This window comes from Falco biarmicus, chromosome 5 (assembly GCF_023638135.1).
Source record: "Falco biarmicus isolate bFalBia1 chromosome 5, bFalBia1.pri, whole genome shotgun sequence".
In the NCBI taxonomy this organism is placed as follows: domain Eukaryota; kingdom Metazoa; phylum Chordata; class Aves; order Falconiformes; family Falconidae; genus Falco; species Falco biarmicus.
In genome coordinates this window covers 83,454,300-83,567,897 of record NC_079292.1, presented here as the reverse complement: position 1 = coordinate 83,567,897, position 113,598 = coordinate 83,454,300, and the positions used below count along the sequence as shown (strand labels likewise).

The window sequence follows — 113,598 nt, the reverse complement described above, 5'->3', positions numbered from 1 at the left end:
TCGTGTCTAAGACGAAAGAAACACTGATCAAAACAGAAACAAGACTACCAGGGGGAGAAACTCCAGCTCAGTCCTGTCACTCAATCTCAGATGAATGGTCCCCCAGGGTGAGCCACAGAGTGTGACAAGATTGCACATTGCTGGCAGGGCAGTTGCAGGACTGACCCAGGCAGAGCACAGCTGACCACAAACAGCAGCTGCCCCAGCTTGTGCTGCCAGTCTTCAGGAGGGTGTTGCAATTCCCATGGAATTTGTGTTCCTGGAAGCTTGCAGGTGCCCCAAAGCACAGCTCATGCCAGGATGTACATATGTTACAGGAAGTAGTTAATATCCTCCTGAAAAAGCTGGGTCTTGCAGCACCTTTCTGTAAAGTAAGGGTCTCATTCTCCCTGATTTTGCACTCTGGACAATGTCATCTGGATGTTTTATTGTTCTTTGGGAATTAAAAGATTGTTAATAAATGCTATAAATAGTGATATGTGAAAGCAGCAGTAGAACATAAAGATCCTCATTTTTCAAGTGGGGACATTGCTAGAACTGTATTAAGGTTGAATGTACTGGATTATTAGCTGAAAGAAAAACTGATCTGATTCATCTCCTGTCCACTTCCCCCCCACCCCCCTCGGCCCCATAGGTTAGAGGAGTCTTTGTCAGAGCTTAGGACCCTATTTTGGCTTTTTGCCACAATCCTTTCTGATCATCTCAGCAGTCTCCTGCAGTGTCCACACACCACTTGGGAACCTAGAGAGCTTTCAGTAAGCAGCAGTCCCTGTAACCTTTAGCAGGACATTCTCCTAGCCTTTAGTTACCTTACCATCCTTGAGCCAATTCATACAACTTTTTCAGTCAGCATTCCTCCCTGTCTCTGCCAGCTTGCTACTTGACCCTTTTGAAATAGTCTTCCACGTGGCAGCATGCCTTTAGGTCAGTGAATGTAAATCCCTAGTATTTGCAGAGCATGTAACTTTTTGCTGTATACTGGGACAAAAGCATCCCCATTCAGTGTTCCCAGCACATGTAACATGCACATGACAAGTCTCACAACTGCCACCAAATCTGCGTCCTGTTCCCTTCCTACTGGAAGCCTGGCTTTGCTCTCCCAGCTATGATCTCTTCTGCTTGTGCTCAGCGCTGTGAATGCCGTTCCCAAAGGACTGATGGAGCTGTCTAGAAGCACAGGTAAGAGGGTGGCAACTGCATAGGGAACGTGTTCAGGTTGTACCCCGTGCAACAGTGAATTTGCATGCGTTTCCATGATACACTGTCAAAAACCATGTGCTTCCTATACCGAGCCTTATATCACAGCAAATATGCAAAACATACCAGTCTGACAGTGTTCACCTGACATACATTCAAGGAGAAAGGACATAACAGATAGTTCAACTCCTCACACAGATAGCAAGTTTGGAAAACAGTGCAGAAAGGAAACAACAAGGAATATGCATGCACACACCAAATGCGGCACTTTACAGGCCTGAAGTGCAGCCACTCTGGCAAGTACAGTATGTACAGGCAATCAAGAAAGAAATACAGCAAAATATATGCCTGTGCATACTAGCTTTCACCCAGGCTTTAGGATGATGGACAGACATATGTTGTGTGCTAACATGTACTCAGCACAACTGGAGCCAACAGCCATGTGCCAAAAATGGTCACTGAGAAGTGGACATCAATAGGGAAACACAGGATGGGAAAAATGCACAGGGTAAAATACACAGTCATGGGCTTCAGGTGGTTGCAGAAAAGTTTTCAAGGGTAAAAATAGATACGAAAAAGGAACCTGGAGTGCTCAAAAGAGGTACTGCAATTTACAGCCACTCTATGCAGCACATCTATGAAGTGCAAAGGATGCCAGGAAAGCATCAGGTCATAGGAAACCTTGGAGGAAAGGATGAAAGGAGCCCAATACCTACAGCCATATTTCAGAGGTGAAGAAACAGCACTCCCTCTTCCTCTATCCTTTGCAACTGAAGGTGAAAATTAAGAGTCTGGAAAAGCAGGACTGTTCTGACTAGGACTGGATTGAGTCGGGAGAACAGGAGGAAGGCAAAACTGGAGTATCGGCAGTTCGTGGAGTGCAGATGGAGATAGTAGCCTGCTGGAGCAAGGTGTGGGAGGAGAGTAAGAACAACCTAGTGAAAGGACTGTAGGGTATGAGTGAACCTGGCAGAACTGTGTGGGAAGCCCAGCACTGGAATAACACAGTGGCTCCAAGGCAGGAGTGAAAAGATACAGAAAGCTGAAACTAATGCGAAAGGTATTGCAGAAAAAGCCCCTCCTAGACGACGTGGGTGGTGGTTCTAACAGGTACCTGTGCATTCAGACTGCTGTCACTACGAGTAGAACTCCAGCTGCATATAGGACTAATTTGCAAAGCTGAGTATCTGGTGAAGCCATGGTTATTTACCTACCTGTCTCTCTATCTAGTCCTTTTGTGCATAGTCATTGCAGTAGCCATCGGACCTCCCTGTGACTGTTGTGCTACCTCAGCGCTAGCAATTATCCTCTTTGACCCTGGGTGAACAGTGGTATGGGACATCCTAAACGCCTTTGCCTGACATCACAGATGAAATTCGTGGCAGGGCAAGGGAGGGAACAGTTGTCACAGAGGTGGCCCTTCTTTTTCTTGAGGAGTATCCTGAGCCCAAAAGCAAAACAAGCGTAAAATTAAAGGAGTGGTATCATCATGCAGATATGAAGGGCAATAGAGTCCAATATTTAGGAGGGAACATTTAGAAGACAATGGGCAAAGCACGGCTTTCAGAGTGAGAGCCAAGAAAGGCAGGAGTCAAGTTGCAATGCACCGTGTAAGAATGTATATAAAACTGATGAAGAAGATGCTAATACACATTAGAATCCGAAATAAGTATTTTTCCATTTTACTGTGATTGCTCAGATGTGACATTGGAATGTTTCAGGTCTCACTCACAGTTCATTTGTTCCAAGGGGCATATAACAGAAGATGAGCAGTGACAGATCTGACCATACTTCATTAGTTTGCATTTTATTCCTTTACACTTATATAACAAGTTCTACGTGACAGTCTCAGTCCTTTCAAAAATACTGATCTATTCAGCCTCGCACTGGCCCAGCAGGGTAGCTCTTACTGTCTCCAGGCTGCTGCTGGGGAAATTGAGGCACAGAGATGTGAACTGGCTTGCCTCAAGGCCATACAACGAATTAAAAGCAGAGTTAGAAAAAAAGCCTTGCACCCCTGATCTCTAGCACCACTCATAACAAGATTATACTCACTACACAGAAAAATTTGAAATGTGGGTTCTGTATATTCTTATTGTCTTTCACTAATGAAAGAAACTCCTGTCATCTCTGGGAACACAGCATTGTAACATTTTGATGTTCTGCCATTTGCGGACTGGAAAGGCTCCGATTTCTTTGCCAGAACCAGCAACAAGAAGGTAGCTGCTACTCTTGACGTACTGCCAAGAAAACACTACTGAATCGTCTTTGAGCAACAGCTCTCTTCCAAAGCTCATTGATACATTTATCAGTGCCTTCTTTCTCTAGAACAAAAAACAAATCACAGTGCAAGCCTGGAAAAAAAATGTGCATTTTCTTCTTGTCATTTGCATTTTGTTGGATTTTCTGGCAATTTACAAGTATTTAGTATCTGCTTTTCTATTTTATTATGAACATGTTTCATAAAATTTGCAAAAGGATTCAAATTATTTAGAAACCTAAATATCATTTTGAAAGGATTTAGCTTTATATCTTCAGGGCTGAAGTCCCACTGACTCTTGAAAATACTGAAATACATGCACCACTGTAGCCGCAGACTTTCAGTAATGTTTTGTTTTGTAGTATTTTTGAAGACATAGTCACATGACAAAGCAGAAAGAAATCTTGATGGTTATATGTATCTGTGGTTGTCTAAATAAAAATCAGACAAGACACTTCGGAAATGTTGTCCTTTCAGGATAGCATTTCCTGGCTGAAAAAAAAAATATGCATTTTAAAATCTATACTTTTGCTGTGGATGTCATGGAGATGAGTGTTGGAGTGTTTCACTGTCAGAGAAAAATATCATCCTCTGTCTTGGCCTCAGAAGATGAGAAAGCTTATCCAGTGGTAGACACTGAAGGCCCTATGGCTACCTGAGAAAATGGAGAAGTGACATTAAATTATCATTGCAGTGACTGAGATATTTTTCCTTCTTACAAAAGATTTCAGCTTACTTTGCCTCGAGGATGTCCTGTAAGAAACCCACATTTCCCCAACTCAGCCACAGGGGAAAATGTTTTATTAAAACTTTGACTATTCCAGAAGACAGAATCAAATGCGTATTCGGACCAACTTCTGAGCTCCGGAAAAATCAGAAACCTGCTAAGACAGATTCATATTTTCGCATATTCTTATAGTCTGTTTTAGCATATTCTTATATTATAATATTCTCATATTTTTCCAGAAAGCAGAAAACGCATCCAAGTAGTACAGCCCAGGCAGCATGAGCTGCAGTTTGCTGTAGCGCACTGACATTTCTCTTGACTCGGGCATTGCAAGTCAGTTGCTCCCACAGCATGGCCATTTTCTCCTTGTTCTGCAGCTGGTGTTGGGTTGTCCAGACTACAAAAATCTTCTTGAAGATACCTCCCTGCAAAGGATTCCTGGTCAGAGCCTGCCTCCCAGAGGGGATCTGAACACGCCACCTGGTCTAGCAGCATATTCTTGAACAAAACAGTAAACAATTTTTAAAAAGAAAGCAAGCTGTGCTGGGCAATTTATGGTGAGGTAGCCACAAGAGAGGAACAGCACTCGGTGACTCCAGGTCTTAGAATTATTTGGTGTTAGCAGGTGGCTGGCAATTTCTAGCTATGAAACACACACAACAACGAACATAACTAGCAGGGTTTGGGTAACAGGGCTGCAGGGCTGCTGTGTCTGGGAGGAGTCAGTGAGGTGCCCCACGCCAGTCACCAGCTACTTTCAGCTAACTCTGAAGTGGATGTGAACAGCCCGTGGTGCTTCAGACACTTCAGCCTGTCAGAGTGTCCAAGACCTGCCTAGTGGCCCGGCTTGTAGGTGTAGCAGTTCCAGTTCAAGCTTCACCTTCTGTATGATGCTGTACCTCTGGGGATGTGGTTCCTTCCCTCAGTGACAATTGTTTTCGCAATGAATATAAATAAATAAATAATTGCTGCCTAACTGAGATGGCCAGTAAGTCACCAATTACCTCATTTTTAGGTCAGCCCAGGCTGCTTTAGCTTTCTCCATATGTTAAGCCAATTAATCGTCTTTTCTGGGGCCACTAATATGTTACAAGGATGTAAAATTGTTAGAGCTCCTCTGTGCTTCTTGTTTCTTTCTGTTGCATGCCTGGATCATTTAGAATGGGCAGGTGTAGTTCAGAGCTTTGGGTGAGCTTTCCCCATAACAGCTATTTGTGCTTTCCTTGTTTTTCCCAGTACATACCAGAACTATCTGAAGTGTTAAAGCTGGCAAAGCAGTTCAGGTCTCATTTTGTCTGAGTGATAGTTTTGGGCAAGTTTCACCGCATGACAAGCCTAGCCTCCATTTCCAAAGGATCTCAAAGCAATCTACAGATACTGATACTAAAATGGTCATCCTACTTATGCAAAGGCAGCTGTTCTTTGAGCTGCGGAAAGCAATCGTAGCTCAGCCAGTTACAGGGTAAAAAAGGCAAAATAACATCAGGTCTCTGAGGCTGGAGGTGGGGGGATTCTGTCTGCTAGAACCGGGTCGAGACTTTCATAGACTCATCCACTTTTGGAAATGCCAAAGATAATTTACTATTATTCATAAGATTAGTTTGAAAACTATTTTCTGTCTCCAAATAGCATGGGTTTTGATTGGAACTTTGAAAGATGCAAGCCATGCACAGTGTGGGAGTTTTAAAAGCAGAAAAAGGGAAGGCTAAATTATATAATGAAATAACAGAGAAAAATTATATATGCTGGCTACAATTTGGGGATAGTGTGTTTTCTGGGGGTCTTGTACTGCCTCCTAAAAATTACCAAAGCAAGAGGCAGAGTGAAGTAGTCTAACCCAGTGTGAGACAGAAACCTCCCAGCTATTCCTGTTTTCCACTTTTGGACAATTTTTATCATAAGCATTTTGTATTAAAACCTCATGTTTCAGTCAAAGAACTCAAATATCCACTGTTTATGTAAGACGTTTATTTGTCTGCCTGATGGAATGTAGGAATTGTGAATCTCTGAAGTGTCGAACAGGGGTTGTAAAGTCATCTGGTGGGACAGATTCAGTAATGTTAGTTCAGGACCCAAGACCACAACATTAAGTAGGATTCACTGCTGTGAAGTTTAGAGGCTGTAACCAAAACCTGACTCTCCTGGGATTACAGTGTGTAAAGGAGAACAGCCTTATCCTTCCAGCTAGGTAACGATGACAGTAACTAATAAACTCCTCTGCAGCAAGAAGTAGCAATGGGTCTCTAAAGGATTGGAAAGAGCATCAAAGGAGACTTAAAGGTTTTACACTGGAAGAATAATATTAGATGCTTGATCCTGCTTTCACTGGCACAACAGAAGAGCTTCGGTTTGGTTTCTGAGAGCAGACTCTGCATCCAAAAACAGAGAAAAGATTCTGCTCTAGGCTACGTTCGTGGCATTGAGAGTGGTTGAGTTGCAGAGGCAGCTGACGGTAACATCTTGCCTTAGCTGCGAGCACCAGCTGAAAATCTCTCTCCTCCTCCAGCATAAGAACAAGTAATTTGGTAAAAATCAGGTTTCTTTTATGTTAAAGGCTGTTCTAAGCAATCTTTTTCTTTTTTTTTTTTTTCCTGGAGATTGTAACTTTCTTAGCATAATCAAATACATTTGTGTCAAAACCTTTGGGAATATCTTCTGCCAAACCTGTGCATTACTAAATGGTATTCAGTTTACTTTTTGTTCAAGGAGATATTAATAGATTTCATAATGATCTCATTTTATTATAGTTTGCAACCTAAAGCAGAACAACAGAATTAATTAGCAGGTCTGACTCACTTGTGTACATTATTTGAAGACAACTGACAAGACTGTGGTCAAGGAGTAGTGAAAAAAAATTAAAAGGAAATTACTTTAGCCTTCTGCTGAACCTGGTGAAGAAAAATGAAAAGAAATTAATTAAAAATACCAAAATACAAGTCTGCAGAAATATTGTGTTTAATTGGAAGTTTATTTCAAATAAATTACTTATTGTTAATTACTGTTGCCAAGCATATTTTAAAGGTTCAAAGTGCTAAGAACTGCCAGGTCTGGCAGAATGGTGCTCATTCACATCTGCTACTGTAGGAGGTTGATAAGCCAGGGTTATTTTCCGCACATGATATTTTCTTCTTCTTTCCAAAATAGCTGGATAAATTAACACCTACTTTCAGAAGTTCTTATATGAAAATCAAGTTGAAAGTTCCACCTCAAACCAGAACCATGAATAGTGGAATAAATTGATATTTCACCCTTCTGATACCCAAAATGCTGGAAAAATGGATGTTCTTTGTTTCTAAGCAGAAAATCTGTTCCTCTTTAAAGTTCAATGAAAATAAATTCCTTTCTTTCTCTCTTGGTGGGAGTCGAAATGAACCCAGGAAAGCTTTGTGGTGGTTGTCTGCAGGTCTCTATCATGAATGCTTCAGCCTATGGATGGTGCCACCCTCCTTCACTTCCCCTTTCGGTCATCATTATATATGTCAGGCTGGGAAATGCTGTTGCGAGGTGATTAATGCTGGATCCTAGACTGAGTGGATCCTACCTGGGGACAGCTGGCTTGAAAAAACGTAAAGTAAGGTTGCTGCTTCTTTGCTTTTGTGCTGTCAGTGGACCCAGCTGAGAAAAGATGCAAGATGTAGAAAGGAGGCTGGTAAGTAGAAGGAAAAAACACATTCTGATTGAACTGGTATTTCATGCCAGGTCTTATTGGCCAGCAAAGCAGCAGATACGAGACACTTGTCTGGGTCTGACATATGTCATCATGTCAGGGTGTTCACAGCCCTCAAAACCTTATCCATTGAAAACTGCTGAAAAATATGTCAGATTATTAACAGATGGATGTTAATAGCTCCTGAGAGCATCATCCCCTACACTTCCAAGCAGCTACCCCTTCAGTGGCCACGTCTGCACAGCGTTAACTATCACAGGTTCCAAAGAAGTGGGATCACAGTGAAAAATTATTTTCTGCCTTTGTGATTAATATTATTAAACAAAATAGACTACAGATACAAATTCTTAAAAAAGAACTGGATTATCTAAATATTTTTTTCCTCCAGGGATTTCTTTTCCTGGCAATACGCATCCAGCAGGACTGCTTCAAATTGTATCAAATACCATAAGGAAAATTTAGCTCCTTTTAGGCATTTAGCACACTGCAGGCAGCATAGAACAGAAAGCTAATAAGGTTTCCACCAAGACAGTTATTAGGAGAGACTGTCACATGGCATAATGTTTGAATGGGTATTGTCAAAAAATATCAGGGTTTAGATGTCAATGTTGCAAAATCACAGATAACAAGCAAGTAGGTGATACACCAGTCTCCCGTCCCTAGATGTCTGTGGCAGTGGGATTCTTGGAACAACAGCACTTTAGAATATAACTGCTTTAGAAAACAAATGAACTAAACTTATGTAAATCCTCTTTTGTAGCCCACCCTTCCCCAGGTTAGAAGCACCTTTCCTCAGTGTAGCGCCATCCTTCCCACACCACTACCTTCTTAAAATACATTTTGATCTCTGTGCTCCCTGAAGTGCTGGGGACTGAGGCTCATATACTCTTTCTTAGCACAGCCATCCTTTTTCCCTGTTCCCATCCCTCTGACAACCAGTGGAGCAGCTCAGCAATGCACAGTGCTTTTTAGAGAAGGTTGTGCTAAAATATTTATTTTTGCCTTAGAATGTGTAAACACTCGTTTTCATTCCAGAGCCCAAATAATTTCCCACCCCCCTCAGTGCTCTCAGTATAGTTTATGGATCTAATAGTTGGTTATGGAAAAGTCACAAGTGATACAATCTACAGAAGTAAACCCCATTCCTTTCATTCCTCAGACTCTACAGGGAGAACAGGGCACAAATTTCGTGTGCTGAGAAAAGATTCATATATTCATGAAGTGCTGTTGTACATATTAAACAGGAGAGTGCTCCTCAGAGGCTGAAACAACACCCAGATGAGAAGAATTTACATGCCAAGAATCCTGCCTGGTTTGCTTTACATTCTGCTGGGAAGAAATACAGAAAACAACAGTATTTATCAAAAAGTATTTGAGGCACCTCTGCTGTTTTTCTCACAAGCTGTGTTAGTTTTTGTAACTCGAAGTGAATAGGTACTAATGAACACAAAGAAGTAACATTTGCAAAGTGTTTATTAATTGCTTCTGAACTGATTACACTTTTAAAATAAACTCCTTTTGCATCCATACAGTACGCGTGGTGATGGAAGAGTTCTCTGATTGGAGAGTGACTTGCAGTGTGCAGTGCAGGGAGGAGGCTGTTTATTCTTTACTGTAAGACACAAAAAATCCTGGGAGTTCGCTGTGATGGCTGCTGAAAATTCGTAAATCCTCACAAGACAGTCAAGATGAGTATTTTGCAAAGCAGAGGGGCTTAAACTGCTGTAGGATTTGTCCTAAGGTATGTCATATCCCTGAGTATTATTCTTGGTAGCACGATTTTCTCTACCTTGTTGATAGGGTTTTGCCTTAGAAAGCCCTTTGTTCACAAATACGAGCTAGTGCTTATGTACAGCCAAAGGAATAAAGGTCTTCTGTTCCCAAAGCAGCCTGATGTCCTACACCATACTGTTTTATTTGAAAACTGAAACTGGAAGACATCTTTCATTATTAACTTTTCTAATCTTATTATAAAAAGCACATAAAGAAACGGGCCCTCGTTTGCCTCTCTGGGTAACCTTAGTTTGTCTTGGCGTTTGTAGGGATTCAGCATGGAAGGAGCAGATGGATGAGCCATACTGGCTCTGCTCCATCACAGAAGTCTGTATACAGCAGACAAAAAGCAAGGCAGATACGCTTAATATTCTCCTAAGAGAGAGCCCAAGTGCTGTAGTTGCTGCTGTAATTTGCGCTCAGACACCAGTACATCCCAGTATTGCTTCACAGCCCTGGAGATGGGGGCTAATAGACAAAGAGGGTAAGGCTTAGCACAAGGAAGAACTCGTGGCTGCTGTACTGGGAGCTCAGGAAGTCTGAGGGGATACAAAGGACCGAGATAAGGACAAGGGCCATATGAGTAACACTGTCCTAACTACTCAAAATGCTGCAGTTACAAAAGCCTTTGTCTACCCAAGCCTTGAGATAGAACACGTCTCCTTCCTTCTGGAAGACAACATGCCCAAAGGTGTCCACCTCCCAAAGCAGGCTTTGTAAAAGCACAAAACAGCAAACAAGGATAAGATAACAATGAAAACAAAAGAAACTTAGATTTCACTTGGTGGAGGGGCTAAAATCACCTCTGAGTACGCTACCCTGTCAGGCTGGTCCTTCCCTGGCCGAGTTCTGCAGTTTTTTCAGTGATTTCCTGCATTAAACAAGCAATAAGCACCCTCAGCCCCCAGAAAGTACCAGGCTGTGCTTGAGATCTGCACCCAGAGCAGATCACATCTCTCTACTCTGGTTTCAGGGTTCTCCCTTGCTGTGTGACCGCTGCCTGCCCCATCCCACCTTCTGGAAGATAGGCTTGTCCACCCAGCTGCAGGGAAAATGCCACCTCCCCTCTCCTCAGTGGAGTCCCCTTGACTGAGTATGCTGCATCAGGGATGGGGCGACTGAGCAGACTTCCTCATGCCTTACCTTCCTCTCTTGGAATCTATGGCCCTTCAGGATACCGCCAGAGGAGACTACACATCCTACAACATTGGTATTTGTATGTCTGGGACAGAGAGACACTGGAAAGATTTTTAGACTCCTCCTGAAACACAAATTCCTTTTTCAAACGCATACAAAGAAATACGCCTTTGACATACAGAAATCTAGTTATGGTTCCTCTCCTGTGTTCACTCAACCCTCTAGCAATGCCTAAGCTCCCAGCCCTACACAATGCATTGCATCTTCCAACAGCCTGTGTTTCCTCACCTGCCGCACAGTCAGTGAACACGAGGATCTGTGGTGCTGCATGCCATTCTCACCTCCTCAGGTAGCTGCTTTGGGTGGTGGGATAGCTACTTGGTAACTGTCCCACATAGCATCATCTATGATGTGATCATCACCACGTTTCCCCTGTGGCACGCTACAGAGATTTCACCATTTCTCTCTGCTCACACCTCACAGACTGTACTCTGACCAAGAATGTCTTGCCATGCCTGAAGCTTTCCTAATTTTTGGAGACACTGACTTCTTTATAGGGTAAAGGAACTGTTAGCAGCTTTCTGCAGTCCTGTGGTGAAATACTGCATCTCAGAACTCATTTTTGGTGACTAAATCCCAGGGAAAGGACCATGACTAGTGAGTTCAGGCCAGAGACCAGATGCTCATTCTCAACTAAAAGCACCCCTCAATAACTGCCTTAGAACTTTTCAGAAAAATCTCATCTCAAGTGAACCAGTAACTCCTGTAAAGGTATCAGCCCTGCAACATTCTCATTTTGTAGCAGAGGAAGAACTCTGAAGAAAGGGAAGGGTCCATCCTCCTTACACGTCTACTGAACGCTGACCTGGACCCAGCTCCCTGGCAGAACCACACAGAACACCATACTTCGAACCCTGAAACCAGGTCTGCTGCTGCTTTTAGCAGCACCATCACCTGTAGCCTGTCAAGGCCTCCTAGATCGTCAAGTTTTCAGGAAAGAGATGCTGGGGATAGTATGGCCTCATGGCAATCATTGGAAAAACTCCCCTATAAAAAACACAGCATTATAAAACCAATTTTATAAAAGTATTACAAAGGTGCTATTACAGCCTGGAGGTGTGGAAAAAGAAATATTAACTACATTGATGAAATAATTTATATGGTAGTGATACTAATGATGCACTGTACCAGTGTAAGGGCCTTATGATCTTTGAAAGTGTCTAGAAGTGTCTGAATCCTGGAGAAAATTACTTGAATAGATACCTAAATGAATTTTGCCAGAATTTCTTGGAAAATTATTTGCTTTCTTATTATACCATGGATGGCCGCTGACTGCAGAAAAAAACCTGAGGATAGATGACGCGTCCTATCCTGACCCTGAATTAAGATTTTTCAAAGATGAAGTAGTGTTAGAATAAAGTCAAACGGAGTTTAGGAGAAAAAACCCGGGGGTTTTGTTACGGGGCTGGGGGGCAGCTCAGCTACCATGGTGGCTCAGTTCCAGCGGGGTCAGCTGAGTACGGGCTTTGGGCAGAAAACCATCCCGTCCCCCCTGGGTTGGGGACAGTCTTCCAGCGGAGCGCTGGGAGAGCATCACCGCCCCGGGGTGGCCAAGGAGAAGACAGTGGCAGCTCTGCAGTGCCAGCCCTTCCTCTGCACAGCCTTTGAGGAACTCACCTGTAAGGCTCCAAAGGACTCTGCCTGTTTCCTTGCAAACCTCACGCAGGATTTGTCAGACTGCCCGAAGCCTCCCGCAGTTTGGCTGCTGGTGGTGGTGTCTGCCTGCACCAGCCTCGCTGGAGCAAAAAACTCTCTTTCAAATCGGCATGGCAGCAAAATAAGCAACCTAAATCAAAACTGTGGTTTTTTGAAACAGTCCTTTTTAACTCAGTAATATCTGAATACAGTTAATAAAGTTATTATTTCATTACCACTGTAATGTAAATATGAACATTGTGCCCTTTTTATGGGGACATCTGATGTTGCTGTATTAATTTTGAATAGCAGAGGGCACCCTTCAGACTTTCAAATTAGTAGAGGAAAGACTCACAGGTATGGGTTATATGATGTAAATTTTCACAGGATTTTCCTTGGCCTGCTGCCATGCTGACGCTACACGTTTTTTGTGTTTATGGAATAAGCTTCCCCAGACTGGCACTCACCGTTCCACCACGCAGCCAGTGGACATAGCAGGACAAGGCTGATTACACAAATTCCTGCAGGCAAGGCACTGAATGCTTTGGTATCATTCATAAGTACTTTCAAAAGCATGAAGCTTTCTTTAAAAACTTCACAGAACAATGGTAGAGAGCCTGCTCTGATTTCTAATCCTGGGTTTGTTCCTAATATAAAGAAAGTACAGCAGAATGAATGGTGGCTATCTATTTGTCATTAAAAATTAATTGATCAAAAACATCTATTTTTGCTAATCCAGTAGATGATACTAAGGAAATTGTTGGTTTGGATGTGAGGTTTTTTTCCCTGATATATTCTATAACATGAACATAGATGAAAGAGTATAATATAAAATTTACTTACTCTAGAGTGACTGGTAATTCATCCAGACATCAATGTTCAGAAGACAGAACTCTGTCCTAGCAAGCTTTAGCAATATCTTATCTTTAATTGGGATAAACTGACATGTTTGTGTCTGATGAGCTTGAAAAAGAGGCATATTTATCCACCTTAGAAGAGGGTATTTGGGTATGTGCTGTCAAACAGCCGTACCAAGCTCCTATTTGATTTGTCTTGTCAAGCTAGGTTTCCTTCTGTGTATTAAATACCCACAATCTCCCTGGTGATAAGTATTTACTGAACTTGAATTTAATGTATACTCTACGTGTTATTTCTGCACTAAGCAATTACGTTACAGCAAATGCTAATTAGCCGTTACATATGAATAACATAATTTTTTCATCCTTGAAATAATTGGTTGAAATTTATTATGGGAGACACCTCATGAACATTCATTAGATCACTGGGTTTCTCACTCCCATGGGTTAGTACTGGGGCTGGTACCTTCTTATGGTTTGTTCAAAACATATCTAGCTGCCCTGGACTCCCAGTTGGGTTAAAGTGCTCATATTATAACCATTTCAACTGATGTCATTGCAAGGGCACTCTCGGTTATTTTTGAAAGGCAATGGCAACCAGGATATGTTCCTGAGGACTAGAAGAAAGCAAATGTCACTCCTGTCTTCAAGAAGGGCAAGAAGGAGGATGCAGGCAGCCACAGGCTGATCAGGCTCACACCAGCCCCTGGGAAGATGGTGGAGCAATTTTGAGACACATGGAAGGGCAAGAAGAGGATTAGGAGTAGCCAGATGGATTTATGAAGGGGCAATCATGCTTAACCAGCCTGATAGCCTTCTACAATGAGGTGACTGGTTTTATGGGTGAAGGGAGAGCTGGGGATTTTGTCTTGACTTCACTAAGATCTTTGATGCTATCTCCCATGAAATCTGCATAGAAAAGCTGATGAAGAAAGGGGTTAGATAAGCAGACAGTGAGATGGATTGAAAACTGCCTGAACAGACAGGCCCAGAGGGTGGTGGTCAGTGGCACAAAGTCCAGCTGGAGGCCAGTGATTAGTGGTGTACCCCAGGGGTCAACACTGAGTACCTAGCTGCATTAAGAAGTGTACCACCAGCGGGTTGAGGGAGGTGATCCTTGCACCCCTACTCAGCGCTGGTTGGGTCATGCGTCAAGTACTGTGTCCAGTTCTGGCCTCTTCTGTACAACAAAGATATGGACTTACTGGAGCAAGTCCAGCTAAGGACCACAAAGATGATGAAGGGACTGGAGCATCTCTCGTATGAAGAAAGGCTGAGAAAGCTGGGACTGCTCAGCCTGAAGAATAGAAGGCTAAGGGGGCATCTAATCAATGTATATAAATACCTGATGGGAGGGAATGAAGAAGAAGGGGCTGGACTCTTCCCATTAGTGACCACTGACAGAACAAGAAACAACAGGCACAAACTGAAAAATTTGAATTACAATCTGAACCAAAGAAAAAAAAATACTGTGAGGTTGGTCAAAAACTGGAATAGGTTGCCCAGTGAAGTCTCCATCTGTGGGGATATTCAAAACCAGACAAGACCCAGTCCCAGGCAACCTGCTGTAGCTGACCCTGCTTTAGCAGAGGGTGATGGGACTGGATGATCTCAAGGGTCCTACTCAATCTACATGATTCTGTGATTCTGTAAATTAAAATATAATTTCTTAGGAAGACATATCTTGTGATTTGCTGGGGTTCAAATATATAATTTCTTTTCTTGATGCACTGAGGAATCTGCAGAAATAAGTTTTTGGTTTTCAGTCATTTTCCAAATCATTGGCTTTTAATATGTGACCTGAAATTTCACATCAGCTTAAGTGGTAGGAGGATCAGGTAATAAGTGGTAGAGAAATATGGAAATAGCAGAAATTTTAAAATTGTGTTGAATTCCTATTGACTTATCAAGGATATCCCATTTTTCTAAGTAGTGTAAAATGTAATTTTGAACCGATGTTAGGAAGTATCAACCCAAATATGATGTTCTAGACATAGTATGTTGTTTTCAGAGGCTAGTTTTGTTTGAATAAGTCTCTATTAGCACTTGTTTTATTTACAGCTATGTTAAATGGCCCAATGTGCATTTCCAGATGTTTTGGTGTACATTTAGTGCCTTTAGTTTTTTTAATTATTTTTGCTGAAAGGCATAACAACACACTGTTATGATTCCCATCTCAATTAATTATTTTTGCAAGTTCTTGTTCTGTAGGATTCTTTGCATCTTTTCCTGGTCTTTAGCAAAATCTGGTTTTCCCATTTAATATTGATGTGTTATTTATTCCTCTCACATAAATCATTAGCATACATGTATATAACTCAAAAGTAAGCTGAAGAGACAGAATAATAACTAGAATCAACACCCTGTCCTTCCTCACATAAGTGTACCATACCAGTTACCATTCTTTTAACCTCACAGCTATAAACTTGTTTCAGAGCTACGGCAAAATAAAGCCAATTGTAGGTTAAGAACTGTTTGGGTTTTGGCTGGGATGGAGTTAATTTTCTTTAGTAGCTGGTACAGTGCTGTGTTTTGGATCTGCTATGAGAATAATGTTGATAACACTCTGACGTTTTAGTTGTTGCTGAGTAGTGTTTACTCCAAGTCAAGGACTTTTCAGTTTCCCGTGCTCTGCCAGTGAGCAGGTGGACATGAAGCTGGGAGGGAGCAGAGCCAGGACAGCTGACCTGAACTCGCCAAGGAGATATTCCATACCATAGAACGTCATGCTCAGTGTGTAGACTCGGGGGAGTTGCCGCGGAGCTGCTGCTCACTGCTCAGGGACTGGCTGGGCATCAGTCAACAGGTGGTGAGCAATGCTATTGTGCATCACTTGTGGGTTTTTCCCTTGAGTTTTATTCCTCTCTCTCTCCCCCTCCTCTTCATTAATATTATTGTTGCTGCTGTTGTTGTTATGATTTTTACCTTATTTCAGTTATTAAACTGTTCTTATCTTAACCAACAGGTTTTACCTTTTTCCAGTTCTCCTTCTCATTGCACTGGGGAGCAGGGAGGGGAGAGTGAGCGAGTTGCTGCATGGTACTTAGATGCTGTCTGGCATTAAACCATGACAATAATTTTCTGCAGAATTTGAGAATCTTCATGCTTTGCTCTTCTGTGCATGTGTTCACCATCTCCATTCCTTGTGTGATGCTGAACAAACAGATACCGTCCTGAACGGTAAAAATGACCAGTGATTTCTCCAAAAGGAAATGCTATTACAACATATGCTTTCAGAAGTATAAATCAGATAAACTGGATAGACCGACACCATATCAAAACTGTAAGTGCCCCATCACTGCCATTTGTACTGAGTAATAAAGAAGTCAACACTGTGCCTCTATAAATTCTTTTCATTGAATTCTTGAATTTAAAAACTGTCAGGGAAGTTCCCTCCAACAACGGTCTACCTGAATAACAAAAACAGCAGGAGGAATACTTTCAAGTCAGAGGGTTTAGCCACAGCCATATTCTGTATAGCTCCAGGAAGAGACTGGAGTATTGGAATAAATCTTTCTGCACCTTATGATTTTGTCATGTATATCCACCTCCAGGAAAAATGCCTTGAAAGATGATCTGTGCAGGCAAAGAGGAAGATTTATTTGCTTGATGATACTCTCAGTGGAAATCACCACTACTAATACTAGAAGATCTAGCGATGTCGTGACTGCTCACCACATCGAAGGTATACTCTCAGAATAAACCTGTGTGGATTAGGGTAAAGTCTCAGGTCAAACCCGTGCACATGCTAACTTCACATGTTGACTGTAAACGCTTGACTGCTGAAGGGAGCTGGCAACCCTGTCTGTGAAACAGCAGTCCAGGCAGACGGTGACCCTGTGTGAAAAATGAGACTGAATTACTTAGGCTACAACCATGTTAGTCAATCTTCTGGGACAGGCTGGATTTATATTCTTACTTTATGTCAGTGTTGTATGCTGCAGTGCTGGTGTGTCTATTCCCCGCACTAATCTGGCTTTCTGAAGAGGAAGCAAAAGAAGGCCTATTTCTGTGGCTGACAGGGTACCACCTAAGCCACAGCATCCACCAGGCCTGGTGGGAAAAACTGGAGCTTCCCTCCAATAAGCCAGAAACTTGTCCTGCGATTACTGGCAAGAGAGGAAAGGTGGCAGGGGCTTGGACATGGGCCATCACCTCTGCCAGCCATGTTACTGCTCTCAGCTCCCAGCAAGCCATCACTAAAGAGCAGCTGGACCTTGCTGCTCCCTCATACCTGGTTTCAAACTATCCAGCTTGTGGTTTAGGCAAAGCCCTGTTCTGAGGGACAGTGAGTTTATTAACATATGGTTATGGAGCCTCAGCCAGTTTCGATGGCAGAGAACGTGTCTTGGCACATTCAATCCTTCTAGATGAGATGTAGCCTTAGAATAGCATCCTTAAAGTCTCCTGATAGCACACTTCAGAGGACACCTGGACAAAACACAGAAGTGCTGCATAGCAACAATCCCCACTGCTAATGGCATTTGGGCTATGTAGGTCTACATAAAACCTGAGCCCGAAATCTGAAATCTGAATCTGAAATACCTCAAGGGCCAGAGACAGGGAATTTAAAACCGTGACAGCATACAGCACTGGGGAATGCACAGAGCACAGTATCTACAGCACCGTGCTGAACCCAAGGAAACAGACTCGAGCATGTGAGGATTTTTTTGGTTTTCATTCCAGTTTATAAGCTGCAGCACTACCACCAGCAGTACTGACCGCTCATGTCTCAACAGGACAACATCAGCAGTACCAATACTACCTCAATTTCAACAGCTAATCCTCCACAGGGCCCATCAATGTCTTCCCCTCTATTTGTTAATGCAGCACAAACCCATAATCAGGGAAAGGAGAGAACAAGTGAGTTTTCAGAGCAGATCAGCAGAAGACTTCAAGAACAGCAGGCTGGCGTGGGCAACTTGCAGCCCTTAACCTTGCAAGCTGGTGCACAAGTACGGCATTCAAAAATGAGAAAGAAAAAAGCATGCAGGGCAGAGAGTAGTAAATTAAAGCTTTGATGGTAAAGATGCAGAGAAAAGGAGCTTGCCTTTGATACGGATAGCATTTGGACATGCCACCTGGGAAAAAGGCCATAGGGTTTGTCAGTTATAGAGATGTTCGGAGTGGACTGCCTGTGTTAAGTATGCTAATCAGGACTGGAGTGGATTTTGCATAGATAGGAATAAGAGAAAAGCAGTATCAATACAAGTTAAGTACAATGAGAATTTAATGTTCTTTAAAATACTTGGGAAGAACACAGGAAAAGAATGATTTGCTAGTCTTGCATAATTTAAATGAGCCTTACATTTTTTGAACATCAAAGTGTCCTAAAGATGAGATTTTTGGAAATGTTTTTCAGGTAGACACAGAAACAGTGACTATTTTGCCATCTCAGGCATCCTTGGGTGATATGCTAGAACTTCAGTTTTAACAGTAAAAAACAGCTGTCTCACTGTAACAAACATACCTCTCAGATAATTCTAATAAATTATTTTGTGACTGCTTAGGGACATGAACCTAACAACACGATCATCAGTGTTTTAAGAAATACTGTCACGAACTGCCACCAGTGTGTCACTAAAAAGTCATCACAGTCATCCTTGTCAGGTAGTCAAGGTGGTGTTACACAGCATAGGACTTTGGGTGACTGCAGCCTGCTGGTCACAAAAATTGGAATTGTGCCTGTCTGTCCGCTGAATCTCACAGGGAGAAGTGCTGAGTGAAGGGTATGGAGGGACTTCTTTAGAGGGAGAGCTGCTCTGGAGGACACTCGGAGCTTTGGGCAAACAGACCAAGGGGTGGTGCAGTGCACTTGAGCCATGGCTGAGGGCACCTTCACGGGTGGGCCTTGGGACAAAGGGGCTAGAAGATGAGGGGCTGCACTTATTTAGCTACTGGCAAAAGTAAGTTTGTCCGTCTGTAATCCCTCAGGCAGAGCTGGGGTAGGAACCTGTTTACCAGCTGTAGCTGTATCTTGTCCTTTGCAACAGGAGCTGCTGTTCCGCAGTGTTACTGCAAAGTACTTCATCCCCTGCCCTCCTGACTGTTCCTGCCACCAGCTTCCTTTCCACCCATTTGTCAGTCATCCAGTGCACTCAACAATGATATTAGAGGGACACAGAAAAAGTCACTACAGAAGAAATTGTTAGAAGCAACCCATGTTTATTTTCATTGCAGCAGGGTAACAGGTTTACTCCTTCACAGCTAGTTACACAGCAGCGTAGCACTGGGAGCCATGCTCCAGTTTTCTCCAGGTACAAACATAAACCACGGAAGGATTTAGGTTAGAGGGGACTTCTGGATATCATCTGATCCAACCACTTGCAAAAGCAGGCCAACTTCAAACTTCAGGCTAGTTTTCAGCCTTGGTCTATGTCACCATTGTTCACAAGAGAGAGGAACTAACCCAGAGGTTGCATGAGTTCACGGTTTACAGTCTCAGCTCTCCCCAGGATTTCCAGTGCCAGGACAGCATTCCAGTGACAGTGCTTAAGTATCTCTGAAAATGACTGAGGGAGAATTAGAGAAATCTCTCCTTCCCCTTCTCTACCACTTTGAAGACCATCTGCCACCAGCCGATGGCTATGGGTGTGAACATCAGCAGCGTGATCCTGAATGCAGCCAGGAGGAGCACTCGGGCCTCCTGTTTGCCGCTGCCCGTGGCAGGGCTCTGGCTGCAGCTGCATTCTTTCCTTGCACGAGGGCAGGTGTCACAGCAGCAAGGAGCACACAGCCAGGCACTCTCAGAGAAGCTTCCCGAGTCACCTTCACGGGGAACAAGCCTTAGCACAGCTCTCCAAAGGGCACTCCCTAACACAAGGGCCGCAGGGGTCACTGAAGAGATTTCTCACAGATCCATGGGGCAGGGATTTCGCAGCTAGAAGCACGGATGACACCATACTCCAGAGTGGCACAGTTCTGCACAAAGCTGTTGAACAGGACCCTGTGGAAGACACAGGCGGAGCACACAAGCAGGGGGACGTTAGAGAGAGGTCTCCACTTTGGCAGGGGGAAAAATACCATAGATTTGGAGGTAGGAGACTCACTGCAGCTGGGCCTTATGTCAGGGAAGACCTGTCTCGGGACATGGGAAGTCTAGCAGCGGGGCTTGCTCTGCCCAGAGCTCATCGTGAGACTGTCAGTTAGTCTCATTCTGGGCTCTCCATTTCCCATCACTAAAGAGAGAAAAGCCCTGTCCTACGTGTTTTTTGCGATTCCACTTAAAGCGTTTGGAGACCTTGGGACAGAAAGTATCAAATACCCCAGTTTAAACCTGTTGTATGGGCATGTAAAAGGTAAAAGCTTCTGCTTCATTAAGGTTATCCAATCAAGGACCCTCTCAGTGCAAAAGGGGATAATAAGGAAGAAATGGCTAAACGGAAATCCACAGAGACACAAACCCGGTGCAAGTAAAATGACAGAGGCAACAGCAAAGACCAAAAGTCTTCAGCCACTAACTGATGCTCTGTCAAGGAAGCTCAGGCAGTGCTTTGGAGAGGGACACCCTGGGCTTTGTAACTGCTAAGGGGGCAACAAGAGGAACAGGGGGATTTGGGGTATTTGAAGTGGGCCTGTGGTACTGTGCAAAACCTGTTGAGGAAGATTTAGGGGAAGAGGAGTGAGAGAGAGGAGGGGATGGGTCATGCGTGAGCAGCTGCTGATGGTGTGTGAGCGTTGTCTGACCCAGCCCTGCCCTGATCGCCGCAGCCCGTCCTGGCTTCTCATTAAAGCCTCCCTGCATGCTCCCCCCGGCAATCTCACCCCCTGCCCCTGTGTGTCAGTGCTGTGAGGATGAGGTGCCAGCAGCGGGGGCACCCTGTGCGCGGGCACGGTGCCAGCTCTGGGGTCGGGGGGGTGCAGGACCCTGGGCGGTGGTGCCAGCCACTGGGGTGGGTGAGGGGCTCAGCCCGGTCCCTGGGTTGGGGTGGGTGTCTGTGTGTCCTGGGCGCAGCTGCTGGGGGGACCGGGCTGAGTGAGGGGCTCGGCGCCAGCAGCTGGAGCGGGGCCATGGGTCACAGCCCGTGTGCTGGGGGGAGAGGGCTTGTGTCCTCCCCCAGCCCGGGCTGCGCGGGCAATTCCCTAGCAAGCTCCAGGCTGCACTAGCCAGTGAGTAGGAGGCCCCGGGTCTGGGCAGGGGTATCAGGTGGGCAGAGTGTCCATGCTGGTACTTGTGGGGGTCCTGTAAGTGTGAGGTGCCTGTGAGATGAGTGAGTGAGTGTGCTCGCTTGCTAGCGAGCGCTGAGTGGGATGCAGTGGTGAGTAGGGGACCTGTGGGGTGGGTAAGAGGGGCTGGGATCTGGGCAGGGATGGTCGGATGGGGAGGTGCTCAGGGGATCCATAAATGTTTATGTGTGCTTGTGAACCTAGAGAGCCCTCTGTGTGTGCCTTCACTAGTGATCTTCAATCCTGAGCAGCCAGAGAGGAGGAAGGGGACTTGCCTGCCTACTGTTGTGCTTTATGTCAGCCCTGGCAGCATCACATGCAGGTGCTGCTGAAGGCAGGGCCTTGCCTGTGGCAGTCTGTGTCAGAGTCCTTCACGTGCATGTCTGTCTGTGTGTTTGAGTCTCTGGGATACATGCTCAGATTCACCTGGCTGAACCTGCAAATGAAAAGCAGCGGCTGTGTCCATCAGCCTGAGATAGACACTCCCAGGTCTCTGGGTGCACCCAGCTGGGGTCCAGCAGCCAGGCAGGAGGAACCCCTAACTTCTGGTGCTGCTAGAGCCTGCAGCCACTCTGAACATCCCTTACAAGCTGTGTTTATTGTTGGTTGACTTCCATTGATTACAGAGGGAACATTTTGTGGGAAAGGATTAAGGGTGTGGGAAGGACCTCAAGCCCTTTACTTTGTCTAAAAACACAGAGGAAACACCATACTCACTTTCTGTCAGTCAGTTTTGAGCCATCTTCCCAAATCCAGCCACCACCAGTGTTCTTCAAACCGATCCAGTAGGATTTACTGTAGATTATCTGGAAGAAGTCCTAAGAGGGACAGAGAGGCAGAGAGATCACCAGATTTGGAGAAACCCAGTCAGGTTCTGGGTTCTGAGGGGGAAATAAAGGGGCGTTGTATGAGAGAGGGAGTTCGTGGGCCATTTCTCAATGTTCTTTGAACACCCATGCCCATCCTTCCTACAGGGACATGCTTTGTAAGCCTCAGTGTTTCGGAGTGCCGGGCAGCTCCCCTGACCGGGGGGTCTGAGGGCTGAGCCCATGACAAACTCAGTGGAGGCTGGCAGAGAGACGCGAGTCCCTGGCGCAAAGAGGCCAAGCGAAAGCCCTGCCAGATGCAGGTGGATCCCAGTGCGCTGCAAATGCCCTTTACCCTCTCCCTTCCCCACGGAGGGGAAGAGCCGGGGCAGTACAGCGCCTTGCACCTCTCCCCCACAATCCTACCATCCAACATGGTAAAGGCCCTCTGCCCTTGCCACTGCAAAGGCACCCACCATTTCACTGGTACTGTTGATCACCAGGAGATGAGCTCCCTGTGCCTGGCAGGATTCCCGGCTGGAATGCCAGTCCTTCCTCTCCCTGGAGAAGAAGTAGCAGCATTCTCTGGAGGCCACCCACTGCTCAGGGCAGCGTGGACATGGACAGTCTGCAAAACAGTCATACATCTCTCTGCCCATTCATAGTCATAGCCTAGTTCATTACAAACGTGTTTCACAGATATCCCTCTCCAGAAGATGATTCTCCACAGTTACAGTAATGCCATCCCTGGAGCTCTGCTGAGACTGACAAAGACAATGTAATTACCTGCATCAGAGTCTGTGAAGGGCATCCGTTTTCCAAATGGCAATAGGTGAGACTCTAGGGGTCTCTTGGGACCTTCCTTTTCCTTCCCAGTGTTTTTGGGGTTTTTTTTAGCTTTTCCCTCCCCTTTTTGTTCTGTTGTCTCCAGATAAACATCGTCTTTGGCCCATGTTTCCATCTGTCCGATGGGACAGGCAAAGCCCTGGCACCTGACGGGTTTGTGGCAGGTCACCCATGTCCATATAGCCTCCACCACTAGCGCTGGCTGCTGCTGGGGCTCATCCAGCAGCACATTTCTGCAGCACTGCTGCTTTGTTAGACACCATTTCCTACTCCTATACTTGCCTGAACTTCAGCTTCATAGCATTTCATGGCAAGCTGGTCAAAAGGCTTAAACTTCCTCGAAACAGGAATCATTTTGTAACAGCTGCTAGTCATGGAGGTCTTACAGCTTGAAGCACCTTCCTTTTCCTTCTAACAGGAGAGCGGCTGGTGGTACTCACCCATGGACGGCCACTGAACACCCCAGGGTTCATTTTCTCTCTGTACAGCGCTGATCTCCAAACCCACAGACAAGAAATGGGCCTTCAGGTTATGTCCTTCATCCTAGAGCTGTAGTCATCAGGATGTAAATGGTCCTGAGTGGTTGAGCACAGTGTGCTTGCTATGCACTGCAGTCTACTCAGTCACCCCTTTCAAAGGCATCTTTGATGCTTTTTGCCCCTTACTCTCTTGTTCCTGCTGAGGGCAGGTCTAACTACACCAAGCTTAACATCTAAAAATTGCAGAAAAAAGAAGCAAGTCTTTTTTAAAAGGGAAAAAATACTTTTGTGCTCTTCTTGGACCCCTGAGCAGATTTCAAGAGTCCTTGTTCAAATCAAGTATTTTCAATGGAGGAGATTTATTTACCCTTGATAAGCCCCACTGCTGTTCCCAGCAATGCCAAGAAGAGGATCCCTAGAATCATTGCAATAATCCAGTGGGTAGCACATGAAACAGGGGAATCTAGCAAGAAAAAGAACATAAATGTGAGAAAGGTGAGGCTTTCTTAATGAGATCAGCTCTAAAAATACAATTTATATTGAACTGCTGTGACTGTTTACCTCAGTCTGCACTCACGGCAGAGTCCAATGCTGTAGACCAGATTCTTTTTGGTATTTCACACATGGATAATTTAATGTTTAATACCAGTTTACATGTATGATGATATGTGATGTCACATGAGATTCTGATTTAGCAGAATGATACAGCTATGTGTTGAAAGCACCACACAAGTGCAAATTACACTTAGCAGAATATAGCGATTTCAATACACAGCTGAATCACAATACAAATGTGATTGTCATGGCCAGGCTTTATGACATGCTCACCATTGCAATGCTGGGTGGCACCAGGAAGGTCTATGTGGGTTTAAGCAGCTCAAGTGTGTTGGTCTCCTCAAAGCTCTTTTTGTCAGTTGTTCAAGGGTTGTACTCTGTGTTAGGCTGTGCCATATACACACTCGCCCTGTGCCGGTCTGGCTAACTCAGGAAGACATTCACACTCTTTTGATTAACTCATGGACAAAAATTTACACAACCAGCTGATCCATTTAACTGATAAAGCCAGCTGATCCACCCAAGTGATAGAACTGCTGATCTCTGGTCCCCATACTGTTAAGTTTAACTTTCTTTCTGAAAGCCATGTTCAGTCACTGTGTACTGCATGAGTAGATTGCACTTGCCCATCTCCGTTGAGCCTTCTTCCATTGTAGGGGCTTACTGATAAGTCACAATTTAGGATTACGTCTAATGAGAAGTCCAGACACAATGACTATTTTGATCCAGCATCAACAGAAATTATTACATCACATTATTTACTCTGTTGGAGCTGCAAGTCTCCAACTGTACCCTGCCTTGAACTGCCCATCCTGCCTAACCTCAACAGCAGATTAGAAAAGAAAACTTTTTAGCATATAGATGCAAATCTCTACTTCAGACTTGAATCTGTTAGACTGTTTAAGTAATGCATACATCTTTCCCTTTATTAGCAGACTTTACCTTTGCTCTCAGTGTGCTCTTTTCTCTGTCTTCTCATCATCTTCTTCTTGGAAGAAGTGCAGTCTTTCACATTCAGATAGATGTGCTCCTTTTTATTCCTGTCACATGCTTTTAAGTGTTGCTTATTTTTACTTCGGTTTACTTGGTGTTTAGAAGTCCAGTTAGCTACAACATCCAGATCTGGAACTGAATTTCCCTGAAGGTCAACAGAACTTCCCTCCCAGCTGTTTGGAATCATTTCTAATGACAGAGCATATTATTAGCAGAAGAGTAATACACAGAAAGAATGATGTCCTAAATCAGTTTTCTGGAATAACAAAACACTTAAGCAATGACAATAATTCATTAAGAGCTCTGCCTTTGTAATTAAAATGCTGCTATGATGGATGCTACGTAGGTCAATGTCAGACGGGGGATCTTGCTTTCACAGGGAATTTATCTAGCCTTCTCTACATTGACTAATATAAGTAAGCAACTTCGGCTTGACTGAGATGACAAAGGTGAGGAATTAAATTTCCTTATGTAGCAAATGGATAGACATGGGTAGTTCTAGTGGGACAATCTGCAGAACAGCTGGTGCAGTGCTGTGGTTTGGATTTGGTGTGAGAACAGTGTTGACAGGACACTGATGTTTTTAGTTGTTGCTGGGTGATGTTTATATTAAGTCAAGGACTTTTCAGTTTCTCAGGCCCTGCCAGCCAGAGGACTGGAGGGGTGTGGGGAATTGGGAGGGGACACAGCCAGGACAGGTGACCCGAACTAGCCAAAGGGGTATTCCATACACATGACATCATGCTGAGTATATAAACTGGGGGAAGAAGAAGGAAGGGAGGGGGGACATCTGCCATTATGGCGTTTGTCTTCCCGAGTAACCGTTACGCGTGACGGAGCCCGGCTTTCCTGGGGATGGCTGAACCTGCCTGCCCACGGGAATTGGTGAGTGAATTCCCTGCTTTGCTTTGCTTGCGTGCACGGCTTTTGCTTTACCTATTAAATTGCTGTCATCTCAACCCTCGAGTTTTTACATTCCTTTCCGATTCTCCCCGCCATCCCTCTGGGTGAGGGGGAGTGAGTGAGCGGCTGCGTGGTGCTTGGTGCCAGCAAAGGTTAAACCACAACAGCAACAGAGCACGTCGAACAAGTTGAATCTGTAGAATCCATTACTAAAATCATAGGCTTGTACTGCCAGTCCTTTTCCTACAAGAACAATTTCTCTGATCTGTCCAACAATATCAGTCTTTCCACCCAACTCTTTGGTCTGTGTAGAAAAAAGTTGCTCACACTTGCTTTTTGGACAGGTTGGGACTTGGCTTCAGGTGGAAACAGAAAAGGAATTCACAACTGACTCATTTTGTTGATTCTGAGAATTAATCAAAATCTGGAAACATAATTCTATGAACATTTGCATAATTATTTTTACTTTATTGGCTACCCAGAACATACATGTTTGATTTTGAAATACAAAAATATTTTGCATCTCTTTTCTTTGTTTCTTTTCCCTTCTTTTTCTTCTTACTCCTTTTATTTTTAAGGACATGGACAAGCACTGGTCGGGTATGTAAAGGTTGGGGGCAGGCTTGGCTGCAGTAACCATGAGATGCTGGAGTTCAGGATCCTGAAAAGAAGGGAAAAAACTTGAAAAGCAGAATCACGACCCTGGGCTTTGAAGAGAGCAGACTTTGGTCTGCTCAGCGATCTGCTTTCAGGAATCCCATGGAAGACAATCCTAGAGAGAAGAGAGGTTCAGGATCCTGGTTGGTTTTCAAGGATCAGCTGCTCTGAACTCAAGAATGGTCCATCCCAATGAGCAGGATACAAAGCAAAGGTGGTGGTGGGCCTGCATGGATGAGCAAGGAGCTCCTGATTAAACTCAGACATAAAAAGGAGGTGTACAAGAGGTTGAAGCAGGGTCAGGTGACCCAGAAGGAATCCCCTAACTTGCAGGGATGAGGAAAAGCTAAAGGACAGATGAAGCCCACCTGGATTTGAATCTGCTGGAGGATGTGAAGGGCAACAAGAAAGGTTTATATAGGTACATCAGTAAGACAAAAACTAGGGAAAATGTGGGCCTGCCTCTGAATATGCAGTGGAGCTGGTCACAATGACATAGAAAAGGATGATGTGCTCCATGACTTAGCACCTTCTTCATCTTAAGTCTTTACTGGTGTGACTTGCCTTCAGCAGTTTCAGGTCCATGAAAACTATGAGAAAGTCTAGTTCAAGGTAGACTTACTGTTGGTGGAGGAAGATCACACTAGGGAGCATTTAAACGAAATGTACATACACAAGTCCATGGGTTCACAGTAGGACACACGACAGGAGCTGTCTGATGTCATTGTGAGGCCAATTTCCATAAACCTGGAAAGGTAATGGTGATCAGGAGAGGTCTCTGAAGACTGGAAGACAGCAAATGTGACTCCTGTCTTCAGGAAGGAGGATCCAGAGAACCACAGGTGAGTCAGCTTGACATGAACCCCTGGGAAGCTGATGGAACAACTAATCCTAGAAACCATTTCTACAGACACCAAGGACAAGAAGGCAATCACCTTCTCGTCAGCATGGATTTACAAAGGGGGAAACATGCCTGACTGACCTGACAGCCTTCTACAATGAGGTGACTTGCTCATGTCCCCGAGTTCTTTATTCTGCTGCTGCAGCTGGCTACATATTCTAGGGTAGGATGTTCTTAATTTAAACCATAGATGTATCAAACAAATTTAAATACAGAATGCAGGATTAGATGCAATAAAAGCCTTCCTTTTTATAATTCAGTATAAGAAACTAAGCAATTAAACTTACTAAAACATAACTAATCAAACTAAATGCTGTCCTCCATCTTAGAGCTGGAGTATACCTGTGCAGAAAGTACACATTCAAAAAGAAGTAGCAATTCAACCTATATCTGGCTCTTCTTTCTTGTCACGAACAATAAACCACGGTAAACCCACACTTTGAAAAGATCACACCAGCTCACAGGAAATGCTTTTTCTGAAGACAGTATCTCCAACCAGACAGGAAGCATTGGCTTCATAAAAAGCTTTGGTGCCTGATATATTGCTCATAGGAAGGAATGATTTATAAGAAAGCCAATGAGGAAGCTCTACGTGCTCCTCTTCCACAATGCCAAATACTCGTCATAATGCCATCTTTCTGTGTCTCAGCAGATAGGTCTATTTTGCAACATGTCCATAGCTTAAGAACTCAAGCAAAATGCTTCCATTTCTGCTTTCTTTGTTTCTTTGGAGGGGGTGGGGCAATTTGCTGCTCTGGTTTTTGGTTATCTCAGAGTCAAGTCTTCTCACAAAAATACAGAAATACAATTATCAACAAACAAACTCATTTAAACAGAACAGCATATGTTGCTTTATACTGTACATCTCCACAATGTACGGTGCTGCTCCTATCTCTTCACCTCATCTTGAAGATGGGTTGTGGTGAAGAGCTTGGAGCTGCAGCTCAGCTACACACATAAAAGATCACATACATGCAATTGATACAATAAAGAAAGGTACAGCTGATCATGACCTGACTTCAGGCACAAATATTTAATTGATTTCATTCTTATTACAATGATTCAGGTGAAAAGTAATGAAAGATTTCTCCAGCGGCAGCAGCTCTGCTATAGCCTTTCCAGAACAAAATACTCTCTTCTTACCTACCCAAGCCCCATGCGTCTCCTCCATGTACTGAATTGTGAAGTACAAATCGTGGGAAACTGATTAAACCACTACTGCTCACGCTGGCACTAAAACGTTTCTGTAAGGCTATGTGGAAGGTGAGAACATCCACTTTATTACAGTCATTTGATCAAGGACCCTTTAAATGCAGAAGAAGATAATAAGTCGTAGAGACACAAACCTGGGGCATATAAAAATAACAGAGGCAACAGCAAAGACCAAAAGTCTTCAGACACTAATTGATGGGCCATCAAGAAACTCCAGGCAGAGCTTTGGAGAGGGACACCCTGGGCTTTGTAACTGCTGAGAAGGGGGCAACAAGAGGAACAGGGGGATTGGGATATCCCCAAGGCAAAACTTGTCGAGGAAAACTTGTCTACTCTATGATTTTAATGGTTTCTACCAGCCTGTGTAATGCGACAGGCAAGCTTCTGGTGCGTAGCTTTAAGACCCTTAAAAAGTGGTGCTGTGTTTGTCTTTTGTTTCTTTTGTGTTGGGATACATTCAAGAAGTAAACTACTCTGGTGGGCTGACCCTGGCCAAAAGCCAAAAACCCATCCAGTCACTCACTCACTGCCCTCTCCAACAGCACACAAAAAAAAATAGACGTGAGGTGAGAGGACTTGTGGATTGAGGTAATGACAATTCAGTCAAGAAAGCAGAAGTTGCACACCCAAGCAAAGCAAAAAGTTTTTTCACTGCTTCCCACCAGCTAGCAGATGTGCAGCCAATACCAGGAAAGATGGGCTAAGCATGTATAATGGTTGCTTGGGAAGACAAATGCCATAGCCATGAAGGTCCCTCCTTCCTCTTCCTTGCCATGACCTGGGTGTTTCCTCTGTTGTTTCTTGCTCTTGTTATCCCCACCCTTTCTTGAACACATTTCCCGAGAGGTGCCACCAACCTGGCTGAGGGGCTCAGCTGTGTGCTGCGGTGGGTCCATTGCAGAGCTGGCCACCCCTGGTCTCTTCCCACAGAGACCACCCCTGCAGCCCCCCACTGCCTACATCTTACCACAGGCACCCAGCACAGTTACTTACTGTACTCATGCATCCAGGGGGAGCAGAGAAGGGGCAGGTGTTTAGGGAGCCAGAGCAGCAGCAGGCACCAGGCACCAGCTTCCATCACTGGGGCAGCTGGCACTGGGGTTGCACCACAGGCGCTGCCTGCCTTGCCCTGTGCACGCTCACATTGCAGCTTCCTAGCCTTAAGAGCTCGGTTTGGAAAGGTGGTGTTACTTCTTTCCTGTGTGCATTCTGCCAAAGGGTTGTGGGGGTTTTATTCTTCTGCTTTTTTTCCTGGTCCTGGTGCTATTTCACAGTGACTTCTACTTTCTAAGGCTCTTTTTTTACCTCCCATCTTTTTACCTTCCTTTACCTGCCAAAAGCTGCACTTTTGAAAGTGTGACACTTAAACTGATGTTCTTTCAACATGACTTTAAATAAGTTGCTGTATTTATGTGGTTCACTTCTATTAAAGACATACGACATTGGCTGGTTGGTTTCTTGTTGTGGTGCCCCCTCCCCATTCAGAACTGCAGCTGCATTACTTCCTGAGGCCGTGCACCCGTGTGCGAGTGTGTTGGGGCAAGACACAGAAGAAGACGTGGAGAAACAGCGAGAAATACCATTGTAAGGATTGTGATAAATAATAAATGAAAAATAAATTAAGACGCCTCTGTTGGGTAGTGAAGTTTTCATCTAAACTGCTATGGACAGAAATAGAGACTTTTGTGAATGTGAACTGCTGTGTTGGCTTTTTTCTGAAAATGTCGTACATGAAGAGGTAAGCAAGAAGAAATGAAAATATCACAATAGGCAACCAAAATGAGAGAAAATATCATTAAAATGTCCCATGCCCATGATCTGAGGTCTGGCAGCCAGGACCGGTCAGCTGCTGAGCCTCCGACCACGGGTTGTTCTTGGGCTTTGATGAAAGGTTCAGACATGTTGATGAATCTTGTTCCCATCATATTTGATTTGTTTAGATTTGCTAGCATAGAAGCAACAGGTAGTATTTATTAACACACAAATACCTCCTTGTGAGGCCCAAAGAATTTGGATAGCTAATTCTGAGAGCAAATCTCCATCTATAGATTCATTAATCTATGGCAGCATTTTTGGGTCATTCCAAGTGTAGTGGAAACATTGTCAATAGCTTGTTCAAGTTCAGCAACACCCAAGCGTGGAAATAGAGCATGTACAAATTCATGAAATGTAGTTGGTCGGGTTACTAAGGGCTTAGACACGCCATGCTTATTACATACAGGGTAACAGTTGCACTGAAAGTTAAAGGTTAAATTTTTAGATTGGACTACGAAAGGACCAAGATGTGCCTGCCTACTGTGGAGGTACCCTTTTGTAGGCATTAATGCTGCAAAGCCAGAACCATCCAGGTATTAAAACGGTGGGCCACCAACCCCGTCTAGAGTCATTGCGATGCTTGCAGAATGAACACCATGAGTTCGAAGGACAATTGAGTTTCATTAAGTGCATTTGACTTAATTGGATTGTCCAAAGGGATTGCAACCAGACACATTGTTTGTGCTGTATGCATAGCAACTATCATTAGTACTCAGACAACCATTCCTCTGCAGACCACATCATGTGGAATTAGGACTGGTGAAATTATAGTATCTTTGAGATTTTGTGTTATTAACATTCAGTGTAAGGTTCCCAAGTTCCAAACCATTAAAAACACCTTTCTTGGCAATTGCTGATTCATTATTACCGATCCATGAGGTTTCCAGATCAGAATCAATACAAGCTTGTGTTCTGTCGCATTTAAATTGAAAGCATCCTTGGATATGATTGTAATATAAAATGTAATTACAACTGCTCATCTTCCCCACCCAGACTGAATTTACACCCTGGGGCATTGTCATGTACCATGGGGCTGTATCATAACGACATGCCTTAAAAGGTTGTTGTCAATAATTTGGAGTATTGGGAAATAAATATGTCAAATTAGGTTGATACCAAGATGCTTATGTGACAGGTTCTGCTAACTACCACCATTTGCGTCCAGTGCTCAAGGCTGGTATAAACAACAGCAACAGTCTGATTCATTGCGCACTTGAGAGACTGTATTCATAAACTGAACAACACGATTGCTATCCCATTCCTGGGAAAAGGGAACAAACACTACTATAATCATGTATATTAAATAACAATTATAGGAAAGACAAAAAAATGAGGGAAGATTGCTCATGAAATGATTTCATTTCAGGTGAAATTGCCAGTCAGTAGGATGAGTAAGTTAGACCAAAATCCAAGGAATTAATCTGAGTTCCTGGTTGCTGATGTTGCAAGCAGGGCAACCTTAAAGAACAAAAAACAAGACACCTTCATTTATTTTGGGTATTAGGTAGTTTGGATATCCTGCACTCAGAAATGAGGTGCTTATTACTCTAGTGACTGAACATCTTCCACATAGTACTTTGAGGAGGTTTTTGTAATACGCAGGAAAACTTCCTTTTTGTGGAGATTCACCTGGACAATTTGTCCAATAGATTATAATAATTTATGCCTGAAGTTGAAGTTATCCACAGATGCATCACTTCTATAGCAAAAGTAAGATCTGTAATAGAAGGGACAGCAGCATGTAAGAGCTGCTTTTCATTCAATCCATTCAATATTTTTATTCAATGTATGATAATTTATCATCAAACGCCAGGTATCGTTAGGCTTACAGACAGGCCATGGAGGCAAGTTATATGGGGAATGAGTTTTCTGAAAAATACCCTGTCTTTCTAACTCCTGACTGAGAGCAGTTACGCCTTGTGAGGCTTCAGGGTGAATATGAAATTGTCATACACGGATTAAGTACTTTCAGGTAATTTAGGTGCAGCCTGTAACAGAAAAGTAGTAGACCCTCCAGCTGGTATTGCATCCTTAGAAATTACAGAAATCTGAGTTTGATTGTTTGGCATCCAATGCCTAAGGGAGTCTTAACAGTCTGAGATTTTAATAAATCCAAACCTAATATACTTAAGGGTCCTACCGCCACTAAAGGTCTCAGTGTTCTTCCATAGGGCAAAACCAACTTTATCTTGGCCTGTCTTTTTTTGGCAATCCCTGTTAAAGAAATTATTTCTTGAGTTTTCTGAATTAATCCAGGGGCATCCTCAGCTTTAATCATTGATATTGAGGCTCCCATACCCAAAGAGACAGAACATAAATCTATTGCTATTAATGGCATGCAAGGACTTTCACGAGCATTAATTAAAAAAAAAATCAGCCAATTGGGACAGATCTGCAGAACTCCCTGGGCTGTAAATTGGGGTTTTCTCTGTTTCTTTACCAATACTAGGATTGGGAAAGCCAGTGGAAGATTTTCTTATTCCTCCTCCCAGGAACATTCCTATCCAGTCCTCATTCAGTTTTTTGCCATACTCTTAGGACACCTGCCTTAGCTGTTCTTCATGAAAATTTGTGGTGGCCATCACAACCGAAGTGGGGGAGCACCTCTGCCTCTGGCAGGAGCCAGGAATTGTACCATGGAGGTTTTAATGACAGAGTACGAGGAGGCTCTCTTACCCATATGATGCTCAGGTAAGGACGTGGGTGTGGAAGGCCTGCTCTCAGAGTCGAGATCATGCTTTTCATTATCAGTTTTCAATACGTTGGTTCTTTCAGCAATCCCATTCCTTGAGACTGAGTGTGTATGCTCTTGCTCTGGCTGTTGTAAAGCCAGGGGTCTGAAATTAGTTTCTAATTGTCAGAGTAATTGGCTCTTATCACGACTATGAGATTCAAAGGCAGCTGCTCTAGCTCACTATAGAGTATTTTGAGCTTGCTGCCTCATGGCTTTAAATAAAGTGCCAGTGGCTGCTAATGCCTCTTAAGAAGCCCCATGAAGGACCCTTACCTGCCTTTGTTACATTTATGAGCCTCCTGGCACCTCTGAAATTTTGCTTACAGCATTTCCCAATTGAAACACTTTTTAGCTACTTAATTCTTCTCTCACATACATGTTTTCCATGCCTTATCTTCTTGTTATCTTCACTGTCTTCCTACCGCCTCTTCCTGTGGCCCTGAATTTTCCCAGGTTCAGAGCTGAGTTGGGACAATGGGATGGGGAGAGAGACCAATTTCCAGAGCTGTACTCGGGTAGCCTGGCTCCTATGCTAGGACATCCAACTAGGTTTTCATTACTGTTTCTGAAACATCAGTTTCGGATTAAAGACCTGAAGCCAGATGTGGGTGCCCTCACCCTAAAAAACATTATTAATATTTTTATAGAGATATAAATAAATAAGTGGAAAAAACCTGGTGAGTGTTTGGTTTGCATTTCCTTTCTTCCATGCAGTGTGGCTTCAGGCTTCAAAAAAACAACAGGGGCATTAAGCAAGTATCACGCAGGAGCATCCCTTGGCACTCAGCAACTTAAATAAACACTGACGTGTAATACAGTGAACAAACATTGTCCTGACCGTGATTGTTCTCAGAGTTATGATGCCCACTTTCTTCAAGCCTCAGCTTCTTGTGAGATACTGTTACCAATTCTAAATGTTGCAGAGAAGCTTCTGTACAGCTATACTCAAGGTTTTATCATCTGCGTATCGCATGTTGCAGAAATCTTCGTGATCTGCAAGTAATTTGCAGGAGTTTTCAAGGCTGCATGCACATGTGTAGGATGGAAAAATAGCTGGTAATAGTGAATTTTCAAAATGTGCTCACAACAGAGCTGCTAGTAGAAGCTGTGTAAGTATTGACCTTGATGGGAAGTCCTGCGTCTATCTCCCCATGATTTTCTGTTTCTCATTTTAAGTCTTTCCTTTCTCTCATTTTGGTTTTAGCAATGAACTGCAGTAACCACAGGCATCCTCTGCCTACTATTAACATAAGCATTTTTTGAGTACATACATCCACAGAAAGACACAAATATGAATATCATATATCCTTGCCTGGTGGCAAAATGTACCTTTGATAGCACGCCACAAAACTCCAAGTCTTAAGTGAAGCAAAGCAACCCTCTCACTATTTCATCCCTTACATTTTCCTAGACCTGTTCTCTGGAGAAGCAAAAAGATACAATTGGAGGTCAGAGATGGGCAGCTGGTGCTGCAAGAAGAGTACAGCCCTGGTAAGCATACCTGGGGGCACACACCACAATTACGCTGCAGGTAGGACATAATGGCAGGACTATCACCCACACGTCTTGCTGCTGTCAGGTACAAGACAAGCACCGAGCAATTCCACTTCAAGCAAAACCGAAACAATGGATGCCTCCTGGCCACAAACAGACCATCTGGAGTATCTCAGCATGTGCCAGCCTGAACAACAAGCCTGGACAGGAAGCAACCACCAGGCAGCAAAGCCCCCTTCTTTTCACAAATGATGCTTCACTTCAGGTACCAGCTTCTGCCAAACTGATGACAACCATGGTGGAAAAGACAAGTCTGGTACTAGTTACAGCATCCATAACCACAATCCAGACCTTCTTCCAGCGTCCGTGTCCTCCAGCAATCCTCCCTGGCACCACTCCCAGGCACAGAGCAGTGCAGGCAAGCGTTTTGGCCAGTGTGAGGTAACCTGGCAGCTTTACCTCTGGGGTGAAAACTGGCTCTGTCACAGGCAATAAGATAACCTACATTGGAATTACAGTGTGGTGCCTGGCAAAAAATAGCAGCTAGGAGATTATTTTTCTAACTAATTTCTTCTGACTCAATTCACAGACTTCCATAGAAGAGAGCTCTTTCAAACACTTTTGTCCTTATCTTTGCCATGTAAATCAGCTCACTGAGTAATCACATGGCTGTACTGTAGCCTCATAACTCTGGATGTGCCCTGAGTGAGAAGAAACATACAGCTCCTCTCACCGAAGAGGTAATTATCGTGTTTGCATTCAGCAGCTCCTGCAAAGAAAAAGGTGGTTTAATTAATATGAATCACACTAGCACCTCTTCCTACTCTGAATAGTCTTGGAGAATTTAGTCATATCATAGCAAATGTTGCCCTGAAGACAAAATATCCAAATGTGCTAGCACAAACAGGTGAGGCAGCCAGCTATTAACAACTGAGAAGCAAGAGAGAGCATTTTCCACATAACGCCCTGGTTTAAGATTAGCATGAAGAACAGTTCCAATGCAGGTACTGCTCTGTGATCTCAAACCAGGCAACTTGCTCAAAATCAGATGTTTGAACAAATTCAGCAGTCTTAGTCTGGCTATCTTGATGTTACTCTACTATCCTGGTGGGCTCATCCAGATCCTGTTCCGACATACCCAGTTCTCCCTGGACACCGCAATGAAGGGCTCTAGATGTCATTGCAGGGTGGAATGTATCCCACACAGCAAACAATCATTGTGTTATTAATGAAGCAATAGGGAAAGAACAAATCTGCCGTGGCTAGCGGGAATCAGGAAGAAAGGCGCAGCATGGGTGTCATGACAGGGCTTGGTCTTGTGCTTCCTGATAAGCAGATCCAGCCCCTTTGGAAGGTAGTGGATGGAGGCAAGGGTCATCCTATGGCAGCAAGAAGACACAGTAGCTTCTTCCTCTGCCATGAACAACTCCTTAGCTTCTTTAATCCTGCCTGGGCTCTTCTCTCGCTCTTTAATAGTTCTTTCACTCTAAAACCCTGGATGGTGACATCTCTACTTCTACCAAAAACTGCTGCAAGAAAAAAAACCTTCAAATTTAGAGTCTGGACAGAAATCATTCCTTGACTTATGTGCACTATTTTAAACTCTAAAATAAACAGGATTATGAATATTTCGTAGTAAGTCTTGTTGGCAGTGTTGTAGCTCAAGCATAGCACTGTTAAACGCTGCTTCCTCACAGAACAGGTCTGCTCTAAGTTTCTCAAAGTCAGAAGTAGTTACTGTAAGTGAAGCAGTTTGTGCAGAAGGGAAGGAGAGGATAGAGTGAGTTGGTTTCATTGTAAGATATTTTTGTATTCATCAAGTTAATCCATATATGACAAAATGACAAGTTTCTTATTTACATTTTTTATTTTGGTTGTTTGTTTGGGTTTTTTTTAATTTACACTTTGAGATGGAAAGTCACACTCAAGGTTGAACAGAGATATTTGGAAAGGAGCAACTTCTGTGAATACAGTGTACCGGGTGATGAAGCAGGACATGCTTAGAGGCAGTCTCCAGGAAGCTGGCCAGCTGCTGGGAGCCCGGGAGACAAGAGGCTGTATATCTGTCCACCGGCTGGGGACTCCCCATGCATGCTTCCATGTGTGACAAAAGACCAGCTGTAAATACCATGACAGACGCATTTTCAATACACAGAAAGAAATCTGTAACACAGGACACCTCAAAAAAGCACCCAGCACTTCTACCTAAAATAGCTGCAAGGGAGAAGAGCTTTCAGCTTAAATAACACCCAGCCACTCACTCGCCAGTGAAGGCTCAGCCTCCCCACTCACACTTCAAGCTCACACAGTCTTAAAAGCTCAGCAACAAGTCCAAGATGAACTTTAAATCTGTGCCTCCAGCACGAACAGGAAAAAAAAAAGCTGTGCCGGGTAAGAAACATTTATCGAACCTAAGAGTGAAGTAAGAAGCAAGATCCAGGAGCTGTGAAACTCTTGGGACAGCTGGAGTCCAGCAATTTTTGCTTCAGCTTTAAAGAAGTCTATATGTGATGCAGGTTCTATGGATACCTATCATCCTTACTAAGATCTGGAATTTCAAGACCCTTTTGCCTTATCTGATATGATATGGTATTTCACATGCCAGTTGCATCCATGTCAGGTTCACTCTAAACAAGCAGAAGAAAACACTGTGGCTGCACTTTCCACACCACATTTCTTCATCTGCTGCTTACTGACTGCTCACCTGCAGCTCAACCACATGGCAGGGTGCTTACAACTCACAAACCAACCACCAAACTCAATTTTAAAGCGGCTATAAAAGCAGCTACACAGCACAGCAAGATTTCAGTAACAATTTTCTGAACAAACTACTCATAACTGAGGTGTATCCTTTCACTTAGAGTAACAAAGGCTAGGTCGGATGCCATTCCAACATTGGATCATCAAGAATGGACAGTAATTTGCAAAAGGGGATCACAGCAGATTATCAACATTTTCAACACAAGCAGCAAAGCTATGGTGGGTAAGACATGACAGGTATTCAGGAAGCATTCTCTAATGCCAGTGTACAACTTGGCCTGAAAAAATAAGTATTTGTTGTCAGTCCCAAATGAATTAATGTCACCTTGTCAGTGTTTTCCAAGCATTCTTTTTTTACCTGATATCTATCTATCCATCCTGAGTCAGACTCCAAACTCTGCTGCCATTACAGATCTGAAAAGTCACTCATGGCCACCCACATTTTTCACGTTGTATGCAGATCTTAAGGAAAAGACTGATCTCCTTCGCTGGTTTCACTTGGCTAAAGGCACCCACGCTGGCTGAAGTCAGCTCTTTCTCTACAGCCATTAGCTGTATCTAGCAGCTTTTATAACCTTTGAACAGAAAAGCTACTGCCACATAGAATGAGGCTTGCAAGCACACATTTGGACCCCGAGAGTATTTTAAAAATATTAGTTGAAACTACCCTACAAACCACTTAAAGATTTTCTGCACAACTCTGCCTTTATATGTTTAGTCTATTTTAAACAGCTCTCCAGGGGATAAGACCTTCAAGCCTTCTGCCTTCACTTCTTTTCTGGAAAAAAAAAAAAAAACCCACAACAAAATGTAAATATTTTAACATGCATAAGTCCAGTCATGGACTATACTAAGCATGTTTCCTGGTCATCTTTGGTTTCCTGGTATGTTTTGTACATGAGCCATATTCAAAAGTCCTTGGATCACCGACAAGCTATATGAAATCCACTTATTGTGCTGGGTATTGAATAACTCCATTAAACTCCACAGGATTGCTCATGCCATGCAAAATAAGAGTTACTGTATTTTTGTGTGTGATATTAAATGAAGAATTGAAGAATGGTTTTGATATAGTACTCAAGCCACTGTTGCTAAAAGTCAGTGATGGCAGCTCAGGCTGGTTTGCTACACACTCATACGAGATTCTTGGAAACAAGTTACGCAGGGGAGGACTGTAAGAAAGAGAGGAAGGTAAAATAAGATTCCAAAGGCAGAACTGGGCAGAGGTGGGCACAGGTGGCAATGATACACCAAACCCACAAAGGGAAATACAGCAGCCTGAACAGAAATGATTTCCATAGGCAGTGGAATCTGAGATAAAATTTTTACAATTCAAAACAATTTATAATAAGAAAACCAAGACAGCATTTGTTAACATGTGGAAAAAAACTTACTGGGTAGCAAGAACTAAGCCACAAAAGACTCAAAGATTTCCATGAGCATCACCAAGCTAGCAATTTAAAGTTTTGTGTATGAATTATCAGTTTCACACACTGAGTAGAAATCTACAAATGGCCCAAAGGGTTGATTAGGAAAGTCTCCACCAAACCAGTAAGCATGTGGGATAACCCAGAAAACAGAACAGGAATATATCCGTTCTTACAGCAGTTCAAATGTGGCAGGCTTCATCTGAAAGCTCAAACTCTATTAGAAGACAGTACAGCTGCTACTGTTACCTGAAATGTAATAATCAACTACACATGGAGTTGTTTTAATTGTATTCAGATTCACAGTTGCATCTAAACAAAGCCAGGCGTACAGACAAGTCCTCCTCTTGCATCGCAGCATTAATTCTTACTTTTAAGGTAGACTACCAGATGTGGTAAGGCCAGCCAGTCCTGCCATACAACTGACAGCAGCGACTATATGGAAACAAGGGCAAACACTGCAGCCTGGGGGACAGGGCTGAGTTTTGTCACGTTGCTGCCTGTTTCTTATATAAGAAACCACGCTGGCATCCTGTATGAACCTGTGTGAAGTAAAGGCACCCACCACCCTGTTACAAGGATTTTTTTGACATCCATTTGGTCCGACAGCTGAGAAACTTGCCCCGCCTTAGCAAAAGCCACTGCTGCAGTGATGCATGACTGATCTTTGTTATTAGGATGCCGCCTCAGAACAGCCCTGACGGCAAGGGCTGCTCCAGCAAAGGCAAATAAAGAGCAAACAATGTGGGGTGACGGCAGCAGGGGAAAGTAAAACAGAACTAAAGTACCGGTCAGAAATTGGAAATAAGCTTGGGAGGTGAACGAGCTTGTAACTTCTGAGCTTCAGCTATAACATGCTTTGTGTGAAGCAATGCTGACATAGGAACAGAAGAGCAAAACCCCTAATGTAGAACACAAAGCTACAGAAGTATAATGCCTCTTGCAGAAGCGAATGACAATGGGGGCTGTTTAAAAAAAAGCACAAGAGGAAAACCCCAGGCCATCTCCTTTTGTCATAGGTAGAAAGACCTATTAGAGCCTTCTACAAATAAGCATTCTATAAATATGAGACTACAGTGAAAAAAATTAGCACTTTTAGGTGTCTTGGAGAGTTTGCAGGGGATACGTTTGTGAATTACTGCTGTTTCTTTGATGGTACCTGCTATAAATAAAAGCACAAGCTGTAGGCGGCAGCATAAACAAATGCACTCTCACATCCCCATCACCAAACCACAGCTCCCACCAAAAAGCAATTCTGTGACCACAGAAGAGCAAGTAGGAGCACTGCACTATCCCTTTCTGTGTTTACATGGGAATCCTTTGCAACATGCCCACTGTAGCAGGAAGAAGATTTAGGGAGGCCTAGAGAATTCAAAAAGACTCTTCAAGGGCTCATGGCTCCTCTGTAGTTTCAGGAAATTCCAAGCATGGTGAAGCCAAACCGCACCACCGATATTTAATATCTGTGCGCCCTGTCTGTTGTCACTTTTTGGACCATAACCTTTTTTTTCCTCTCTGCCTGCACTGGACAGAACTTCCTCATCTTCAGAAGAGCTGTTAGTGCTAATTCAGCCTCTCACTGAAAAGATGATCAAGTGGCTGAAGAAGACAGGTAGCTGATAAACCTTTATCTGTAATGAAAGATGTGCTACATTGACATTTGAGAAGGACAATGAAACAATCCACTGTTTTCCAGTCTCCAATCCTATAGAAGCAGATCCATTGTATGCTGGTCCCATGAAGACTCAGATGCATACAGTGTACATGCCGCGGTGCTAAACTGCTCCTTCCCTGTCCTGTCGAAAGCAAGGCTGGGCAAACTCACTCTCAAATGGGCAGTAGAGTGAGGTGAGACAGCCCTTGTTGACCCTAACACTCGCTACCTCTCAGCACACCTGATCTCCTCCGGTGCAAGGTCTCACCATCAGGGCTTCAAAAATGCAGGAGGCAGCAATGCAACAGCTGTGCTGGTTCTCTGCATTTGTTCCAGGCGGAGGAATTCTTCTCTTGTGTTCTAAAAAAGCTTCCAGGCTTACACCCCAAGCCTAGGGCGTGACCACGCAGAAAGTAAAAAGGTTGTTTCAAAGAAACAGTAAACTCACACTCTTGGTGATTGCAAATTGTCCGACAGAAGTATCACAACGCGGAGAGGTGAAGCCCAGGTGCAAGTCCATTCTGCCAGTTCTGCAGGAGTTGGGGCTCTGCTTCACACCAAGTCAGCGGGGACTGACTGAACTATGTGGATGGCCCTGCCATCTTGCAGAAAAATTCAACATCATAATCAAAAGTCAACATTTTTCATGGGAACAAGATATTTCAATGAAACAAATAAAACCAAGTCGTTGAAAAATCCATGCTTGTCCACAAAGCCACTGTGAAAAATCTTCACCAAGCCCTCAGTGGATTCACTAATGAGGAATTCATGCGTGAGTCCACACTGATCCTAAAAATTTAGACCCATGCATGGAGACTGCCATGTGGAAAAGATTTCTATGCAGAACTACTTTAATTAGCATGAAGTGTAGTTAAACTAGGGTAACTCCACGTGTGTAATTCCTTTTATGCCACTATAAAAATTAATTTTATTTAGATTGTCACTTATTATTAATTTATATATAAACCTATATAAATTAATCCGGCAAAAAGGCAGTCAAACCAGAATAAAAATGCTTGCATCAAGAATCAAAACACTTTATTGAAAGGAAATTAAATTTAGACCTTATTATACAGTAGGATAATGTCTTTCTGTGGGCAAATTCATAAGCAGGGTCTTGGCACAGATTTGCTCCCAGGAGAAACTAAAGCAGATTTTTTGTTAGAGGCTGTGAGGTGCTCAGCATCCTGGATTCCCACAGATTCCCTTGATCAAAGCTTTGATAACAGAAACAAAATATGAGGATTCGTGTAAACCAGAACATTGCTTTCTGTGATGTAACAAGATAGGGAGCTTTGAGAACAGCGATGCATTTGTCACATTTATCTCTCCGTTTAACAGAGCTCCCTGTGAAGCACTGTGCATTATTCATCAGGTCTGCAGCGGCACTATGGATGCTGTTCACAGCTCTGAGATTGTATGACATGTCTGAAACACACCCACCCTTTCACCGGCAAGACCTCTGAGAATATCCCATCCTTGGGCTTGAACCAAGCAAACAGTTTTTTTAAGGGATAGTTTATTCATCAAAAAAATAAGACCAGCTGACTGACTGTGAATTTGACCTAGATTTACCAGGTAGCTTTGAACCTGTTTTCAAGGGAGGGAGGGAGAAGAGGATGTTACTGTTTTAGCATTTTGGAAAGAAGGTGTTTCAATTCTTCAAGCCAGATTTACACCAACAGCGGTTATGAACATTAAGGTGGCGGTTAGCCAACACCGTAAGAAAAGTCAGAAAGCTAACTGAGCACTCTAACGGCATCTGCAACGCTGTTGTGCTCTATGAACTAACATTACTTTTATTTCTGCATGGAAACATAGTTTCTTACAAATCCTAAGTGATATAGGAAAAACAACCATTCAATTAATTGTATTTAAAAGAGGAAATTTCCTAATGTTTTCTTTGGAAGAAGACCAATAATTTTTGATAGAAACAGGATTCTAAGCTCCTTTTTACAGCAATGTATGTTTAATATCTACAGTGGTGGTTGAAGACGTCCTTCAGGGTAAATATCCCCCTTTAGAAGAGCCATCGTTCAGCTTATTTTCACAACACAGATTTTCAGCTTTGCATCCTAATGGCTAATGTACATAATTTTGGCCTTATCGGATGCTGCAGGTCTGCAGCATGCTCTGAAATTATCAGAAAGACTGAAACCTGGTGGACGTGACTGACGGCAATCAGGCTTTTGTGGGTGGCTAATGCCCTCCGACTTCAAACACATACAAGGGTCATGCCAATTGGAGGGATAACGGAGTGAACACTGAAACCACTCTTCACACAAAACAGTAAAACTATTCCTTTAATGTGCATTGATTCTTTTTTTTACAAGAACCTTTATAGCTTAAAGTGCCAAAAAAATCAGAGAAAAAAAAATACAAGGCACTGTCAACTTAGAAACCACAAACAGTAGAAGACAGATGAGAAAATCTGTTTCAGAGACTGATTCTGCTTCTTTTGAAATGATGGGAAAATGTTAATGACTTAAGTGCCTCTGAATTTTTACAAAGTTTGCATGTTCATTACAATCAATGACCAAATATTTTCAGATCAGCTTTTTGCAGCTTACATTATAAAATACAAGTGCTGAACAAGCAAAAAACCCACTTTTTTTTATTAAAGAGACATACTCCTCTTCCAGGCAGACACTGAAAACATACAGGTGCATTTCCACTGGGACTTAACCCCTCAGCTGTCCTAGGGCAAGTCTTAGCAGATGCACTACTAATTTTTCTGCACAGCCAGAGCCTGCTCATAACCTGAATAGTCAAATCACGTGCACTCACCTAAATCACCAAGTGCAACAACCCTAGTCACCGAAATCTGTAGTGGAAACAAGACTGGAACTCAAATGAACACGTATCCACTGATCCAGGCATGGCGTATGAATGGCTTACAAGAAAAGTACATACATTAACTTTCTCACATTATTATTTTAAGCTGAATCTTGAGTTCATATTGAGCAGCTCACTGGGCAAAAGTTCACCTCTTCCATATGATTACCAAAGTTATCTGTGTCGTTTATATGCAAGGCCTTGAAGTATCTCTGTTGTCATCACAGTATTCACAAAATGCCACATACTGGCACACTTGTCATCGGGTAACTCAGAAGTGCATGTCCAATACCCAGATCCTCGCTGTGGAAGTCATACAGCAAAGGTGTCACCACAGTGGCAGGCTATAGTATATTCTCGCCGTAATCACACAACAATGTCACTATGCAGGTTTATTTTCATCATATGTTGTTTTTACTGTAGATCAGCCTTTCTTATTTGGTGTACACTTAATATTTCCATACTGTTTTCACAGTAGCTGTTGTAACGATGGACAGATGTCCCCAAAAAAACCAAAAATAATTAACTCAGCAATTAGCAACTCAAAAGAGAAGCACATGAACAAATGACCTGCTCTGCTCAAAGGAATGATTGGTTAAGGCCCATCCCTCAGAAATTCAGGTCTGTAAGAACTTTTTCCTAAGACAAGCATGGCATGGTATGACTTTTGTCTTGGAGTACTGACTTGATCCCATAGCTACTACAGGGAAGGAACACTCTACATGAAGATGTATTACATTAATGTAACAACTTCTGCATCCACAGATACGCACGGATCGTTTAGTTTTTCTTTTAAATACAGTACCCGTTCACCCGTGGGAAGCTGAGTATAAAGCACTGGAGAAATCCCAGGTATTTATTGAACACTTAAAAGACAAGAACACAACTGTCTTGAACAGGACCTTAGTGAACGGACAGAAAACTATCCATTTGTATTACCTACTCCGTACACTTTTTCCTATAGGGCTGTGCCCCACAGCATATTCCCAAGGTCATCTCCTCCTTTGAATACCCAACTGATACAATTTCTTGGAACAGAAAGGATGGGGAGAGACTTCCAGAAACCTCCTTGTGTTGGGCTGACCCTAGCAGGATGTCAGGTGCCCACCCAGTCACTCTATGACTCCTCCTCCCCAACTGGACAGGGGAGAGAAAATATGACAAAAGGCTCGTGGGGCGGGATAGGGAGAGGGGGAGCACTCAGCAATTACCGTCACAGCAAAACAGACTCAACTTGGGGAAAGTAACTGATCACCAACCAAAATCAGAGTGGGATAATGAGACATAAACACAAACCTTACACCACCTTCCCCCCACCGCTACCTTCTTTCCAGGCACAGCTTCACTCTCTACTTTCTCTACCTCCTCCACTCCAGCAGCACAGAGGGATGGGGAACGGGGGTTACAGTCAGTTCATCACATTAGTTCTGCTGCTCCTTCCTCCTCACACTCTTCCCCTGCTCCAGTGTGGCCTCCACAAACTTGTCCAAAGTGGCTTCTTCCCACAGGCTGCAGTTCTTCACAAACTGCTTTAGCATGGGTCCTTTCCACAGTGTGCAGTCCTTCAGCAGCAGACTGCTCCAGCACGAGTCCCCATGGGGTCACAAGTCCTGTCAGCAAACCTGCTCCAGCCTGGGCTTCTCTTTCTCCATGGGGCCACAGGTCCTGCCAGGAGCCCTCTTGGCCCAGGGCTTCCCACAGGGTCACAGCTTCCTTTGGCCATATCCACCTGCTCCATCATGAAGTCCCCCAGGGGCTGCAGGTGGATACCTGCTCCATCATTAACTTCCATGGGTTGCAGGGGCACAGCCTGCCTCACCGTGGGCTTCACCGTGGGCTTCACCATGGGCTGCTGTGGAATCACTGCTCCAGCACCTGCAGCACCTCCAACCCCTCCTTCTTCACTGACCTGGGTGTCTGCAGGGCTGTTTCTCTCACATACTCTCATGTCTCTCTTCTGGCTGCTGTTGTGCAGTATTTCTTACCATTTCTTAAATTTGTTACCACAGAGGTGCTACCACTGTTGCTGACGGGCTCAGCTTTGGCCAGTGGCAGGTCCATCTTGGAGCTGGCTGGCACTGGTTCTATTGGACATGAGGGAAGCTTTCCACATCTTCTCACAGAAGCCACCCCTGTAGCCCCCCAGCTACAAAAACTTTGCCACGCAAACCCAACACATTCCTTTAACTCAAGCTTCTCATGACATTTTCTACAGCTTCCTAAATCCACTTTGCTTCCAAATGACCACTGGCAGAATTACATCAACAGGTTGATTTAATAATAATAATGATGATAACAGTTTGTTGTTTCTGGCATGGAGGAGAGATCTGATATAACGTGTTTGAAAAACAAAGGGATCCCTCCCAACATATACACCTCATTCTGAACTTGCAAAGCATCTAGGAAGGGCAAACTTGGAGACTTCTCATTTACCAATATGTGAAAGGGTCCTTCAGAGTATAGTGTATTCCCTCACTAGACTGTACACATCAACACCAGCAACATCAGCATACAGTTCAGGCACCACTAGCTCAGGCACCTGCAGTACTGCACAGCCATTGCTGGTCTTTATAGCTGTTTGTAGGGACCAGATCAGGTCTGCTGGAGAAGGCCGTTTAGTTGCATTCCACCGCCAGCAGGACTTCATGATGTTGTACCTGTAAGATGGAGAAGTAGTAAAGCACTGAGAACGAGAAGCCCCAAACAAGCAAAGTTTTACTACAGTCAAGTCATCTCATATTTAAGACATCTAGAGACCTCCTCTTTTTCTGCTTCATATAAAGTTCTTTCAATGGCCCTTTGAAATTTGCAACCACATAATAATGTGTGGGGACAAAGGCATGCACTTGTTTGCCAGGATGTCAACTGTGAGCAAGTACGGGAAACGGGAAACAGATTATTTGGTATTCCCTTCTGAAACAGCATGTGGAAGAAGCCTCTGAATATTAAAAGAAATTACGTCTTCACAAAAGGGCATATAACGCCTTAGATCTTCCCCGTGAATGCTTTGTGTATTTCGGGGAGAATCCTGCAACTTAGAAGATAAAGGTTACTCCAGAATAGTCCTGCCTCTTGCAGGGAAGCAGCGGAGCAACAAAATGCAAGGGCAGAAAAGGAAACAGAGAAAAAGCTGTTTTCAAAAGCAGGAAAGAAAGGTTCTGGCAATCAAGGTTTCATGCAGCAGAATCCAGTGAGGAGATGCGGCAGATATGTGAGAACAAGTCTCCACAGCTAACAGGTTACTGTTTTGTATAATCTAGGCTTAAGAGACTTTCTGTAAGATCCAGTTTTCTATGTCCCACTTCCATTTGGCTCTGCAAGATCTCAAGTTCCAATTGTCCATAAAGCAAAAGTCTTACATGGCTTTCTGGCAGCTTGATGGCTGCCTCATAATGTTCTGCCTCTGCAGGTATGATAAAATGTCAGAAGGTGGCACTTCAGGATATGGTGGAGCACCTGGAAGGGCAAAAGGAGTAACAGTAGAAAAAATATAAGGTAATGGCTGCAGATAGCAGTTTCTGTGTAAGAATGTCTTCATTCCCTACCAAAATCCATTGTTTTCTGTCCTGGTTTCAGCTGGGATAGAGTTGTTTCTTCTTAGCAGCTGATGATGCATTGCTGTGTCTTGGATTCAGTGTGAGAACAACGTTGATAGCACACTGATGTTTTTAGTTGTTGCTAACTAATGTTTATAGTAAGTCTAGGACTTTTCAGTTTCTCAGGCCTTGACAGCGAGCAGGCTGGAGGGGCACGGGAAACTGTGAGGGGACACAGCCAGCACAGCTGACCTGAACTCACCAAAGGGGCATTCCATAGCACAGGATATCGTACTCAGTGCATAAACCACGGGGAGCTGGCCAGGGCCTGTCGATCACTTCTTGGGGGCTGGCTGGGCATCAGTCATCAGGTGGTAAGCAACTGCATTGTGCATCAATTGGTTTTTTTTCTCCCTTCCCTTTGGATTTTATTCCTCTTCCCTTCTCCCTCCTTTCCATTATAATTACTGTTGTTATTATTATTGTCATTGCTATTGTTATCATTATTATTGTTGTTTTGGGTATTTTTTCTCCTATCTTATTTCAATTATTAAATTGTTCTTATCTCAGCCCCCGAGTTTTCCATTCAATTCTCCTCCCCATCCCTCGGGGGAGGCAGGGAGTTACCAAGCAGCCACATGGTACTCAGTTTCTGGCTGGGGTTAAACCATGACTACTGCAATTCACACTGACAGAAAGTCTAAAAGGAATTGTCACAACTTTGCAAGTTAGGAAAGACAGGATGCTTATTTAAATGGCCCAATTTTACATTCTAAAATTTGAGATTTTAGGTCTTGTTAATTTGCTGCTTCCTCACATATTTTTTTTATTATATTTAAATCTTCTTACCTAACGTAATCATTTCATATAGTAGAATTCCAAAAGACCATCTGCAAGAAAAGAAAAAAAATCAATGTTGTTTCTATTCTAGCCATCTATCTATCTGAAATACATAGAAAAAACTAGGCATGACCTGCAGAAATGAGAAGTATGAGCTATAAAGTGGGGCATTCTGCTGAGACTAGATATGCCTTACTGTGAACTTCAGGACATGAAATGATACATAAAGGAGTGAAAGAGATAGGCCTGGAAGACAGATGGAACTTCTAGTCCAAAACTTAAATCATACATGTCTGCCTTGATACTGAAGGGTTTCTTCAGGAGCCGCTCTGGTGCCTGCCACTTGACTGGCACAATCTGTGTGACTGAGTTGGCACCATATGTTTGAGCTTCATAGGCTAGACCCAAACTACAGAGCTTAGCAGTGAAGTTGCGATGAAGGAGGACATTCCTGGCAGCAATGTCACCATGGAACAACTTCTTCTGTTCAAGGTAAGCCTGGAAAGTTGGAAAAGAAAGAGACCATGATCATTTTAAAAGGAATTTTAATTGATACAAATATTCAGTTAGTTTATGCCTCTCTTCCACACTGTGGAATACAGGTGTATGCTCACCAAAATAATGCAAACATATTTGGCTCAGTTTTAACAAAGCAAATCCTCAGCGCTTAGGCCACCAAGCAGACTTGTGTTGCAATCAAGCAAGAAGAAAAAAATGCAGCAAATGTGAGCAGATTTACCAGAGCTGCCGCAACCTGCTGTCCAACTTCGTACACTTGCCTCTCAGTAAGGTCACAGGGGATACCGTCCATTGTCACTACATCCTAGAGACAAAAGAGCAGATCTTGGTTGAAACAAATGCCATAGCTGTAAGGTACTGGGGAATGTTTTTTTTCTCATCTAATAAAATGAGTACTATCTAATCTCATGCTCCCCCAGCATAAGATTACAATTGGTCATAAAATGACTGAAATATAAGGGTACCCAGATGGGTGATGTTGACGGATGTATGGTGGGCCAGGTAAGACAAATACACTAGAGACAACTGGTGGGTAAATTGAAGGGTAGAGAAGAGATTAACAGGTTAGAAATGGGCAGAATGACAGCTCAGAATGACAATCCATACAGGTGAATGAAAGATACATTATAAATCAGAATGATGAGTAGAAAAGCACGTTCACAACATACAAATTGTTATCTGGTATGAGACTAACAGTTCATTTCTCTTACTTCCCTGCCTGTAACAGCAACTCTAGCTAGATGCCCAGATGACAGAAAGAGTAAGGTAAGCACAGAATGCTTTTCCTGTGTTGTTTTCCAGACCCCAATTATTTTCAATTTAAGGACTTCCTGAGATGGTTATGGTTTCCAAATGTTCAGTAACCTTTGAACGGTTATGTCCCATGAATGTATTCACTCTTGTTTTGTACTCACGTAAAGTTTCAGTACCTGAAGCAGTCAGTGGCAAGGAATTCCATTAGTCATCTCCCCACTTTATGAAGAACCACTTCCATTTGTTTGTTTTGAACACTACACTTACTAGAGCTCTTTTTGCTATCACCTCAACCTTCTGCTGGACAAGACAGCAAGCAATCTCTCTGTATTTAGTGTTCCAGGTGTAGGAGAATCATGGATTTATATAGTGACACGGCAGAGTTCTGTTTCTATGTCATTCTTACTAACGCCTAATATTTGAAGTTAACATTTTTCATCGGACTGTATATTTTCAGTCAGACCCATGACTCCTCATCAACAATGGCCAGATATGAGGCCATCATTACATATGTGAAGCTAACATAGCTTTTCTACATGTGTATCATTTCATTTTTAACTGTGCTGAATTTCATCTATTCTTTTTATTGGCCAGTCTCTCAATCTTAGAAGATCCTTCTGCAATTCCTCAGGGTCAGCCCTTGCCTTTACTGGCTGGAATCACTGGCAGCCATCATCACCACAGTCATCCCATTTTCTAGGTTATTTATACATGCAAAGAGCAGCACAAGGTCCTAGATGGGTGACCTCTCTCCAGTACAAGTATCAACCTTTCACTCTTACGCTCTGTTTCCTGTCTTTTAATCAATTAGTTATCATTCAATGACCTTCTCCCTGGTATTGTTACTGCTTTCCTTTCTTAAAAGCATCTGGAGTGAGACATTATTTTAAAAATTTTAGAAATTCAGATTAATTGTATCAACTGTCACTTTTATTCCAGCTACACCCTTCAAGAACTCCAGTTGTTTGCAAAGTAGTACTTAGCTTTACAAAAGTATGTCAGCTTCTCCAAATTGTATCATATCAATTGAGATATCCACTAATTCTATTCCAGTTTAAACATGCAGAACTTCTTTGGGGGATGGAAATAGATTAGAATGATAAACAGGGATGCATGGAGAGATGAAAAGAATAATCTATGACTTATGGATAGGTATGTACCTAAGGAATTTAAGAAGATATTTTATTATCACTTCTTTTGACTCACCTTCCGACATGTCCATAGAAATGTCAACAGGTCACCAAGAGACACATCCTCCATGATCATATAAAGTGGGAGCTGGTTGACACAGCATCCAATCAATTCAACGAGGTTCTCATGACGGCCAAGATTTTGATGGAATTTAATCCTTCCCAGGAAATCCTTTACTTTCTGGGGACTAGCCACCTCTGAAAGAACAAAAAAAAAACCAAAAAACCAAACAAACACAAAAACCTGCACTCCATCCACCCTGCCCCCTGAAAAAACCCTCAAAACAACAAAACACACACACAAAATGGATGCTGCAAAGAACAGGGTGAGCAGCTTAAAATCAACATGAACAATCTTCTTTAGTCCTACCAAGACACTCCCACCAAACACCACTCTGACTAGCTAATATAATACTGAACACAGCTTGTTCTTGTCCAGTAATGACTGCAAAGTTCTGCCCAGCATCATGTCTTTGATGCAGAGATCTGTACCGAAGTGGATCCTGACCATGGGCCTTACCTTCTAAGGCTTTCAAGACTACAGTCCTAGTCTTCCCAGGGCTCCCAGTTGCCAGTTGTGCTCTGTAGATACTCCCATAGCAGCCAGGCTTTATCAGCTGCAAGGTGCCTAGTAAGAGTTTCTCTCGTGGTATCTCCAGTTCTTTCAGAGTCAAGGATGCAGAATTTAGCAGGCCCTCCACAGATGTCTCAGTCAGCTGGATGTAATGGTTCTCTGTTGAGCTGGATTCCTCATGATTCTTGTCATTCACTGACATAAGCAAATACACATGATACGTAAAAACAGACAGATGAACTCTTGCAGTAGATGGCAATGCCCATCATCCTATCCTCTTTCATTTTTGTTCCATACTGGTTTGGAAATCAGAATAAAGTAAGGAACTGCTATTGTATCTTACTTAACCTGCTCCCTGAAGAGGAGAAGGAGCTTATCTCCCCCTCAATTGGATGAAAAGGCAGAATGAGTCTAGAGATCTCTACTGTATTAAACTATGTAAACTTTCTAGTTAAGACACATTTGTACTTGATTCCCATGTGCTGAAACAATGACCATTTTATTACCAGCTACTGGTTGTTATGAAAGCAACAGGGTGTTCCCACAAAGGCCTTATCTTTGTTCTCAATTATTTCCCTTAATATACGCTGAAGAGACCTTTTCCTCTGCAAAACTAAAATCAGCTCAGAACTGGATTTTCATTTCCACACAGCAACATGTATTTGCGGCACCAACAAACCTTTCCCTACCCCCTCACCAGTCCCTGCTCTATTTCCTGTTGTCTCCATAGGAAGTGGGAGACAGCAGCTTAAAATTAAATTTCTTAAAAGACAGTATAGAAAATGGATTAACAGGTGTGATCTACATCAAAACGACTGTCATTCATAATTACTCCGGTGAAACTCTCCTTACAGAAGCCTCTAAAAGGCTGTTACATAAACACACTCTGCAGCTCTCAAGCGACGTTACCACACTATGTTAAACAGCATATATGGTATGTTGCTTTAGGCTTTCTGAGATCCATCTATACTACAGTTTTCAGTACTACTACTGCAAGTGGTTCCCAGTTTTTCTAACATTGACCGGATTGCTGAATACCACTCTGGCTCTTCATAAATGCTACTGTCTAACAATAGCATTGCTCAAGCAACAGGGAAATGGGATTGTTCTGGCTACTGAAACTAACACTCTTTTCTCTGGTTGAAAAATATTTTTTTACCTTGGTGTCCAGACGATGATGATTGCTCCTGCTTTGCTCGCAAGCCTCGACAGTGGAGCCAAAGGATCACAGTTAGCACAATGACAAAAAAACCCACAAGGAGAACTGGAACAACAATCACTTCAGTCTGATATTCACGCAGAACTGTCAGCAGAAAAACAAAATATGAAACCAAGGAAGACACAGCACTGCCTCATGCACATTGTTTCTGTATAACAAAGTAGTAATAACCCATTTCAGTAACTTTCAACCCCAAAAACATGTGTATCTATCCTCCTCTCCTTGGAATAGCAACTGAACACTGTCAGTGCTGCCACTCTATTTTTCAAAGGTGCTGAGTATCTAAACTACTTGAAATCACTGGGACTCTGAAACCTAAAGTCACTTATTCAGATGCCTTAACTCAGACACTAGGAATTGTAGCCATGTGCAAGTACCATCCACCAGTGAAACAGAACTGGCCCTGGCAGAGGGACAGCAGGGAGCTGGGAAGGGGTGGATATTGCTATGCCATCACAAATACACATGCAATTACAGCTTCAGCTCCTTCTATTAAAATTACATGGAGCATTTTAAAGAGAACAGGGCGTGGTCACCTGGTTTGGAACTTGACCAGAAGACATTGCAATTAACAAGGATGTTGCAGGTAACTAACTTTCTTATGTCCCCAGATTTGGAAGTAGTGCTATGTTTGGGTAGGCCAAGACCACGTTTCAGTTCCCGAAGATAACAGAAAGTCATGAAATCAAAGTCTCACAAGACTGGTCCTTAGGGAAGCTGCAGGGAATCTTTAATGACTATATGATGTCTCATTCAAAGCAGAAATACTCTAAAATGACTAAAATTATGTGAGATGAATCCCACCACAAAGGCTGCATCCCCTTAAAAATTTCTCCCCCGAGACACAACGCAGGGAAAGCTCAGTCAAATCCTTCTGTGTGGGCTGGGATGCAGGTGGAGGAGGGGAAAGGGCTTGGCCCACTTTTTAGTAAAGCTGGACTTCCTGCTCAGCATGTGAAAGCTTATTACTTAAAGGAATCTGTGAATCTTACCACACAGCTTGTCATTGCTGTTGCATTCCAGTAGCATGCGTGTGAATCTTTTTACATCCCCTGCCATGTTCAATTACAAGCAAGTGGGTCTCCAACCTCTGTCTTCTGCACAGACACAAAGAATATTAATGGAATTTATTAGGAGAAAGGATGATTTATGGAACAACAAGTGAGCTTTCTACCCCTTACGATCAGTGGCTGTGTGATGAAGCAGCACTGGGACTTTGATGTTTAGAGAATGATGGAGGACATCCACTATCAAATCCTATGAATGGTAGACTGCATGACCAGAGAGAATTTAAGATTAAGATTGTTCTGCAGTGCTTCACAAGCAAACAGGTACCCTTAGGCCTACAAGCTGGTATACGCACAAAAATTCATAGTCATGAACTTAATTGTATTTAAAGAATAGCAATACTTCTCGCTAACACACTTAGATGCCAGAATGGCTCAGCCTTTTACCTTCTATAACATATGTCCATAAGAAATTAACAGATCAGCAGCACACGTATAAAACTTGTCTGTCATTCTTGCCCACAGCCCCAGCCACAACTCATACTACTGCTTCACAAAGACAAGGAGAAATAAAGTCTTGTCATCAGGGCTCTCTGGTACCTTAACACTTACAGGTCTGTAACTAATCTGAAATACAATGTCTGGAATTCTTCTGCATTTGTAGTTGAAAACCCAGAGTCTGTGCAAGCATGTACCTTTCCAGCTGTAATTTCAGCTATCACTAATCCCTTGGCATGTGCAATCATACACCTACAAAACCTTCTGGTTGTGTAAGTGCATTTGTCATGTGTTCAACCCTGCTCAGACAGGGCTAGATTCACCAGTGTGTGCAGGACTGCAGATCAGCGGCAGGCCTCCCAAAACACATCCCTGATGTAGAATTCCAGCTGTTATACATTACAGGGGGAGAACACATCAGCATTTTAGAAAATGCCCCACTGCTACACTAAGTATACTATCCTTACTGAGGACTGAAGTTATAAAATAGGAATAGGCTCTGTGGTGCTGCATTGCTTTACACCAGCAGAGGACCAGGATTACTATTTCTAAATTACTAAAATCAATGTGGCGAATAGTGATGGCTGACAGAAAGGCAAGGCATGTACATTTAGCCACTGTTTCTTTTACACATTGCCAAAAATTTAAGACTCAACAGCTTCACAAACAGTGTTATCTAGAACATTTTATAGGCATTGGGACTCTTATCCTCTAAGTACTTACTTTATTTTCAGCTATGAATTTCAAGGCAATTAACCACAATGGCAAATGTTAATAATATGGCATTCTTACTGATATTAATATGGTTTTACAGAAGCTGGTGATGCATAAAACATTAAACAGAGTTTGTACTCATGCTTAAAATTAAGAGGTGAAATTATGCTTTACCAGTTGCACAACAGAGAAAGCAGAAAGAGGAAAATGGAATATATCTGCACTTTCAGGTATCACAAAAGGTCTGTTTCATTTTTTATTTCCTTTGATTCTTAATATGCTAGTAAATTCACCTGGTTTCAGGGTGTGGCTACAACATGAATCCAGTCAAAGGAACAATAACAGTAATAACACCAGGCTTTTCAGGTGCACTCTGAAAGCAAGCACACTAAGTCAACCCACCTTGGCTGTAACATACACGGACTTACACACAAATACACAGGTATCACCGTAAAAGGATCAGTCCTAACTTCTTTCATTCTCAGATACACACAGGTATGAAAGACACATACGAACAAACATGACAGAATCACAGGAAAACAGACTTTAGGATCATTAGCCAGCAATCACGTTGTATAATCCTAATTATAAACAGTCCAAGCTCCACCTTAATACTAGCTAATGGCTTTGCTTTGTACAGCTGCTCACTAGAAATACACACATACATTTAAACCATGTGCATGCACAGGCACATGTAAGCACATGCATACCAACTTGTACTTACACAGAAACATACTTTACTGTCACAAAGATCCATGGAAAAAGCTTTGACACAGCAACCGTGTCTACACTGGTCCCCCGTCCGTAAAAAAAGATTCCTACCTACTCCCTCACGCACCTCCCATCAGTGATGCTGGTGGGTGGCACCCATGTTTTCTAACCATACTCAGGGCAAAATTATGGGATCCAGAAAGAAAAACACTGGCAATCTCATTTGTTGCTGTTGTTTATGGAGTTGCACAGGTGCTACCACTGGAAAAGTTGGATCAGACAAGTCAATTTACACTCTGTGTTTATCCTCTTGCAAAACTTAGGAAGCAGGAAAAGAAGTTGCACTTAATAAGGTAATTCTGAAGTGCTACTTTCCAGGCCAGGACCAAATGACTTAGCTCGTTCTGGAGCTTACTTGTCTAACAGTAACATTGTTGCAGTTCCTACATTTCCATCCTCACAAGAAGAGTGGTAACTCAGAAATCCACAGATCTCATGTTATTACCTTTAATATATATTTTTGGCAGTGTAACAGTAGGGGAACATATGGAGGTTATGTAGAACTAACACCTTCAATGTACAGATGCATACTCACCACACAGCAGAAAGCATACTGGCAGTGCTCAGCCACTTGTTTTATTATATGAAGACAGTTTACCAGTACCAAGATAGGATAAGGGGAACAAAAATAACCTTAAGAGGTTCAAAACCTGTACCTCACCAGCATTCTGATTTTCCTTGTCTGTGTGTTTTGTTGTACCAAGACCAGATCATGAGCACAGAACATATCCTGTATTACTTCCATTTAGAATTTGCATTAGATAATTTGTGCAATCGCAAGTAAATGTTAGCTTAGTTATTCCACTGGTTTTTCATTACACTTTTACATACACTGAAGTCCACTCACTGAAATTAATTTCTCTTTATTGTTTACTTTCAAAAACATATTTGCTTCAACAGTCTGCTCTCCTTGCCTGTGCCTGTCTAATTATTCAGATTATTCTGATCTTTTCCTCATTCAGTTGAAACTCATTGTTTTCATTGTTTACACAAAACCTGGAACTTTCCTTTTTCTCTTAGACATGCATCTTTTTTTCATCTACTGTGCAGCACATCAATGTGACTTAACACCTTATTTAAGTAAACTACTTGGCAGTGCAATACAAAAATCAAAGACAACAGGTAATGACCACAGTACTAGGCCACTCTTCCTTCAGAATGCCAAGGCTGATATGTTCCTGCTCAGTTTCAGACTTCAAAGCCTTCATGAAAGACACCTTCCCTTTGATGACAGTGACCAGAAAGCAAATGAACTTTTCTAAAACAAAGCTTCTCAACACAATGGACTAAATGGGAGCAACAAGAGGCTGTAAAGGTCTTTGTAAATGAGTTTTCACTGAAAAGGTATTTGTTCCACTGATCAGAGCTCTGGAGGGAACAAGGTTTCCACTAGACAGAATTGGAGACATGGGAGGTTTTTCTGGGGCAGGGGGAAATGAATGTGAATCAACGCAGATACACTGGCCTAGAGGACAATGCTCAATGAATTATTACCAACAACGTTCAGATAGTACACAGTTCCAAGCAGTTTGCAACAATGACACAGTCAGGCCTTTCTTTGGCAAATACCTGAATCCAAAGCCCCACGTCCAAGCTAAATATACAACGAAGACCATGGTATCTGGAAATAGCAGAAGTGGCTGCTCTTACACAATGAGGTGCAAGGCAAAACCTTAGCAGAAGCTAACCTACACTCAACAGCATTTACAGCCTGCTACTAGCAGACTATTTGGTGAACTGTGCATGGCGCAGCAGTTTCACAGCCTGACGACAGTGCCAGGTTAATTAGCCCCATATCTGCCCTATGCTGATAACGCTTCTCTGTGCATGCTTGCCAACAGCACGAACACTGGGGGAGAAGGTGGTGTTTTGTTTTCAGCCATGTTTGTTTGCCAAGCTGTTCTGCTGCCCTGGCAATTTATACAAAGCACAGAGGGCAACACAGTGACAGGAATAAGCAGCTAAAATATGGCAGTTGTGGGGGCTGCTTAAACCAGTTCAGGATGCCTCAATGATGAATGTGAATATGGTTTTGCAAATGCAGCTGATTTGGCACCAATGCCAAAAAAGGGACTATCTGTTTTCTCTCTGCTCTCTTCCCAATCCTTGTTTTGCTCCCTGCTGTGCAGTTGATCACACAGTAAACTGATTCAAACCACTAACCTAGCAGGAAAAAATCACTGTTCTTTTCCTATAGTGATTTCCTGCCGTTTTAGTGAGTGGCATTAGTTCACCAAGCAATTCAACAAGTGCCAGTGCAGGCTCGAGGAAGTGCCAGGAGGACACATCCAGAACCAGGAACAGGGAAAACGGACTTCCTGCCACCCAGGGTGGTGAACAGCTAACTCGTCTAAACTGTATTGTGAAACCATTCCCTGTGTCAGCACAAATCCACAGGCACTACGTGACAGCATAAGCCCCACTATGATTTTTCCAGTTCCCTGTGATCCATTCCCACATGTAGACTGATCCCTTAGCACTAGCACAAGCATTCACATGGCAATGTGGTAAACTGGATTGGGAAAGTGAGCTGCCCTAAAATAACCAATCCTCTCCTGCTTTTTATGGACTTAAAACTTCTCATCAGGCTCAATTTATGCTATTTAAAGTGCCAGGACATAAAAGTCAGGAAGCCTGAGTGACAAACATTGTGGTGAAGAATGGAAAGAAAAAGAAATATAAAGTCTTACATGTCCATGCAATGAATATATGGGAACAGACAGCTTAAGAAAGAACTGCACACACAGAAACTGCCTGCTGCTTGCTCCTGCCATGTTCAGGAAAATAAGATGCTGTACATATTCACGGTAAATACACAGTTTTGCCAATGAATACGTTTGACTTGGGAACTAACATCAGTTCCCATCATCAGAGCAAATGAGTAAATCCTTGAGTACTGATTAGCTATTCTGTGTAAAGAAACAGCTTATTAAGTCCATTAAATATGATAAAAATAAAGGCTAAGATTCATCTGGATCTTCATTGGACCTTTTAAACTGTGCTGTAAGCTGATACGGAAATAATGTAGTTATTTCTCCAGATTTCCTGGCCTGCATTAACTGCACACAACTTTATTATAAAAATATTCCTACAGGTGTTTTTCATGCACTAATTATAAGGACCAACTGCATTATGACTACAGGCATGTAAAGAACAGCTTAGTAATTACTTCAGTCCAGCATACTGCCTGACTGATAAAAGACAAAATAAATCCTTTAACCATGATGCCTTCTATTTAACTTCTTACAGTGGCGGAACCATACTCTCCAGATTTTCCAGTCACTATTTCTGTACTGCTTTTATTATTCTCCTCCTCTTTTATATGACCTTTGAACATGGCCACCGTTCAAGGCTCAGGCAACCATTATGCACAAGCGCACTGCCTTGGCTGTGCAGTTGAAAGGGAGGGGAGCTACCAAGGAATTGCAGGAACCATAATGGCAGTGAAATCACAACGTGTGGGCTCAGGATAGCCAAGCAGTTGTGGACATTGAATGTGAGAGAAGAGGGAGAAGAAAAGCATCATGGAAAAGCGAACAGTGAAACTGATTTCTTCCCCTGTAACGTCCACCATTTAGTAAATGCAGCATCCAAACCAAATAATAAACATCCCACAGGCTTCAAGCCTAACAACTTGGTGACGTAAGAACATACTTCTGCAAAAAACCTATGTATTTGTTAGACTACATATCCTGTCTCTTCTGCCTTCAGAAGACCTTAGTGACTATTTCCAATGGCCTGGCAGATCATGATATCTTTGCAAAGTTTCCCTGGCCCACTGAGTCATCTCATCCCTCACTACAAGGTGCCTGTGGGTTACCAAACAGCATCTCCAGCTGTGTAGAATGGGAAATTCTGACAGGTCAACCCAGGTTACAACATACCAAAGCCACCTCACTTCTGTCCTGAACAAGGATTACTGATAATACACTGTGGCTTGCTGTACTGGCTGTAATAATATCTCAGCTAGAAAGATTTGGTACTCTCAACTCGCTTTTGCAACAGCTGGTAGCTGCAACACCCTGCTAGAAAACGAAGTGTTTCAAAAAATCATGTACAGTGACCCAAGATTTTCTCTTGGTCCAAAATTAGAAGCAGTACCTGAACATCAAACCTAGGCTAGCTGCTACTGAAGCATATTAAAGGAGTGAAAGAAAATGGGGCTGACTGCTTCTGAAGAGCTAGCCCATAGAGAAAACAGCAAATAATAAGGAGCCGTGCTGCTATCCGAGCAGGTGAATTACTTCTGACAAACCTGGCTCCTTTTCAAGAGAGCAGAAAAACAGGCAGTCAGCAGATGCCAGTGCATTGAGAAATATGAATCAGGAGGACTCTGCACTGCTGTGCTTTTATGCTAACAATGTTTGTCCAAACTGGCACCATATCAGTGGAGATATGCAAGTTCTTATGGTGCTAAATTTTGCTTAAATTCAGATACTCTCACAAAAATTAATTTATTTGTGCAGCATGAGGAAGTCTGAGTACTGAAGTGTGAAATGGTACAGAAACTGAATTGTGATTAAGACAAAAGTATTTTTTTCTAATGCAGGCATGGTCTACTATAGTTTCTGAAAAAATAACATCTATCTTGATCACACTTGCCCTGAACTAAGGTCACATAAAGTAATCCCTCACAGGTAATCTGCCAAATAAAAGTTGAAATAATAAAAGGGAAAAAAAAAAGGTGAGGAATACATTAACCTGAAGCCCTTTGTGAGCAGGCTGTTTGGAATATGAAAAATCTAGAGGCCAAACACAACAGCACATTCTTACCTATGACTTCTTTTTATGTAATCAAAATCACACAATACTTTTTACAATGCCAGCCATTCCGCCTCTTTCTTAAGAGATTACTTCTGATTTTGGTGGTGACTGCTATCACTAAGCCTTTATCAAACCTAGCACAAACTCAATACAGATATTCTGAAAAGCTATGAAAAAACAAGCAGTGACAAGACATAAGAATGAAGGATTCTTTCAAAGCACCCTGTATACATGTAGCTCTTGTAAAAAACACTGTGTGATAAAAAAACTGCATGATATCACATTGCTGCATTAATGGTTTAAGACACGGAACATGAATCTGCTTTAATAAATGCACAGCCACAAGGGAACTGAGCTGAAGCTATGTATGTAAGTTTAGCTTCACAATTTCCCAACTTTTCCATGGGGTTTTGGTGCATTTAATACAGATCTTGTTTATAATCTAATCAGTAGCTCATGCACACACACATACACACAGATACATGCAAGCAGGTAAACACATAGAAAAATCTAGATATCTGCACCACTTTGGATTAGTTAGCTTCCTTACAATCAAGCAACAGGGGTGGAGGTCAAATGCTAATTAGTTCTGAATCCAGCCCTAGGCATGTATTACTTACCCAAACACCGCACATATTTATACACACATGCATAGCACTGCCCTGCATTGTTTCAGTGAACTGAGACTAATTTTATACGAAACATTTCCTTTGTTATTTTCTTCCTGATTACAATGTGTCTATAAGTTATTTAAAGCAACCTGTGCGTACAGGAGTTTGGGTTTTTTCCTCAAACCCCAATGCCATTATAATCACAGAAATTTATAAGTAATTTCAATACAAGCAGTAAGTACATGCACATATGTATATACATAAATACACAGACATATAGACTTTACAGTATTTTTCTTTTTAAAAAAACAAATACTAATTAGCTAATCTTAGCTAATCTTCCAGCAGTGTTTTCACTCGCTTACCTGAATTACACCACTTCTCTTTGCCCTGCGGTAGTCTTTTCCTGAAGCTTGCCTGCTGCCAGTTCCCAGTCTGTCTGAGGCCACTCCTGGCAACGCTGATGGTTACACTGTGTGGTTATAATTCTTATGACTAAGTTCCTCCTCACTGATTTTCCTACCCCAGACCTGCCCAGCTTCAATTCCTTACTCCACAGTGTCTTCTCACCTGTCTCCCCAGGGAGATCGCTTGAGTGTACGTCCAACAGAGAGCTGACAGGTAGGCACACACTTGTAAAACGGGTCTGCCTGGGTTCCACGCAGCAGCTGCTCACCCGGTGGATGACAAAGACAGCAAGAGTCCTCGGGCAGGGACATGAAGTGTAATTTGAAAGGCAGGCAAACACAGATCAAGAGGGCTAGGGTAATGTAATAAACAGAAATCATATACTTCAGATTACAGGTTCATTTTTAGAAAAAATGGGTTCTTGGAACAGAAAAACTGTACAAAATCCCCATGACTCCAGACGCTGAAAAAGCTTTCTATCTGGAAGACAATCTGCAAATGAAGAGAGAAAAGATTAGTAATACCAAGACATGCGACTACAGACAGCAGCATTGCAGGCTTTTTTAACATTCTGGCTCACTCATTTGTATCTCTCCTGCTTGGGTTATCTGTGCCAGCACTTTCCAGCCCTGCCACCAGCTTTCCCCTGACCTTTCGCGCCACAAGTCCAGTCTGGAGCTCCCACACCGCGCTGGCAATGACCCTCACTTACAAAACCCCTTCAAAAATCCATCCTGAGCTTCCCAACCAGACCAGATAATATTCCTGAACTTGCCCTGTGACCTCTTCCTGCTTTGATGCCCTTGGGGTGACAGCTGTGCTCTGCTGGTGCCCTCAGTCCTCCATAGCTGTGTGGTGTAATCTTCACTGCACCTCAGCTCCTCAGCATTTTAGTTCTGGGGACCTTCTTCCCACCCAACCGGTTGGCCTGCCCCCCCCCCCCCCCCCCCCGCAGTCACTGAAAAATCATGTGTTACAGAGTTTCACATTCCCGACTCCTGGTTATATGAGTCTGTACAAGATTATTCTTACCTACTTCATACAGGTGAGAGGCAGTTGCATTACAAGAGGAAACAACATGAGACCTATTGTTGAGAGACAAAGTTCGTTTCACAGTCGACACCACCACGCACGTGACTTTGGGAAGATGTAGAAGATGATATGATCTCTGCCAACCGTTTGAGCAAAACTCACCTACTCCTGGTTAACACCTCAGTGCTGCATATACTATGTTGTGGGAAAATTTTAAGTGCAGTAGAGGCAATAGTTTTAGATACTGAAACACAGTAGTTAATTTAGCCATAAGAGAGAATGCATATCTATATATTTGTACACTAGTACATCCAAAACTTCTCTCTGGGATTATTCTTTCAGCTGCCATTTACTGTCCGTGTGTGCAAAACAGTGAGAGACAGAAGTGGTTTTCCTCATTCCTTGATCTCCCTACAGAGACTAGCAGAAGTGGGCAAAATAGTATGAATGAAATAGCTCTGTGATGTGGACTTTCATCCCCTGAGACACCAGAAGAGACAACTTTTAGACTGAAAATTTTCTTGAGTTAGAAAGATCACAACAGCTGCAGGGTGTAGGCTCAGACTCTGGTTTCAGCTTTCCTCTTACTCTGGTACTAACTTGCATTGACCCTCAGCGGTATTTTCTCCATGAAGGAGCAGAGGCTCCGTCCTATACCCCACTCTCCATTAAAAAGTGGCTAAAATGTGAAGGATGGTTCCTCATTTAAACGGGTTTTTTACTGAAATGTGCTACTTTCCACAGGCACCACCCTCAAGAGCACCTGGGGAACCTATTCAGATTCCTGTTTAAAGATATGATAATTGGCAATATTCCTCCTTTTGCTCTTTCTTTCAAGTTTCTACAGCCCCAAACTGCAGAAGAAAGAGCAGGCACGGCAAAGGGTTAATATTCAAAGTATGCATATGCAAAAGCAGCAACTGCTGCAGCTTTTAGTTTCCCTAGTGAATGGCTCTGCTGTGCTCCCAGTCTGACTGGTTGGAGAAGATATTTTAATGGTTCAGAGTTCAGGCCTCAGACCATATAATCTTCCTCACTGACCCACATGCCCCTCCCTCTGTTTAAATTAAGGGACAGCAGTCATTTATTGTCATGTTTTGTCCTGTGAAAAACAATTTTTTCCTGCTGTGTTTTGTATTGTGTGCACATGCACAAAGAAAACACTGCCTGTTAACTGCCTCTGTCCTGTTTTTTCCTTAAACAAGTATTATTAGGCACACTGAAAGACATAGACTAGCAGCCTTATTAACAAAAACATCCTCTTTATCTCCAAGATAGCTACAGCACACCCAGGAATCATCCAAACCACACACAGTTGCTCAGTAGCCTCAGGAAGCATCTCTGGGACTAAGCTGCAATTCAACCACCAACCTTTCAGTCTTTGTCCTGTGTGCTAGGACTGTTAACAAGGGTGCAAATTTTGCAGTTCAGTTTCCAGAAGGTAAGCATACTCCGTCAGAGTAACTGCTGCTGGACCAGAAAAAGCAAGCTGAACCTGAAAGGATCCCCTTTTTAAATGTCACTGTGGTATTCACTTTGCCTGCAGTAATTTGGAGGCTGTAAGGTCTCCGACTTACTTTCACATCCTAACGTAAGATTTAAAACTGTGCCTTATAGCTGCAGACTGTGACTGATCTTTTGGTCAACCTAAGCTCACAGAGGCTGAAAGGCTCAGTACCGGTTCTTTAGTTTCTTCAAGCCACCTATTCATCACTGACTAGAGTAAGAATCAGAACAGATGATCTAGAAGTGAAAGAAAAATTCCCATCCTTATTCCAAGTCTGTTCTGCTTCATGAGCTTTGCTTCTCAAGATGGCAGTTCTTGTGACTTGAGAACAATTTATTTGCCTATTTAATACTTAGATTTTTCTTGAAAATGGTAGTTCTAATGTGATTTTCAGTTCTTCCCTGCAGTTTTTGTTATTTAAAATTTCCAAATTAACAAAGGCTAGGAGGGGGAGTATTACATAAAAAGAAATAAAGTAAAAAATCCCAACCAAACAAAAAAGCTTCTCCTTACAAAAATGAAATGAAATGAAGGATTATGCATCAACCTTCTTCAGTCAGTTAAAGGTCCAGAAATTTGCTAGCACTTCCTCTATGCAGGGTTAGGCACATCTAATGATAGGGTTTTTTCCCCACTTTCCTGCCACATTAGACCTTATCATTCCCAACTTATTTTCTTAAGTCTAAATCGAAATTTCATTTGCACGGTTTCATGCAATCACTGGCCTGGTCAGCACTCCTTTCTCAAACCAGATGCTCAGGAAAGATCCTGAAGGTTGGTTAGATGCTGTAGGCAGGCTACAGTACAGTTTCCCCCTTTGATTTCTTTGGGAGATTTTGCAGGCCCAGAAGCTGGGATTCATTCAGCACAGCTGAAAAACAAAGTGAAGGTCATAGTGCCCTAGGTTCTCTGTATAGTTAATACAAGGTCGTAAGAACTTCTGTAAAGCAATTTAAGTACTAAAATCCTCTCTCTCTACACTGATGTCATAGGTACAAAGGGTGACCTAGCTCCTGATTTACATGTCTTGCTCAAACATCAAAAGTTATATGCCATACATTTGGGCTAAATTCTGTTGTCTTCCTCTTCTTGAAAGAAATAACTTCCCTGATTAGAAGCAATCTGGGTTGCCAAAATCAGTACCCAGGTCTCTCCCAGAACTACAGGGCTGAGACGAACTCTTACACTGTAAATCAGGTGCAGCACGTATCACTTCAGTTCCACTCTGTCTAGCTCCTAAGTGCTTTTGTTCTGAGCAGCCAACATCCTGAGCACAATATGTATGCATATTTTTCCATTACATTTACCTTTTCTCTTTCCGTTAATATATAAATTTCCTGCTTAAATTCCTGCTCTTTGCCACCGCATTTTTACACTGTTACATTTTCCAGTGAAAACCCAACAGCTCGTCTTGACAAAACCTAGAAGCTGGTGAACAGACCTCTAGTGACTTAAACAGCCAGTCTCAGAATGGAATAAATTGCAGGGATTCACACACAGGAGCAGCAAAGGAGCCAGCTATCCCCTGGAAAAGATGCCCATAGAGAACTCAGAAGAACTAGAAAGTACGTATCATCAAGAGCTGTAACACTGTTAAATGAAAATGCATTTAAGAACTATTCCATTTAATAATATAATTTTTACACCTGTAATTCACCCTCTAACACATTGCTATGTCCTAATTATAGTAGAGATCACAAATAAACTAGGGCATGTTCAAACAGAAACAAAACATGCTCCTGTCTACCAGTCTCCCTGCCAAGGGATTATAGTACATTTATTACAATGCAGTAGCAAGGTGGCTACTAAGCTGTTGAAATCACTTGCATAAACACATTATATTTGCTGCCCAGGTTTTCACAGAGTAATGAAGCACTATTAAAAAGCAACAGCACTAGACCAAAAATCAGCCTTTTAACCACATGACATAACACACACACGACAGCAGGGAAGCAGCATATGAGAGACAGCTTAAAGGCAAAGAATTTAGGAGCTGGGATTACCTAAGAAATGACTGTGCCACCTCAAACCAAGGATCCATCAGCCTAGTACTATACCTCAGACAGCTGGCAGCGAGAGTGCCTAAGGAAATGGAAGACTGTTAACAACATAAAATGATACTTCCCTTAATACTTACCCCAGCCTCTAGCATCCTGTGGTTCAAGGATGTGTCACCAAATACAAACTTCACTTACATACACCTCAAAGGATGTTTGCTTGACTACTTTTGAACTGCTGCAAAACTTCAGCAGTGTAGTGCTCTGTGATAAATTCTGCAGCATTCATTTAACTTTGGTGAATAAAAACTTCACTATGTTTTGAAGATGGATTGCCATCTTTAAACCAGCTACTTATTTGGCAGTGAAATGAGGGGTGATAGCATGAGATGAGTAAGCTTCACACATGATGAGAATACGAATATACTTGATCATTTAAAAATAGGACTAAGTTTGTGTTTGTACAGATGTAAAAGGAGAACAAGAGACAACCCAAACTGTTTAAGGTTTGGCTATTGATCTGGAATGGGACTCAATTTAAGTCACAAGCAATTCAGAGAAGAAACACTTGACAAACTTTGAGTCTTGCTGCTCAGTCTTCAGCAAACTCTTTGCCTACTGCTGGGAACGCTTTCTCCCAATTTTTTTTTATTTTTTTTTTTAAGGACAATCTTAGTATCACAGAACAGTTTGGGTTGGAAGGGACTTTCAAAGATGACCTAGTCCAACCCCCTGGCCACGGGCAGGGACACCTTCCACTAGACCAGGTTGCTCAGAGCTCCATCCAACCTGGCCTTGAACACTTCCAGGGATGGGGCATCCACAGCTTCTCGGGGCAACCTGCTCCAGTGCCTCACCACCCTCATCATAATGTATTCCTTGTATCTAACCTACACCTAGTCTCTTCTAGTTTGAAACTGCTGCCCCATGCCCAGTCAGTACAGGCCCTGGCCTGAAGTCTCCCTCCATCCCACAGGCGGGGAGATGGACCCCCAGAGAACAGCAGCAGAGGTACCACCCAACTTTCGAACTTCGGGCTCAAGCCTGCAACTTTTGAGTTACTTTCAGGACAGTTCCAGAAATGACAGGCCAGCTGGTGTGACCAGTCCTGCCACAGCGTCAACTGCCAGCAGCCGGCCTGACTTGGGCGGCAGCGCAGGAGGGTGAGGGGAGGCCCCCAGCGGGCTACTGTAAGGGGGCTATGCAGCCCGGGGGGCCGCGGGGACAGCCTGCGGGGCCGTAAGCGGGGAAGGGGGTTACCTCCTGCTGTCCAGCCTCCGGGGAAGGGCAACTACGGCACCGCGGCAGGCAGGGGACAAGGCGCTGCCCAGCAGGCCCGGCCTACCCCAGAGGCCTCGGGTGGGGCTGGCCAGGCCGGCTGAGGGGCCTGCCGGGCCGCGGGCCGGGTCTGGCTGCGGGTGCGCCGGAAGGAGGCGGGTGGCGGGACACGGCGCCGTGCCACAGTCCGGGCCCAGAGCCGGGGCGCGCCTCCCTGCCGCGGCGCCGGGGGCGAACCCGTGCCTTTCCCCTTGTCCGTCGGCCGCCTAGCTGCTCACCCAAGTGCTTGTTTTCGTGAAACACAGAATTAATCGAGTCCGTGAGGTCGGGAGCCGAGCGGCCAGCAGAGGACGGAGAGGGCAGAACGGCGGGTTTTTTGGTGTCCCGTTCCCGCCCGCTCCTGTCTCCCCACGCGCTGGCGGCGCCCCTCGAGCGCGGGGCGGGGCGGAGCGCCGGCGGGAAAGGGGAGGGTGAGGCGCGGGAGGGGCCGCCTCACACCGGCCTCGGCGGCGGGGCGGGCGGAGGGTCCCCTCAGGGGGAGCGGGCTGCTCACAGGTGGGCGACGGCCGGCGGCGCTCCTCAGTCCTGTGGTAGAACAAGGACTTTGGGCTTTTCAGGGTCTCTGGGGTAAAGGGTTTGCCGGGACACGGTTGAGAAACCTGTGTGGCGAGACCCATGAACACCCAGCGGCTTGATAAGGCTCGTCATCGCTTTAAAAACGCTGTAAAGCCGTTATAAACCGTTGCGTTCCTCCCACATCTATTGACAATAAAAACCGGAAAGCAGATACCCACCGAGTCTGAGAAATCATATCTAAAAAAAGCGACTGACAAAAGCTATGCCAGCGGTGTGATGGGTATAGTCACTCCAGGGAAGCTCTTCCATCTCCTTCATAGTTCCATCCCAACCCTCTGGTTTTCAGAAAAGGAAATAAAAGGCAAACCTGTGCATTGCATTTTCAGTTAATACCAAGGTGCTGAAACTTAGAATGGCCTAAGCTGGGCCTTCCCTATGTTTTTGCCCCGAGTATTTTTATTTCCTGAAATTTTACTCCCTATGACTTCGGCAGAGGTTAGTAAATCACAAGCGCTTGGCTGCTTATCTGGTGGCAGACCTCAGTGTATGTAGGCACCTGGCTGTAGCAGGCAACTGAGAAATGCTGGATACAAATGGTGATTTTACAACTAACTTTTAAAACCAGGAATTGCCTTACATCAGAGTGCTTGGGAAGACAACTGTAACAAGAGTAATAGATAAAATTTTCTAATGATGTTTGACACAGTGATCTTTGTTGTTTACCGTTACCAAAATCTTTATTTGGCACAAATGCAGCATATCTGAACTTAATTCTACTTGAATTCTAAATGAAGCTCAAAATGAATTGAAAATAGTATCCAGCATACAGGTGATGACCGGTAACTTCAAGGTCAGATTCTTAATGAATTCCCATGTAAATTGAATGTTTATATACATTCTGTGGTTGTTTTTTTTAAATTTATTGCAATGTTACTTTCTGTCAACTGTGAAAATCAATTAACTTAAATATAAAGTATAAAATTCCCATTTTCCTTGTAGATGGCCGAATCAGAACCTCAGGAAGGAAACTATGAAAACCTGGTAAAGGCAGTGGAGGACCTGAAGAGGGACTTAGAAAAACTTATGGAGGAAATGGAAAAACTAACAGGTACAAGTCATTACTACAAAAGAATGATATGCATTTGTCTACTAGCCTGAAGATATTGAAGATTTATTATTTCTATTTATTGCTGTAAATTTCTGTGTGATAGAAATGTAAGTGGAAACAATCACCATCAACTAATGCCCTAACGTCCTTAATTGGGAGAAAGCATGCAAACAATCTAGAAGTTTTGGATGGCTCAGAGTTGAAAATTAATAGGTGATGGATGCTCAGTTCAGAGTGGTGGTTGAAAACTGAAATAATACTAAGGTATTTAATGTGTAATTATTGAAATATGGTATGTAAAATGAAACTTAATTCTGAAAAATGGTGGGATACATAGCACCTCTCAGGTCAGTGCATGACGTGTTTTAATTCCTCAGCTAGAATAAAGACTCCTGTGCAAATCTAATCTTAGTCCTGTATGTATGGAGAGGACTGTGTATTCCTCTCCATGTTCTGCAACAATTCTATCAGAAACTGTATGCAACTAACAAGAATAGATGGAAACTGTTAATTAAACTATTTGTAATTAAACACAATTTATGAGTGCCATTGAGAAAACTACAGTCAATTTATGGTAAAACAAAAGGGAAAGTATGAAATAAGTGCTAAAACTATTTGCTCTGCTTTATCAGATACTCATTATTTCAATACCAGTTTCATTATTTAGGTAGTTGTTAAAACCTTTCATCTCTATGCTGCAGCCTTTTTGGTCTTACTCTTCCTTACCCAACACAAGCCTTCTAACCGTAACTGATCTAGAGGGAGGATTCTTTGGTTCATTTATTTTAAGTCTGTTGAACCCTTCTTTTTAATTATGTGTTTTGTTGTAATTTTTAGGTAAAGCGTCTATCTACCTTTTGTAATTTACATAATTGTACTTCCATTCTGAAGTATTTTGAGACATTATTATAAAGAAGTAATACTGAACAGTCTTTTATGCAATCTTCAGTATTACTGTGGGCAGTTTCCACTTCATTTTACAACAGGCCTTCTCTGACATAAGATCTGAACTGTAATAATTCAGGTCCTTTATTCATTTATTGAATCAGCTATTGCTTTTATTTAGCCAGATTTCCTGGCTTAGTACTGTCTGTCGGGTTTGTAGTGCAGGCAACCTGGATGGCATATGACATGGTAGTCATACGTACCAACCCAGATCTAGCCAACTCCATGAAGCGTTTGGAAGATGCCTTCCTGAGTTGCAAAGAAGAGATAGAGAAGAAATGGCAAGAGGTGCTAACAGAATCTAAAGGTGAAGAGCAAAAAGAGGAATAAATTTAATTCAGTCATGCTGGCAGAAGAACTACATCCCTTGGAAAATCACTCCAGTCTTTTTGTTTTCCAGCTGTGGAGGTTTCACAAACGTTGTGGAAAATGGATTTGCTTTCATCTTGCTAAAACTACTTAAAACTATACATCTATGGAAGTAATTTAGTGAGATTACACATATATATATATGTATTGTTGAATAAAAGGTAAAAATGTCTATTTTTATTACACTTATCAGTAATCCTTGTAGCGTGTGTGCATACACAACCTGCATGCCTTTTTTCTTCCTGAAAGACCACACTCACTTTGTTTCCAATATACATAGAATTATTTTGACACCTGAACAAATTGGGGAAGAAGCAGAGGGGGTGCTTTGAACATCACAGTAGTATTGTACCAGCAAATGCCTTTCAAGGAAAACCAAAGAATTACTCCCCCCCAATGAAAAACAGGTGAAATTCTAGATTTGCAGATAGATTGAGTTAGTTTGATGTGGGATTGCCAACCAGGTGTTCAGTTACACAATTTTATTATTCAGATAGCTCAGCTGTAGTTGTTTCATTTTATTTCCTGGGATTTTTAACCATTTCTTTGGTCTTGTTTTCCCAGAAAGATTGTTCTTCTCAAACCCTTTGAAGGTAGCACATCTCATCTAAGAAAAAATTGTTTACCGTTACAGACTGCACTGTGTGTAGTGTAGTCTGTGGGACTGCTGCAGAAACCAAATTAACCGTGTTCTAAAACATGCTTTTATCCATATGGTCCTACTGTGCAATATTAAAAAAGGAAGAAAAGATTAAAAAATTAGTCTTTTGTAGTCAAGACTGTGGATTAAGAGCACCACCTTGTGGCTTGCAGTTAATGTATAAACAAGTATTTTATCTGAGATGGAAGTCAATGCAAGTTTTGAGAAGGAGCTTTCCTTTTATTAAAAATCAGTCTCTTTCAACTAGAAAGTAAGCACTATGTAGCAAGTGAGTGCATCTCCATCTTCTTTGAAGAGGTATTTAATGATTCAAATCACGTGTAAATAATCTGTCAAAAGTTTGCCAGCAGTAACCCAGATTGCTGGGTTAACATCTCTTAATCCTCCCCCACCAAAGATTTCTGTAATGAAAACCATCAGCAGCAGTTTAGCTTTATTTTCACTCTCACTGAACTCCACTTTTGTGATGTTAGGCCATACAGCAGTTACTCACAGGTGCTTCCCGGACTGGAGGCAGAGCATGTTTCTGCAAAACCGCTAGAGAAGCAAGAGAACTTGGCATCAGTGTACTGCCAACCTGTATGCCGAATAGAGCAGTAAGGAATTCTGTTTCCTTAGTTATTCATTCCTTAGCCTCTATTAAGTAACACTTAGTAAACGTGTCACAAGTGAGTTGAAATATTTTTTTTCTTGTTGTGCAGACACATGGACAGGTATGAAATCTGTATTCACCCCAGTTCATTTTACGTGGGTAGACAGGCTGAGTCTTCCTGCCACCACTAGCTATCAGCTTTAATCAAGAAGTATGTGAAGCTTAGCAAAAAGGTTACAGACTTGACCCTTAAAAAATAATCAAGGATAGTAGACGTGCCAGTGTTTTAACACTGCAATGCGTTTACTGTCCTTTTCACAAAAAAATTACTCATTTTAGTTATGTACTTAACCTCTCAGCAAGGCAAGGGTTGGATGCTTAAGAGGAAGCTATCCCACAGCCATCAAACCTGAGCCATATGTTGTCTGGTCCAGATAGTCTGTAATGGTGTACCTCAAAGTACATTTCTCTTCTGAATGTAAAAAGCTATCTTGCCTGTAGAATGGAGGTGTGCAAAGTGTCCTGCAGCCCCTTTTTGTCTAGCAGCTCAGGTGCTACTGCATTCACCAGACCTAGCTGGATTCTCAGCACTGTTTAGTTTTCATTAACAGTTTCTTACCAAGAAACAGACAAGACTTAGCTAAAAGGCCAATATGCAGCCTCCCAGGAAATTTTGATGGTGGAAACTGTGCCCTCTCCCAGTGTAAAACAACTGAGAAGGGACAGTGGACATTTCACATGTCCACTTAGGATCTCAGTCCTTGTCAGAACATGCCTAGAGATCCTTTTAGAAAATTTAATTTATTGCTAGTGCTTTCCAGTCCTTGATTATTATAGACCCATTCTCATTAGCTCAGAAAGGCTAAAGAAGAGAATCCATACTAGCTGTTTTACTTGTTGGCATAAATGGTTTCAGAATTTCGGTCCAGATCCTTGCAGCAATTTTTCCTGAAATGTGTATGGAGAAATTATCGAACCTCTAACAGCCCTACTTACACACACCATTATTACAATGATGTTCTTTTTGCTGGCATTCTTAGCAGAGAAGCAAAGACCTTATTGAGAACAAAGGGGGTGAACAACATTCCTTCTGAGTCAGTCATTTCCTCCAGGGCAAGGACTATACCACCTAGGCACTAACAGCATGAAAATGGCAGTGCCTTTTCTGTGTGCATTCCATTAATACCGATTTCTTTTTTTATAGCGCTGCCTCCTCCCTGCTTCTGCATTACTGTAAAATGCATTTACATTTTTCCAACAAAAAGCATGGTATTATATTTTCTTATTATTCTGTTTCTGATAAGCTACTAGTTTTCTGTAGATGCTCTGGGTTTGGATCATCAGAATATGCACGTAGGCAGTAAGATTACAAAGTTTTGAGGTGATGTAATTTTACACATGGATTGAGGTCAGCTAGCAACTAGGAAATTCTCTTTGGCTCCTCAGAAAGTCAAACGGTGAAAAAAGGACACATGGCATCTTCCCATTTATAGAAAGCCAGACTGAATAAAGGCATGTGGAGATACTAGTTAGTTTAGAGATAGGTTAGTTTAGTGACTGTTTAAGCTCTCACATCACATTTGGGATACCATCCCAAGGTTGTGAAATTACTGGGATTTTACTTGTAGTTTGTTATATATACACCACCACTGCATTACACAGAGCATTTTAAAGGAAGAGCAGCAAGATTTAGAGGCCATTGAAAACTTAACAGCACTGTCCAAGTCACGGACAAAAATGTGAGTATCATGTAATCTAAGTGAAAATAATTGGCTGGACCAACACACTGAGCAGTAACTACAGAACACAGACCTGATAAGCTTTTGGAAACAAAACTTATTACAGGTACACTGTACAAAGCATATTTTGACTCTTACCACTGAACTGCTGTTAGCTAGTACGTTAAGTGTGGCTGCACCTCAAGGCAGTCTTAAAGTAGAGTTCCAGGCTGATACCAACCACTTAACTGAGCTAGGACTGCATGGATCTTCACACATTTAACCCACACTCCAAATTGAGAGCAGATCTCTTTCTGTACTACAGGCACAAACTTTATGGCCAGTCATCCTTAGGATTCCTGACTTAATTCTAAGGGCCTACATGGTCCTACAAAAGTCACATTTTAGAATTCAAAACTCCAGACTGATAGCCTAGCATTGAAGAATGCATTTTGACAATAGTCAGGAAACATGAAGCAGCTCTGAACTCAGTGACAACCTTCTATAGGTCTTTCCTATCGCATTTTAAAACCTCACTGTATTATAAGTTAATTATTCATCTCATCAGCTGGTGGTATTAAGTCATCAGGATCAATTGTCTGCTCCATGCATCACCGTCTAGCTCTAAGACTCAAAAATCAAATCACAGCTGCATTGCTCCACTGTCAGCAGCACAAAATGAAGAGTTCAAGCTGCCACTCCAAAACTTTCATCTCCTTTACACTTGAGCAAGGATCCCACTGCCACTTGGCTTGTGCAGCTGCTGTCAACAACTTTGCTACCCAAATCACATCCAAGTTCATGCTAGTATTCTATGGGGGAAGCTTCAAGCATGTGCCCCTGGCATGAAGTAAGTATGCACACAGCTTGCCATAAGGGTTGTGAAATCAAGTTGGGGTGGTTTTTTGGGGTTTTGTTTTTTTTTGGTGTCATTTTTATGTAGCACAAACTTATTTCCAAGGTTTTTCCAACTGCAGCACAAAGTCTGTTCACTTCCAAGTTATTTGTTGCACCTGCATACAGTCCTCCCACAGAAGTGGATGGTAAGGGCTTGCACATAGATATGTTACTGCTCAGTGCAGAAGTTTACAGGACACTTCTCTGAATCAGTGAATATCTTGTCATTGCAAGACCATCGTGTTTAAATGAAAACAGTGCACAGACAGAGGCCTACAGAACTTTCTTCTTCCCTTTTTTGTCCTTCTCAAGCCACAGAGTATGTTTTTGTGGCTAAGCAGCAGTAGACAGCAGCCTTCCCAAGCAAACAGCCTGGTTACAGTCAAGGCAGGCAGAGTATTATGAAAACACTATAAAATGATTACACTATAAAAGTGTAATCCTCTCCAAGTGTAAGCCCTTATAAGTGCCCATGAAAGGGAAGAATGCTGGAATGAGAATGAACATAGCAGAAAAAACCCCAGTGGCTCCAAGTAGGTATAAAAGCATGTTAATTACTCTGCAAATTCAAAATCCTTGTAGCGGAAAGTCTTAAACAAAAGAACACAAACTAAGCACTCATCTGAAGTTCTACTTGAGGCAAGTAACCCATAGCCTTAGTTACAGGTACACAAGCACCACAGTTGCCAAGAGAACTGACCCTCAATCCTGAGCACCAGTTCTGTATTTCTTCAGCCAAAGTTCAGCCAACAAGAGAACAAGCAGCCTAGTAAGGGCACAATTTATGCCCAGCCCGCAGATTCTAAAAAGTACTTTCAGTAAGTGCTTTAGACTTGCTAGACTTGAGCCTGTATTTTCATAAACCAGGAACTCCGGGATGAAGACTATTGTCAGTCACAAGCTTCTGCTTTATGCCAAGATTCCTTTTATCGCAAAATTAGGACTTGAAGAAGAGAGAACGAGATACTAGGACACTACTTGCATCTCTCCTTCAATTAATCCTTTCATAAAATAAAGATAGCTAGTTAGGTACCTGTGTTAAACTGATTCAATCTGACCTACCTTTTTGCAGAGATTAAGAAAATTCTATTTGACCTTATTTTTGGCCTTTAAAGTCTCACTTTAAAGAAAAGCACTTTTGAACAACTGAAGGCAGTTCAAGAAGTTTGTATGACAAATTCTGCAGTTATGTTTTACTATTTATGAATCTTACATCTGTTTATTATGATAAAACAGCTAACCTCTCCCCAATCTGCCTGAAATAAATTAGGTTCTGAACAACACACTGAAGCCTACAAACAATTATCCTGCTCAAGAATTTTTAAAAGGTGCATTGCTTACATTTCCCTCACCTTATTAGGTTTCATTTTGTGTCTCAACAGCCATATTCATCTTCCAAGGAAAGACATTAGAATACCACCATGTCCATCACAACACATGTCCCAGTCTACAGCTTACCAGGTTTGGTTCAGAAACTCAAGTCTCACAGCAATCCTTGATTCGATGTATGTTTTGGAACTGCTGTGTAAGTGATCCAGTGCTGCAATGGCAGGCTACACTACACGAGCTTGCAGTGAATGCAGCAAGTGTATGTACTCAAGGGAGTCGGAAGAATTCTCCTTCCTGAACCAAGCCTGTAGCTTTCACTTCACACCTCATTAGAGGTGCCCAATTCATTGCAAAAGCAAGCAGGAAATCCCCAGTGCAGTCAGATGTAACTCATGCATCACTAAACCTTGTGCCACCCCTCAAGGCAAAGGCAAATTCCTCACCTTCTCAGAAGTGGGAAGCCAAGTGCTTTGGAGCAGTTATCCACTGCACTCCCTCTAACTTCTCATTTCCCAAGAAGTAACATGAGAAACAGTTTCCAGAGAACCTCATACAATTTTTAATTATTATTAGTGTGCAAGAACAGGGAAACTAGAGGAGACACGGTCAGAAAATACCTGCCAAGAACTCTACTGTCATTCAGTCCTACATGTGTACAGTTACAGTATTGCTCCAGACCAAGGGATTTTACATGAATTGTTATTCATTAAAGGCTGGGTAAAGGTTGCATAGCTAAGAACAGAAAAAGGTGGTTTAAGTAAACAAATACTCAAAGGTTTGGGTAACGGCAACTGCAAGGCAGGAACGTGAGAAATGTTGTGTCCTTCATTCTCTAGTCCAACAAGATAGCTGAAAAAATACACCCATATTAAACAGCTGGAAGTAGATGATAACACTTGCAAGACATCCAAGTTTTAGGGAGAAACATTAGAAAGACACACCCATTAGTAAGACAGCTAAGTACTTAGAGAAGATGGCCCAGGTGCAAAGATTTTACTGGTTTCAAATAGAGAAAAGTGGAGAGGCTGATAAAGCATACTGCCATTATTTTGCACAGAAGCTTGAATGAAGTGGCAGTTACTAAGGTCTTTCATCTTTTTCAGCAGGAGTCTCCAAGCTTGGATTCTGCTCTTTACAGAACACAAAAGCCTAGTGAAACAGATGAGGCAAGTAATATCCCAGTAACTCCTACCACGAGATGGTTACAGCCAAACCCAACCATTAATACCAGTTGCACCAGAAAAGCAGAGAGGACACTCACTGTAGGTTATAGCTCCATTATGCAATTTCTTTGCAGAAGTTGTTTTGGGTTGAAGTAGACCCACCTAACCTGGCTATTTCCTTGCACATTATCATCCAGCATAGTTTTTAGAAAAGATGCATCAGCAAATACTAAAGGGGCAGATCTCATTTTCACATATAAATGCTAAAGCAGCAAGGTTAAAATTATGAGTTATTTTAAAAGTAAATATGAACAAACATACTAAGACAGAGGATTTTTTTGTATTTGAAATAACTTTTATTTGTGAGGAACGTCACCCATGCTGCAGTTTCAAATAGATCTTACCAAGGAAAGCGGAAGTTTCTCCTCCCCGTGTCCTGCAGTAAACAGGACTGGCACAGAAAAAAAAAAAATCACCACACCTGGGAGGTTTAGCACCAGCATCCAATAAAAAAAGCATCTGATTTCAATTTCAGTTCTTTGGTTGGTTTTTTTTTCCCTTTTCAGTTTACCAAAAGAAAAATCGAAAAATTCAATACTAGTGAAACAGTGACATTCTGGAAAAAAAAAACCCCACAGTTACTGTTGAAACTGGGGAGGCTGCTCTTTCTGAATCTCGCTCTCTTTTCTTCTCTTCATGCATCTATCTTGCAGGCGTTCCCTGGATCTCAGCTGCTGGTATTTTTTTGTTTTAAGTTCCGATGTTTCAGATCTTTGCTTTCATCATCACTGTTGACAATTTATTGCTTGTGTGTTTCTTTGGTGTTACTTTTGAGTTGTATTTTAGGACACCTGTTAAAGAGCCATATTTAAGAAAATGCAGTTTAAGTTTCATTTTGTTGTAAAGGTAGTATGTCAGGTGGAAAGGGAGTTTTATAATAGACAGGATAAATGTAACTGGCTTATATCCTGTCTGTAAGCTGAGAGTACACTATCTTCCTAAAGCAAAACATTACTAACTCATGAGCAGATGCTATTGCTACATAGACCAGATATTCTCCCTGAAAAATCAGAATTATAAAGCAAAAGTTTACTTTGCAACAAATACAGACACCAAGGCAGAGGACAGAAAGAAAAAGCAGCAGACTGTTCTTGGTTTGCCTATCTAGCACTCAGAAGTTATTGGAAGTATCTAGCCACACATAAGGGGATGTGGCCAGAGTCCAAGTCCTAGCAGTGTACACAGTGCTGCTTCAGTTGGAGAACAGCAACTAAATTTATATTCCTTACCTGAGGGATGATAAAGGTGCCTGGGGAGCCGGACATTACTCAGCACCACTCTGCTCGGTCACTGGAGCAGGATTTTCAGTAGGTGTTTCAGTCACCTTTGTCTGAGACAAAACAAACATTTGTTACAGGCAAAGGCTGACCTCCAGACCCTTCCTCTGTTCAGTGGTGGGGCCAGCATAACCCAGGCTTTAAAATAATCATGGAAAACAAATACTCAGAAAATATAAACTATAGGAAAAACCTTAAAGCCTAAGTATTACACAGCAGATTCTGTCAGTGGACCACATCAAGTAGATATATAGAACGAGAAAGTCTTTCCTCATTAAGGTAAAATCTGGGTTTGCAAACAGTTCCCTGAAATAGTCTGGTTCAAGCAGTTCAGGAAATTGATCTGGAGCTTTGAAATCTCTTACACTACATTCAGACTGAAGGTTTGAGGAAGCTGGAACACACAGCTGTTTCTCTCTGCTTCGAAAATATTTGTTGTAGTCTCACTGCAGTTACAAACTATCCAGAAGCCATCCCTATCCCACTGCTGGTTCCACTTAAGAGAAGCTGTTCCTTCTCAAAGAAGGCGACAAGGAACAGGCAATGAAACCAGCTACCTTTAACCAACAGCACTTTGGACTCTGGCCATCAGACTCCTCCAGCACACCAAAAATACACTTAAATCAACACTCCCACAGGACAGAAGGTCTTGGGCATTCACCCTATCCAAACCTTGGTCTCTGCCACATTTTGCCAGGAGCACGCTCACCTCTTTCCCATCCTGAGCTGGAGCATTGGGTGGACGAGGTCGACGCCGGTAGTTGTATGGGCGCCTATACCCACGGCGAAGCGGCTGCTGACTCATAGCATTGGCCTCATGATGGTTCTCTTTATTTTCAGTCTCTCCAGCCACTGGGGCAGGGCGTGGACGCGAGGGCCCTCTGAAAAGCGAGAAAAATAAAGATTAAACTACCATAATTTTAGCCCAGCAAAAGTCTCTCTAACCAAGCACCATCTTGAACAACTTTGAATGCTAGCAAACCACCCCTCTGGAGTTTGGCTGGCACATAGCTGGAAGGGAAAGAGAAGCAACCTGGATGTCTCTTCACTGCTGAAGCTACATCAGCATATTCTACTGTCTGTCACACAATAAAGGTGTAGTTAGCCCATCTGAATTGCTGGCTAGGAAAAGAAACAAGCCAGTAATGGCCACACAGGCTGATTCTGCCAAGTTAGCCTTGGCATAGCTATATGCCAGCCCAGTCCTATTCAAAGTTAATGATGCAATCCCTGGCAATCTCAGTCCACCTTGTAAGCCATTCTTGAATCTTCACTCTTTGCTTTATGTTGCCCCTCCTGACCATGTGAAAAAGCATAGCATGTATCTGTCAGGCAAGCTGGACCTCATTAACACTAAGCTATCAAGTCTATGTTCCTGAAGTATGCAAGAGCATTTCATCCCATTTCCAGTATAAACAAAGTGTGTTTATAAACTGTCAAAACACAGCTGAAAGCAATGACAAAGTAACTGCCTAGTATCCAGTTCCCATTAGCTGGCTTACCTGATCTACTGCTATCTAGTCCCAAAAGCTAATTTACTTTTTTCCAAAAGAATCCAACATAAAAGTGACTGGATTTAATGCATGTAAATGCAAGCAATTATCTACCTGTTAACTCAAACAGAAGCATTCTGCACTCATACAGGATATACCATACCTCTTACAGAAGAAAAAAAGTATCAGAAGTGCATAAATTCTCATTAGCCATAAGCAAGTTACCCAGCTTGTGATTCACCCACATGGCATGCAAAAGCTCAGATGCTTCGCTGTACTTGGTGTGGTGCTATTCCTGACTGCCTATGCTAATGATGACTTTCAAGAATAAAATTTATTCAGCTCGGATCCCTACAAGCAGCAGTACTACCCCTTTGCCCACAATCCAATATAGGAGAGACAACTTAAATATTCACAGATAGAAAAGCTCTGAGTAGAGGTAGAACCTCACAAGGTTCACATGCCCCCACTTCCTGAGCTTGTCAGGTCCCTCTGGATGGCATCCTGACCCTCAGGTGTGTCAGTTGCACCACTCGGCTTGCTGTCACCTGCAAACTCACTGAGGGTGCGACACTCAATCCCACTGCCTATGTCACTGATGAAATTAAATAGTACTGCTCCCAATACAGACCCCTGAGGGACATCAGGCACCACTGATCTCCATGTGGACATCAGGCCCTTGACCACTATCCCTTGGATGTGGCCATCCAGCCAATTCCTCATCCACCAAACAGTTCACCCACCAAATCCATCCCTCTCCAATTTAGAGAGAAGGATATTGTGAAGGACCATGTCACAATGTTTTACAAAGAACACCAGTGAAAGTAATCCAGTGTTTTATTTAACTTGTCACTCATCTTCCAAGATAAAACAATTCACAAGAAACCAAGAATCTGAGTGATCTTTTCTACTGAAAGGAATTTGGGGGCGGGGGGAGGTAAGTGAAGCAACATCTCAGAAGGTATGATAGTCAGAGGCTAACTATTTCACACTGGTATTTTTAACCACACCAAATTCCTTGGCTATGGAATTGTTCCCTTAGTGCAGAGGCTGGGAAACAAAGAGAGCAACCCTACGCTGGCCAGTTTAAAGTATGACTAATACTGATGACTCAGCAACTTTCTCCACATATCCCACCAGGAAGCGTTAGTGTTCATCTGAACTCAAAGTGATCTTTACTAAGAATGTAAGCATGGTCTACTAGGTCTTCCAAGTGTTCATTTACCCCAGTTCTGTGAATCCCTAGGGGCAAAATAAGGATAAGGAAGCCTACTTTCCAGCCTCCCAGCTGCCAATTAATTGGTTTCCACACTGGGGATTTCCTGAGCCAGACAGAGTTTGCCTATTCAGGGATATCACAATGGTGTCCTCTTCCAGTTATTTGACTAGTCTCCAAGTTTTTAACATAACCAACACCCCATGGCAAAAAGCTCCAGAAATCTGCTGTACGCTTAACAACCCAAGTCAACAACCTGAGCATGAGCCAGCAGTGCACCACTGCAGCAAAGGCAAATGGATTCTGGGCTGCATCCACAGAGACATTAGTAGCAAAGAGAGATGTCAACATCCCACCTTACTCGGCACTTATCAGGCCACACCTGGCATACTCTGCCCAGTTCTGGCCCCACAATTCAAAAAGGAGGCAGACAGACTGGATACAGCCCAAAGGAGGGCCCAGATAATCAGAGGGCTGGAGGAACTGACCTATGAAGGAAGACTGAGGGAGTGAGGTCTTTTCTCCCTGGAGAAGAGAATGCTTAGAAGGGAACTCACAGTATTCCAGTACTTGAAGGGCAGCTACAAAGAGGACAGACACTTCACAAGGCGCCACACTAAGAAAACAAGGGGCAACAAGTACAAGTTGCACCAGGACAGGTGTCATCTTTATACAATAAAGATTTACAGTGAGAAAAATCGTTTACTTGAACAACCCTCCCCAGGAATGTGGTAGAGTCCCCACCACTGAAGGCTTTCAAAATGTGATTGGACAGGGTGCTATAGTCTCATCTAGGCTCCCTTTCCCACAAAAGGTTCAGCCAGATTATTTTTTTTTTTTAAGGTCCCTTCCAGCCTCAGCTGTCCTGTGGTTTTATGAACCTCCCTTGGTTTTTCAGCATGTCTCCCATTTCCTTCATCTGAATGCTCCTCAAGGTCTTGTTAGGTTTTGGGGTTTTATCAGAGATATAGTGAAAAAAACCTAAAACTCTGCTGCAGACAGAAACTGCATAGATAACAGGAACATTAACACCCGGGAGCTTAGCACTTCAAGAAGGGACAGTTAGTACCGATGTAGATGAGCTCAACAAGAATGTAAATAAGGAGCCTTCTGACAAGGACATGCTAACTGCTAAAAGAAAAACTAGAGTAAAATAATTGTGGTAGTAATAGTTTAGTAATAATAAGAGATCAGCGACTTCCTACTCAAATGGCCCCCACCCCGAGGAAGGTGGATCCCCTGCCCGAGATCATGCTGATATAGATTAAAACCAGCCCAGTGGGCATGTATTAGCTTTACATGTTTAGAGTGGACAATAAGGAAGGACTAATCGTTAGCCAGCAGATGTTTTAAGATAACAGAAACTCAATAACAAAGACTGCTAATGTATGCAAAGATAAACAAGAACTTCAGGTAACTGCCCAAGAAGATGAAAAGTACATCTTGAAGAGGCACCAGAGGGGGGAGATTCTGAATGTTCAGAAACCTTATGTATATGCATGACTTTGTATAATAAATATCAGACTGCTAGTTGAAACTGCATGCAAATTAAGAGGAGTGATCTCCCTTGCACCTGGTGCTGCAATAAACATACCTGTTTTGTAACTTGAGGAGAGTTGTAGAGTTTGATTCTGCACGTCATCAGAAGAAATAACAAAACTAAGTCTCATCCATCCTTTCCATGCTACTCATTATTTGGAGGGCCTCTATATCAGTCTTCATTTGTCTCTTCTCCCAGCCTCAGACTCCTCAGCCACTTCTACACTTAACACATTCCCCCCTGGCCCTTCAATCATTTTGATAAGCTTTATCTTATTATTCCAGAAGCTCTCCTGTATCTATAGTACTCCTTTTCTCCAAAAGTCCTAGCAAGAGCCACTTTAATAATCCTATTTTGTTACCCTCTCCTTTAGGAGCCCTCAATGAACTTAAAATTTATCTCTTAACTGACAGCAATACCCTCCACTAGCACAGGATGCTACAAGGTAACTATAGTGCCATCATAGAGTTGAACAGCCTGTACGAGACAGGATACAACTTAAGCCTTCCCTGAACAGTAGGCTTTCCTCTGTACCTACAAGTAGCACCAGTGCATAAAACCAAGCCTGCATGACACTTAGGAGCGAGCTGGATGTGCACAAGCTACTAGTTCAGTGCTTAATAGGAAACTACTGTCTGCAGTTCACAAGAAAAGTTATAAAGCACACCCTTGCCCCGGCAGATGGTGGGCCTAGCTGTCCCAGATCAAGTGGGGTCTGGATTCACTACTTGTCTAGGAAAGCCTAAGAGTTCAGCTGAGAAGACATGGACCCTGCAACTTATTTCAGTACATTGCTCAACTGTGAGAGGTAAGAGAAGCCCAAGAATGATTTGCCTTTTCTAGACCTATTCCTGGCTCCGAGCAACATATAAGCACATTAAAAAATATATTTATGGTTGTTTCCTTACTCCTGTGGCTCACCTTTCTCCTAGTAATTAAAATGTTTCTCCCCGTCTCTACCACCTGAGTAGAATACACATTAGCACTAGGGAATACAGCTTCCTGCTCTTACTGAAGCCTGCATAGATCACAAAAGCATCCAAATGTAATGATGAGCAAGGAAACAGTACAAACCTGCGATAGCGGGGACGATAGGTAGGGTTCCTATGGACTTGCTGATGAAGTTGTCCTCCTTCTGTGACCCCATCCTTCATCTCTCCCTCACCACCCTACAACCAAAAGAAAACAGAAGACAAAGATGAAGTGTTACCTTATTTCATGGGCAACATATTAAGCCCAGCGATCTGAACACAAGCTCAAGAACAGTGTATCAGTACAGAAACACCAGCATATCAAGTAAAAAGCAGCAGATACTCAAAAGGCTTTAATACAGACAAAAGTTAAGAGTAGAGCAGAACAGAACAAGAGTCAATCACACTGTCCTTGCTCCTCATAGTAATAGATGAGGAGGCTACCTCACAATACTTCCTCCCTGTCTGCCAAGAGCAGCAGAGAACCTCACAGTTCTGATGTGCATGGAAGTGCATTTCAAGTCACAACACTGCATTGTAAGAGGTAAATGTGTTATGGAGAGGCAGCTATTGATCAGGACACTTCTGAATTCACAAAGCTAACAGACATCATGCACAGACTTGCCAGAGACCACTTCTGGCTTCATTCTACACAAAGCCCCACCCCACAGGAAAAATAAATCAAGAAATTTAAAAGGTAGAAAACCTGTACTACATAGTGTCAAATACTCTTCTACACAATCATTTTCATTGCAGTGGTTATCGTTCCCCTTTACTTGTTAACTAATAAAGTTTATTTCAATTTGTTTCAGGGTTTTTTTCTCATCTAGTTTGGGTTTTTTTTTTTTAAATGCCAGCCATCAGTACTGTCCATTTTATAAGTCATTAGATGATTTTCAGTTCTCATTGTACTATCCTCCTTTAAAAGGAGGAATTTAACAAGAACTCTGGAAACATAAGTGCATCTTTTGTATCTGATAGAGTAGGAAACAAGCTTTCTGACAGCCTTCAGTAGTCTACACTAGGTTTGACAGGTCTCTTTCCAATTCTGCACAGCTATTTTAACGACCACCATATTTTGCTTTATTTTATCTGAATCTCTCAGGTAATTGCATGGGCAGTGAACTTCTCTTTAGCTAAGATATTGTGATAATAAACATTTAGAAAGGCTGGAGTGCTGTCGGTTGTAACACCTTAGGGAGTTAAGTGAACCTCAGTGACTAACCTGGACAATCTTCTCCTCTCTCTACAGGAAAATACCCTCCAAATGCATTAATTTCAAGCACTCTGTAGCTTTCCAAGTTTCCAAAAAGCACAAAGACATGGCCTAAATGCAGCTGGAATATTTCACATGCTGTACCTAGAGCTAGCTATACCAGCTATTCTTAACAATATGACAGGGTCAGCTGCTGAGTTGAGTAGAGATAAATCAGAATTCAATTTAAAAAACACAAATAACATTATCCATTATGGTCTCTCACGTATAAAACTGATCAGGATAACTAAATATCCACAGGAACTCCCAGTGACTAAGTAGATAGTAGTAACAGGTAGCATCTGATAGGAGTTGAGAAGTACTCGAGAGACTCAGAAACCAAATGGAAAACTATGCTTCTGAGTTTACAACAGTATTATACTACTTACATCTGCTTTCCAATACCAATCTGTCCTGTTTGTATCAGGATGTTTACAGTTTAATAGACCTGTGATGGGTAGTCAGAATTTTTTCCAACAGTAAAGTAAGAAATAGCACTGCCAGTATTGCGTGTGGCAAGTGATTCATGTCTTGAGGTTTGCCATTTGTGAAGCAATAATCTAATGCTCTCACTCTCTCCTCTCTCTTCCTGCTCTCACTCTCTTCCTCACGTGAGGACTGGCAAAGCACAGAAACGGGAGAACAGCAAGATGTGAAGGGAAGAGGGGATGCCAAACTAAAGCAATCCTGAACATGTTCCAGCATAATCATGACTTCTCCAGAATTTCTGAGCAAGCACACGTGAAATCAGCACTCAGTTCTAGTGCTACAATGCCAGAAGTACAGAACCATGAAGGCCTAGTAGGTCTTGTCAGAGGGGCAATGTTGCCAAGATCAACAAAGCCTCAACCAACCCAATTGTAGGGAGGGACACACAACAATATTTTTGATCAGCCAAAGCTCTCCTATAGCACTTGACAGTCAGGATCACATTCACAGCTCTTTAAAAAGCAGTACTGAATTTCTACATGTTTTTAATGGCACAGCCCAAGTCCACTCCTCCCTACAGAGGGCTGCATCAGAATCTCACATAAAAGACTCCATCTCCTGTAGTGATGGAAAGAATGACTAGACCTGATGAAGCATTACTCAAGAAAATTTCAACATTTTCCTATTCATCTTGAGCTGAATGTTATGTCAGTATTTTAAATGGGTTTGGCTTAATCAGTTTAAAACAGAATAGCAAAGCATCCGAATTGCTTAGCCCAGAAGTCCTGATAATTTCCTGCATCTTCTACAGTACCACAAAAACTCAATTAACACATTACATTATATCACTGTCAATTGATCTAGGTCTATTGGCTGGAAGTGAAGTACAATTCCAAAATAAAACAATTATGCTATTAGAAGTCACTCAAACAGATGCAATTTGACCAGAAAACAGTACCTAAGCTTTGAGGTCTTGTTTCACTACACTGACAGTAAGTACATTAGATTCATTTATTAGTCAAGCTTCATTTTTACTGTTAAAAGCATCACACTATGTCTAGCACATACATGATCCTGTTTCACGATCTCCACCACAGGAACCTTCCAGCTCAATGTAATACCTTCTAACAAGAGATTAGGTTATCCTAAAGGACAAATGAATGAAGCTGGCCTGCTGCACTCTACATTTTCCTCTGAAGAACAAAATAGGCAAGTAGGCTGTGATTCTCTATGAAGATCTTGCACAGATTTCTCTAACCCTAAAAATGTACAAAATATTACTGCCATCTCCCAAAGAAGAGTTTTGTAAGCATTAACAGTAACTGCAATGAGCTTTTTACCCATCTGCTTCTCCTAACTTCTTCCTTTGTTCTTACATTGCTTCAGATCAGTTTCTAGCTTTTGTGTAATACTATTCATTTTTTCAGGTCTCTTCTCTACAAGAAATAGCATCAGCCTATAAAACAGCTCTCAAACTCTTTTGCTTATTTTTTGACTCACTAGTATAGAGGCTTCCTCTATTAGTGACACACACAGAATCTACATGAGGCCATCATCAGTTCTCAAGGCTATTCCATGATTCACCGTACTAACATTCTGACTACAGCTCCATGCCATGACTGTGTTGGCAGTTTACTGAAGAGCACAGCCTCTTTTCTGTAGTGGATACAATTAAGAACTTTCTGATATGAACAAGTACTTCCACTTCCCACAGAACTTTCCATGCAATCCAGACACAGTTCCACTGGAGCTGATTAAATACCTCAGATTCCTCAAGGTTCTCTTCACTGCTGAGAAATTCACACAGTGTGACGTGTTCAAAAAACAGACTCAGTAACTTAAGACACAGTACAGGCACATTTGAGCTATCGTGGCAAACAAAGGATAGCACCTTTAGTTTGCTTTAAACCATGCCAGTGAGGGAGAAGAAATAGACTCTTGTTGCACTACAAAGCCGGAGTGGAGCTGCTAACTGACATCAGTTAGAAGTTCTTGAAACCTAGGAGGCCACCATGTCAAAAGTCACCTTAACAAATAAGACTTCCCCCCTGCTCCATAAATACAGGATTGGCACGGACACCTTTCCTCTCTGCAGCCTAGTAGGTTTTTATGCATGGCAGGCCTGGGTACACCAAAACCTCTTCCTTCAGGTGTGCAGCAAGAGTCAACTGCAGCTGAGTAAATCTCCTTTCAGCAAAGACAGCCCAAGAGTGCCATACCTTCAGCAACTCACACCTGTCTCAGAAATAACCTGCACGGCTCTTAGCTGGAAACTTTTCTTCAAGTAGAGGCGCACAACCTTTAATGCACCCATTAATGGGACCATACAGAATAGTGTACAAATACTGCTATGGCTCACAAACACCGCTACCTTTCATCCCCCTTTCCACACATGGGAATGAAAGTGTTAAAGAAAAAAGGTATCAGAAGCATCTTTCTAAATGCAGCAGACATGCAGTTTCAATGTGAAGAAACTGCTGAGAGTTAAAAATCTCCAACAGAATATACTGCTAGTTTCACATGAGGATTCACTCTACTCTCAAACGATCTATGAAAGCAAGCACATGGGGGATGACAAGAATACCTGGACAAGTTTAAGTGGTTTCACCAACCTAGACTACGACAACTTCAAGGACAGTCCCTGCAAAGACTTCCTTAAAGCAGAGCTTTGACTTGTTCAGGCAACTAGCAAGTGGGTAAGAAGGCCCAGCAGAACTGACTGCACTTCAAACTGGCTCAGAACGCAAGAAGGGTCCACTGCAATATGCAGCAAGTTGAGCAGGCATAGCAGAACATCAGCTTTGGCTGCACAAGGAACTCCTGACTGAGCTCAAACATGGAAAGGAAATATCACTTTATCAGTTTTTTTTCCTCCCTCGCGTAGACCTTCAGGTACCAGGATCCAAGCGTGTTAGTGTCACATGCAAGCCAGGTTTTTAGCTGCATCAGCTTGCATTAGACATCCAAGAGAACATGTCCCAGCATGACTACCCCAAGACTGAATGTTCCCTGTGCTCAAGCTGGGTCTCATTGCTCTTCAGGCAGAAAGAAATAGCTGCTTTCCATACTCAGCAGCACACAGCGCTGTCTAAGCTGTGATATGCCTGCTCATTTAAGATCTAAAGCAGTTCCAAGACAACACTGATAACCACCAACTAAAGCATTCACTCCCAATAAAAGGTTGAGATTTTAAGCTTGGCAAGGCAAAAGGAAACAGAATCAGTACTGGAATGTAGGTGGCTGGCAAGTGAACAGATAAGACCAGGAACATCAAAAAGCTGAACAAAACCAAGTATCCTAGTTCTTTGCCACTTAGCATGAAAGTTGAAGCTGCAAACTGTATTGCCACAAAAACAAAGACATACTCAGTAATAAGTAATCAGTTACCAGCACAAGCTTCCAGTCATTTCCAAGGGACTCAGAAAGAACACTTTTCATGTATTTAAGGCTCAGTGGTGTCCAACAGGATTAAAGAAAAGACCTCATGATAGCTAGTATAAACAGCTAGGCTTTAAGGAAGGGTTTCACAACACTTGCTCTGTTTGCCCCTATGCTGTCAACTCTGTAGAAAAGAAGTTATGCTGCTTGGGCAGAGACTTCCACCAGGGCTCATACTGCATTATTCACATATTTCTGCAAGTGATGATCACAGACTCTTAAAGAAAAGCTAATCAAGCTTGGAGTATGTTCTAGTTTGTTGGATTGTTCCAGGCACCAGTTTAGCACAATGTGGACAGGAGTGGTAACTGCTAGAATTACAGCCATCTCTCTCATACTTTTCCCTCTGCAAAAACTTGCAGGGAAGTAGCTTAGGAAACCTTGCTGATATTCTGAACAGTGGTGTGTAGCTAGTTTAAAGAAAAAAAAAAGCATTATCTTTACAGTGAACTGCTGTAGGCAGAGGCCTATGAAGGTTTCAGCTATTTGGTCAAACTACTACCATGCCATGCAAAAGCAATGAACTTCTAACCAGATGCTGTTTTCCAAGTAACCCTTCCAAGTTCTGGTTTATTGCTTAGGGTCATATACATACTTCAGCTTGCTTCAGGTAAAGAGCATGGTAAACCACTCAGGTGTCTCGCTTCGTTGTGTTTACTCTTCACACAGATACCTTAACACCCAAAAAGATGCTTTTAACACATTATAGAAAGACATGCCAAGGATGGGCCTAAAGGGTACTCAATAATAGAAAATGTCAGTATCAACATCAGTGATGTGCTAGGGGAAACCAGAATATTATTGAACACTACTTACAACTTTTTAAGCTGTCAATGCTTAACTATATGCCAGTGCTGAACCAGTAGTCCCCTCTCATAAGGGGAATCAGAAGACTGCTGAGGTGGGACTACCACCACTTTAAGAAATAAAACTTACACTTCGAGGTGGTCCACGGCGTCGGCCAAAATAGCCACGTCGATAGCGGCGCCGGTCTGCAGCATAGCGGCTGCCTTCTACAGGGACTCCATCTGGACCAGTGACATTAGCTGCTTCTGCACCCTAAGAAAAGAAAAGAACCATCAGCTACAGGGAAAAGATAACACAGGAAAGAGGCTTTTCTGTATCAGTTCCACGCTATAGAGATTCCTTTCCCCCCCATGCAGTGCAAGAGCAGGTTTGTTATTCTCAACCCCATAACCAAAAATTACAATCATGAGTTAAGACCCTATTAGCTAGGCTAAGTTCAGAGGGAAAAAAAAAAACCTAAACACACACACAACTCACAAAACCTCAAAAAATGTTTGAGAATGTAGAAGAGCAAAAAACTTGAAGGTTCTTACAGTCATTAAGCTACCAGACCCCAAGACAAATTCTTCAGGGCAATATATGCCTCTTAACGATTACTGGGCAGGCTACAAGCTTCAAATGCTTTATCAAGTAAGAATTACAGATTCTAGAAGCACTAGAACATAGTTAGTGTTTTGAAGTACTTTTTAATGAAGCCTTTTAAAAACAGATCTTCTACAGAAAACCTGTATGAATGCCACCCACCCTAGGGATTAATGTAACAGACAAAAATACCAGATACACAGCTAAGGTTCTGTGTTACATTTCACTACAATGTTGTTAACTCTGTTGGAGCACATCCCTAAGTATCCATAATCTCTCACCTTCTCTCCCTCGACCACATCAAATTCTACAGTCTCTCCATCACCAACACTGCGCAGGTATTTCCGTGGGTTATTTTTCTTTATCGCCGTCTTTAAAGAGAAAAAGAGATACAGAAAAATGTATTATTTTGTCTCTTAGTTATCTTACATTCCTAGCCCTGTAGAGGTAGTAAGGACAGTACTCTTCAGCTACAATCTCAACTCTACACACCAGAGCATTCACCCTGCACACTGGTATATCTTTCATTCCACAGACCCTTCAATACTCAGTCAAGGTTTACCCCTTTCTCAATATTTATGAGTTTAAGAATCAGCCATTGCCCCAGGATCCCCTCTGCCAATCCTACTAAATATCCAGATCATTACACGTTTCTGTATAAACAGAGTTCACACCAAGTATTTGATCTCCTGCAAGCTGTACCAAGGCAGCTCCAGCAGCAAGTGTGACTCATGTCTGCACAGTCATTGGACCTGTAGACCATCTACAGAGAACTTAAGACCAGGAGCATTTTCATAGAAAATAGCATTAAATATGAAGTAGCTATATATAGGTATAAAGTACCATTGCAACTCATAGCAACTAAAGACGACTTACTGCAACTGTGGTGTAACATAAATGACTATTTTACCTAAGCGCATACACAAACCCTCTCCCCAAATCAGGCCAAGTCCCTAACACACAAAGGAATAGTACCAGAACAGACAATCACAGTTTGTGGAAATCCCAAATTATAACAACATGGCTTTGAATCAAAACATCAGATGCACAGGAACACTCAAACCTCCTGGAGTGATTTTTAGCTTGTCAACTACAGAGGCCTTTCCCTCTGTAGAGTATTTCTAGGATTCCACCAAGGGCTGTTAGCAAGACAAGCCTACTATCTGTTCAATAGGTAAGAGTACACAAACTGGAAGAGGCTGGGGGAGAAAAAAAAAAACCACCACCAAAACGCACACATTGTACAAGCCACTCAAGTAGCAGACTTTTTACTGAAGTTCTTCTGGATTATTAAAGGCCAATTAACTTTGTTTCCCCAATACAGGCATCTTGTTAGTGTGAAGGAGGCAGGTGCAGATCCAGTAGATAGAAGCACACATGGAAATACAGGGCACAAGTCTGGCTTAAGAAATGGGAAAGGCAGAAACAGAAGAGACTGTTATCATATCTGTCTGCAGTTCAAGAAAAACGGGCAGAATGACAATCAGTTGAATTGCTGCCTGTGCACGGCAACTAAATTCAGTCAACAAAAATATTTCCCACTGAAAGAAAAGTTCTAATCAGTTTAAAGTTGAGCTTGACCAGTTTAGGAAAAGTAGTCTCATTGTTGCTGAATACAGTCCCCTTTGTCTCAGGCAACAGGCCAGCATATCCTTTTAGCTGTACATCTAGCCACACCTTTCCCTGTACCCTGCAGTGTCCCTGAAAGGCTTAAGGAAGAATGCAAGAGTGTAGATATTATTGCTAGGAAAGCAAAGGCAACCCAAGAGGGGTTTGTTTTGTTGTTTTTGTGGTTGTGGAGGTTTTTTTTATACAGGAAGAAAACAAGCTGCTCAAGTGAATTCTTTTGGGAATTTAGCAAACAAAGACTCCCACCATCAGCTACGACAGTTTCATTTGTTTCTGCTGACCTATTAGTATAACTGCCCCATTTCCAAGATCAGCTGAAGTGCTAGTTTTTCCTTCATTGCTGTATATTCATACTAAAATAATAATCTTTGCTGCGGATCAGGGGTTTAATTCTTTCACCACCACTTGCATTGAGACAACTGACTCAAAATCAAGATTTTTCCTCTGCATATGACAGATGTCAAAGCTGTATTTCAAGCTCCTTCCCCTTCCTTTTAAGTGCAGGGTAAGAAAGGACTACCAGATTTCTTTTCGGGAGCAGGTTTACTTAAGATTAGTGAAGCTCCTCAAACATCCTCGAAGGGTAATGGAAGATAAATTCAACAGGATTCCACATGCTCTTTTCCAGCTTTGTGAAAAGAAACATCAGAAGTTCAGATTTGCAATTGAATATGCTGCCAACAGGAGACAGAGGCTGCCACACAGTAGGCTGGGGTTTGTTTCATAAAGGCAACCAGTAATCATTTTTAAGTCCTAGAATTCAGAGCAGAAACTACATGGTTCTACTGCTTACTACTTCAGCTGCAGGTAAACGTTGCTGAAATAAGCCTCTAACAAGCCTAAACTACAAGACTGATGAAAAGACTTTTACTCTATATATCCAGAGGGGAGAGAGCTCTCTTCTCCCTGTTACTGTTCCCCAGTATCCTGCAGGCTCCAGCTTGATTCAAAAGAGATGTTTTGTGTTAACACAGACAGCACTCAACAATTAAGACAAAGCCCTTCCTTTCCCAAGGGGACACTAGTGAACAGACAGCTCTAAGTCTTCAGAGCTAGTTCAGTATTTTGTTTGGAAGAGTTCTTTCCATACCCTCATATCACCACACCATGTGCACATCCAGCATCATCGCAGCTATAGCCAAAAATCTGTTACACCAGTTATCAGTGCATGTACACCAGGCTGTGCACAACAAATGCAATCCAGCAAAGTAAAGAAAAAGACCTCTGCAGCAGAAGAGATTAACTCCTCCTCACGGGCTTGTTGATTCAAGCTATGCCTAATTAAATTGGACATCTCTGGCTACTGACACTTACAATCGTGTTAAATTGCAAGACCCTCCTCCCCCCTCCCCAGACACACTCCACGTGGTGGATCACATCGGTCCTTAATGCTCACACCACCTCTAACTGACACAGTGCCCTAGACAGCACCTTGCATGAACCAACTGGACAAGGATACAAGCAAGACAAAGCAGGTGAAGAACCGCCCTTCCCCAGAGCACTGCTTGGGTCCCCCGCAAGACAAAGGGTTAATTCAAAGCAAGCCATGCATGCCCTAAAGAGAAAAGCATTTTAATCTGTACTAGGTTTATAAATAGCATCCAATAGTCAGACACCCGAGCGTTAACCCCCATTCCAATCATGAGATCGGCTTGTTCCCTCCCCACTGCGGATGCGTGCGGGGGAGGCAGGGAGGAGGCTGTATCTATTCAACTAGGTCAGCCTTATTCTGAAGGGATTAGGCATGTAATCCAGCCCCTCCCGGGACAGGCGCGGGGAGGAGGGGCAGAACCGGCATGGAGAGGGAGCTCACAGCAGGATGTTTGCTTAAACCATGGATTTGCTTCCCTTGCTGGGCGGCCCCATCAGGAGCTCTGGCCAGAACGCCCCAGGCTCTGGTAGCGAGCACGTTCACGTACAGGAACGGCTCGAGATGGAAGAGCTGAGGAACACCCAACTGCGGCCAACCAAGGCCAGAGGCAGAAGCATCTCCTTTGCCATGCACAGCCCACCACGAGGGTTAATTTGTTGCAGGCTTGCACATGATGATGTTTCAGAAATACCACAAGCCAGTTTTCCTCGGTGCTTACTCTGAGAGGATTTCATTCACAGGAGATAGGAAATAAACTACACCCCGCCACCCCAGTTTACATTTGGGTGAATAACCTTCTCCACAGGTGAAGGAGACAAAACACCACAGCTAATACTAGCTTGCTGTTGGCCTTCACTCTTTGGGTCTCTGCAAGTGGCCTTCCCAAGCAGAATAACACTGATCCATGTTATATGTCATCAGCACAACAACCACTTTCCAGGATATCTTCTCACAGGATACTTCACTTGCCTTTCAGGTAGTTTTACAGTGCTGCCTATCCAGAACACTTTTCTGCTACTGTAACTCTTTCCACCTTCCTCTGGACACTCTCATCAGGCCACAGATGCAGCATCTGTATCAGCATGCACAGAGCACACAGTCATTAAGGAGAGTGACCATTACAACTCAGTACATGCATTAGAGCTCTTGCTCTGAAGTCCACCAACTGAACCAGGAATGTGTACTGCACACACTTCCAATGTCACCTTTGCTCATTACAAGCACTAGACTCATTCCTTCCCAGCTTCCTCCATTTTGGGATAATTGGTCTATATCCCTTGACCCAGAGAAACAATTATCACAGGCAATTTATTCATGAAGCCATAGGAACTAAACTACCTCTCAGCGTTGACTAGCATGTTTAACACAACTACATAGACTGGTCCTCTGTGATGAGCTCTTGAGCGTAAGTTTCGTGGTTACATTTGATAGAAACACTGCTACTTGTGCTGCAAAGTTCATGCTTTTAAGGATGGCATGGGCCTGCAGGCATTTCATATGGGACAAGCTCCAGGGGCAGTATTTCATTTTCTGGTAAAGTCTCAGATGATGCAAAACCAGATCTAAGCCAACTATTCAGTTTACATTAGCATAGAAACAGCATCCTCCATCTCCCCCATTAGTTGCCTGCGATCTGAGAGTCACAGTATAAACTTAGAACAGCCTACTGACAGCTCAAGGGAAGTTAACCAATGACAAGCTGCTGAGCAACCTCTCTCTGCTTGGGCACACTTGGCACATAGCCTCCCTCCTCTTCTCCCTGACAGCAGCTGTCTCATGCAGCAACAGCTGATGGCAACCCAGGCTGGTCAAAAGCCAGCCCAGATCACTTTCCCTCCAATACCAGGGAGGGCAGACAGAACAGACCTGAAAACAAAGAGGGTAGGAAGAAACAGAACACACAAGGAGCATGAGGAAATGGGGTGGGGAAGGACAGACAACCAGTAGCAAAGCATTTACAGAAAAGAGTCATCTCCCCAGGTGAGGGAAAACCAAACAAAAAACACCCCAAAAACCCCCAAACAACCTTTAGTGTTTAAATCAGAGCAGATAAGAGAAAGCATGAAGGGTTATAATATCTATTCCCTCAGTTATAACTCCAGACAGAAGGAAAAAAATTCACACATGTCCATTCAAGGCATTTGCAGTAAATATTCTGGAACAGACACCCAAACTTATGCTGGCTTCGCCTTAGAACGTTACGTTAGAAGCCTACCACAGTGCACATCTTTAAGTACAATTACTGCTGTCTTACCTGATGAACAAACACATCTTCTTTGGTATCATTTCTGTGAAAAGAGAGCGAGAAGTCATAAGAGTATAGACTAAGAGACTTAAATAGAAGTCCCTGACTTCACAAGCGAAACCCTCCATCCCCCAGCCTTTAGTACATCTCCTGAATTCCATACATTCTGTTTAAATCTATGCTACCAAGACCCTGCTCTGAATTTCCAGGGTCATCTGCCTGACAGCAGAAAGGACTCCTCATCCTCCAGAAGGGTGAGGGGACTGGGGGAGGCTCTCCATAATCTCCTGGCAAGTGTCCAATATTTTGTTTTGACACAGGGCACAGTTAATGACTGGGTTGGTTGCCTTCCACTGTTCCATCCCCCAAAAAAAGCTCCCACAGGGGCTGCAACCTGAGCTGTTATCACAGAGGTCAAGCAAGACTATCAACAGGACTTGCCACAGCTGTTAACAGAGCTCTCCTTTCAGCAAGGCTCAAAGCAGCCATGCACAAGAGGTGTTAGGAGAGTCCACTAGCAGGGGATCCAGACACGAACATGAGGTTGTCTGGATTAGGCCGGCCAGCCTAGACACTGCTGTATGTTCACTCGGTTCCTCCTCCGTGGAGGGAACAGGTGGGTCAAGGAGTTTGCAAAGATAATGCATAACCCAAAGCTTGTTGTGCTGGACCGAAGTAATAGTAAACTTTGGTTTAGGAAGAAAGTTAACAAGTTAATACAACATATCCAGCTGAAGGCTCTCACAGCAACTGCTACGGAAGCCTTTAAATTACAGTACTTACTAATTCAAGCTTTTCTAAGCTTACCTAACACTGGATAGTAGTCTCCAGAGACTATAACAGAACTGACTTCAGATCCATAAAACGGGGGCTCTTCTGCCCCTTTCTATGCTGTCCAACTTGCCCAAATCTACCTGCTGTGTAACAGTTCAAGGACTTGCAGAACAAAGTAACTTGCCAGGTGTTATCTTCTACAAGACAAGCATTCACCATGCAGGACCTTTGTTTTTCACAAAGCAAAAGGCTGGAGTATCTGTTAGGCCCTTAAACCTAAAAGCCAGTTTCCTCCAACTTGGAAGAAGGGGTCTCATACCTAAGGTTGGAGTGTGATCAATATCACTTACAGATATTTGTATTACTAATGCCATTCAGAGGTTTGCCCATGTTCAGAGAATAATATAGAGAGAACTTCTATGAACCCAGGTCTAGAATATCTTCAGTTAGGTGGTATCAGAGCATGTCAAAGTATATGTAGAGTAGGTATTTTGCCCAATTAGTTAACACCAGAGTTTTAATCCAAGAGTATTTCCCCTCATACTCCAACCTTACTTGCACTTTTCAAAAAACAGGCAGGCAGTCATAGAAGAATATACAGTTCATTAAAGATGCAGACTGAGTAACCAAATAACAGACCAAATTTTTCCGTTTTCTCTCCATTCACACAACCTTCAATGGAGACAGAAGGAGGGGATGATACCAGAGTTTGTTGAATGCCTGGCAAAACGCAGCTACCAACTGCAGGAAGTTGTAGCCAGGTCCTTGGGTCTCCACTGCAATTACTAATGAATGGCATTACTATCTGTACCATGAGTCTTAGTACAGTACATTCAACTATCATAATTTAAACATACCTGTTGATAAAGCCATATCCATTTCTGACATTGAACCACTTGACTGTGCCAAGAACTTTGGTGGCTGAAACAAAAAGTTAGTGTTACTCTAAAACATAAGGAAGTACAAGAATACTTTCATACCTGCACATGAAGTCACAATCAGACCTATTCTGCTGCCTTAACACTTAAAGTGTACTTTCATCTCCCGCTACAGTTGCTTCCTGCTACTGCATTGGTATAAGAGTTTTAACATGCTGTTCTTCAGCCAAGAGTTCACACAACATCTAGAATGAAGTCCAGCTCTATTTTCAGAACTGGCCATCCATCCCTTCTTTATTTCTTGTCCCAGAAAAGGGCAGTGAAGCTGAAAATCATACTGCCATTCATCAGTTCTCTTTAGCTTAGTAGCCAGACACGAAACATAGCCAAAGAAAGCTGTTTAAAAGTCCTCTTTCACACAGTTACCCTTTCTTTCTTCCTTGGAAACCAGAACTGGTCAAAGCAGCAGTTATCAAACACCATGCAACTTTCTCAAGTGGAGAGGCAGCACATCCATCTTTTGGACAAGGGCTTTCTTGCATTTTCAAGATCAACCTAATCCAATGAAACCTTGCAAGACAGTGGGTTTGGTTTTTTTGGGTTGTGGGTTTGTGGTTTTTTGGGGTTTTTTTTTTGTGTGTCCCCCTCTATCCCTACTTCTAGGTTCCAAGGCTTCTAGGATCAAGACAAGCTTCTGTCTCAACACCAAAACAGCATCTGACTTAGAAGCCATACTGCAGAGTCTTATAGGACCTGGTGAAACCTGTTCCTCCAACGTATAGAAACGTGTGGGAGGAACTCAACAGCAACGGACATAGTTCAACCTCTCCTTCCCTCTCAGCAACTGGGTGGAGACCACAAATTTGTACTTTTCAAACCTATAGGAAAGGGAGAATTTGGGGCTTTAGACTTCCATAGATGTTACTTATCACAATAACATGACCATAACTATCTAAGCAATCTACATAGTACTTATTTGAAAAGGGGCTAATCACCTACAGATGACTGCTTATTAAAAACCTCATGTTTGGGGGGTGGGAGGAACCCAAGAGGAACTAAAAGGAAAATAGTCCAGAGACAGTCTTCAAAAGTCCAAGCCACTCTGCTAGAGGCATAAAAATTTACAGCATGTCCTTTATCTGCTCTACACCTACATTCTCCCACTAGAAGACAATAGAGCTAGACAGACCTTTGGTCCCACGCAGTCTTGCCATTCTTATATATCCCCATGACAGAAGTAAAGAGCAGTCTCTTCCTCCTCCCCAAACACAAAGCTAAAAGAGGAACGTTTACTGATAGCAGTTCATTGTGTTACTGTTGCTATTACTGAAATAACAGGCCATTTATCATTGCGCTTTTGGAAGTGGAGGTTTGTCTTTAATATACTTTTCTAGCAGAAAAAGTTAACATTTAGGAGCAGCAAAGCCATGTTAAAACTGAGGTAGTTACTAGAGAAAAGGGCTGCAACTAGTACAGCATCCATTCCCGAGATAAAACCCTCAAGTTTCACTGCCTAGCACTGATTCAGTAACAAGTCTTTAGCATCAACATTTATAGTTGTGCTTTTAGGTTTCATTTCAGGAGGACAGCACCAGGTATAGACACTTGTTGCTACCACAAAGGCACTGGCTACATACAAGACCTCACTGTGCTAAGACAAGTCAACAGGGGAAGAAACAGGGGGAAGCACAGAAACAGGTGCCAGTGGCACACACAGGTTTTAGCCTGCTTTAAGAAGGAAGGCTAATTACCACTGATTCCCCCACAAAATAGCTATTGAGTCTGTTGGCCTATTTCAAATCGGATGTGAAAGAGGGCGAGAAGCCTAGGAAGCCTGACAAAAACACTCAAGCGAGTCAGAAAGCTGGTGGAAGGGAGAGGTAGTCAAAACTCACCCTACATGGCCAGCTGGCTACTACTAAGTGGATGCCCACACACACAGCTTCAGAGCTAATCTGCTCCTTTCACACAAGTTGCTAGAGAAGAGAGATGAATCTCCAAGATATTCCTCAAGACACTATACTGGGGAAACAGTATTCCCTACTCACACTTGCCTTAGAGTCTCCTCTAAGCACTACTAGGGCGGGGAGGGGCACCTCAAACACAACAGCACAACACTGCACATCCACGTGGCCATGGTAGTACAGCCACTGTTAAGCCTGAGCTGTCGTAGAGATGAGATCAGGCAAGGAGGAGGACAAGCCCAGAGGACACTCTAACCAGTTTTACCGAGTCAGAGAAGGTAGCTGATGCGATGACGATGCCTGTCCTATCAGCAAGCAAAAACCCACATAATTTCCACAAGATGCTGCACTCTGATGCTATTAGAGGAAACAATCATCAGCCATTCCTACGTGACAAAATAGCCTTTGTATTAGTTTTGAGAAGGAAAGCCAAAGCTCCCTGTGACCAAGAGAGAAGATAAACCTGACTACCCTTTATCCCTGTTCCTAGAAGTCAGACATTTGGATGCCCTGGGCAAGCATCAGACCTTGCTTCTAATAGGATCTTTGTAAGAAGAGACTTAAGCGAACATAATTACAAGACCATTAACGAGGACATCTGAGGTAGACTTGAACATAAGCCCATTTTCAATCAGCATTACCAATGATCATTTTCTTTACAACTCCTGCTAAAAAGCTTGCCTAGCAAGAAGGCCAGTGTGCAAAACCAAATACCGTGGCAGTTTTATTTCTCCTGCTAAACCAGGAAAGGCACTTGTGCCTTCACTTCCCCCTGCCCCCCCCCCCCCCCCCAAGCAATAGCAACAGGCAGGCAAGATAAAAACATTATCAAGAATGAAACATGCCACATTAAGGCAAGAAGCAGCAGCCAGACATACGAAAAGACATGGATGTGCCTTGATTGATTACTGATAAATCAAACAGAACAGGGGAAAGTCATCCAAACCGTACTTACCGCTTCAGTTTTGCCAGAACCCTTCCTACCTCTCTGCACCAGAGAAATCCTTCACCCAGCTTCTCCAAGTGCTGCACTAAGCCCTCAGTCTCTCTCTTCAGGAGAGGTGTCTTTCCTTAGGGAATTTCGGGACTCGACACTAGCAGTCAGCCTCCACTCGGCCTCTACTAACCTCTTAAAAGTTACGCAGTTACAAACGGCGCATCCCCGTTTGCACCGCGGCCCTGCCCTTTTCAACAGGTTGTTCCTGTTCGGTCACGATACAAACACACTCGCGACTCACCAGCCCCGAGCACAGGCGACGGCAAACCCAGCCTTTTTGCTCGCCTCTTTATCCATCAACTAAAAGCTAAAAAAAAAACACCAAAAAAACAAACCCAAACCAAAACACCTCGACCATTAAACCTAGACGCGTTATTAAAGGGGCAATCTTGACAGACAGAAAAACGGCGCAAAGACCTTAGGATTAAAGGGGGCACATAGGGTTTAACCAGCACCCCCTTCCCAAGGGGAGCTGCTCCCACAGAGCACGGGACCGGCGGCAGGTGCCAGGAAGACCCTCAACATGGCTGCACTTCGCTCGCTATCACCGCCCGGCCCCGGAGAAGCGGCCGGGGCCGCCGTTCGGCGGCCCCGGCCGCTTCTCCGGAGCCGGGCGGTGCTGGGGCGGCCGCTGAACACAGGTGCTCCCGCCCAACCCCGAGCTGCCGTCCCGGACAGGCACCGCTCGGCGCCCCCCTATCGCGGCCACCTCACAGCCGCGGGGAAAGGGCGGGGAAGGGGGGGGGGGGGGCGGTTCCCGCCACAACCCCCTCCCGCCGCAGGTGCCCCGGGAAGTTGGACGCGGGGCCCGGTGCTCACCCAGCACTTTCTTCTCTGTCTCGGTTGTGGTGGCGGCGGCGGCAGCAGCGCCCGGGGCCGCCTCACCAACAGCCGCGCCCGGCGCGGCGGCGCTGACGGCGCTCTTGGGCTTGGCGTCCGGGGCAGCGGCCGGCGGCGGCGGCGCAGGAGCTCCGGCCGGGGCAGCAGCAGCGGCGGTTGTTGCGGTGGTGGTGGTGGCGGCGGCGGCGGTGGTGGTGGTGGCCGCGGTGGGCGCCGGGCTGGCAGTGCTGGTCTCCGCCGCCTCGCTCATGGTGGCCGGCGGGTGGTGAGTAGGTGCGCGGGGCTCGGCGGCGGATGTCCCTCGGGCCCGCGCTGGGTCTTACTGCCCCCAAAATGGCCCCGCCGAAGTTTTAACACAGTCAGCGGGGGCCGGCGCCGGCACTCGCGCCGCCTCATTAGCATTTAAAGGGGCCGCGCCGGCGTTGAGCGGGCGGCGCGCAGCGGCCAGCGGCTCCCCCGGGGCGGCGCGCGTGGGGCAGGCGCGGCGCGCGGGCGGGTCGTGCGCGCGCCGCTCTGCGGATATTTACGCGGCCGCCTGCGTAACACAGGAGGGCGCGTGCCCGCGGGGGCGGCGTGGGGCTGAGCGCCGCGCGTGCACGCACATCCCTGTCCGTGGGTGCGCGCAGCCGCACCCCACCCCCCCCGTCGCCACGCGGGGTGCGCGTGTAGGTGGCCGTACGCGCGCACTGACGCAGCGGCGCGTGGGAGCGCGGCGCCGCCCGGTGCTTCGCGCGCCCGCACCTGCGCGAGTGGCTGCGCGGGGGGGGCGGGGGGCGCGTGAGCCCCTGCGCTTTCAGGGAGACACGGGCGTGCTGGGGGGAGGGGGCGGTGCGCGCGCCGGCGGTGCCACTCCCGCGCCGTTCCTTGTCAGCTCTTCCACGCCGGGGCTTCCTCTCCCGCGGCGTCCCGCAGTTTGCACCGCTGGTGACACCTCGCGTCACCCCCGCGGTCCCGCTGCCGCCTCCTGTCCTTGCCCCGGCCGGGTCCCCGCTGCCGTGGCAGCCCGGCCGCCCGCCGCCCCGCTTCTCCCAGCCGCCTCGGCCTCGTGTCCCCCTGCCCGGCGAGAGCGACGCCTGAGGCGCGGCTTCACGCACCGGCCTTCGCTTTCTGCAAGTTCCGCCTGGCTCCTCTGCGAACCCGCGCACTCAAGGAGCGCGTCGTGCAGGGTGGTCGCCTTGCACCCCCTCCCGGTCTCCGCTTCTGGCCAATTCCTTCATGGTTCTCAGGACAGAAGTGAGGGTCGGTGGTGGGCACCCCTTGCTGAACGCCCCTGGGGCAGCACTGCCAGCAGCAGCCCCGAAGCAGCCCCGGCTGAAGCCTTCGCTGCGAGGCACGCCTCAGCGCGTGGGCTCAGCTGCAGGAGGCCTCCCGGACTGACACTCCCCAGGAACCTTGAACCTGGCTTTGACAGATGTCAGAGCCAAAAGAAAACCACGAACACGCTATGACGCGGACCCTCCCACAGCGGCAAACAGGCTGGGGCTTAGCTGCTCCGCAGGCTGGTAACGCGCTCGAGAGCTGTTTTGAAATTCAAAATGCTTTCGGAGCATTCGGAGGTATTTCCACCCACACGGGCATTGCTGCTCCCAATTCCATTACTTACACCATCTTCTAAATCCTGGGTGGAAATTGTTATTACAGTTCTCGTCACTGCATCCCACTGTACACATAAGAGAAAAAAATCTTTTTGGTCCCACAGTTTTTAATCCCCCGCTCTATGTTAATTCCGTTATTTTAAGATTACATCACTTTGTGTTCTTTTACATTTTCACGGTACGTGAAAGTTTCTAAGAGGTTGCTCATTTGAATCAATTTTGAGAGGAAGGCTTATTACGCTAAGTCAAATGTGTTACCAAAATTCAGACACACGCATGCACTTGAGACATCAGATTTGTTTTCAATGAAGTTATTAATTTTTCTTCCTCAAGTTAATTCTAGAGTTTTATTGAAAAGCCCATTCAACAAAAATTTACAGTATACAGCTCTGGAAGCGTACTGTGCTTTGTTCCATTCCTTCGTAGAGAACTGGCAATGTTTCCCTCTATTTTTTCAATTATTTTAATAATAAGAAAACGCAAGAATCAGCGTAGTCTCATTTTTCCTTTTCTTGCTGACAATTGGTAATACATTTCCTCTGCTTCAGTATTCAATCTCTTTTCAAAAATTATGTTGTAAGACATTAATCCTCCAAGCTGGGTAATAAAAAATCGTAACTTCCAATTTCTGCATCTCCTACATTTTCTGAGTACTTCCTGTCAACTAGTTGTAAATAACTACTTTATAAAATTTAGAACAGTACAGAATCACAGATTCGTTGAGACTGGCAGGGACTGCACCCTCCCTTCGGGTATTTATACTCGTTTCTAAGATCCCCCTGAGCCTTTTCTTCTCAACAGTCCCAGCTCGCTCAGGCTTTCCTCCTAGGAGAGATGCTCCAGTCCCTTCATCATCTTCGTGACGGTTCGTTGCACCCTTTCCAGTGTGGCGGTGTCTCTCCTGTACTGGGGAGCCCAGCACTGGACACAGTACTCCAGGTATGGCCTCACCAGTGTGGAGGAGTTACCTACTGGTAACACTTCTCCTAATGCAGCCCAAGATACTGGTAGTCTTCTCTGCAGCAAGGGTACACTGTTAGCTCATCTTCAACTTGGTATCCACCAGGACCTTCAGATCATTTTCTGCAACGCTGCTTTCCAGATGCGTGGCCCGCAGCATGTACTGGTGTCTGTGGTTGTTCATCCCCAGGTGCAGGACTTCACCCTTCTAGCTGAATTTCATGAGGTTCCAGTCATCCCGTTTCCCCAGACCGTTGAGGTTCCTTCTGCATGGCACCACGACCCTGTGTCCTATTGGCCACTCTTCCCAGTTTTGTATCGTCAGCAAACTTACTGAGAGTATGCTCCGCCCCACCATCCAGATCATTAATGAACATGTTGTACAGTATTGGACCCAGTATTGACCTCTGAGGTCAACTGGCCTCCAACTAGACTTTGTGCAACTATCAGCACCCTCTGGGTCCAGCCATTCAGCCTCACTGTCTGCTCACGCTTCAACAGCTGCTCTGTGAGGACCTTAAGGGAGAGTGTGTTGAGAGCCTTACTGAAGGCCAGGTAGGCAATATCCACTGTTAGGCCCTTGTCTACCAAGCCAGTCATTTCATCATAGAAGTTTATCAGGTTGGTCAAGTATGATTTCTCCTTGGTGAATCCATGCTGGCTACTCCCAGTCACCTTCTCGTCCTTCATGTGCCTTGAAACGGTTTCCAGAATTAGTTGCTCCATCACTTTCCCATGGATCAAGGTGAAGCTGACCAGCCTGTAGTTCCCTGGGTCCTCCTTCCTGCCCTTACTGAAGATAAGAGTGACACTTGCTTTCCTCCAGGTCCTCAGACACTTCTCCCAGTTGCCATGATCATGATCAATCAGGCAGTATTGACAGTTGTCGTGCAATGACATCTGCCAGCTCCCTCAGCACTTGTGGGTGCATCCCGTCAGGGCCCATGGACTTACGCATGTCCAGCTTGCTTAAACATTCCCTGACCTGATCCTCTTCCACCAAGGGTACATCTTCCTTGCTCCAGCCTTTCCCTCTGCCCTCTGGGACCTGGGATTCCTAAAGGCAGGTCTTGCCAGTAAAGACCAAAGCAAAGGCGGATTCAGTACCTCAGCTTTTCCCATGTTCCCTGTCACCAGCTCCCCAGTCTCATTCAGCTGTGGGGTTACATTTTCCATAATCTTCCTTTTGTCACCCATGCACTAGTAGAAGGCCTCCTTGTTGCCTTTGACATCCCTCACCAGGTTCAATTCCTTTTGGGCTTGTCTTTGTATTCCTTCCAAGTTACGCATCCTTGCTCCCACCCTCTGTATGCTTCTGTTTAAGTTTGGGTGGCCTTTCCCTTTTGAGGGCCAGGAGCCCCTAGTTCGTCCACACATTTTTGCCTGACTTTCTGCTCATCAGGATGGATAACTCTTGAGCTTGGAGGAGGTAACTGCTGAATATCAACCAGCTTTCATGGGCCCATCTTCCCTCCAGAGCCTTATCCCATGGGACTCCTCTGAGCAAATCTTTGAAGATGCTGAAGTCGTGTCGCTCTCCAGGGTCGTGAGCTTGTATTTTGCCCTGCTCCCTCCTCCCAGGATCTCTACCGTCTCATGGTCATTGCAGCAAAGGTTGCCTTCAACCTTCACATCCCCAGTGAGCCCCTCGTTGTCCATGAGTATGCAGTCCAGCAGAGCATCTGCCTCATTGGCTCCTCTGTCACTTGGGTCAGGACATTGTCATCGATGCTCTTCCAGGACTAAAGTCCTCCGTGAGGACAGGGCCTGAGAACATGGGGCTGTGCCTAGCTGTTTGTACAGGGCCTCATCTGCTTGTTCTTCCTGGTCAGGTAGCCGATAGCAGACACCCATTACTGTGTCACCCATACTGGCCTGCTCTTTAATCCTTGCGTTGCTCACATCTTTGTGTTGGCTCATCATCAATCCCCAAGCAGAGCTCCAGGCACTCCAGCTGCTTGCATAATGGCCAACTCCAGGTCTTCTTGGCCTGTCCTTCCTAAAGAGCCTGTATCCCTCCATTGCAACACTCCAGTCACTGGAGCCATCCCAACACACCTCTGTAATCCCCATGGGACTGTAGCCCTGCAGCTGCACACACCTCTCTAACTCGCCATGTTTGTTCCCCACGCTGCCTGCATTGGTGCACAGGCCCTTCAGAGAGGTACTCCAGCATGCTCGTTTTCCCGCAAATGGTCTGGGTTTTTATTCCATAATGTTGCCCTGTCAGCGGTTCCTTGTTTGCATGTAAATTCTTGAGTTTGGCTTAAGCCTTGATTTGTTGATTTTGTCTTCCCTCCTCTTCACATCTCCCAGCCCCTTTGCTCGTCAGCCCTGTGCATCGCTCCCTCACAGGGCTGCTGGCGACTCTCCCTCCCCCATCATTCCATGTGTAAAGCCCTTTTCACCAGGTCAGCCATCCTGCTGGCAAGGATGCCTTTGTCCTGCTTAGTGAGGTGGATCCTATCTCTCCCAAGCAGACGTTGATCCCATATGGTGTCATAGAAACCAAACCCCTGTCGCTGACCCAGCTCCTCAACCAGTTGACACACAGTTGTCTCCTCTTCCTCCTCGCACCCTTTCCCCTCATCAGCAGGGTTGAAGAGAACACCACCTGGGCCCCCATGCCCTGACCATCGCCCCCAGAAGGAACACTGTTTGCAGAAGATGCATTTTCTTTGAAAGTGTCTAGAAATCTCTAGACATTTCTAAAAAATATTTTCATGGCTCTCTTTCCTAAATAATAGATCCGTAGCACATTGACAGCATCCTTCTGACATTGCTGGTGGTGGAAATACCAGTCTAACATACTGTTTAAGTTGCTCGTAACTTGGCCAAACTGTATAGCTTGGACTGAAATTTGTACTTCTCGTCCAAAAAGTTCAGCAAAAGATACTCAGTCCTGACAATGAGATGAGGGACAATTTTTTCCTTATTTTAATTTGGTTTAGGACTTGGCTTTCTAAGTTGCAGTGACTCTGTGCTTTTGAATGGAAAGCGGACACTGAGCTGTGATAGAGATACATGTTTTACAGTTCCTGTTTGGGGGGAGAACAAAAAGCACCCCTCAAAACTACTAGCAATCAAATTTCACCAACTTCTGAAAAAACACCTTTAGCACAAGGTCAGTAGAGAAATTATCTGAAGGTGCCATCTGGAGGTGCGCCGAGCACGCTCCAGCTCTTGCCTGCTGCTTGAATCCCATGTCTGTTGCTCCCACGTGAGCACCATGGGACAGCTGGGGACAGCTGAGCAGGTCACCCTTGCAACTACAGTTCCTCTGGGGCACTGTGGCACCAGTCACTGGTGACCGGAGAGAGAAGACTATCCTGTTGGGTGCTCTTGCATGTCCCCTCTGCTGCCCAAGCTGTGAAAGGCAGGAAGCAGAGGGTGGCTGGGGGGCACGGCGTTTGCCAAATGCAAGACCAGGGACTGAAACGTCCAGGGTGAAGACACTTGTCGGAAGGGGATGAAATGCTATGGGCAGAAGAAGCCAAAGGAAAACTGGTTGAGAGAGAGAAGAAAGGCCTGGTGGGTGTTTCGTAGCCCCTCGATTTGTGCTCCATGTGCTTTGCCTGCCGCTGCTCCGGCTCACCGAGAGTTAGGTGTCTGAGCTGGAGCCCTGAGGAGCTAGACCTGCTTCTAGCTCAGCTTAGTCAGAGTGGCTGTGTGGGACAAAAGCTCTGTTCCCCAGACTGGGGTTTATTGCTGTTTTACTTTTGGAAGGGAACTGAAACCCATTCGACAAAAGACAGCAAAGCTGCGAAGTTAAGCAAGGAAAAGTTAAGAAAAACTCGGAATGAGGTTACTTATAAGCTTTAAGTTCAGCTCCTTCAAGTGTAGGGATAATTATATATTTCTCAAGTAGATGATCACATATTCCTCTTCCCACAGGATCCTGCCTTTTTTCAGCAAATGAGCTGTATTTCAGTAGTCCCTTTCATCCCCCTCAGTCGATTTGCAGCTCAAGCTATTATTTAATGCATATTGTATAACCCTCAGATAGATGCAGAACTATTCATTCCCTTCTTTCTTCAGGATCCTGTGGGGCTTTTACCGTGATGTACCCATGGGTCACAAGTATTAACATATTTTATCCAGCATCATGTGCAAACAGCTGGGATTTTCATCTCCATTCTGGGAGTGGGGAACGGAGGTAAAAAAGAGATTAATGCTCCTGTTTTCAAGCACCTACTGATTCTGGGTAGCTATGTTGAACGTACATGCATTTCTTTTCCATGGAACTTGCTGCCTTTAAGAGTCGGGTGGGACATGAGACACCTGCGTGAGGCGGGGACGTGTAGCGTGGGAGCACGGGAGCTATTTTGTGGGGCTATTTTGTGTCCCTGGCTTCAGGGGAGGTTGCGGCTGCAGATCCCGAGTGAGAGGAGACATCTCGCTGCAGCGCTGGGTCGACAGCCTGGCCTCCTTGGAGGGGCTGGGCTTGAACCGCATCTTACCTCGCTGCTTCCCGCTGGTGAGCGTACGTTGTTGTTCGTCGTATCCAGTGAATTTTTCTTTCAGTGACTAATCCCTGCTCTGTGTGGGCAGCCCAGGCAGCCAGCTCCGCTTCCCAGTCCTGCAGGGCTGTCTTTTACAATCCTAGTTTCTGGAGTCCTGTGGTACCCTGAAAAATCTGTGCTTTCATTTCTTTGTGCAGAAACTCTTTGCTGGCTGCGTGAAAGATCTTGAAATGTAGCGTTTATGGCTTAAATACCACAAGATCAGAAGAGCTAAAATTCATCGTTGTTGTAAAAATTTCATGATTTTAAACCAACCCCAGTGAATTGGAGTGCTGGGAATTGGCAAGGGTATGCCATAGGAGTTCTAGATGAGATAGGTAGTCTATTTGGTGATTTATGGATGTGAATAACATTTTCTACTTATAAATGAGCTCTTTAGGGGCCTCAGGCTCTATTGAGAAATCTGAGGGGTAAACAGGGTTTCTGAGGATTCTACACAGTGGATGATATGCAAGCGGCTGCATTCACCTGTCTGTAACAGGGTGTGCTGATCTAACAGGCTATTGCGAAGAGCAGGTTGCGCTATCAGGTTTTGTAATTAGAAAATGCCGTGTTCACCAAAGTGGAAACATTTTGCAAATACAAATTAATTTCTGTAATTGTATTTCTTGGAAAAAATTGAGATAGCACCTTTCAGCAAAGTGGAAAGGTTCTGTTTCAATAATTGCAGAAACTAACATTTCAATATAGAATTTCCAAATAATTTCACATACTGAAATTTTGTAATACAAAAATGTTTAAATGTTTGTGGGGGTTTTTTTCACAGTAAACAGTATTTTTCTGGGCATGTATTTTATAAAATACATATAGAAATACTCCTTTTTCTTCCAGTTTTGGAAAGGAGAGACATTTAAAGCTGCAGAACTTCCTTTAAAATGGAAAACCCTGATCTACCCAGGTCTAGCTAGACAAGTAAAAGTTTTATTGGGCCTTAAGCCTGAATTTAAGCCATAAATTCTTCAAGTTATAAATGGTTAGTGTGCTTTTATACACATTCTGGTGTAATTGGGACCTTATCTTCACTGCAGCCTGTGCTTGTGTTGACATTGTCATAAAAATTATAGCACAGTGTTCTACCACAGGCAGGTCATTTATACTCTCCACTTACCTTCCTTATTGAAAAATTAATGTCATAACATTTATTTAAATGCAAGTTTAAAAAATCAGAGAATCATAAACTAAAATATGTGGCACTTGATCTACGAAGTCAGTAGGAAAATGGGCTTGGAATTAAGCCCTAAGTGTATGGATGGATCTAAAATGTAGAGGATTGATTGATTGTAATTACATTTACCTTGCATTTTATATTGTCAACAGCTACTTCTCAAGTACTATCTTTAATATTGGTCTGAAGGCAATTTTACAAAATCCAGCAAGTTGTTTGGGGTTGGGCTTTGGTGGGGTTTTTTTGAGAGCTTTTATTAAGAAAAAACAACTTACACTTACTTTAATGGCAAGTATTGACAGTCTTGTAAATCCTTTAATCTAGAAGGAATCAAAACGGTTTATAGATTAAATGTCTGCAGAGTACACTGGTGAAATGCAAAATGCTGCTTGCTCCACCAACCAGTGTCCAGAATACATTAAATAATGACATAAGAGGCAAGTAAAAAATATCTTTCCCATTAAAGCTGTGGAAGGTGATCTTGGGAAATATAACAAAGATACTGTGGTAAAGAAATAACAAAGGCTCCAAAAGTCATTGCCCCTTGATCTTCATGTTGACCTGCAAGCACCTCCCAGCCTGCTCTGAGAATGGTGAAGCTGGACCTGGGGGGAAAAAGAATTCATATGGGACAATGTTATGAATTGAGATCACATTCATTAATAATTTTAGGCAAAATAAAATTTAAAAAATACTTCAAAATAGCCATTTGAATATGTTAAATAAGTACATTGGTAGTCTACATACAGTACACCTGCTTCAGCATGGCAAATAAAGAACAATCCATCCCAAAATAACCCACAGCTTGGCCCTAACCTGCAAAGTGTTGGATTGAATTCACTCTTAGGACTGCTGTGTTCTACCACACAGAGTACGTGGTTCAAACTTGGATAAGGTACCTAAGAGTTATTGTTTATAAGCAATTTTGGATCATTCCAGATGGAAGGACTGGCAACAATTTCCATCAAGATCTGTGTGTTGTAGAATACAGAAAAACTTATGAGCAAAATAGTTTTGATTATTTGGCTGTCTGTGAGATATGAAGAACCTGATTTCAGGCCAAAGTTGAAAGACATGAACTTCACAAAAAGCTGCCGCTGCTGAAGAATGAAAAGTTCTTTTCTAAGAAATGAAGGAGCTGACCAGCAGCCAGTGAAGGAAAAATTTCTCTTGATGGATCGACATCTAAAAAGTTTTGATCAGGTACCCGAGCGTGTCAAAAACTGGGTAGCTGACTAGGCTTAAATACTATGTACTACCATGCAAATATGACTTTTAATAAAGAAACTTGAGGAAGGAGTTCAGCATTTGCTTGCTAGAGCCATTCTCAGGCTCGCTGGGTGGCTGGGGAGCTGCTGCTGACTCTGCCCTGGTCAGTCCTGCCACGTTACCCTGCCGAAGTGGGGTCTGCCCTCTCCATTCCTGTTCTCTGGATGCTCCTTTGTATCATTGCTCCAGCCAAGGCTTCTGGCAGTGTCTTAGGGGTTAACGTGACACAAGACAAATGCACAATAGGCAGTGTTATTCTAAGGAGTATAAAGTATAGCTGGAAGGACCTTATCCAGATAAGGAATTAGCTCACTAGAGCACTGAATTGTGTAGTGACAGTCACACCGGCTTGCTTCCGGATCTTTGTTTATTTACCATTTTAAAAAGACTGGATGACAGCCAGCTGTTGGCTCTGCGAGAAGGCAAAGGAACAAGATGTCTACACTGGCAAAGGAACAAGACGTCTACATTTGCAAAGGACTTTGCAAGTTGTAATTTGTGTTATCGTGGCAAACAAGTATAGAACACAGTCCCTAAATTTCAACTCGTAAATCCATTCCTCAGCCGCATATACACACCGCAAACCACACATTCACAACTTCGTCTGCACATACAACACAGATACCACACACACAGAGAACTACACCCAGCACATCCTTCGTAGCCACAGATCAAACCCCAGGCAGAGGCTCAGCGTAAGCAGCTCAGCTCAGTACAGGCAGTAAGAAGGGTTGAGATAAAAAATAACGGAGAGGTGCAGAACATGCTGTGCTCCCTAGGGGACACGAGAACAATATTGTCGTGTCCTCCAGCATCTCCCCTGGAAATGGTCTCTCCCTTGCATTTCGTGGTTGTTTCTGAAGTCAAGAGCCTTTGTAATCTTTCCTAAAGTGGTAGTCTTTGTATAGCTATAGAAATTCATACAATGACAGTAAGGATGAGGGGGTTATGAGTGGAAAAGCGTGAAAGGAATGTAAACTAGCCTCTGACACAGAGTAACACACTCAGAGGAAGGTGTCTACCTGTCGCGATGGAGGGAAGACACAGTCACTCAATATGAGTGATCAGCAGACTTCCTTTATTGTACCTTACAGTCACCTTTTATGCCTTCTTATAATTAGCTCATACATATTACAAAAGTTAAGCTCATTATTGGTTAGTTGCCTAAATACCAAGCCCGCCCCTAGTTTCTCTTCTGTAGTTTTCTGTTCCCACCTGCAACATTCTTTTCCCACCGAAATCTTCCTGTTACTGTGTAACAAGGACAGCCAAAGACAGTGTATTTTGCTTTACTTCAGATAAGCTGAGAGCGATGTGCATTTTTGTCCAGCCAGCTGGACTATGTCTATGTGACCCTTTTCAGCTAGTCAGTTATCCACATCTACCCAGGAGTATCCTGGCTTTGTAGAAAGTGCATTAAATGTAATGCTATACCAAGATGAATAATGCTGTGAGATCTGCCTGTGGCACTGGATTCTCCTTTTGCCTCTCGTGGCTAATGAAGACCATAGAGTTAATAAATTCCTTCTCTGCTCCTGAGTATGCCATCAGCTTTTTTTCTTTCTTGTCCTCAGGAAGTTTTGTGGAGGAAGCATGTGTCAAAGCAGACTTGGACACTGAGATTCGGTTCTTAAGTCTGGGGCCTGATCTTCTGAAACAAGCATTCTCCTTTTCCTCTGAGTCTGTTCCCAGTAATTATCATGCAGCATATGACGGCACATTCCTGCAGGGAAGATGGTTGGGAGATACATTGAACATAGTCAGTTCAAGGTTTTATGGCATGTCATGAAAGAGTTTTTAAAAGTGGCAAGTGATGAAGTGAATTGTCTAAGCCAGTGCAAAACATTTATAATTAGGAAACAAAGCACTGGAATAAAGAAAAATTACCCTGGCCTGCAGGGTGTGTATCTGCAAGCAGGTGGCAACTCTGCCTGGCAGGAGACGTGCTGATAGCTAAGTTGTTCAAAACTTTGTTCATAAAAGCAAGTGTCAGGCTCCATGGGGGTGGCAAAAATCCCATTTAGTTTAAACCTAAGTTGCATTAAAGCAAACCAGAGCTCCAAAGAAGAGGTCTGCTCTGTCAAGTAAAAAGAGAAGTGTCTAAGGTGTGATCTAATACAGTGCCTTTTCACTAGGCATTTAGAGGACCCTGTGAAATGCACATGCTCCAGGAATGCCTCCTGTCTGTGTTGCAACATGAGCTAAATGTTGTTGGGCTCAAAACAGCTCCCAGCGGACTGACAGCCCAAGATAGCAAGGCTGGGGAGGTTATGTTGCACCAACATGGAAAAGGCTGGATTTGGAGCCTGCTCTCCTGTTCTGTTCTGACACCAGGACTGCTGGTGCATTCAGGTGGGCTTACCTAATGGTTGCATGTAAGACAGGAGAAGAAATACATCAAGGGCTAACCATGATAAAAATCCATCCAGTCTTGCTTCCCTTCATAAACAGCAAAAATCAAAGCATCAGCCTTTTCTGAATGATTTCTGCCTGACTTAATGCCTATCTGATCATTTACATGACACTAATTAGAGAGTTAGAACATTACCTGCAGCTAGTTTCCTGAAACGATGAAACCTGAATGTTATTGCCTGACAGCACATATAAAGAGAGTCGCACTGCAGGATACTGTTGTCCAAGGAGACAGTTGCTTTCTTTCACCTGAAAGAGCCTCAAGGTCCTTGGAGCCCTTTTGCTAGTCCTGGCTGCAGGTTAGGCCACAAAACTAATGCTCCCAGATTGACTCTCAAGATGCATTTCAGCCCCTTTTGTAAAGCCCTGTTTTAAATTACACTTTGGGAAGGCTGTGGCATTCGTTCTTTTCCAAAAAAAAAAAAAAGCATTGCTTCAAAATAAGAAAAGCAAAACTCTTTTGTTTTCAAAATGCTGAAACAATGTTTGGCTTTTCTGGATCATCTTCTTTTTTTTAGCCATGACTTCGCCCCAGGTAGGGCCTGAGCTTGCCATTGCACAAGCGCTGCATTTCTCAGTTAATCCGTTCCAAAAAGCCCTCTCTCTGTGGGTCCCTTGTCAGTGCACTGCTGTTCCACACCATATGAAGTGCTAGCTGTCTCATGAGGGACCCTGCTGACAGAAGCAACCCAGATCTCCTGCTTTAACCTCAGGTGGTTTGTGATTATACAATTTTGAGGGTGAATGCCTGGCATCCTCATGAACATACGGGACACTCCCCTTCACTCCAGACCACCACTGCAAGAAGATGTGAGGTGGTGATGGAATTTGCCTTCCTCAGAACACATGACATATTCAGTGTTGTCTTAGGTAACGCAGAGCAAGCCAGTTCCTATTAAAGCAAGAAGTCCCATTCCCCTGCTATACACAGCTAGCCCGTTTCCTTACTTCTTCCCAGGAATTTCCAAGCTCACGCAGGAATCCTGCAAGGAGCATTGTCAGGTCGTGCAGGAAAGGCTGCTACACTGCTGCACCTCCTCTTGCCAATTGAGCCAAAAAGCCTTTTTTCTATATATCCGTGCTGAAAAGCTAACAGGGAATCAAAGACATTTAAAACAGAAAGGAAGACAAACCTCCCAAGGCCAGCAGAAATAATGGTTTTATCAAAACTTTTAGCTCTTACGTAAGTAAGAGTAAAACCGAGAGATTTATTCCAGGCCCCACGATGAGTCCGTTCAGCCAGAGCCAGTAGATGGCAGTAAAAGATGGGGAATAAGGAAGATTAAACCTGCAGTTGGGAAACAGCAGGCGGGTTCCCATTTCAGTGCAGCGGGGGAGGAAGGCATGGTTTCTTGGAGAGTCATTTTTTTCTTACGCCTCCTGCCTTTCTCCTTAGGTCCTTTGGACACGCGAGAATTGCCAGTGTTACCTGTACATTAAATTTGTTTTCACGATTTAACCCCACAAATAAGATTCCCTCAAGAGTTGCAAGCCTGATTCATAGGTAGGATCACGCACAAGCTGCTGAAAGGCAGCTCCCCTTCACCCACCGCCCGGTAACTGGTGGGTATGATCCACCAACTGCACAACAGCTCATGGAGAAAGGGAAGAATACAGCCAGCTGACATGCAGATAGCCAGCTGAAGTAACCGAGAGCCCATTTGTCCACAGTAATGTCTGGTCAGCGTTTGGATTAGCAAATTGAATATGGCAAAGAAAAACCATCCCAGAACCTTGAGCGAGCGTAGCGGTCAAAGCCCAGACTGTGCACTTTAATACAA

General features: G+C 43.5%; 4 protein-coding genes across 14 annotated transcripts; 1 reads left to right on the top strand and 3 right to left on the bottom strand.

Moving 5' to 3' along the window:
- Positions 1-20,147: 20,147 nt before the first annotated feature.
- On the bottom strand, positions 20,148-22,932 carry LOC130150163 (killer cell lectin-like receptor subfamily G member 1). Its single transcript, XM_056340816.1, has 3 exons — positions 22,762-22,932; positions 22,197-22,297; positions 20,148-20,259 (listed from the first exon to the last, which is right to left on the bottom strand). The coding sequence occupies exons 1-3, from the start codon at positions 22,930-22,932 to the stop codon at positions 20,148-20,150; spliced, it is 384 nt and encodes a 127-aa protein (XP_056196791.1).
- Positions 22,933-42,989: 20,057 nt separating this feature from the next.
- STYK1 (serine/threonine/tyrosine kinase 1) lies at positions 42,990-67,163 on the bottom strand. Of its 11 annotated transcripts, none has more exons than XR_008822183.1 (14): positions 66,751-67,159; positions 65,497-65,575; positions 61,987-65,018; positions 60,912-61,446; positions 53,174-53,278; positions 52,122-52,265; positions 50,909-51,157; positions 50,405-50,586; positions 48,666-48,749; positions 48,216-48,424; positions 47,936-47,976; positions 46,910-47,006; positions 45,321-46,207; positions 42,990-45,279 (listed from the first exon to the last, which is right to left on the bottom strand). XR_008822183.1 is itself a non-coding variant. In XM_056341034.1 (11 exons), the coding sequence occupies exons 3-11, from the start codon at positions 53,238-53,240 to the stop codon at positions 46,003-46,005; spliced, it is 1,278 nt and encodes a 425-aa protein (XP_056197009.1). In that variant the 5' UTR covers positions 53,241-53,278; positions 60,912-61,446; positions 61,987-66,706; the 3' UTR covers positions 42,990-46,002. The 11 variants fall into 11 exon arrangements, 1 of the variants encoding a protein (XP_056197009.1); XR_008822184.1 differs by having other exon boundaries at positions 61,987-62,091; XR_008822181.1 differs by having other exon boundaries at positions 61,987-65,575; positions 66,751-67,163.
- Positions 67,164-68,343: 1,180 nt separating this feature from the next.
- Positions 68,344-69,939, top strand: SYCE3 (synaptonemal complex central element protein 3). The gene is made up of 2 exons (XM_056341294.1): positions 68,344-68,452; positions 69,558-69,939. The coding sequence occupies exons 1-2, from the start codon at positions 68,344-68,346 to the stop codon at positions 69,725-69,727; spliced, it is 279 nt and encodes a 92-aa protein (XP_056197269.1). The 3' UTR covers positions 69,728-69,939.
- A 6,520-nt stretch (positions 69,940-76,459) lies between these two features.
- YBX3 (Y-box binding protein 3) lies at positions 76,460-100,279 on the bottom strand. The gene is made up of 9 exons (XM_056340357.1): positions 99,873-100,279; positions 96,072-96,135; positions 94,450-94,483; positions 89,476-89,565; positions 88,742-88,864; positions 82,787-82,881; positions 78,173-78,344; positions 77,416-77,516; positions 76,460-76,977 (listed from the first exon to the last, which is right to left on the bottom strand). The coding sequence occupies exons 1-8, from the start codon at positions 100,141-100,143 to the stop codon at positions 77,451-77,453; spliced, it is 915 nt and encodes a 304-aa protein (XP_056196332.1). The 5' UTR covers positions 100,144-100,279; the 3' UTR covers positions 76,460-76,977; positions 77,416-77,450.
- Between the last annotated feature and the right edge of the window lie 13,319 nt (positions 100,280-113,598).

Coding starts and splice junctions, on each gene's coding strand:
- SYCE3 (XM_056341294.1), top strand. CDS start 68,344: ATGGCCGAATCAGAACCTCAGGAAGGAAACTATGAAAACCTGGTAAAG. Junction 68,453..69,557: donor GGAAATGGAAAAACTAACAG/GTACAAGTCATT, acceptor TCGGGTTTGTAG/TGCAGGCAACCTGGATGGCA.
- STYK1 (XM_056341034.1), bottom strand. CDS start 53,240: ATGGCAGGGGATGTAAAAAGATTCACACGCATGCTACTGGAATGCAAC. Junction 48,425..48,665: donor AGCAGGTTGCGGCAGCTCTG/GTAAATCTGCTC, acceptor CCAACTTTCCAG/GCTTACCTTGAACAGAAGAA. Junction 47,007..47,935: donor ATATGAAATGATTACGTTAG/GTAAGAAGATTT, acceptor TTGCCCTTCCAG/GTGCTCCACCATATCCTGAA.
- YBX3 (XM_056340357.1), bottom strand. CDS start 100,143: ATGAGCGAGGCGGCGGAGACCAGCACTGCCAGCCCGGCGCCCACCGCG. Junction 96,136..99,872: donor GACAGAGAAGAAAGTGCTGG/GTGAGCACCGGG, acceptor TTTTTGTTTCAG/CCACCAAAGTTCTTGGCACA. Junction 89,566..94,449: donor AAGATGTGTTTGTTCATCAG/GTAAGACAGCAG, acceptor TTCTCTTTAAAG/ACGGCGATAAAGAAAAATAA.
- LOC130150163 (XM_056340816.1), bottom strand. CDS start 22,932: ATGTATGACTGTTTTGCAGACTGTCCATGTCCACGCTGCCCTGAGCAG. Junction 22,298..22,761: donor TCAACAGTACCAGTGAAATG/GTGGGTGCCTTT, acceptor TGTCCCTCTTAG/GACTTCTTCCAGATAATCTA. Junction 20,260..22,196: donor TCAAAACTGACTGACAGAAA/GTGAGTATGGTG, acceptor TGTCTTCCACAG/GGTCCTGTTCAACAGCTTTG.